At 45.7% G+C, this 144179-nt stretch overlaps 5 protein-coding genes across 6 annotated transcripts; 1 reads left to right on the forward strand and 4 right to left on the reverse strand.

The window, feature by feature from the left end:
* Positions 1–6946: 6946 nt before the first annotated feature.
* Positions 6947–18282, reverse strand: LOC122946138 (U8 snoRNA-decapping enzyme-like). The gene is made up of 3 exons (XM_044305520.1): positions 18061–18282; positions 11386–11658; positions 6947–8844 (listed from the first exon to the last, which is right to left on the reverse strand). Exons 1-3 carry the CDS (start codon positions 18238–18240, stop codon positions 8662–8664), a joined length of 636 nt encoding a protein of 211 aa, XP_044161455.1. The 5' UTR covers positions 18241–18282; the 3' UTR covers positions 6947–8661.
* An 11787-nt stretch (positions 18283–30069) lies between these two features.
* On the reverse strand, positions 30070–38917 carry NAA10 (N-alpha-acetyltransferase 10, NatA catalytic subunit). Of its 2 annotated transcripts, none has more exons than XM_044305523.1 (8): positions 38828–38917; positions 35471–35569; positions 34556–34614; positions 33828–33873; positions 33599–33714; positions 32862–32906; positions 31956–32040; positions 30070–30489 (listed from the first exon to the last, which is right to left on the reverse strand). In XM_044305523.1, exons 1-8 carry the CDS (start codon positions 38846–38848, stop codon positions 30244–30246), a joined length of 717 nt encoding a protein of 238 aa, XP_044161458.1. In that variant the 5' UTR covers positions 38849–38917; the 3' UTR covers positions 30070–30243. The 2 variants fall into 2 exon arrangements, with proteins under 2 accessions (XP_044161458.1, XP_044161456.1); XM_044305521.1 differs by having other exon boundaries at positions 30070–30492.
* Positions 38918–39113: 196 nt separating this feature from the next.
* CENPI (centromere protein I) lies at positions 39114–89939 on the forward strand. Its single transcript, XM_044305315.1, has 21 exons — positions 39114–39327; positions 40867–41019; positions 41101–41238; positions 41376–41494; positions 48414–48521; positions 49970–50018; positions 52280–52326; positions 54271–54360; positions 55914–56051; positions 57383–57526; positions 60301–60421; positions 68897–68985; positions 70282–70396; positions 71664–71728; positions 73220–73305; positions 74820–74952; positions 75739–75863; positions 75943–75991; positions 76882–77115; positions 87994–88035; positions 89671–89939. Exons 2-21 carry the CDS (start codon positions 40911–40913, stop codon positions 89797–89799), a joined length of 2130 nt encoding a protein of 709 aa, XP_044161250.1. The 5' UTR covers positions 39114–39327; positions 40867–40910; the 3' UTR covers positions 89800–89939.
* Positions 89940–90057: 118 nt separating this feature from the next.
* Positions 90058–112478, reverse strand: LOC122946028 (renin binding protein). Its single transcript, XM_044305316.1, has 10 exons — positions 112223–112478; positions 109773–109848; positions 105528–105603; positions 103458–103630; positions 102938–103162; positions 100206–100287; positions 99947–100122; positions 98565–98696; positions 97294–97381; positions 90058–90294 (listed from the first exon to the last, which is right to left on the reverse strand). Exons 1-10 carry the CDS (start codon positions 112324–112326, stop codon positions 90203–90205), a joined length of 1224 nt encoding a protein of 407 aa, XP_044161251.1. The 5' UTR covers positions 112327–112478; the 3' UTR covers positions 90058–90202.
* Positions 112479–117354: 4876 nt separating this feature from the next.
* Positions 117355–134785, reverse strand: LOC122919927 (actin-associated protein FAM107A-like). The gene is made up of 6 exons (XM_044269132.1): positions 134736–134785; positions 123881–123925; positions 122554–122651; positions 121683–121803; positions 121289–121430; positions 117355–118099 (listed from the first exon to the last, which is right to left on the reverse strand). Exons 1-6 carry the CDS (start codon positions 134774–134776, stop codon positions 117980–117982), a joined length of 567 nt encoding a protein of 188 aa, XP_044125067.1. The 5' UTR covers positions 134777–134785; the 3' UTR covers positions 117355–117979.
* Positions 134786–144179: the final 9394 nt, after the last annotated feature.

Consider the following 144179-nt stretch of genomic DNA (forward strand, 5'->3'; position numbering starts at 1 on the left):
AAAGGCTATATATACCTTCGGGGACATCTTTCTTTATAATTGCATTTTACTTATTTTGGGCTAAAAATATTTATTTCTATTGGTCTTTTGTAAAAATGTTCCGCCATTTTGGAGATACAAGGGTTATAAAATCAGTCTGTTTGCAAGCTGTAACTTTCTGTTTCCTTTAAAGGGGTTATCCGAAACTATAAACTGCCCCTCACACGGAATATACTTACCCCGCTCCCTGCGCTGCTCCTGGTCCCCGCACTGCTGCTGCTTCTCCCCGTGCGCAGATGAAAACATCCGGTGTCAGGGGATGGGGGGCAGTTAATGGCGTCCCTGTCTGCCATTAACTGCCCCCCCCCCCCCCCCCCCGCCACTGGATGTTTTCATCTGTCCAGGGGGAGAAGCAGCAGCAGTGCGGGGACCAGGAGCAGCGGAGGGAGTGGGGTAAGTATATTCAGTGTGAGGGGTCCGGCACATGGGGGGGCAGTTTATAGTATTGGATAACCCCTTTAAATTCCGTCACCTGAAGGCTCATGTGTAGCTTATCAGAACTCCTGACCTCATAAACACTTATTTAATTCATATTCTTATCCGTCTGATAAGAATTGACCTATAATGATTGTTTTATGAGGTCAGGAGATCAGAGAGATTCAGGCAGTAGAAGCTCTAAGCACCCAAAACTGAAGGATATCTGGTCTCTGCTCACTAACCTACCCACTAAAAATGATCTGAAAGCTATTATATTGAGGGTCGAGTCCAAACAAGAACAGGCCATTGCGGCCATTAAGACAGACCTGGTGACTATCTCTACTCAACTGACCACCCAGGTGCAAGTCTCCTCTACCTTGGACTCTCGCCTCTCTAAAGTTGAAGAAACTCTGGCCTTGCAGCGCTCGATGAACAGGCACATGCTATTGCAATTGGATGACCAAGAGGTCGGCTCAATAAGATTAAACTGCGTGGGATCCCGGAGGAGGTGCTTGCGACTGACTTGCGCAAGGTTGTGTCCACCATTTTCAAAACCCTTCTCTCCAGACCAGCAGACGCAGCGACTGAGCTGCACAGAGTACATAGAGTCCTGGGACCCAGACACCCGGATAACCCTGCACCCCGGGATGTTGTATGTAGGGTTAATTTTTTCAGGGAGAAAGAGGAGATTCTACAACGGGCCTGGAGGCAGGGTCCCGCTATGTTTGCAGACGCTCAGATTCAACTTCTGCCAGACGTCTCGAGGCAAACCCTGACAATGAGGCGTATTCTTAAACCTCTTCTACAATCTATCACTGAAGCTGGGGCTACCTACTATTGGGGACACCGTTTCATCTCATTATTCGCAAAAATGGACTCTCCTTTGCTCTGCACGCCCCAGACCAAGCTGGGGATTTGGCTCAGTTTTTGGAAGTCCCTACTGTCTCTCTCCCGCACTGGTTGGATGTCCCCATTTCCACTCCTCAGACAGCTCCACTCCCTCCGCGTGCTCGTAGCAAGTCTCTACGCAGACCCTCTCCAGGGATACCGACATCTGAACAGGAGACCCTCATGGAAACTGTTTTGGCGACTGAGGACTGCGGTTGATTTCTGTAGTCCTACGCTGCGGGGACTAGCCTGATAGTGATGTCCGTTTAGCAGAGGCTACCACTACTTACTAACCGGTTGGCAGACTGTCTGCCCTCGGTGTTAGTTGATTTTGCTCTCATATATGACCTGATGACCACCTCCAGAGGTTTTCTTGTGTTATGTTACATTTGGCCCACGGGGAAGGGATTCTCGGTCTGCTCAGCTGTGAGCATCTCGCGGTTCGCCAAGTGCATCTTTCCACAGTTTTTGTTATATATATATAATTTTCTTGGTTTTTATTCCTTTTGTTACTTCTTTTTCTCTCATTCTACCCGTTTTGGATTAGCTGGATCGAGTATTTGGCTTATAAAGCTAACTTACTGTATACCTCTCCTCTTAGGTCAACCTTTGTGTGTTGTCCCCCCTAACCTTTTGTTCCTACCTTCCTCTCTTCTTCTCTCCTGCCCCCCCCCCTTTTTTCTTCTTCTTTTTCTTTTAGGTCAGGATTATGTCAACCATTAAATTCACATCCATCAATGCCAATGGGTTGAACACACCTGAGAAAAGATCCTCCATTCTCCGGCTCCTATGGAGCAAGAAGGTACAAATTGCCTTTATACAGGAGAGCGCAAGGGCGCTCTACCCCTTTTTAGATCACCCAGGTACCCGGACACTTACCATAGTTGTTATTTAGTTTCGAAGTCGAGGGAAGTAAGCATACTTGTCTCCAGAACCACCCCATGGGAATTGGTAGATCTCCAGACAGATGATAATGGTAGATTTCTGTTTGTAAAGGGTCACCTAGCCAGGCATCTTTATACCCTTGCCAATGTATACCTACCTAATACCAATCAATTTACGGCCTAAGCGGGAATCCTGTTCAAGACTTGATAGTTTTGCAGAGGGCACACTACTGGTCGGAGGGAATTTAAACTTTGCCATGGACCCACTGGTGGATGTCTCTCATTTGGCTTACTCCTATCTCCATCGCATCAAACATCTCCTTCACTCCCACCAGTTAGTTGACGTGTGGAGGGCGGTTAATCCAGATGCTAGAGATTACACCTATTATTCTCCAGCAAGGTACGTGTACTCTCGGCTAGATTATTTTCTCATACGGCACTCAGCGGTACCCCTCTTCGCCTTCTCTTCCGCTATAGATTCTATGACTTTTTCAGATCATGCTATGCTCCATGTTTCTCTGAAATCCCCCCCTAGGTCCTGGCAGTGGCGACTGAATGAGTCCCTGATACAGGATCTAGAAATCGCCCTAGATGTCCATTTGGTTCTCTCACGTTATTTTTGAAGAAAACCAGTTTGAGCTTCTCACAAGTGGAGCCAGAAGCAAGAAAGAACGAGCAGCAGAATTCTCCCAGCTCCTGGCTGAGGTTTCCCACCTCAGCATTCGCATAAACACTCTCATGCTCTCGCCTCTCGTTCTGCTTTGCTAAAGGCTCGGCAAAAAACTTAAGGAGAAATTCTATACACGCACCCAAAACCCTGCTAACCAGGGGTAGACACCACTACTTTGAACTTGGTAACAAATGTAGCAGGACGCTAGCTCGGTCCTTACGAGAACAGAGAGGGAGAAATTATGTACCACTGATTGCCACTCCCCAGGGCCCCAACCTAAATGACCCAAGTAGGATAGCAGAGGCCTTTGCTCAATACTATCAGGCTTTATATAATCTACCCTGCTCAAACCCCAATAGTTCATCCCTAACATTAGACATGCGCAAATGCCTATCTGACTCGGGTCTCCCAAAAATCCCACGGGAGACTCTCCCGGACGTAGATAGACCTATATCGGAGGAGGAACTAACTGAAGCACTAAAATCTACGCAACCCAGTAAAGCCCCTTGTCCGGATGGACTACCAGCCTCCTATTATAAGATATACCTACCCCTTCTAAAGGCCCCGCTCATTAAGACGTTGAACATAGTAGCAACAGGAAGTCCACTTGCTAGAGACATGACACATCACAGTTATACATAAAGAGGGAAAAGATACAGCTGCCTGTGCAAGTTACCGCCCTATCTCACTGCTAAATGTAGACCTTAAGTTGTTTGCAAAAATTCTAGCCACGCGCCTTGTTCCTCTTTTACCAGGTCTTATCCATACTGACCAAGTGGGCTTCATTCCATCCATCTGCATTCCGTTCCGTTTAGTTTCCTGACCGGAGAGCAAACCGCAGCATTCTGCGGTTTTCTTTCCCTCCTTAGATGCGGAGCAAGACAATGGGGACGGATCCGTCTTCTCTGCCACAATAGAAGACGGTCCGTTCTCTATTGACTTTCAATGGAGTTAATGACGGATCCGTCTTGGCAGTGTTGAAGATAAAACAGCCGGATCCGTTCATAACAGATGCAGACTGTTGTATTATCAGTAACGGAAGCGTTTTTGCTGAAAAACACTAGTGTGAAAGTAGCCTTAGAGTGCTGAACCTGATTCACCAGGCTAAACTACAGCGCTCTTCTTTCTGTCTCTTGACCACGGATGACGAAAAGGCAGTTGACAGAGTGAGTTGGCCGTGGCTCTTCACAGTCTTGAAGCATGTGGGCATAGGTGACTCCATGTTGGCCTGGATTCGTTCCATCTATATCTCCCCTACTGCCTCGACGAAGGCTAACGGTATATTATCATCTTCTTTTGATATACGAAACGGGACCCGCCAGGGTTGTCCTCTCTCTCCCTTGATTTTTGTTCTTACCTTAGAGCCCCTGCTCTGTACAGTGCGGATGAATCCCAATATTACAGGCCTCTCCATGGGTGCCCAGGAATTTAAGATTGCTGCATATGCAGATGACCTGATGTTTACAATCACTAGGCCCCTAACCTCTTTTCCAAATTTTATCACAGAGTTTAATACGTTCAACATCTCAGCCAATCTGAAAATGAACTTCCAAAAATCAGTGGCTTTATAAAATATATCTTCTGCAAGCTCACTGGAATCCACCCTAGCCACCTGTCTCCCGTTTAGATGGGCAGTCAGAGGCGTCAAATACCTGGGGACTTGGATCGCAGGGGATTTAAAAGAGGTTTACAGCAGGAATTATGCCCCTCTTTTAGGCCGGGTTAGAGAGGATCTCAATAGATGGTCGAAGGGACCATACATATGGTTTGGCCGTTGTGCCATATTTAAGATGAATGCTTTACCTCTTTCAAATCCTCCCCATAAAATTACCCCCAAGTTTCTTTGTTACTGCTCACAAGAGATTTTTTTAGGTTTATCTGGGCTGGTAAGAGACCGAGACTGGCCTGTTCCTTACTTCACACCCCGAAGGAGTGGGGGGGCCTGAGGATACCCGATCTCCATAAATATTATGCAGCCACCATGCTTCAACGGGTCATGGACTGGTGCTGTCACGCTTCTTTTAAGCAATGGGTTACCATTGAACATCTGTGTTTCCAATCCCCCCTTGCTCTCTTACCTTGGGCGATGTCACAGATTCCTACTGCACTCTCTACCCACCCCACCATAGGCCCTACCCTACTTCAATTTCACAAAAACGCTGGCGTGGACACGATCTCGCCAACACCATTCCCACTGTTCTCAGTCCTAGGACACCCGGATTTTCCAGCTAGCTGTTCCCCTGGCCCTTTTATGACCTGGCGCCTAGGGGGTAAGTGTCAAGCCCCTTACTTTAGAACATCAGGACGATGGTTTACATATACCGAACTACTGAATCTCTCAGAACCGTGTGTGTTTGGGCCTTGGAGAGGCAACTGTCCCATTTCCTTTCCACTATCCCCTCGACCCCAGGATTTGATAGACCTCTCACTCCTTCTGAAAAAGTGTGTATTGTCTCAGATGTATACCGGCATTCTCTGTCTGAATTTTATAAGGCTTTGGTGACACCCCAGTTGGATTTTCACCCTCCCTACATTGACAGATGGGCCTCTGATGTAGAAATGGACATCCCCTCCGACCAGAGGCCAAGACTATACCATCTCACTCACAAATCCTCGATAGCTAGCAAATTCCAGGAAGCAGGGTACAAAATACTGTCTAGATGGTATTATGTACCGACTTGTCTTCATAAAATGCTTCCTTCTGCCCCCCCTTTGTGAGTCAGTGAAAGGCTTTCCAATTCATATCTTCTGGCATTGTAGTAAACAGTTCTGGGAGTCGGTCCACAGGACCATTGCCTCAATCCTTCCATTTTCCATACCAAATACCCCTGGTTTATTTTTGCTACTCCTCTCGGATTTGCCTACTCGTCTGTTCAGTAAGTCAATCTTGCGCCATTTGGTTAGTGCTGCTCGGGCCTGCATACCAGCAAGATGGAAGTCTCCCTCCCCACCTTCCGTAGATCTTTAGGTTCACAAGGTGGAAGACATCCGGAGAATGGAGGAACTAACAACTCTCCTGAGAAACACCCACGAGGCCTTTATTACCTCTTGGACTCCGTGGTTTATGTTCCGGGACACCCCGGAATATCTGGCCTAATGGAGATTTTTCTTTTTCTTTCTTCAACCGATTTAATATCTGATATTTATACTGATGGATGTAGACTGGTCATTCCTCGTTGAACAATACATTGTGTCACCCACCATCTTTATTGAGAGGTCAGACTATTGTATTTGCATTTTCTTAAATAAAGAATAAAATAAAAAAAATACCCCAAAAGGTGTACATAGCCTTTCAAGGGGTTGTCCTATCTTAGGCACTGGGGGCATATCGCTAGGATAAGCCCCCAATGACTGATATCCTTAGAACAGAGCCTGCAAAGTGACGGAAGGCTTACCGCGAACCGCTGCCCTCTATTCATTTCTATGGGAGTGCCGAAAATAGCCGAACACTGGCTCGGCAATTTCCATATGCCCCATAGAAGTGAATGGAGCGGTGGCTCTATTTGCCTGCCATTCATTTCAACGGGACTTCCGAAAACAGCCGAAAGCACCGCAATGAATGGATGGCGGGCAGCTGCGCATGGCACAGTGCGCTTTCCGTTACTTTGCGGGCTCCGTTCTAAGGATAGGTGCGCACCTATCAGACATTCAGGGCATATCCTAGCGATATGAGAGAACCCCTCTAAGATCTAGTACTCCTCACTGCCGAGCTTGCAACAATGTATCCAGTCGAAGCAATGCTAAACAGACAGCAGTCTTAGTGGATACATTGTATCTAAAATGATACATTGCAACAATGCTACTCAATAGATACAGTGCAACCTCTCCAAAAGACCACCTCTTTGAGAAGACCGCCTTCCCTGTGACATATTTTCAGTTCTCCATATAATATGCATATAGACCCTCTTCTCAGAGAGCCCCCTTCCCCTTCCTCTTCCCAATGCAATTTTAGGTGGTCGTCTTTAGGGGGTCCCACTGGTAATATGAATACGGATGACCCAGTAGATGCCCCTCAGCTCCACGATCATTTCAGAAATGGGCAGAGATCTGCAATACAAACCGCAAACAAACTTTAATTGAAAATAATAATTTTTTACAGAAATGTAAACTCCGGGAAGGCGTCATCCGATATCAACCACACGTGGAGGGATTTACTCCAAACACAACATTATGTAGTCATTTCCAATACAAGCTAATAAGAGAGTACCTGCAAAGGGTTAACCTACCGCCTCATTCTCACACTTTGGCTTCATTCAGAAGACCATGCCGTGTTTTGCGGATACGCAAAACACGGATACCGGCCAGGTGCGTTCCGCATTTTGCTGAACGCTCAGGGCCGACGCTATATAGAAAATGCCTATTCTTGTCCGCAATTGCAGTGGGTCTGATGATCCTAACGTCCTAGATCCCTATGAGGCTGTTAGTTTGGGACCCACAGGTGGGCCAGGACAAAATGCACCCACAATATGGCCCTCTGAATGAGGCCTTTGGGTGCATTCAACTGACCAAGCTCAACCTTTGTCACTTTTATAAAGCCAAAATCATAAGAAATAAACCTATGCATGGATACAACAAATAATATCTGCATCAATTAAATTGCAAAATGCATAATTGCTGTACAAGTCTAGAAAAAGGGGCTCGTTTTTAAATTTTTGTTTTCAGAAACAGCGCCACTCTTGCAAAAAGGTTGTGTCTGGTATTACAGCTGAGTTCTATTTAACGGGGAGTGTACATTCACACTGCAGTGTACATTTGCCATGTGCTTCGCCACAGGCAGATGACGGAGGCCAAGAGATCTCTTTTTGCCTCAGTTGGGCCGGTCTACATCTTTAAACCTTTTTTCTGTATTAAATACCATAGTCGACGATGCTATATTCTATATAGAGGCATTTAGTAAAAAATGTATAACGCAAAGTAAACTTTTTTTTTTAAGCGCTTGGCCCATCTCAGACATTGATGGCATATCACTTGGCTATGCCATCAATGTCATATTGGTGTGGGTCCCACTGGACTGGAACGAGACCCCCAAAATGAACGGAGAGCAGCAGCTTGACTATATCCGGCAGTACCATGGCAGTAAATGGAGTAGCAGTGGTGCTTGTGCAGTGCACTCTCCATTCACCACTATGAGATTTCGAAAAACAGTGGAGCACACTCCCTCAAGCATGGAACTCCAATAGCGATGAAAGGAGAGCACACAGTGCATGTATGGCCTGCATTTCTTCACTTCTGGGGCCCAGCTCTGGAGATAGGAGCGGGTTCCAAAAGTGAGACCCACACCTATCTGACATTGCAGGCATATCCTAGCGATATGCCATCAATGTCTGAGATGGACCAACCCCTTTAATAAAGGAGCCTACAGGTGATGTATGCCACAGTATCCCTGTACACTGGCATACATCCCCCTGACATATACCTCCAATGTACACTGCAAACGAAATGAACGCATCCTAAGTGGGTGTAACAAATATATTTATTCACTTAGCCTGCGTAAGCTTATTCATTCTCAAATCTTTTGAATTTATGTTACATTACAGTTGGCCAGAGCTGCGATACCAGGTGCAGAACATGGACAAGAATGGCGCACCTCTGGATGATTAAAAAAAAATAAAAAGGGAGGGGGGGGGTGACTGATTTTAACCCCTTTGATGCTAGAAGTACAATCACTACTGAAATAAACCATAATTTTTAAGAATGATTGGGCAACTCATAATCTGCCTAATGATGTACAGAGGCCATATGCTGAAGATATTCAGTAGGAAATTAGGTATTCTGACTGGCCCACATGGCATCCTGAATCTGGTCCTCTCGGAGCAGCCGCAAGGTGCGCAGGCCATAGAGAAGCTGGCTCTTTGAGTTTCCAATAAAGTTGTTGGACAGAAAGGCTGGAAGACCTCCAAATCCATCCCGTAAAGTGTACAGGGGAACACGGATTAAACCCATCACCTATGGGAGAAGCAAACATAAAAGTTAACAAGGATCACTGGGAGGGTGAGGGACATTCCAGAGATATAACCTTGGTCTAGATATGACCAATGTACCCGAGGCACGTCTGCATGCATAGTTTCTTAGTTTCTATAAGTGGGAAATAGTGCCGACTCTGCTTTACCTATGCAAATCTTCAGCCAACCCAAAGAGGTAAGTAGTCCTACTTGTCATGGGTGAAAGAAATCTTCTAGCCTAAAATTGACCTTACACATTAGATCAATGTTGGCTGAACCCATTGATTTAGGTGGGACCAGCCAACCATCATGTCTATGTGGTCTCCCAACTCTGCCCAACGGCAGAGGTCAGGACAGACAAGGATCAAGCACTTGGATTTCAACATGCCCGATCCACCACCAGAGGTGTCTGGCATCATCTTTCTTCCCTCTCTATATGCAGACTACATGCACGTTTGGCCAAGTTGAGTGTGTACGTGTACGGGGCAGCTGGGAGAGATGACTGTGGCCCAATAAGAATTCATCCAACAGCTACCTAAAATGTATGACCAACTTAATATGTCAAGGTGACAAGAACAGATTCACGGTATCGATTGTCCCTATGCAGTACAGATCAGTGGGGCAGCCAGAAATTGGACCTGTTTTGGTCCCCAGTCTATAAGCCAAGCAGAGCATCACGGCAGACAAAGGGTCACAGAATTTTCAGAAAAAGTTTGATAGGTCATAGAGACATTTCGATAGTGTTGATTGATGGTGTCTGAGTGCGGAGACCCCCACCGATCACTAGAAGGAAAAAAGAGAAGGGCTCACATAGCACGTAATTTCTCCTTTCTGCAGAGGACAGAATCTAGATGGGACCATAGACTTCTATTCAGCCCTTCTCTCTCCTCGTTCTAGAGATTGTGGGGGTCTCAGCACTCAGACCCCTACCAATCAACTGTTTTGATATCTCTGAAAATTAATTAACCCTTTAAGGGCCTGACTCATCTGATCATTACATGGGTGACCCATTGGAGAAATTATCAATGCCTAATTGCCGGATGTAGACATTAGAGATCTGGAAGAGGATTCCACTTAGTCCTGTTGGATCCACTAAGAATCAGATGTTCTCCAGTCTAGTTTGGGTTTCATATAAATAAAGCCTCATGCACACGAACGTATATTCTTTCCATGTCCGTTCCATTTTTTTTGCGGACCGTATACGGAACCATTCATTTCAATGGGTCTGCAAAAAAACTGAAGTTACTCCATGTGCATTCCGTTTCCGTATGTCCGTTCCACAAAAATATAGAACATGTCCTATTATTGTCTGCATTACTGACAAGGATAGCACTGTTCTATTAGGTGCCAGCTGTTCTGTTCCGCAAATTATAAAATGCACACCGACGTCAACTGTATTTTTTGCGGACCGCAAAATACAAACGGTCGTGTGCATGAGGCCTTACTATGTCATCTATATCTTTTTTTGTGGCATGAAAATAGAGAAAAATAGGTTTATTTTATACTTTTCACATTTTCGCTGAACAACCTGATATAATGAACCTTTCATGGTATTACAGTCACATGTACACCTAATTCTAAGAGTAGGTTTTTTTATTTTTATGTAATGTCTATGCAATAAAAAATATTTTATTTTAAATCATTACTTTAATAAACTTCCTTGCTTTACAGACATTTTTCCCCAATATAATTTGTATTCCTTTTTGTTATCCCATTAATGGACTACTATTGTATATCTTTATGGTAAACTTATAATACATTAGTGTGCGTCACTACTTGAACTATTTGTGTCACTATGACAGAGGCAGCTATTAGGGCAACACTCGCTGTGCCCTAAGGGTTGGTTCACGCAGCAGATTCTGCGGCAGGTGGTCTTCTGAATGCGGCAGACCCGATTGCGGTTAAATGGAGCTAATCTGTGAATGGATCCCCATTGTGGTTTCCAGCGGACATGGCGCCAAAAAATAAATAAATAACCAACATGGAAAATACAAAAAATTTCCATGTGAACCAGCCCTAACAGCGGGCTTTCTGGGCACACAGTCTTGGGATCCTTTCTAGGTCCCCAAGGGGGTCCAACGGTTTTCTGATCGTAGTCCCCATTGGTCATCCTGTTGTAACAGACCATGCTAATCCAATGGGTTAAACGGCTGGCCTTCCCTGTTACCAGTTCTGGATATTGCCAGACCATGTAGGAACACACCCCATTAAAGGGGTTTTCTGACTGTTTTATACTGATTAACTATTCTCAGGACCTCTAAAAAGGAGTTTTCTCATGGGGCGTAGGACCTAACAGGCTCAGATGAATATCATAAAGGGGGGAGGGCTTGGAACCTCACTCTATGAATCAGGCACCAAGTAAGATCTACGTAGTTGTCTGGCCCACTAACCTATTTTTGGGAAACGTGCCCCACATTTTGTACTGCAGACCCATTAGTTTATGCTTCGGAGTCTGAGTTACACCTCAGCTGTGAAGCAAAATCCATTCGCAGGTTCCAACTGCAACAGAGGACAGAGAAGAGCATGCCTGAAATGTCCCTCTCACCTCAAGCCCATGATCTTTTGCAAACATTCCTTCTCTCTCGATGGCCTCTAGCTCCTCCAGAGTCAGTTCCTTCGTGTAGAAGTGTGTGACCCCTTTCTGTGGGAGCTCGCGGACCTGCGAACTTCTATAATCTTTCTCTGTCACTTTCAAAGTGTTGAAAGCGGGGCCCAGTTCCTCCAGAAGCTCACGGTTCAGGCCTTCTTCCAAGGTAGAGTCTCGAGCATCCACGAAACCACCCGGGAAACCAAGACGTCCATCAAAACGCATCATCATCTGTGAAGACAGAAGGAGTAACGGAAGTGAGTCACCGGAGGGGTGGGGGGGGGGGGGGGCAATGAATAAAATGTTTTCTAGGAGCCATGTATGCTTACAGGAACACTCGATACTAAAAATTAATATTATGTTATGCATGGTGCAGGGCCTTCGAAACCTATGTCCAAAAACGGACGAGTGAGCGTGCGCGGATATTTTCAGAAGCCTCATAGCAGTAAATTGCGAGGACATTGCACATGCACGGCATCCTCTTATTCACCTCTATGGGACTGCTGTAGATAGCACTTAAAGGGGTATTCCCATCTTGAACATTGTTACGATAAACCCCTAATGTCTGCTAGGTGCAGGAGGGTGCACTGGACACGAGTGGCTGCACCCTACGGCACTTTGCTGGCTCTGTTCTTTGTATAGGTGTGGGTCCAAGATGGGACAACCCCTTTAATTACTTTCAAAACTCCCATAGCGGTGAATGGATGGTGGGCATGCTTGTTCGGCGCACCCTACGGCACTTTGCTGGCACCATTCTAAGTATAGATGAAAAAAAAATTTGGGGAAATATTGTTAGGAAACATTCTTTCCTGTATATTTACTTGCATATAAAGTGCAAGTGCTGCCAAAAATTACAAGGAAGAGGCACTCCCATACAACCTGTATATCACATAAAGGAGGGCCTCATTCACATTGTGGTACAATTGTTCAGGTCGTGGGACTCCTACACTCATAAAGCCTATGCACTGAGGGAAAGGGCTGCCAAAAATTACAGTAATCGGTGTTGTCTAAAATGCGTATAACACGTGGGTCACGGGAAAGGCAGCCTAACAAAGTCAGCCATGTGTGCCAGAGTCCCAACAGGCAAGACTTCGCTGTCGTCATCAGGAGGATGACTCTCAATCTCCTCATCCTCTTCCTCCTTTTCTGCCCATCCACGCTGAACAGATGGAATTAAACTTCCATGGGTACTACCCTCTGTAGAGGAGGCAACCGTCTCCACCTCCTCATCATCATCATCCAATTTGCGCTGAGGACACGAACTGAGGGTGGTCTGGCTATCACCCTGTGTAATGTCTTCCCCCATTTCCACATGCAAAGCGTCGTCCTTAAATTGTGTGCAGCGAGCACTTGAGTAGACACAGAAGTGGGATGGTGACGCTGATAATAGCGTTATCGCTGCTTACCATCTGTGTTGATTCCTCAAAGTTTCACAGAGGTCAGACATCCATGCCCACTCCTCGCTTGTGAAGAGCGGAAGCTGACTGGAAAGGCGACGACCATGTTGCAGCTGACATTCCACTACTGCCCTCTGCTGCTCACAAAACCTGGCCGACATGTGGAACGTCGAGATCCAGCGCGTGCTTACGTTGCACAACAGTTGGTGAGCTGGAAATTGCAAGCGCTGCTGCAGCGTTGACAGATCGGAGGAAGCTGTCGATGACGTGCGGAAATGGGCACACACGCGGTGCACCTTCACCAGTAGCTCAGGCAAATTGGGGTAGGTTTTTAGAAACCGCTGAACCACTTTGTTGAAGACGTGAGCTAGTGTGTGAGCTTCCCGAGCTCCAAAGCCACCACCAAATAAGGGCCATTAACAGACACAACCATGCCTGGTTCGAGGTTGAGTGGCGAGAGCCGCAGCTCAGTCTGGTCCCTTATCCCCTGCCACAGCTCTGCGGCGGTGTGCTGTTTGTCACCTAAGCAGATCAGCTTGTTGACGCTTCCCCACTGCAGTGCTATACTGCTTCCAGTTGGAAGTGGAGGAGGAGAAGTGGGTGTTGGAGCCACTAATGTAGGTGGTGGCGGAAACCCTGATGGAATTAGGGCCCGCAATCCTTGGCGTCGGTAGCACCTGTGCCATCCCAGGGTACGACTCGCTCCCGGCCTCCACAACATTCATCCAGTGTGCCGTCAGGGAAATGTAGCATCCCTGGCCGAAAGCACTTGTGTCAGTGGTTAAGTGGACCTTCCCAGTAACTGCGTTGGTCAGGGCACGGGTGATGTTACGGAACACATGCTGGCGGCTGGGGACTGCGTAACGAGGGATGGCCGCCAACATCAGGCTGCGGAAGGCCTCAGTGTCCACAAGCCTAAATGGCAACATTTCCAGGGCCAGTAATTTGGAAAGTTGCGCATTTAGTGCCATGACCTGTGGGTGGGTATTTGCGCTTGGATTTAAATGCCTGGGGTAAATGCTGGGACACGGAAGTGGATGTGGTCGTTGATGGTGCTTGCGATGGTCCAGGTACAGGGCGGGAGGCATCGGGGCCTGCGCCTTCGACAGGGGATTGGCCAGAACGTAACACAGGGAAAGAGGAGGCAGTGGTGTGACCTGCAGACACAGATTGTGGACGAATGCTTTCGGCCCACCTATTATGGTGCTTTCATGCCATGTGGCGGATCATGCTGGTGGTGGTGAGGTTGCTAGTGTTCATGCCGCTGCTCATTTCGGTACGGCACAGGTTTCAAATTACAATTCTTTTGTCATCCGCACTTTCCTCAAAAAAGCGCCAGACTGCGGAACACCTACCCCTTGGCAAGGGAGATTTCTGCAAGGGTGTGCTCCGGGGAACAGTTGTGGGCTGCTGTCCTCACTCGGCTTGCCACCTTCCCAGGTTGGGCCAGTGACTTCATCGTCCACCACCTCCTCTTCCTCACTCTGCTCATCATCAACCTCATCATCAACCTTTTGAGACACTAATTGCCGTTCCCCACCATTATCTTCCTGTGACTGTGGATGAGTTTGACTCAAGAGTTTGGGAATCAGGGCACAATATCTCATATTCCTCTTCAAGCGGGCTTGTCGAGAGGCCCAAATGAAGGAATGGCGCTGAAAAGAGCTCCTCGGAATATCCAAGTGTGGGATCACTTGTTTGGCAACACTCTCCATGGTGGGAGGAAGGAGGATCAGGGTGAGGATTGTGTTGACCAGACTCTTGGCTACTGAGACTGGACTTGGTGGAAGACAAGGTGGTGCTTAACCGACTGGAAGTATTATCTGCTGCAATCCAACTGACCACCTGGTCGCACTGGTCTGACTTCGAGAGCGTTGTCCTGTGCCGCCATGCAAACTGGGACATGAAGTTAGGCAGTGTCGGACTGGGTTGCCTGGGGCCTGCCAGTAAAATTAATTTCGGGGGCCCTCCATTGGGATACATTAAAATATTTCCTGCTCACACAGCTGCAGAGGACAGCAAGGTGCTACAAGATGATTGATTATGAGGGTCCCTGCAGCGACTTTGAGAAGGTAGGTCAGTGGGAAAAGAGGATATTACCCAGTAATAAACTGGGTAGTTTCTTAATAATCTACCCAGATCTTTATATGAACTTAGGGTGGTTGAGGTGCACTGCTTATCTATAGGTAGTGCAGTAAGTCTACTGCGTTATGTGCTATTTATGCAGGGGATGGTACATTAGTAGCCCTCCTTGCTCAGGGGCCCACCGGGGGATTCACCTGTACCCCTGTGGGCCAGTCCAAGCCTGAAGTTAGGTATCGTGGATGATTGTTTTTCTTGTGGTCCGGCAGCAGGCACAGTTTCACCGCGCCCAGGGCCACGGCCTCTGCGTGCACCATCAACATCACGGCCACTTCCGTGTCCCTTACTGCTGGCCTTCTTCATATTAAATGTTATGTATGCTTGAAAGTATGTCACACGTACAGTAGCGTAGGATTTGTAAGTATATGCACAAAAAAATAAAAAAAGGTATTTGGGATGTGGAAACGTCACACAGGAGAAATACCGCAGATAATATCGCTGATGTCAGCAGCGGCTAATAAAAGATTATAGGGAATATCACAGGTATTTGGGATGTGGAAACGTTACACAGGAGATGTACCCCAGGTAATGTCACTGTCCGCAGCGGACACCGTCTACGGAAAAAGTACACTGGATATCACTGATATGTTTTGGATGCGCACACGTTACACAGGAGATGTAGCGCCTGTCTGCAGCGGCCTAACTATTGCACGCTATTTAGCGCAGGATGCGCTTAAAATAGATAAAAAGGACTTTTGGATCTGTAAAGTTTTGGCAATTTAGCGCAGGTGGCGCTAAAAATATATATTGCTGCTGCCACACACAACAATAGTCCATAAAAGGACTTTTGGATCTCTGAAGTTTTTTAACTGAAAAAATATAAATTTCTCTCCCTACACTATCTTTCCCTTCTTCAGCACAACTCTCCCTGACTAATACTGAGCCGAACAGATGTCATCGGGTGCTATATAGCACTCGATGACGCGTTCCGGCCAGCCAATCACTGCAATGGCAGTAAAAAACATGGCTACGGCATTACAGTGAAGGGCAGTACTTACCTGCACGTTTATTGGCTGATGAACGTGCGGGGAGGAGACTCGGACATTACGCTCAAGCACATGCGGTATTCGGCCGAACTGCTCGATCAACACTAGTGCAGACCACAGTTATTCCCATCAGCCCCTCCACCATGTTTCTCATCAGATCACTCAGGAATGTGTTGCTATCAGCACAATGGGGGATCGGTACTACATTTACAAGGCACATTATGACACAGAATGGTAATAATAAAAGGGAACAGAATTAAAGGGACAGAACCAATCAGTACTTAAAAAATACCCTTCCAATACATCCAGTCGATATGCCATAAATGTCCAGATGGGAATAACACTTTAATCGGAAAACGTGGCACAAAGGGACAAGGCTGAAATCCTGCACCACAAGTAGATGGCATGCAGTTAGATGGACAGATGTAAATAACGAAGAGGCTGCAGCGATCACCCGACTGCCATAGCCCTTTCAAACAACTGATCAGCAGGGCAAGGGTTGAACCCCCATCCATCCGATAGTAATGGCCTATTCTGAGCATAGGTCATTAATATGCTGAACCTGGAAACCCCCTTTAAAAGAAAACCCCACTTTTCATCCACTCCTCCCAGTTACAATCCATATAAAACGCAGAGTGACTTTGTAAATACCGCACTGATATTGAGCTAAACGTGATTTTATTCTCCATCAGTGGGATAGCGTCGGGAGGCGGGGGGGGGGGGGGGTGGACGTTGCCCCGGGCGCCAGACTGCAAGAGGGCACTGCGCAAAATCACTAACTTGATGTTTTCGCTCTGCTGCACTGCGCAGAGTGAGCGAGGAGCGGTACATTTTCAGCCGAAGGAGAATCTCCATACAACACGTTGCTGTTAGGGATGAGTGAATCGACTCAAACTTTTCGCATAAAACTTCCCTCTAATACTGTACGGAGCAGGAGCTCCGTACAGTATTAGAATGTATTGGCTCCGATAAGCCGAAGTTACTTAAAAAAATGTATTTGTACTGTAAAAAAACTTTGCCTGAACTTGGGTTCGGTTCCAAGGTACCACTTGGAACCGAACTCGAGTTCGGGAAATGTTTCTTTACAGTACAAATTAATTTATGAAGTTATTGCACGAAGTCTCATGAGACTTCGCGAAGCAGTAACTTCAGCTCATCGGAGCCAATACATTCTAATACTGTGCAGAGCTCCTGCTCCGTACAGTATTAGAACAAAGTTTTATGCGAATCGACTCCGGATGTTTCATCCGAAGTCGATTCGCTCATCCCTAGTTGCTGTATTGAGTTTCCTTGTGCTTTCGTTATTTGGTCATGTGACCTAACAGCTGAGCTCCCACAATGCACATGCTTTAGGCTACTTTCACACTCGCATTTGGTGCGGATCCGTCATGGATCTGCACAGACGGATCCGTTCAGATAATACAAATGTCTGCATCCGTTTGTATTATCTTTAACATAGCCAAGACGGATCTGTCTTGAACACCATTGAAAGTCAATGGAGGACGGATCCGTTTTCTATTGTGCCAGATTGTGTCATAGAAAACGGATCCGTCCCCATTGACTTACATTGTGTGTCAGGACGGATCCGTTTGTCTCAGTTTCATCAGACGGACATCAAAACGCTGCAGGCTGCATTTTTGTGTCCGTCTCCAAAGCAGAATGGAGACTGAACGGAGGCAAACTGATGCATTCTGAGCGGATCCTTTTCCATTCAGAATGCATTAGGGCAAAACTGATCCGCTTTGGACCGCTTGTGATAGCGCTGAACGGATCTCACAAACAGAAAGCCAAAACGCCAGTGTGAAAGTAGCCTTACCTGCATCATTCTGAATGTCGAGTAAAACGTCATACCATTAAAAAAAAATCAGTACAAAAGAAGTCAAGTAAACTATTTACAAAGTCATTCTTCATGTCACGGAGAGTCACACGGCACCGGTTTACAGATATTTTGTGCAAAAGTGGACTTTTCCTTTAAGGATATGGAATTCAATGTCTCAACGCTGTATAGTGATGGATAACCTAGGACAGCCTCCTCCTAAAGGGCCAAATTACACCCATTACCTGCACCCTTGGACCCCAATTTCCCCTGTGTACCCCCAGGATCTCACCAGGACAACATATCTGATAGGGACACGGTCGAAAAGCTTGGCAGTAGTGGAGGCGTAGAACATGACGTGGCAGGCATGCCTATAACCCTCCAGCTGCAGGGCTTCCTCACGGGTTGCATTTCGGGGTCGCGGACGATGATCCTCTGGGTGCGCGAGGTTCTGTTGTCCTGCCTGAGCCATGATAGATACTACATTCTGTGGGCTAAAGGACCTTTGATGATGTCATGATCATGTGATCAGTCACGTGTCTGGGAGGGGTCAGGCCCCGGACTGTGCATTTCTCAATCGCTCACTTGCACAGCGTCAGAGCTGTGCGATTCATCCGCATGGGGCTTGCAGAAATCCATGTCCACGCAGCAGAAATGACTTCATTGAGATGAATGGAACTGATTTTAACCCACGGAAAGTTCTATTGCCGGCATCCTCAAACTGTGGCCCTCCAGCTGTTGTAAAACTACAACTCCCACAATGCCCTGCTGTAGGCTGATGCCTGTAGGCTGTTCGGGCATGCTGGGAGTTGTAGTTTTGCAACAGCTGGAGGGCCGCAGTTTGAGGATGCCTGGTCTATATTGCATGTGAATATACCCTGAGGCTATGTTCACATGACAAATTATGAACCAGAAACCTTAAAAAAAATATGTATTTTCTTGCCCGTTAGAAAAGTACATGATGTGCGGTCGTGGCCTAAAGTTTTGAGACTGACAAAAATTTGAGTTTTCGCAAAGTTTGCTTCCCATATGTGTTCTTGGATCTTTCTGTCAGATGGTAAACTGAAGGAAAATTATTAGCATTTCATAATTTTTATAACTTTTATAGACAAATCCATCAAATCTATTAAAGACTCAGTGAGGGAGATTCATCAAAACTGGCGTAAAGTAGAATTGGCTTAGTTGCCCATAGCAACCAATCAGATTCCACCTTTCATTTTTCAGAGCTCCTTTGCAAAATGAAAGGATTAACCTGATTGGTTAATTTAGGGAACTAAGCCAGTTTTCCTTTGCACCAGTTTTGATAAATCTCTGGCAATATTTCCAGTGTTGACCCTTCTTTCCCAAGACTTCTGCAGTTCGTCCTAGCATGCTGGATATCAGCTTCTGGGCCAAATCGTGACTGATGACAGCCCAATCTTGTCTAATCAGTGCTTGGAATGTATCACAATTTTTGTGTTTTGGTTCTCCACCTGCTTTTTGGGGATTGAGATCTAGGGAGTTTCCCGGCCATGGACCCAAAATGTCAATGTTTTGTTCACTGAGCCACTTAGTTATGACTTTTTTCTTGTGACATGGTGCTCCATCATGCTGGAAAAAACATTGTCCATCACCACATTGCTTTTGAATGGTTGGGAAAACTTGCCCCCGAATGGTTGGGAGAAGTTGCCCCTGGATGGTTGGGAGAAGTTGCTTCTGGATGATTGGGAGAAGTTACCTCTAAATGGTTGGGAGAAGTTGCCCCTGGATGATGTTTTGATCCCATTCTTTATTCATGGTAGTTCTTAGTAGTGATGGATAAACATCGGCCGGGACGGTTCGCGAAGCATGTTTGAGAACCGCTCGTTCACGGCGGGCCCCATTGCCTTTAAAGGGATTGTCCGAGTAATTTTTTTGTTCTTTCTATGTACCTAACTAGGCAAATATAACAACTTTACAATTAACTCACTTTATCTTCAGTGCCTGGTTTCTCAGATTTTACTGAGGGTCACATGACCTGTGATGTCCGCTTCTCTCCCTGCTCTGATAAAGTTCGTTGCACAAGCCTGTGAATGAGACGTCACTGTGCTGGCCATGCCCCCCTTCACTGCCGAGCTGTCTGCTCTCTCCTAGGATTCATAACCCCTTCAGCTGCACAGACTGGGTAGCTGCAGGCAGTGACAATTCTGGGCACAGGAGCTGACAGACTAGAGAGAGCATTGCACAAGAAGGTAGGGGGAAGATCCTGTGTGTATTAGCAGTGTCATTATACAGGTGGGACTTGTAGTTCTACACTTACAAGTAGCTGTTGATTCTCCTAGCACTCAGGGCAGCTTTTGTATCCACTCCCTTAGCAGTGTCATTATACAGCTGGGACTTGTAGTCCTACACATACAACATGCTGCTGAGTCTCCCGGCAGGCAGACATGTCACTCAGGGCAGCTGTTGTAGCCAGTCCCTTAGCAGAGCAAAGCAGGGGGAGGGGCAGAGATAGTTGTTATTACATATAAACAAGGGCCAGAAGAGAACCAGGGAAATTAGGAAATATATTTTTTTTTTCATAACTCCCCTTTAATGGCAGGGGAACCTGAAAAACCTTCAGGTCATATTTGCAGCCACCCACAATTCCCACCAAAAATATGTATTTTAATCAGGGGCCATTTTTATGCATCTTAAAAGGAAAAAAATGTGCCCTGCTGGAGCCTAGAAAAAAAAATATTTTAGGCCACGGGAGTACTGGCCCCAAAAATTAAGCATTCACCTGACAGAAAAGAACTTGTGATTATGTGGCTGGAGGTACACTGGATAAAAATTTTAATGTAGGCCACTGGAGTAGAGGCAGGCTGCATTACCGCAGTGTTCTGCTCCAGACTCGATGTGCCCGATATGGAAACTGAGAGCAGACCGGTGCAGGCAGCGTGTGGAGCTAATTTTGTAATAATTTATTGTGGGCTTTACAAACTTAAAATACCTTTGAAAAAAATTGTCAAAGGAAAATATTGCATTTAGACGAAGAACCTGCTGCTGTCAGAGGTGTCTAAGTTTATTTTTGGTGTTGCCCCAATCTGGTGGTGGCCCATTACTGGAAACACATTCCTGCTGCAAATAACCTGCTGCTTTCGGTTGCTGCTGAGTTAGGCCGAGCTATGTGTGGACCTTAAACTCGACCGTTACCATGTACCTGCTGCTGCCTGTCCTGATCATGCTGAGTTATGTGTAGGCCTTATATTCCGCCTTTACCTGCTGCTACTGTCTATCCTGATCCTGCTGAGTTATGTGTCAGCCTTATACTACAGCGTTACCATTTACCTGCTTGTCTGTCCTGATAGGCTCAGCTATGTGTAGGCCTTTTAGTATAGCGTTACCATTTACCTGCTGCTGTCTGTCCTGATCCTGTTGAGTTATGTGTAGGCCATATACTCGAATGTTACCATGTACCTGCTGCTGCTGAAGAAAGAACTTCGTGGCACCCTGTTGTAGGTACGCTACTGGAAGTCGGGTTCCCACCCTATTGTATCAAGAAGAATATAAACTCCAGTTTATGCGATGTGACAAATTTCATTTAATCTTAAATGCGGTAAATCATATACGTGACGTTTCGGCCACAATCCGGCCTTCATCAGACTGTTACCGCTAGAGGGACTGCTCGGGTGGCTGGCGTTGCTTCAGGAATTGCAGACAAAGTTCTGCCAAAGGTAATGGTGGCGTTACTCTGTAATTCCTCTAGCGCTGTTCTATGGAAACAGTAGGTTTAAAGAGCACACAAAATGCTTGAAATAACTTCTTTATTAACTTCAACTTTTCTTCATATAACACTGCCGCCTCCGCAGCAAATAGTCCATGTACAAAACACGTGTTGCATAAAGATTCATAAAATGGCGGTATGCATAAGATGGTGGTTCAACTGTTCAATCTTGTCATATTCAACATAAAATGGTGGAAATATTTATCTCTTGAGTATCTGTACTCTCACTAAGTTATTTAAGCACTTTATGATCTCTCTGAGAGGTACAGTGCTGCCCATAATTATTCATACCCCTGGCAAATTTTGACTTAAAGTTACTTTTATTCAACCAGCAAGTAATTTTTTGACCGGAAATGACATAGGTGTCTCCCAAAAGATAATAAGACGATGTACAAGAGGCATTATTGTGGGAAAAAAAAAACATTTCTCAGCTTTTATTTACATTTGAGAAAAAAGTGTCCAGTCCAAAATTATTCATACCCTTCTCAACAATCAATAGAAAAGCCTTTATTTGCTATTACAGCAATCAAACGCTTCCTATAATTGCAGACCAGCTTTTTGCAGGTCTCCACAGGTATTTTGGCCCATTCATCTTTAGCAATGAGCTCCAAATCTTTCAGGTTGGAGGGGCTTCTTGCCATCAACCTGATCTTTAGCTCCCTCCACAGATTCTCAATTGGATTCAAGTCTGGACTCTGGCTGGGCCACTCCAAAACATTAATGTTGTTGTCTGCTAACCATTTCTTCACCACTTTTGCTGTGTGTTTTGGGTCATTGTCATGCTGAAATGTCCACTGGTGCCTAAGGCCAAGTTTTCTGCAGACTGCCCGATGTTGTCGTTGAGAATCCTCATGTATTGCTCTTTTTTCATGGTGCCGTTTACTGTGATTAGGTTCCCTGGTCCATTGGCTGAAAAACACCCCCAAAGCATTAGGTTCCCACCACCATGTTTGACAGTGAGGATGGTGTTCTTTGGGTTGAAGGCTTCTCCTTTTTTACGCCAAACGAAGGAAACATCATTGTGACCAAACAATGAAATTTTTGTTTCATCTGACCATAACACAGAAGACCAGAAGTCGTCTTCTTTGTCCAGATGAGCTTTTGCAAAGGCCAAGCGAGCTTTTGTCTACCTTATCTGGAGAAGTGGCATCCTCCTTGGTCTGCATTGTGCAGTGTCTGTTGGATTGTCTGCCTTGAGACATTGCCACCAGCAGAGCCCAGATTCACCAGGATGGCCTTGGTGGTGATCCTTGGATTCTTTTTCACCTCTCTAACTATCCTCCAGGCCAGCACAGGTGTCACTTTTGGCTTCCGACCACGTCCTCTGAGATTTTCCACAGTGCGGAACATCTTGTATTTTTTGCTCAAATGTAAATAAAAGTGGAGAAATTGTTTTTTTCCGCAATAATGCCTCTTGTACATCGTCTTATTATCTTTTGGGAGACACCTATGTCATTTCCCGTCCAAAAATTACTTGCTGGTTGAATAAAAGTAACTTTAAGTCAAAATTTGCCGGGGGTATGAATAATTATGGGCAGCACTGTATATTTGAGGGCTAACTAATAGTTCACTTGCTGAATTTGGTCGCAATTTGCAGTATGCAGTTAGCAGTAACTATTTGCAGATTGGTTGAGTATGATCTGGTATGGTTGTATGCTATTTGGATTGCAATATGGAATTTGAATTGTGAACTTTGTAGTTTGCAATTGGTGGAACTGTAAGTAAACACACACATATAACTGGTTCAGTATACAGTTCTAATCACTATATTAACAGCAGGAACATTATATAACTGTTTTAAATACCTATTTTGGCCTCTCTGCTTCCATAAAACACAGCTCTTAGTGGAGTGAATGTCTGTTCAGCTTATCTCCTCTGGTATAATCATTCTAGCAGCTCCTGCTAGGGGAATTTCCCACTCAGGCTGTGTGTGAGGCTGGCTGTGATTGGTCAAGACCCCTGCCCAGCAACAACTGTTTAACTCTATACTTTCTGTTGTTTATGCTGTGTCATTGAGCTTACCTTACATTACTATAAAGTCACTGTAAATAACTTTTCTTTTGTCTTTAACACACAAACATAGGAACTGTATTAAGGTTATTGGCAGGTTTTGCTGTATAAACATATAAGCTATACTAGCAACCTAGGACAGGTCTTAGCTGGCCAGGTACACAGTGGGATCTGTGCTAATCTTGTGCCAAGTGGGCTGAGTGCCGATTCTGCTGGCTCTTAAAGCACTAGACGGCCTGGACAAGCATGGAATCATAGATGGCAGGCAGTGCCAGTGAGCATTGATCAGAGTGGCACCCGTGCTCCGCAGCCACTCCCGTCTGAAGTAAAGGTAAACATCGGACGTGCCACGCACGCAGCAGCACTGATGACGTTGCGTCATACAGCGCACTGTGCGGTCCGGACATGCTGCCAGGCCCTGCTCCCAGTTGTGGGGATACGTAAAGCCATCCTGACCCGTGCCAACTGCCAACACCCATGTAACCACAAAAAAAGGAGGCCTTCCGTCCTGGCCTTACACCGGATGAAGGACCAGGAGCCTGAAAACCAGACTGTCCCGCCACCCTTGTGTGTGTGTATGTGGTATATACTGTGTGGCAGGAAAATGGATGTGCAAGTGAGAGATATTTATCTGCTGTCCATACATACATACATGCTACAGACATAGTGGTGTGATGTCACAACAATACTTAGTGCACTAATCAGTAATATCTACTTATAACTAATAAAATTTGAAGTTGCATGTATTGCGATTGCACGTCATTAATGCCGATTTGCGCAATTGCAAATATATTGGAACACTATCTGCATATAAAGCTATTGTTCAAACAGTGCTGTAATGTAAAATTACTTAGTGATCAGGAGTTCTTCCTCACATTCGCGAACGTTGCTGCCAACCATCTTCTCCAGTCTCAGGAAACTTCAGGCAGTATGACAACTAGCAAAACTAGGCCACGCCTGTATCGCGCATGCGCATTACGAGTATACTGCATTGCTGATTTCGCAATCAAGAAAATCATCTAGAATTCTCGAATACATGACAAATATTCTACCGAATATTCTCTAAATATCTTGAATTCGAATATTGCCCCTGCCGCTTATCACTAGTCGCCGCTGAACGTCAGCAAGGCGAGCTATGGCCGTGTAAGATCTTCTAAAATGTCCAAATATTTTCCTGGCCTGCTGCAAGACGTCCTGGACCCCGGGGTATTTGGCAATGAATCGCTGTGCAACTAAGTTCAGGACGTGTGCCATGCACAACACGTGTGTTATTTTGTCCAGTTTCAGCGCGCTTAGCAGATTGGCATCATTGTCGCACACCACTTTACCAACTGTCAAATTGAGCGGGTTAGCCACTGGTCAGCTTTCAGGCACAACAGCCGCAGCACAGCATGGCAACGTCTCACCTTGGACGTCGAATAGGTTCTGAGGAGCTTGGGAGGTGCAGCGGAAGAGGCGGTAGCAGTAGAAAAGGAGAAGTCAGCCGAGGAGGAGATGGAGGATGGAGTAGGAGGAGAAGAAGCAGGCCTGCATGCAACCCGTGGTGGTAACACCAAATCCACACGAGAGCCACGGGTTACATGCTTGACAGCCGTCAGAAGGTTCACCCAGTGAGCAGTAAAAGTTATGTACCTTCCCTGCCCGTGTTTGCTAGACCACATGTCTGTGGTCAGATGTATCTTGGCACCGACACTGTGTGCCAGAGATATATTCACTTGCCGCTGAACGTGGCATATTGCTGCGAGATGCCCTTCTGGGAGAAATATTTCCTTCTGGGGACCTTCCATTACGGTGTGGCAATGACCACAAATTTTCTAAAGGCCTCCGAGTCCACCAGTTAATATGGCAGTAGTTGGCGGGCTAGCAGTTCCGACAAGCCAGTGGTCAGCCGTTAGGCAAGAGGGTTACCCAGCGTCATCAACTATGCTCAATATTTGGTGGAAACAGGGATATCAAACCCCTTAATCAGTATTTTGTGGAATCAGGTATATCGCAGGCCTCAATCAATATTGAGTACATTCCATTTTTTTTTTGCAAAACCAGTGAAATGAATGGTTCCGTAGACGGAACGCAAAAACGGACCATATATGGAGCGCAAAAAAACATTTGTGTGAACGAGCCCTTAGGCCTCTTTCACACGGGCGTCATGTTTTTGGCCCGGAAAAGATGTGGGTGCGTCGCGGGAAAGCAGCACACCTTCGACCCAGCTCCCTTCCCAACAAAGCCCCACCCCTTTTTCACTAAGCCCACTCCTTTGTTCAGCATGTTAAAAGAATTTTTTTTTAATAAAAATTGCAAAAAAAAAGGTAAACAAACATGGCTTTTCTACCACTAAAATAACCCAAGAAGATGGCGTCCCCAGTCTCTTACTGCCAGCACTGCACACCTCTCTACATTAGGCCTCATGCACACGACCGTTGTTTTATTCCGTGTCCGTTGCGCCGTTTTTCGACGGACCCATTGATTTGCCATCCGCGTCCATGATTCTTGGTTCCAGTCCGTAAAAAAAAAAAAAAAATTTACCTTTCCTATAATTTTCGCGGAAAACGGTTCGCGCGGACCCATTCAAGTCAATGGGACTGCTAAAAAAAAACGCGGAGCACACAAGATTGTCATCCGCGCGTCCGTTTTTTTTCCTATCATTTGCATGGCAAACCTCTCAGACTTTTTTTTTTTACATTCCTTTATGTCTGGTGGTCCTCCAAAAATAAAGAAAGACGCACGGAAACGGAACCCCATTTTGCGGAACGGAACACAACAACGGTCGTGTGCATGAGGCCTTAGACAGTATTTGCGCCAACACTTTTACGAGGCTGAATTCCGTTCCATGCTGCTGGACGGGGGTCTGTACATCCACATGAGCGAGTTCCTCCACTTTGCAGATCTCTTCTGACTCTTGAAGATTTAATATGATTTGGGGTACTCGTGGCACAGAGTAGGATCGTAGCCTTGGGAGCACTTTGATGTCACTTGTTTTTCTGAAGAGGGTACATTTACCAGCCCCCCCCCCCCCCCCCCCGAGATCAGCACCCTTACTGCGTCATGTATACAGGTGCTGTCACTATCCAAGGAGACTTTCACACTAGCGTTTTTGCTGGATCCGGCAGGGTTCAGCAAAAACGCTTCCGTTACTGATAATAGAACCGTCTGCATCCGTTTTGAACGGATCCGGTTGTATTATCTTTAACATGGCCAAGACGGATCCGTCATGAACTCCACTGAAAGTCAATTGGGGACAGATCAGTTTTCTATTGTGTCAGAGAAAACGGATCCGTTCCCATTGACTTGCATTGTGGTCATGCCGGATCCGCCTTACTCCGCATCCCAGGACGGAAAGAAAAATCACAGCATGCTGCTGTGTGACGGTATGAGAACGGGACAAAATGCATTTTGGAGCGCTCCGTTCGGTTCAGTTACGTTTTGTCCCCATTGACAACGAATGGGGACAAAACGGAAGCGTTGTTCTCCGGTATTGAGATCCTATGACAGACTTCAATATCGGAAAAGAGAAACGCTAGAGTGAAAGTAGCCTAAAACGAGCTGTACACTAATCCAAATCTGTAGCAGAGCTGACAGGCAAAAAAAAAATATATAAAAAAGCGTGCAGGTCACTTTGCGCTGGAAACACGGTCTGTGTGTCGGCCGCATCTACTGGACCAACCAAGGCTCCCCTGACCCAAACTGACTGCATCATAACACAGTCAGCTCCTATCTGATCGTGGGTCTATTGGACTGTACTCCTACCACCTGTGGGAACAGTGCAATAGACACGCCATCATAGGAACTCACTTCATCATAAGTCACGATGATGCAGGCAGGTCAGGGGAGCGCTAAGGTTTCCCGTATTTCCATATACAGAGTCCTGAGAGTATTTTTTATTTTATTTTTTTGCAGGGCGAGCTATAGTTTCTTTGGGGGTGAGATGACAATGAAAATAAAATTGTTGATTTGGGCATCTCTGCGATTTCACCGTGTGTGTGTGTGTATGGGACGAGGGTTGATTGAAGATCAGAGGTAGTGTCAAAGGTGGCTGATCCCTGCTATAGACCATGGTACCTGAGGGGTTAAAAGGGTTTTCCAGATGTCTTAGGCTACTTTCACACTGGCGTTTTGGCTTTCCGTTTGTGAGATCCGTTTCAGGGCTCTCAGAAGCGGTCCAAAACGGATCCGTTTTGCCCCTAATCCATGCTGAATGGAAAAGGATCCGCTCAGAATGCATCAGTTTGCCTCCATTCTGCTCTGGAGGCGGATCTGTCTGACGAAACTGAGCCAAACGCAAGTCAATGGGGACGGATCCGTTCTGACACACAATGTAAGTCAATGGGGACGGATCCGTTTTCACTGATTCAATCTGGTACAATAGAAAACGGATCCGTCCTCCATTGACTTCCAATGGTGTTCAGGACGGATCCGTCTTGGCTATGTTAAAGATAATACAAACGGATCCGTTCTGAACGGACCAGGCGGTTGTATTATCTGAACGGATCCATCTGTGCAGATCCATGACGAGTGTGAAAGTAGCCTAATACTTATGACCTATTCTCACTATCTGATCATTGGGGGTCCAAAACCGAGTCACCCTCAACCACCCAGCTGTTGGAGGACACCGCGCCCTCCGCGTAGCATACCAAGCACAGCGCCGTCCAATGCGTAGAGGCTGTGCTCGGTATTGCAGCTCAGCCCCATTCATTCACTTTAAAAGCACCAGAGCCCCAAGGTCTTTTCAAACAGCCGATGGAGGTGCCAGGAGTCAGACCTCCACAAATCTGCTATTGATAACCTGTCCCGAGTATAGTCCATCAAAACCTCAGACAACCCCAATCCCGTCACTGCAGGAGGCATAGCCGACACTGCCCACAAATAATCTAGGCTCAGCTCCTGGAAATCAGGCCCAATTCTGCTGCATTAACCCCTAATGGAAGAGAGCGCTACCCGAGTAATAACACTCAGATACGGTATAAGTTAGGGACCAGCAGAGGGTCAGTCACGTAGCAGCACTGTAATCTTGTTCTATGGATATTTTATTTCTTTTTGCCGCAGAACAATTAGCGCCCACATTTTTCGATTCAACCTTGGACCATCTGAACCCGTCTCACCTGCAGTAAGTACAAGCAAATGGGCAGCGAAATAAACCCAGAGCAAAATAACTTATGTCCATCATTTTTTTCATTACTCCTGATTAATACAAGTCTGTGTTAAAAGGCTATTCCCATTTCAGACTGGACCCCCCCCATACTTATCCCTAGAACGGGCCTCTCCTGCAATGAAGGGGAGCACACTGCGCAAGCGCAGCCACCCTCCATTCACTGCTAGGAGTGTGCTGGACAGCAGCTGAGCGCTGGCTCGGCTATTCCCAGCAGTCCCATAGAGTGCAATGGAGAGGTGGCAGTGCACGCGCAGTCTGCTCTCCATTCAGCACTATGGGACTTCCGAAAGTAGCTGGTCACACTCGCTCCACTATTTTCAGAACTCCCGTAGCAGTAAATGGAGAGCACCCGCACAGTGGACTCTCCTTCACTTCAGGGGGTCCTGTCCTAGAGATAGGAGCAGGTACCAGAGGCGGGACCCACAACTATATGACTCTGAAGGCTTAGCTTATCAATATATCATCAAAGTCTGAGACGGGCCAGCTCCCTTAGGGCTCATGCACATGAAAGTATTTATCTTCCGTTTCCATTCCATTTTACAGATCTGTATACGGAACCATTCATTTCAATGGGGCTTGAAAAAAATGAAATAAAATAAAAAATACGGAAATGACTCAGTGTCCGTATGTCCGTTCCACCAAAAGAAAAATAAATAGAACATGTCCTATTCTTGTCCGTTTCGCGGACAAGGACAGGCATTGTTACAATGGATCTGCAAATAAAAATGGAATCAACACGGATGTAATCCCTTTTTTTTTTTCTTTCGGATCTGTATTTTGAAGACCGCAAAATACATAAGGTCGTGTGCATGAGCCCTTAATGTCTGCTCCCCGCCACCTCTAGAGAACCAGTGCTACGGACCGGACACACAGACAAATCTAAAGCTGCTCGACCCCCCAATTCTGTACGGTTAGGCGGGTAATATTTTCTGTTCCATTCAGACAGAGCTAAATTCAGAATTCCGACACTTTTCCCGTTACCAGAGAGCAGTGATATAGTAACGTACAAGCGGTCAGGTCACATGTCTGACAACGGGGAGGAGCTACACTGATGTCGGTTTCCAAGGGCAACCAGCAGAATTCTGAAGGCAGCAAGATCGACATAAAATAGCTCTGATGCTAAATAAAATGAGCTAATCTACTCAAATTGTAAGCATGTGCCCCACCGCCCACCTCAAAGTCTATAGGACTGATGGACAGACGCTGTACATGAAGACTGGCGGGGGCAGTAATGTGCATGCGTGACCACCAGTTCTCATGATCAGTGGGGATCCCAGCGGTCAGACCCCCACTGATCAGACACTTATCCTGTTGGTAGGGAATAAGAATTCCTTATGTGACGTCTTTAAATTCTCTGTACAACGAATGGCGTCAACCCTCAAAAATGGACATTTTGCTTATTAGTCAGTGACTAGGAAATCTTCAGATCAGGAATTTTACTATGCTTTGGTAGTTACCAATTTGTTTTCCTTTGGGACACAATCTTCACTTTTCTGTGGAGATGGGGAGGATCTTAATAAAATAAGCGCGGTAAGGTTTTTTTTTCCCGCTTATGTGAATTGTATCTAAAATGAGAGCGCCGCGTGGACGTTCCTTTAGGAGGCAGAGTCTGAAGCCTCGGAGCTGTCCTTGACGTCAGTGCTCTCCGTGGCCTCGCTGACTTCGCTGACATCCTTGCTGTCGCCGCTGTCCTCGGTGACGTCGCGCTTTCCAGCGTTGCTCATGCATTTCTCATCACGGCAGCAATCCCCTACGTGCCCAGATCGGTTGTCAGATTTATTCTCTATAGAAGTGAGGGGCTGCGGGCGGCTTTTATCCTTCAACTCCATCTGTTTCCTGAGCTGCTGTAAGAGAGAAAGACAAACCAGAAATAATGAAGATCTATGGGTGCGAGACCCTCATATTTCTCATCCAAAGGGAGCGCAGAGGACAGCCTCTCTGCACTGTATTACCTGGTGAATTCACTGGCCACTGTTTAAAGGGGTTGTCCAGGAAAAGATATTGATGACCTATCCTCAGGATAAGTCATCAATATCAGATCGGCGGGGGTCCGACTACCGGGACACCTGACGATCAGCTTTTAGAAGAGGCTGGGCCTGTGACATCACTGACGTGGCCTAACAGTGCCTCCCCCGCGCTGCTTTACCACTACCTGGCCATGTCAATCAAAGTAGCAAAAGAGGGGCTTGCCACAGAAAGGAGCAGAGCTTGGTTGCAACACGAGCAATGGTGACACCCTTGTTGCACCATAGGCCTAATTTGCATATTAAGAAAAAGTATCACAACTCGGGAAAGGAGCCTCGGACCAACAAAAGAAAAACAGCATATTAATCGGGTGAACCATAGCTGTACGTCTATGCAAACAGCTGGATATGGAGGTGATGGATTCCCTTTAAGTGCAAGCAACTTCCACGTTCTCTGATGTAGGTTAATTGAATTGTCTCACTGTGCTATAATATTTCAGTTAAAATAGTATTCCCATCTCAGACAATGGGGGCATATTCCCATTGTCTGATAGGTGCGGGTTCCTACATAGAGAATGAATCCCCGAAAGTTATGGAGGGCAGCTGCCCTATATTTATTTCCATGGGGCTGCAGAAAATAGCCGAGTGCCGGCTCGGCTATTTACGTCTGCCCCTTAGAAATGAATAGGAGTGGTGGCAGCGCAAACGTGGTGCTCTCCCATTCACTTCTATGGGGAGTGCGCTTGGCTGGTTTTTCCGGGGTCCTCCAGCCACCACCTTTACCGGAAAACCCAAGGTCCTCCGGCTACTACCCTCCTCGGAAAACCCATGGTCCTCCGACCACCACCTTTCCTGTTCCGTTCTCAGTGTAGGTCGCAAAGGTGGGACCCGCACCTATCAGTCATTGGGGATATATCCTAACGATACGCCCCCATTGTCTGAGATGGGAATACCCCTTTAAAGTGGGATAGTTTTTAGATACTGGTGACACCTGGCATTTCCAATCAGATACCATTCAAATGAGAGGGATTTACAACCCCTTCTTATGATAGATGTATAATTTCGATCGCAAACTGCTCCCGGCCATAGTACGGCCACAGAGGTAGCAGTGTGTGATCAGAGACGAAACTCTGCAGCCTCCACTGTAACATGCCTTGTCCAGGAAACTAACACCATAACGATGTGTTACAATGGGGGATGCAGTGAAATGTCTGGTCACATGCTACTCCATCTACAGCAATATTAAAGACAGGAGCCGATGAGCAGATAGAAGATATGGCTTCTCAAGGAGCAAAAGCTCTGCAGAACTTCAGGCATGTTCATGATGGACAATGAGGACTCACCTCTTCGGCCATTTGAGTGAGATCCCGCTTCATGGCGTAGGCATCTTCACCGTCGGCATAGTACTTGGGCTCTACTTCACTGATTCTGCAAATACAGTCAATAGATGAATTACATTTTTTTTTTTTTTTTTTTAAAAGGAGTAACCTCAAGAAAACAACCCTATACCCTGTAATGCCATGCAGTATTACATTTCCCCTGAAATGGGAGCCACCTTCATTCTTATGACTGGCACGGGTTCCAGTGGTCAAATCCCCACCATTACAGAAAACAAGGGCTTCTTTCATCTGGGATTTCGCTAGGATATGTCAGATAGGTGTGGGTCCCACACCTCTCTCTAAACCGTGTGCTCTCCATTCATTTCTATTGGAGTTCTGAAAATTGCTGAGCGAGCATGCTGGACCATTTTTATGGGAGTCCCATAGGAATGGAGAGTGCATCGTCCGGCCACTGCTCCATTCACTTCTACAGGACTGTCGGAGATAGCCGAGCGCTGGCTGGGCCATTTTCAGCAGTCCCATAGAATTGAATATAGACCGCACACTCTGGGGGTCCCGTTCTGGAGATAGGTGGAGGTCTCAGACATGGGAGTCATGTTCAATTATCGATTGGTGGTAGTTTAAAGAACATATACGAAGGCCGATGAAAAGTGTACGGGGACAAATGACCATTGGTTAGTCCTCCATGCACTTTGCATTATTTCAGCAGCACATCCCCTCTACACATGAGATGTGCTGACGACCAGCGAGAATCCCATCAGCCTACAAGTGGGTGTTTTAGCTCGGTTATCGGCTGATTGGTGGGATGTCTATAATAAGGAATTTCTTGCAATTACGTTCCAAACCTTTTACCTCCGATGCCTCATGAAACACAAGGAAGGGGTGATATACGAGAAGAAGCCTACTTACTGGAAATTCAACGTGTTGGAATACAGATGCAGAGCCGCTCGATTACTGTAAAGTGAAATCACAGAGAAAAATGGTAATTTTCACAATGATATTTATTTTTTTACTCACCATATTTTTCTCTTTAAAAGACGCACTTTTTACCCCCAAAAGTGGGGGGGAAACATCGGTGCGTCTTATGAAGCGGATACTAATGAGTGTTTACATTAAGGAAGCGCTCATTAGTATGCAGGAGGAGCGGTGACTGTAGAGCCGCTAGCTCTGACTGTACTCACCTCCCCCCTGGTCTTCTTCGGGGCCCTGCGCTGTACCGTATCCTGACTGTGTATAGCGTCAAGACTTAGTGCACGTAGCTGTGCATCGTCAGGTCACAGTACAGCGCAGACCAGGGAGAGGCGAGTGCAGGAAGAGCAGACCAGGGAGAGGCGAGTGCAGGAAGAGCAGACCAGGGAGAGGCGAGTGCAGGAAGAGCAGACCAGGGAGAGGCGAGTGCAGGAAGAGTAGACCAGGGAGAGGCGAGTGCAGGAAGAGCATGCTATCCAGAGAAGGAGAGGCAAGTTTATTTCTTTATTATATGTCAGATCTGAGGGCTGATGAGGATTGGGGGGGGGGGGGGTCTGTTCTGAGGTCTGATAAAGATTGGGGGTCCGATAATGATTGGACGTGGTCTGATCTGAGGTCTGATAAAGATGAGGGGTCTGATCTGAGATCTGAAAAATTAGGCGTCAATGGTCTCATACCTTTTTCGCACATGTAAAGACACATATTTGGCATTGAAGTTCTCAATCATTGCTCTGGAAGCCTGGTCCATCAACTTCTGAGCCAGACCTAGTCTTCTGTGTGAGCGCTTTACAGCCTAGGCAAATGGAAAGAAATGTGGATGGGGTAATGACTGTGCCTTATGATCAAAGAACAGCACAAATCCCTATTCATCAGAAATGCAGATATATCACAGGAAGGTTCTCTTACTAATGAGGTGATATGGCCATGAGGAACGTCATCTGGATCCTCCTCCCTGCACAAAAGAAAAGGGTAAAATATTACAGAGGATGCAGGTTAGGAATGTCCACCCCGATACTAAATAATAATTAAAAGGGATTGACCAACCCTCACTGCAAGACCCGACAGTGCTCAGGCTAGCCGCTTACCTAGACACCATGCTCAGTTCCAGGGTCACTTCCCCTGTGGACCAGAAGTGTGACATCCCGTTCATTGTCATCGGCCTCAGCGTTGCGTCTCCCCAATCAGCATGGCTGCAGCGGTGCACGTGACGTCACACTTCTGGTCCACAGGAAGCTGGAAGCAGTGGGGCCTGGACCCTCAGCGCTGAAGCGGAGCACTGGCGACTAGAGAAAAGCCTTTTGTTTTATTTGTTTTTAGCCTGTGCACTGGCAGTGTAACTAAAATTGCTTTGGGGTTGGACAACCCCTTTAAAACAGCTCCCCTTTTTGGTATTACAGACCCCTGATAATGAGCTGTGGAAGTGGTGGCGGCCACTGGAGGTCAAATGAAGTATTACAAGCCAGACAATGACATGAGGATTGTCCATGTAAAGTATGGGATGCTGGGTGCATCAGAGTGTTAGCCGTTTTATGCCGTGATTAATAAACGGGATACCCCCATAATATTAGATGGAAGGGGTGGTCTTGATGACACATTTGCCAAGTGATGAAGAATAATTGCTATGGAAAACTTACATTTTTGCCAGGACATAACCAACTATTTTTCCATTCTCATCTTCTGCAATGTATGACAGCTGCGAGGGGACAAGAAGGAGGAAACATGTTACCATGAGAAGAAAAACTCCCAAATAATGAAAGCGATTTTCCACGATTGGCATTTGCTATCCATGCCCAGGGTAGGCGAGAGCATCGTCTAACTGATGGGGGCACCGCTGATTACTAGAAACAGGATCCTAAGCTCCCTGTTCCTCCCCACATCAGCTGAATGGAGCTGCAAGATGCACGTGTAACCTCTGGGACCCGGGAGAGGTGGATAAAGCAGGCAGCAGAGTTGAGGATAGACTGGAGGGTGTAAGAGTGCTAGATGGGAGGCCACAGAGGAGGATGTTGCAGTAGTCCAGGCAGGAGATGATGAGGGCATGCACTAGCATTTTAGTTGACTCAGGGCTGAGGAAGAAGCGAATGCGAAGGATGTTCTTCAGTTGAAAGCAGCAGGTGGAGATGAGAGTTAGATGTGTGGCTTGAAGGACAGGGCAGAACCCAACGTTACCCCCAGGCAGTGGACCTGTGAGCGTGGCCCAGATGTCAGACCCCCACCGATCTGATACTGGTGGAGAATCATTAGTATTAAAGTGTCAGAAACCCCCTTTAAAGAGGCTTTAATCGGTGGTGGCCCGAGTGCTGAGACCTTCACTGATTGCTAAGATGAGGAGCTGGAAGTCTCTCCTCGCTGCTGGAAATGGAGACAACCTCATAGATTTTCTGAGGGCTTCTAACTCCAAATTTTACTGACCGTCAAGGGTCTCAGCGCCCGGACCCCAGCCGATCAGAACCTTTGACAGGAAATATGAGAAGTTTTTGGAAAGTGCAGCTACTCTTTAACCAAAGGCTTTGCCGGAAAATGTATCCGACTATACCGACGCCACCCACCTGCGGCCAGGATAATCCATGGTAGAAGTAATACTTCATCTGGTAGTTCTCTGGTAAGCACAGCAGATTGCAGTGCTGCATGTTCATCAGGTCCTCGGGCTGCAGAGAAACAAGAGGTCAAAGTCAGGAGACTATAAGGGAAGCCAGTACCAGCGAGATCAGAAACCAACGCACAAGTCGGCAATGCAAAGGAACAAGAAAAGAAAACGCCTTTAAAAACAAGAGCACGTAGGGGGACATCATCGTAAAGGTGTCACAAGCCTTGGCGAATGGCTTATATGTGCAAAACTTGCAACTTCCACCCACCCCGTCATACCAATTCTTGCAAAGTGGCAGCAGGCCGGCCCGCTCAGCTTATTTATTACTGATGGGTGGGGGTTAGGGTTGCCACCCGTACGGGAATGACCCGGACAGTCCGGGTTTGTAATCCTGTGCCCGGGTACAAGTCTTTCTCAGGCCCGGGCACAGGATTCAAACTGCAGACTTGCACACCTGACAGCTGGCGGTTAGCGGTGGCTGATGAGGTGTCAGCAGTGGGGACGATCAGCTGTCACTGCGGACGATCAGCTGTGATGCTAGCGCAGGGCGGCGCTGTCTTCAGACACTCCCTCCCTCCTTTAAATGTTTTATTTTACTAATTGTTCCTCCTTGTGTTTCCTTTTACCCTACTGTCCTCTCCGATACCCTGTCTGCTTGGCCCGTTCCTCAGTTACAGCTTGCGCTCCACAGCTGGACCCACGTCCGGCCTGTGGAACGCAACTTCCGGTCCCGATGTGGCTTGAAGAAAAGGTGGCAACCCTAGTGGGGGTCCCAGCGCTCAGATCCCCACTGATCAAAACTTTTTATATGTGTCTGAAATATCTAAAGTTTAGTGAGAAGTTTGTGACTCTTTAAAAAAAGGTTTAACCAGATTAAAAATAAAATAAAAACAAAAATAATATATATACACACACACACAAAAAAAAATAAAAAAAATTTTAAACGTCTAACCCTCCAGCGGTGCCGTTAACTGTTTACATAGCTGCTGCAGCCAGCCCCTCAGCAGTCACATGAGCATAAGGCCTCGTGCACACGACCGTTGTGCGTTTTGCAGTCCGCAAATTGCAGAACGTCACGGACAGCCATTGATATAACTGCCGATTCTTGTCCGCAAAACGGACAAGAATAGGACAGGTTATTTTTTGGGGCGGACCACGGAACGGAGTGCTGTCCGCACCTTTTGCAGCCCCATTGAAGTGAATTGGTCCATATCCGAGCCTTCAAAACTGCGGCTCGGATGCGGACCAAAACAACGGTCGTGTGCATGACGCCCAAGAGGCACATTTAAAATGAGGGTTTATTTTTATTATTATTATTCTGCCCCATTCTTAAAAAAGTGCACCACTCAGCTGTCTACATTACCACCGCTCCTTTCAAACTGCTTCGTAACGGCGGCAGAGCCCGGTGAATGCAGGCGGCAAAGAGACCCGTCAGCCAGCGCTTCTCCTTGAATTAAAGGGCTTGTCCAGGCTTTCCATATGAACGGCCTATCCTCAGGATCGGTCATCAACATCTGATCACTGGGGTCTCTTTCCTAGCACCCCCCGCCGATCAGCTCACCAAGCACAGCGCCGTAACCTGTACAGTGGCTGTGCTTGGTATTGCAGCTCAGCCCCATTGAAGAATAGGACGGAGCAGCATATAGGTCATGTGACCGGCGGACGTGATGTCACTGGCCTAGGAAGAGGCCGCAGCGATCACCAGAGCTTCAATTGCCTCTTCAAACAGCTGATCAGCCAGGAGTCAGACCCCCGCCGATCTGATGGTGATGACTTCTCCTGAGGACAGGCCATCAATATTAAAATCCCTGAGAATGCCATTAACCCTTTACGAGCATCTTAAAGGTGCCCTTACTTAAAAGACCCACTTACTCATGACAGGCGTTGTCCATGATTTCGATATCGATGGTCTATCCTCAGAACGGGTCATCAATAGTGATGAGCGAAGAATTAAAAAATTTGATTCGGCTGCGTCGCCGAATATTAAAAAAAAAAAAATTAGCTTTGTGAAAAAATGACTTTGCCACGAAGCGCATTTCTTTGTAAATACTGGGTGCAATGACAGGGAGCGGCGATTGTACCCCTCAGATGCCGCCTTCATTGCTGATCGCAGCATCTGATGGCAATATTACAGCGCAAAATTTTATAAACATCGTACTTACCTCATCCATTTGCCCGCGACGGAGCGTCCGCCGCCATCTTAATTGAAGATCTGGCACGAAACGTATGACGGTCCGTCGTGAGCAAATGGATTAGGCAAGTATGGTTTTTTTATTTTTATTTTTACACCATTTCAGGGAAAATCACAAGGAAACTTAGCCTCGCGGCGAATCGAATCTTCCCTGAAATTCGGATCGAAGTCCACGATTTGCTGAATATCGGATCGGTGGGGTCCACCTCTTGGAATCCTGGCCGATCATTAGTATTAAGTCTGGTGAGCGCCGCGGCCTCTTCCTCGCCCAGTGACGTCAGGTCCGCTGAAGCAGTTCAGTCCTGTTCAAGTGAATTGGCCGAGCTGCAGTACCAAGCACAGCCACTATACAATGGATGGCGCTACGAGAATGGCGCAGCCTCTGCAAACAGCTGATCGGCGGGGGTGCTGGGGGTCGGATCTCCGCCCATCTGATATCGATGACCTACCCTGAGGAAAGGCCATCACGCCCAAATCCCGAATTGCCCCCTTTAAATCTGTGTCTGGACCATTTTTTCACCCCTTTCAGCGCAGCGGGGCGAAATCCGCGTCACGCGTGAGGAGTTTTCTGTCCCGTGTGAACAGGTATGTGGAATACGACACACAGATTTCTGCCGCGTGAATACCCGTAGATCAGAACGGCTGTCATTCGGTGGGGCTGATCCGCATGCGATATGCAGCACGCTTTTTAAAACTCTGCACGCGACCAATCTTGCGGAAACCGCATTCACAGGCTACGGAGCTGACGCAGAATCCGCGTCAGATCGCGCACGTGTCACATCCCCTTCTATGATGGGCTGCTTTAACCCTTGAAGCCTTCTTATGAGGAACTGTCATTCATGCAACCGTCTGCAGTGTGTGAACGAGGCCATTACACAGCCAGAGCAGTGCATGATGGGAGAGTCAGCCATGCTATACTCCACACGAGTCCTAGAGGACTACAAGTCCCATCATGTCCTTCCAGTCACAACCTACGGTAGCGCAGAGCATCATGGGAAACATGATTCAGGCAGAAGTCCTTATAACGCAAATTCTCAACCCCAGCTGATATCAGTGATTTACCCCCGAGCACCGGCTCCTCAGACACCCCCGCCCCGTACAATGCCCCCCCTCTAACCCGCCGGTTACCCGTGCGTTCCGGATATTCATGGTGCGGGTCTCGGTATCACACGCTCTCCTCGTGCGCCTGCGCAGAAGCAATCGCTACACGACCTGCTGAACAACCAATCGCAAGCCGGTTGCTAAGAGGGTGCGGCCAATCAGAAATAGAGAGGACGTAGGTTGGCCCTTTCTGGAAGCTGGACCAATAGACGTGGCGGTTCTTTTGATTGACGAGTGAAGTGACCAATGAATGTAGAGCAGGCGGTCCTTGTCTCACTTGATTGTCAGGTCGTAAAGCGAGCTACAGAACCGCGCACTATTTTCTTTGTATCTAAAAAGAGGAGAGTTGTCAGGGCTCCTGGTCGATTCTGAAAGTCACCGGAAGGGAGCGCTAGAGAACCGCGCTTCACGTTCAGAGGTGACGTCAGGACGCACGTACTAGCGGGGCAGCGCGGCGCTAAAATTCAAATTGTAGTCGCGGCGGCGGGAGCGTGTCTTCCGTCTGGGGGCGGATGAGTCGCACACAGGTTAGTGTGGGGTCTGTATAGATATAGGGGGGCGTCATTTGGGTCATGTGTACTATAAGTGACCTAGATAGGGGCGTGGCCCGTTTTAATGGGCGGGGCGTATTATGGTATGAATGCTACACGTCTGGAAATTCATTTATCTGGGGGTTTTTGGGGGCACAGATTAACCCCACCAGTTATTCCTCAGCCCCCTCTGCTGCTGAGGCCAGCGATTGGCTGCAGTGGTCATGCAGGGTATAGGGCACATCACTACTGCAGTCATGCTGGCTTTGGCCCCATGGCAGCCCATCAGGATACCACACTGTTGTGTCGCGCCCCCCTACCTCTGTCTGACCATTTACATGCTGCAGTCGCTATGGCCCACAGTATCTAGGGGGTTAAACATCCAGGATCTGCATGATCTCAGTGGATCCCAGCTGTCAGCGAACCCCGGGCTCCCGCCGGCATAACTTCTATGCCCTTCACCAGGCTGGAACTGTGCATCGTTTTGGCTTAAAGGGTTAAATAATTAATTTAAAGGGGGCGTCCAGGATTGGTGGTGGTCTGACCCTGCCCCCCCCCCCAATAGGCTGTTCTCTGATAGCTTGCTACATTCATTGTGTAGGGCAGGAGTCAGCAACCTCCAGCTCCTGTAAAACGACAATTCCCAGCATGCTCCGTTCCCTTTTAAGGAGCAGCTGAGCAAGTGTGCATGCTGGGACGTGTAGTTTTTACAACAGCTGGAGGTTGCAGACCCCCTGGTATAGTGGATGGGGCTGCTTACTGCAATGGACGTAAATGCTGCAGTAACCGGCTCCAGGGGTGACGACTTCTAGAGCCACCCCCCAAACAGCGGATCGGGGAGGTGTCAGGCGCCCGCTGAGCAGATACTGACGGCCTATGGATGTGGCGATGCCTAATATGTTAATTTTGTTATTTTTTTATTGTATATATGTTTTTATAAATGGAAAATTTGAAGACTTCATTTTTTTATTTATTTGTTTTTTAGCCCCCTTAGAGGGCTAGAACCTGAGATCTTTTGATCCCCTCTCCTATTTACTCTAATAGATCTAGGGTGAATAGGATTTTTACACTCTCCATACTGAGCTGTGCCTCGTGCATAGCTCAGTATGGAGAAAGCCTTAGCAGCGTCCAGGTTGCTATGGCAACAGGTTGGAGCCCCGCGATTTCACCATGGGGGGAGCTCTGATCAGAAGGCAGAGGGAGCCGCATCCCTCTGCCCTCACTCGCAGGTGCTCGCGGTACCTGAGGGCTTAAATGACTGGGGGTGGTGTGATCGCCGCTCCCCGTCATTACGGGCAGGTGCCACATATGGAGTGGGCCCGCTCCATACATGCCCTGCACCACCGTGACGTACCGGTACGTCATGGTTGGCTTAAGGGGGTTGAGGTTCTGTTCACGTAAAGCTCCCAGAATCTGTGCCACTTGTACCTACCTGTCCCGATTTTTACCAGCCAAAGGGCGTCCACCGTTTGTCCCTGGATTTGGCTCTTGGATTTTAAATTTTTTACATAAAAAAACTTGTCTGTTCTCATTTAGGTCTCTTGTGCCGACTCTCCTGCGTCCTGGACCCCGTACCCTCGATGGACGGCATGAAAGGAGATGGAAACAAGGCCGAAAACTTAAAACCAAGGGAGACCGTAGCGGAGAACCCACACATGATGGAGGAGGCCCTTCATTACTTCAAGCGGAGTATGTCGGTGTGTTCCTGCCTTTCACTTATCCTGTTACGTGATAACGGTTTATAATTCCTTTCCGTTTTTGTCGCCTTAGTCACGTCCAGGGTGTCCCTGAAGGGGAACAATCTCCTTATCCAGCACCTCATTACCATAGAGTCCATTGGCCTGAAACGTGGCATCCCGGCCGATGGCGTGGACCTTCTGCTCAGACTCGCCCTCAGTGGCAACCTTGGTAAAGTACAATTATATTTTGGTCATAAACTGATCGATTTTCATTATTTTTTTTATTTATTCCCCCCCCCCCCCATACGCTTCGGTTTGTGTAATGTACGATTAATAATAATTTTAGCTTTCTTTGCTTTCCATAAGTGGACCCTGTGAATACGCGGATCCTGAAGTGCCTCATTCCAGCAACAGAACTGCATCCGGACTCCATTATTGCTGCGGTGTCTCTATTCTGCACCGGGAAAAGCAGCACCAGCACCCGGGTCAGTGAGTGATTTGGTTCCACATACTATGATTACTCAACTGGGCAGACGATCGTCGGGAAGGGAGGCTTCCTTTCTGGCAGTCGCCTGTTCGTCAGTGGAGGGGAGCGCTGCATTTACATGTAATGATCTCCTCCACAGTATGGGGAGAAGCGATCACTAATGCCATTGTTTGGCTGCAGCAGAGGCTGTTTAGACGGCACAGTCTGCTGCTGGCAAGTGCCGATTTAGGTGACTGTATGAAAGATTCAAGTGCCCGATGGACATGCGTTTCGCTCATTCATCAGGTAATCGGCGGTGCCTTTACTCCGGCAGATTATCGCTGACAAGCGTTCCTTCGAACGTAGGCAGTGTAAAGGGATGTTAACTCTATACCAACTGTTAGTTCTCTCACTTTCAGACAGAATTTTATACCGGAATTGTAGCGTAATTTTGGCACAAAAGCTTACACCCCCTTATCGAGCAGGCCTGTAGAAACCCTACAGATGTAGCAGGGTTAACACTCAAACTCTTAACTCAAATTTCTTAACTCATCGTGTTGTCTTGAAACAAAAGCCATTGAAAGGCAATTGAAGGTGTTTGCTTAACGCATTTAGTTTAGATAGCACGTCTCATAAAACATGAGTGTTAACTCTACTACATCTGTAGTTGCGCCAGAATTTTGCCACTCGGTAAGCAGATTCTAGGCACAGACACTTTAGTAAATCTGGACCAGTGTCATTCACTGTCTAGAACAGAGCCCGCAAAGGGAAGGAGAATAGACTGTGCATGCGCGGCCGCCCCCTACATTTATTCCTATGGGAGTGCCGAAAATAGCCGAGCAGCTCGCTTGGTTATTTTTGGCAATCCCATATACATGAAGGGGAAGCGCAAGCGCGGCCAGCAGTCCTTTCACTTCTGTGGGCTGACGAAAATAGCCGAGCCAGAGCGGTCCACTCTCCTTTACTTTGCGGGCTCCGTTCTAGAGGTAGGTGAGCTATCCTAGCAATAAGCCCTCAGTGTATGAGGTGGGCCAACCCCTTTAAGGGTACATTCACACGACCGTATAATTTTATCGGCATCTGTTCCACATTTTGCGGAATAGATGCGGATCCGTTCATTTCTATGGGTGAGTAAAATGTGCGGACAACGTTCAGTATGTTGTCCGCATCTGTGTTTCCGCATTTCTAGTCCGCAAAAATATGAAGCTTGTCCTACTATTGTCCGCACAGATCGTTCTGCAGCCCCATTCAAGTCAATGGATCCGCGAATGATTTCTGTATGTCACCAGTTTTTTTGCGGATCAGTTTCCGAAGCCATAAATAATTTTTTATTTTTTTTTCCTTCCATTTTTTGCGGACCGTAAACAACTAAAGACATACGGAACACAAACGGAAGTCATTTGCCCGCAAAATGTGGACACACGGTTCCGTTATTTGCGGACCGCCAAACGGAAAGGATTACACACGGTCGTGTGAATGTACCCTAATGCAGGACTTTGGACCACCCCACCCCAGGCGCCGAAACATTCTCTTAACTTAAGCTGTGACAAATTGTGCCACCTTTTGGCTCAACTTACACCAAAATCTCACATTGGTAAATGTGGGCCTTGGTTTAGTGGGAAATACATATTTTCTGAATAACTTGCAATTGATTTAAAGTGGACCTAAACCTTACAAATCCTATTCTAAATGTGCTAAAATAATTTTGGTAATACACTTTTTAATTTATATATATATATATATATATATATAATACAACAGATAGTGCAGCAGCACAGTCAGACGTTGTGCGCTGGGTGCAATATTCCTCAGAGAGGCTGGCTTGTCCTCCAATATGTATATTCACCAAATGAAGAGGCAGCACTTCCAGTCATGGGTGATAGGGTGACGACCCCAAACTTTATTCCCAGCAACGTTTCGGCCTTCTCTCTGAGGCCTTTGTCAAGCTACAACAATGCTAAAATGTGGGCTCTATATACCCACAATTCATTACAAAATCAGTGCAATTAGTGAGAAACCTATGTGGACAATTAAGTCACATGACCATCCAACATTATAATGTCACATGACTATACAAGTGCAAATCTTATTAATATCACATCATAAAACCATCGTACAGCGTATTTCAGACAATAGTCAAAAGTGGATCATACATGATATGTGTCGCATATCATAAATGCGATGTACAGACATCAATATTCAAAATGTTACATCCGGTGTTCACAATCTCATAAGTGATCACAAGTGTACAAACATTAAAGCGTTAAAATCATTATACAGCTGTATCTTATAATTAAAATCGGTGAGACCAACCGTCATGGCGTAGCCCAGTGTGCCTGCTTCAGCGTCTCCCCGTCTGCCAGGCGCATGCGCCGCGACGAGCGTCAAGCGTCACCCTCCACCCATGGCCGCGTCATCACGCACGCTCCCTGGAACGCAACAGCGCCCAGTGGAACGCATCGCTGACGAGGCGGCCACAGGGGGCAGGGCAAAAGCATACACCCATCCGGATCGCATTACCAGGCGTCTGGGGGGCGTGTTAGTAGCCTAGGTGACAACATGGACTGCTGTCAAAGAGGGGGACCAGATCATGTCACCCAGCACAATCAAGAGACCGACATTGGATGGAACAGCAACGATGGGTACAATAGGGGTCATTACCATATAATCGGCAAATGTAGCCGAAATGGTGCCTTCCCCCCTATTGTCAACAACATTGCTGCCTTCTTAGGCTAGTAAGCAGCTATCAAGGGAGGGATCCTTCCCATCTCCTTGCCTAATCCTATAATATAGAAACCGAGGCCGTCTGGCTTACTGATTCCCGGCCAGAAATTGCCTCTCAATTCCTCTGGAATATTTGCCGGTCGGATAGTCTTGACGTGCAGTTAGTAACTTGTCATGGTAGCCCCTCCCGAACAGCAATCCATGGTCTCCATCATGCTTGCACACTGGGGTAGTCCATATACGGTCCGGTCCAACTGTAAGACAAAGGTTCTTCTATTTTCCTCAATTCTTTATCTATAGATATAGAGGGAAAAGGGTGTAAGTAGATTCCTACACCATTCTATAACAATAGCATTGTCGTATATCACCCCCATCAAGCAGGATTACTTGTGTCACCCCCACGCCTGGTGAGCAAGTAGCACATTACCTATCCACATAATTCCCATCTGCACTCAGCATTAAGACCTGCGGGCCTAAGCGTACCTAACTTATGTATCCACATAATCTCGCGCTGTTTCAACTTTTTCTCCCTGTCACCTCCCCTTTTGAGTGGGGGGATATGGTCAATCACCCTAAACTTAAGGTCCCTTTCCTTGTGTCCAGCCTCAACAAAATGTTTGGGTACTGGGAGGTCCCTTCGTTTTTGGCGGATCGAGTACCTGTGATAGTTCATTCTCGTCTTAGCATCACATGTAGTCTCCCCAACGTATAGGAGACTACATGGACATGACAACAGGTATACGACGAATGAACTATCACAGGTCAGATAGTGTCGGATCCCAAATACCTTGTGTGTAACTGGATGCGTGAACGTATCTCCCTTTAGCATATAGCTACAATTTACACAATTCAGACATGGATAGCTTCCGCATTTCTTACGGCCTATATATGTCTGGACTGTGGTTTTCACACCCGCTACCTCTGCTTTTACCAATTTATCTCGTAAGTTCTCAGTTCTCCTGTAGGACATTAAAGGGGGCACTGCAAATTCATTAACATGACCAAGATTACTATATAGTATAGGCCAATGCTTCCTGATGGCCTTGGCCACCTGATCACTGCCCTCTGTATAGGTGGAAATGAATGGTATTCTGGCTTGGTTGATCACTTTCTCAGGTCTCCTCTGATCTAAATCATCTAAATGTTTTTGGACTAATTTTCTTGGGTATCCCCTATGCCGAAACTTGTCAGCCATCTCAGCTAATCTTTTATTTTTCAGTGGAGGATTTTTCACTATGCGTTGGATACGAAGAAATTGACTTCGTGGCAAAGACCTTACCATAGGTCGCGGGTGGCAGCTTTCAAACTTTAAAAGTTTGTTACAATCAGTCGGCTTAATATAAAGGTCTGTTACCAACCTATTGTCCTGTTTCATCACCATGGTGTCCAAAAATTGGACCTGCTCGGTGGAGTGCGTCAGAGTAAACTGGATTTCTGGATCCATATTATTCAGGAATAGGTGGAATTGAGCCAATTCATCTTCATCGCCCCCCCAGATGACGAACACGTCATCAATGTATCTCCACCACCCCAGCACATGGCTGAAGTGGTGGGACACATAGACGTGCTCAGTCTCCAGGCCGGCCATGAAGATATTGGCGTACGTGGGCGCCATGTTAGACCCCATAGCGGTTCCACGCTGTTGGAGATAGTAGCCATTTTGGAAAGCAAAATAGTTGTATCTGAGCACCACACCGAGCAGGTCAATAATGAACTCCTTACATACATCAGTATATTGGGTTGTAACCAGACACTTTCTGACAGCCTCCACACCCCTATCATGATTGATAGAGGTGTAGAGGCTGACCACATCAAATGACGCCAGTATAGTCATTGGTGAAATGACCACCTCAGCAATCTTGTCAAGAAAATGACCAGTATCCCGAATATACGATTCAGCTGAAATTGCAAATTGTCGAAGGACCTTATCCAAAAAAATCGCCAAATTGGAAAATACAGATTCCCTCCCGGAGACTATCGGTCTCCCCGGTGGGTTACACATGCTCTTATGAATTTTTGGTAACACGTATATTAGTGGTGTCTTAGGGTGTGTGATCAATAAAAAATTGTATAAAGACTCGTCAATCAGGCCCCCCATTTTGGCATCATCCAGTAATCTGGTGATAATTTTGATCACCTCAAATTTTGGGTCATGGTTGAGACGTCTATATACAAGGGTATCCCCCAATTGTCTCTGTATCTCCGAGATATACCAGGTGGTGTCCATTACAACAACGGCTCCCCCCTTATCTGCGGGTTTCACAGTGAGGGAACCGTTGTTGCATAGTTCATCCAATGCCTGTATCTCAGCAGATGTCATATTGGGGTGCTTCAGAAGGCCATTTTGTGAGGTCTTCCTTAGCTCCTCAATCTCAACTCTTACAGCATTAATATACGTGTCAATAGCTGGACATTTAATCTGTGGCGTGAAATTGCCCTTCACGTGCAGACCCACACCATGAAGTGAAAGTTCACAACCCCTTACATCATTCACATCGGCCATATGTTTATCAGCAAACCAAACTTTCAACTTAATATTCCTAAAAAATTTTTGTAGATCGACTTCAAGCTGAAACCAGTCTATACCCACTGAGGGGCAATATGATAGACCTTTAGATAAAAGATCAGTCTCTGCAACTGTCAAGACATGAGAGGATATATTTACCACCACTGATTTTTCTTCCTCGTGGGCCTGTTCTTTACTACACGTTGTTCTTTTTCTCCATCGGTATTGCCTTTGTCCCCCACGTCTGGTCCTTTTGGATCTGGGGCAGGGCCTAAAAAACGATCATCATGCCGTTGTTCCATCTGCGTGGATCCCATTTCTGTGGTAGATGTTATCCTCTGGTTGGCATAATTGTTGTTTCTTTTATGATTAGGAGCATTACCATGAGATGGTGGTCGTCTCTGATTTCTCTGTTCTTGCCATGTGTACACATTACCCCGTTTATAATCTTCCTCATCTCTCAACCATTTGCGTCTTTTAATCATTTCTTGCTCTCTCTTATATTTCTCTAGATAGGCAGAGCAATTGGTGAGGTAGGTGTCATAGTCCTGCATGGGGAGAACACTTTTCAATTTGACATCAGCTTTGTCAAGCTGTTCACGTGTCGCTCCCAATTCGAATTGTAGGAACTCAAGATTTAACAATATCACATCCAAGGCATACTTGTTGGAAATTTGTGTGAATTTATGAGCAAATGTGCTGTCAGCTGGGAACAAACTCGCCTCTTCATTTGGTGAATATATATATATATATATATATATAACAAGAAAAATGAGAGGCACTCCAAGTAATAAAGTGGTGAATCCTTTATTCACACCAGTGGTGCAACGTTTCGGCTCTGATCGCGAGCCTTCCTCGCTTGAGGAAGGCTCGCGATCAGAGCCGAAACGTTGCACCACTGGTGTGAATAAAGGATTCACCACTTTATTACTTGGAGTGCCTCTCATTTTTCTTGTTATTTTCAATAGGGAAATTTTCCATTCCCTCTGAGGCGTGCACCCGCTTTTTCTTCGTTGAGCCAGTGCCGCCTTTTTTCTTCATATATATATATATATATATATATATATATTATATATATATATAATTTTTTACTTTCCCATGCTCCATAAGCCTATTGCTTTAGAATCCGTACACCGCTATGTGATGGAGTATGGATTCCCCTGGCACCGCACTGAGATACTTACAGGCCGGAGCATTGCTGCTGCTTACTGTACCAGTGTGGCTCCGCTAAAGGCGGCCATTCTTGGATTATGGCAGGCTTTTGTAGAGTGGGCACGAGCAGGAGAGTGATGTCTTCTGTGAGCTCCTGCCCTGCGCTTGCTCTGCTTAAAGCCTTTACCTGTGTGATATGCAGGCCATTAGAGCGGAGCGAGTGCAGGGCAGGGGCTCGCCTATGACATCACTCTCCCGCTTGTGCCATATCCCATCTATGCCAGGCTTTAGCAGAGCACTGCTGGTACGAGCAGGAGCTGCGATGCCGCAGGGGAATCCATACCCAGTACACAGCGGTGTACCAGAGTACAGATTCTAAAACGCCATAGGCTGAATGACATCCGTGTGCTGTCCGCATCTTCTGCAGCCAAATAGAAATGAATGGGTCCGTGTGCAATCGGCAAAAAAATACAGACAGAGAATAGGGTCATGTGAATGAGGTCTTACAGGGGTCATAGTTCCTCTGCCTTATATACTGTGTTATATCCTCTTGCAGATCCTGTTTATTCGCTGGCTCATCTCGGTGTTCGATCTCATTCCATGCAAAGATGCCCTCTCCTCGCTTTACAACTTCTTCTTCTGTTTGTTACTGGACGACAAACTGGTAGGAGATTTTTTTTATTTTTTATTATTATTATTATTTTCCCCCCCTTCTTTTGGATATTTAAGAGTTGTACCACAAAATCAACGTATCCATGGGACAGTTCAGACTAGTTACCTACAGCAAACTATTACTACTCTCATTTTCCAGAGAGGCCTGTGAAATAATAAGCAAGCTCAGATCTATCCATCTGAATGGGAAGGAAGCCCAAGGTTTTCTGCAAGCCCCATTCAGGTGAATAGGACTGATTTTCAGCTGCAACCAAATCTGCCGCGCGGGAAGGCCCCCTGATAATACAGCATGTCAATCAGCAGTCATTTAGCACATTTTAAATGGAGTAATCTTTGTGCTGTTTGGGGACAAATGATCACTAGTACGATCATTCATTCCCATACAGTTTGCACATTGTCAGCAGCCCATCCCTTGCCTACATGAGGGGATGTGCTACCAGCAAACGATTTTTATGTCTGCATGAAAGATGCCATCAGCTGATCGATGGGTGTGTTCACATCGGGCAATCATCTGGAATATTCATACAAATATTTATTCCAACCATCGTAAGCCCGTGTTAGCGAGCCCTCACTCGTTACCTCTTTAGGTAGGTCATTCCTACTTTAAAGAGCTTGTCAGACCAAGGTGCCGACAACCCCCGTGATCCTAACCTGTGCCCAGAGAAGCCCACACTTGCTGTCTGGTCCAGCTGTGCCACTGCCTCATTCCCAGCAGCTTCCGGTCCCTGCAGAACCAGGGATCCGTGGCCACAGCAGGTAATCACAGGCTTCAATGGTCTCATGTGCTTGAACAGCACGTTGCTGCCATGACGTATCATTCGAGCAAATGTGACAACTGAGGCTTGTGATTGGCCGCAACAGTCATGGACCAAGTCCTGCTGGGACCGGAAGCGGCCAGAAATGGAGCAGCAGCATAGGACCATGCCTGGTGAGCGTGCGTGTGTTTTTTTTTTTTTTTTTATATGGGGCACAGGTTAGGACCAGAGGGGTTGAATGGACAACCTCTTTAACTGTAAAGACCCCTTCCGTAAATTAAAGAGGTAGGCTGGTGACTTTCAATTATTCAGCATGCCCCAAGTGTGGCCGGTGTTTGTTCCCAGCATCGTCGCAGGAGGAAAAATTAGCTGCACATCCTAACCATTAGTTAACCTTTTAATTTCCTACCTATCATTACTCGCACATGTTCACAATGATGGGGATGATCTGCAGCACAGGCAAGGATTAAGTCATCGGGGCCGTGTTGTGATTTGCGCATTGACCTGATATTCTCTTTCAGGCATTATCAGCTATCGCAAATCTTAACTCCATATTCTCAGTTTTGTCCTTTTTTTTTTTTTGTTTTTGTTTTTGTTTTGTGCCATTTAGTCCTGAATTCAGCATAATAAATGTTCGGTTGTCTGCAAAATAGGTTCTTATATGTTTCATTGATCATCCCTCCAGTGCCCATCGTTATGTCACCTGCTGTACCTGCTGACCAGAAAGGAGCATGGTAAGGGGGAAATGTTTTGTGTAGATGGCTAAAGAATGTGTTAAGTACATTTCTTTTTATTTTTTTCTGTATGGTCTCATGAGGAACACGGGCATCTTGGTTACAGAATGCTGCTCCTACAAGACGAAGTACAAAAGAGTGTTAGCTCCTTCTACCAAGCTGCAGGCGCTGAGATACACCAGCTAGGACACGGATGCTTCGAGTTTATCTGTGGGGATCTGATTTTTTTTATATATATATATATTTTTTTATATTTTTATTTTAGTTCATTTCCCCCTTAGCTTGAAGACAAGAATGACTCTGTTATCCTTGTGGTAATGAGGCCAAAAGCGTAATCTCTACCACATTATTTTAGTGAGAGAAAAGATGGAAAGAGCTCAGGAGCTTTACTGTCACCAATTTTCCTTAGTTCTCCCCAGGTGACCCTGCTGGTCTTAAATGGAAGGGGATCAAACGGATATGAGTGCATCACTAGCCCACACCCCTACCATACTGATGGCAGATATAGTCTCCTTTCCCACTCCATTAGATTGCTGCAGCCTTTCCCACTCCATTAGATTGCTGCAGCCTTTCCCACTCCATTAGATTGCTGCAGCCTTTCCCACTCCATTAGATTGCTGCAGCCTTTCCCACTCCATTAGATTGCTGCAGCCTTTCCCACTCCATTAGATTGCTGCAGCCTTTCCCACTCCATTAGATTGCTGCAGCCTTTCCCACTCCATTAGATTGCTGCAGCCTTTCCCACTCCATTAGATTGCTGCAGCCTTTCCCACTCCATTAGATTGCTGCAGCCTTTCCCACTCCATTAGATTGCTGCAGCCTTTCCCACTCCAGTAGATTGCTGCAGCCTTTCCCACTCCAGTAGATTGCTGCAGCCTTTCCCACTCCAGTAGATTGCTGCAGCCTTTCCCACTCCAGTAGATTGCTGCAGCCTTTCCCACTCCATTAGATTGCTGCAGCCTTTCCCACTCCAGTAGATTGCTGCAGCCTTTCCCACTCCAGTAGATTGCTGCAGCCTTTCCCACTCCAGTAGATTGCTGCAGCCTTTCCCACTCCAGTAGATTGCTGCAGCCTTTCCCAGTCCATTAGATTGCTGCAGCCTTTCCCAATCCATTAGATTGCTGCAGCCTTTCCCAATCCATTAGATTGCTGCATCCTTCTTGAAGTAGCGGGCTAAGACCAGTTTTGGCATCTGCCTGGCTAAGCAGGCCCTACGTTGTGGAGTGGGGCCAGATCCTGGGAGCATCCCAGGATAAATTGGTGGAACTGACCCACCAGCTCTCCGGGAAGTACTTTTGTGTGTCCTCACTGGACATAAGGAGGCTTATCTCCCATGCTTTGGCTTCCATAGTAAATGGTGGTTTGCAGACACAACTTCCAAGAGATGTTTGCCAGCTTTACGTTTTGAGGGTTTCCATATTTTTGGGGTTATATATGGAGCCACAGGTGGCAAGAGTTCATATTTAACCCAGACAAGGACCCGTCGCTTTTGGCTTTTTCAGAAAAAACGGCCCCTGTCTCTATCCTATTGCAGCCTCACCTAGTCTCACATCTCTCTGTGTACCTTCTAGCAGTAAGTGAAGAACATTTTTCTTCAAGTCCCATTCTTTATGCGCCCACCCCCTTGTCCTCCAGATAAGACCACTTCTACCTGAAGAACTCTAGTCTGCTCAGGTGGGGCAGGCTCCTTCTCCAGGTCGTCTGGCTTTCCCATATCTGCAATGCCTGGATCCACAAGGTAGTCTCTGCAGACTATGGTATCAGGTTTTCCACCTGCGCCCCCCCCCCCCGACTTATAATTACCTAAGATAGGTCATCAACATTTAAGTCCCAGACGACCCCTTTAACTTCATCTGTGGAGCAAATGGTAGCTTTGCACACCATCAAAATCGACATCTTAGGCTTGGACCTCTATGTGGCCTTGCTTCATAATGTCACTCCCTCACTAGTCTGAGACGGTGGATGGTTGATAATTAATATGCTTGCCTTCTTGGCGGTCTAATCTTATAGGCATAGCCTCAGATTCCACTCCTATGCAAAAATAGTTACATAAAAAAAACAACACTTTCACACGAGGTTCAATGATTCTCTCTTGCTCCTTACCAATCTTCAGCGCTCGGGCTGTTGTGAAACTACAACTCCCAGCATGCACACTTGCTCGACTGTTCTTATAACTCCCAAAGAAGTGAATTGAATGTGATTTGGTATTTGACATCTTTTTTTTTTTTCCTTCATTTTTTGTTTTTTTGTAATCCACACAGTAAAAGCATACAGAGTCCGAACTCTACTTGAACTGCAGAGCAGAAAGGTACGGAATTTGGTATTCTAACTGAAGGGGGTTTGCTTTTTTATGTTCATCAAATCCTTAGGCCTCTTTCACATGAGCAAGTTTCTGCCTGGATGCGATACATTGTGAACACGTAGCATCCAGACGGAATCCTGACCCATTCATTTCAATGGTTCTGTGCACAAGAGCGTGGTTTTTCACGCATCATCTCTGCACTCAGGAAAAATCACAGCACGTTCTATAGTGTCAGTTTTTTTTTTTACGCAGCTCTGGCTCCATAGAAGTGAATGGGGCTTGCGTGAAAAAACTGAAGACCTTCGGATGCAATGGGGGAGAGATATCAAAGCTGTCATACCAACATGCCAGTCTTGATCTCCATGCACTGGCATGAGATGTGCCTAATTTATCAGGCGCATCTCTGCCCTGCGCCAGAAACGGTGTAGACTTCGGCTATAACTTCCGCCACTTTCTGACAAAAGTTATAGTAAATGCAGCAGGCGGTGCAAAGCCTAAAAGGTCGCAAATTATGGAGCACATATGGCATGCGCCATAATGTATGATTTTTTTATTTATTTTAATTTAATTTTTTTATGCCCATTTTTACGCCACAATATTGCCATTATTGGCTTAATAAATGTCTCTCAATGTTTTTCCCTGATGTTTGCTGGAGACGAAGATTTTTTTTATTCTTCAGGGGAAAAATGCATGCAATCCGAATAAAATCTGGATGCAATCGCAGACCAAACTGATTGAATTTGCGTGCAAAACCGTCAGTTTGCTCCGGACACAAGAGGCCTTAGGCTACATTCATATGACCGCATGTGTTTTGCGGTCCACAAAACACTGATCCGCAAAAAAAATAAAAATACAGATGACTTCCTTTTGGCATCCGTATTGCATCAGTTTTTTTTTGCGGATCCATTGTAACAATGCCTATACTTGTCCGCAAAACGGACAAGAATAGGACATGCTCTATTTTTATTTTATTTTTTTTGGGGGGGGGGGGGGGGGGCTACGGAACGGACATACAGATGCGGACAGCGCACTGTGTGCTGTCCGCATTTTTTGCGGACCCATTGAATTTTAATGGGTCCTCATCCAATATGCAAAAAAAAACGGAGCGGACAAGGAAACAATATACGTTCGTGTGAATGTAGCCTTAGGCCTCATGCACAGGTCCGTGTGCATTCCGTATTTTGCGGAACGGAACAGCCGGCCGTAATTTCAATTTTTGCGGACCCATTGAAATGAATGGTTCCATATACGGCCACAAAAATAAAATAAAATAAATGGAACGGACACTGAAAGAAAATACGTTTGTGTGCATGAGGCCTTAGGGTGCTCAGGTTTTTTTATGCGGTTTTTAAAGCCAAAATCAGATGTGGATCATAAAAGGGAGAAAATAAAGGTACAACAGGTAAAACTGCTGCATGTAACAGCGGTTAAAGGAGTTGTCTGGTTTCAGCGGTATGGGATCCGCCTGGAATATAGACCAGATAAGTACTTACCTGACAGATCCTGCACTGTCGCTTCAGTTCGGCCAGCTGAGCTATATTTACCTGGGTGCAGTGGTGACATCATGTTGACAACACATGGCTGCTGCAGCCAGTCATTGGCCTCAGCTAGGCACCTCAGGAGGCCAATAACTGGCTGCAGTAGTCACGTGTTGTTGACATGATGTCGCCAATGTCGTAGGGTAAATAAACCTCAGCTGGGTGAACCTGAGCGGCAGTGCAGACAACCCCTTTAACTGCTTATTCATAGTGTTTCTTATTACCCTGAGTTTTTTTTTTATTTTTTTTTACTATTTTGTGCATCTATGCTTAAGACCATGTATCTAATGCACTCGCTTTTCTGTTTTGCACCTTGCAGTTTAAACACCTGCCCTTATATTCCAACATACATTTAGTATTTTTGCAATTTATAACTTTCATATACTTTTTTTTTTTTTTTATAACTTTCTAGGGACTTCACTCGCACATCCTCGGCCTTCTATCCATATATAAGGTGTTTTGTCCAGAGTTGGTGTCTCTTACTTTACCCAGCAGAGTAAAGGCAAGTTATCCTTGAAATAAAGTGTGGTTAATACTGTTAAAGGGGTTGGTCCGCGAACAACACTTATCAGCTAACCACAGCATCGGTGATAAATATGATTGCTGGGACCCCCGCTGATCATGAGACTGGGGGTCACTGAGTCACCTGTGTGAAGGAACAGTGATGTGCATACATGATCACCATCCATTCACTTACGTCAGACTTCTTCGTTCATCACTCCAGTAGTGAATGGAGCTATGGTCATGCATGCACACCATGGCTCCTTTAACAAAAGTGACCCTTTGGGCTCCCTGAGCCACCTGTGTGCAAGGGGCAGTGGCACACATTCGTGACCTCAACGCCATTCACTTCTGCGGAATTTCTGCACTCGGATATCTCAGTCAGTGCCATAATAGTGAATAGTGAGTCTTGTGATTGGTGGGGGTCCCAGGGGTCAGACTTCCAGTAATAAAACCTATGCTGTAGATAGGTGATAGATGTTTGTGGACCAACACCCTTAAAGAGGACCTTTCACTAGTATACAAACTAAAAACTAACTCTATCTGTGGGCAGAGCGGCGCCCAGGGGTCCTCCTGCACTTACTAGTATGCCTGGGCGCCGCTCCGTTCGCCCGGTATAGGCTCCGGTGTCTCAGCTCCGTCTGTTGTACTGGACTGATTTTTTGTAGGAGGCGTGTCCCTTGCTGCAGCACTGGCCAATCGCAGCGCACGGCTCATAGTCTGGCTATGAGCCGTGAGTTGACAGTCTGGCTATGAGCTGTGCGCTGCGATTGGCCAGTGCCGCAGCAAGGGACACGCCTCATACAAAAAAAAAAATCAGTCCAGTACAACAGACGGAGCTGAGACACCGGAGCCTATACCGGGCGAACGGAGCTGCGCCCAGGCATACTAGTAAGTGCAGGGGGACCCCTGGGCGCCGCTCTGCCCACAGATAGAGTTAGTTTTTAGTTTGTATACTAGTGAAAGGTCCTCTTTAAGAGGCTATGTACACCTTTGGGGACAATTTTTTTTTATAATTTTTTTTTTATGACTGCATTTTACTTATTTTGGGCTAAAAATATATTTTTTAATTGGACTTTATTGAAAATATTGAGCCGTTCTGTCACAAAGGGTTGACTGTTTTTCTAGCTGTGTGAATGCTATTTTTACTTTGTGCCGGTCATCTAATAAAACCTTATCTGTGAATTACTAAAAGTCATAAACACATTCTTATAGTGGGATAAGAATTGAGCTTAAATTCAGGTCAGAGATGTGGAGCCCGTCAGCTCCCTGCCTGAAGGAAAGAGAGAGAAAATACAGATCCTGCTGTTAGATAAACTCAAAGCTGTGCAGGGAAAACGGCTCATCATTTTTAATATAGACTAATTTAAAAATGATTTTTAGTTCCAAACAAGTACAATGCAAAACTGAAAAGAAAATTTCCACCAAAGATGTACATAGCCTTTAAATTTGATTCCCCCCCCTCCTTTTGGAAAGATAATCTGTTTTGGGAGTTGTTACCGACATACAAACACACTCGGTGCATTGATTTAATTAAACGTTGTCCTCGTGCAGATGTACTTCAAGGATTCTAACTTGCTATTTACCGCCGAGTTGAAAGCTATCGCAAAGATTAACTCAGGGGACCCTGTTAGAGATTATAAGCTGTATGTTGGAGAAACGAAGAAACCGCCATCACGAGCTGTCAAACGGGTGCGTATTATTATTATTTTTTTAAACCATTTTTTGACAGTCCTCTAATACTGTGTACTGGCCTCATTTTAATAGACATTGATGTTTGCTCACCACCACTCTATCTTGGACATGTCTACCCTTGCACATCTGTCGTATGGTGTCCATGGCCTGCAGTTGTACCTCCTATATCCTTCAGATTTTTCATGGAGATGCACATTTTTTTCTTACGCGTTTCATTTGAATATATCCAAGAAACGCTTTTTGTTTTGCATGGTGTATTGCGGAGGTATTCTCCTCCAAATACATTGCCCACAGTTGAACCTTAAAGATGCAGCAGAGCTAAAAGGAACACCTAAAGCAAACAAGGGCAAGAAAATAATTGGCTTTTGTCACATGATAAGGCCTCGTCTATGTATTTTGCGGTCCGCAAAATACAGATGGCGTTCATCCACATTTTTTGTGGACCCATTGACTTCAGTGGGTCTGTGGTCCTCCTCAGACAGAGTTCCATAGTCTCACTGCTCTTACCATAAAGAATCCTCTTCTATATTTGTGTACAAACCTTCTTTTCTCCAGACGCAGAGGATGTCCCCTCGTCACAGTCCTGGGGATAAATAGATGATGGGAGAGATCTCTGTACTGACCCCTGATATATTTATACATAATTATTAGATCTCCCCTCAGTCGACTTTTTTTCTAAAGTGAATAACCCTAATTTTGATAATCTTTCAGGGTACTGTAGTCCACCCATTCCAGTTATTACTTTAGTTGCCCTCCTCTGGACCCTCTCCAGCTCTACTATGTCTGCCTTGTTCACAGGAGCCCAGAACTGTACACAGTACTCCATGTGTGTGGTCTGACTAGTGATTTGTGAAGTGGCAGGACCATGTTCTCATCACGGGCATCTGTGCCCCTCTTGATGCAACCCATTATCTTATTGGCCTTGGCAGCAGCTGCCTGACACTGGTTTCTGCAGCTTAGTTTGCTGTTCACAAAAATTCCTAGGTCCTTTTCCATGTCAGTGTTACCAAGTATTTTACCATTTAGTATGTACGGGTGACTTGCATTATTCCTTCCCATGTGCATAACTTTTCATTTGTCAGTGTTACCCAGTGTTTTACTATTTTTACCAGGTTTCTATAGAGTCCTCTGCCCTTTTGTTCTAGTGATTGGGGAGGGGGGTTTAGTCGGTCGGACCCATAAGGAAGACGCGTCCAATGACGGCATCTTTTATTTACTTCCTTTCAATTGACTGTATAGAGCTATTTTTTTCTTGCTCATCTCATTTCAGGTCTGTGTCATTTATAGATGATGCTAGCTTTTGTTTTTTCAAATTTTTGTCTGCGCAGAAGTGGAACAGCAATCCTTATGTGCCCGTGAGCAGCCGCACCGTCTGGAGCAGCGATTCCAACAGTTTAGCACCCAGTTATACTACTCCTATGGAGAGAATTCAGACGTTTTCACAGCTTCTGGAGAACATCCTGAAACTTGAGGTGATTACTTTTATGAAGTATTTTACTTGCCATCTAATGCCAGCCACTTGTACTAGTTCCTAATTCTGTGTCCAAACCAGTCTGTCTTTTTTTCGATCTACTGTACCAAGTTTTCAGGGTATCCCAACAATCTACATCAGTTTATCTTCTTCCTTAATTATGTTGTATGACATCCACATTTGAAGGCAATTTATTATTGCATTGTACTCCTTTTGAGCTAAAAATATTTTTTTAATTGTTCTTTATAAAAAATATGGAGCCCTTTTTTCTGTACAGAGCTGAGATGCTCCAGTAGCACTCTTTGGATTTTTTTTATTTTCCGTCAGACCAGGAGCTGACAGACTCCTTAGCTCTCTGACATTATAAACACTGATTATAGCTCAGTTCTTATCTTACTGATAAGAATGTGGCTTAAATAAGTGTTTATGACCGCTCAGTAGAGATAAGGGTTATTAGATGACCGAAAACAAAGTGAAAGTACCAGTCACACAGCTAGAAAAACAGTTAACCCTTTGTGACAGAACTGCTCTATTTTTACTACAGGCCAATAAAAAAAAAAATCTTCAAAAATTAGTAACGTGCAATCATAAAAAATAAAAAAAATTACCTCTGAAGGTGTACATAGCCGTTAAGGGGTTATCCCTTTCTAATGAACTGCGAGACAAGACATCCCTCTGTCTGAGTGATTCTTTCTTCTAGTTATAGCGATCAGCGGGGTTGCAGCACTTGGGCGCCTACCGATCAGAACCTTTGATACGTCATTATGACATAGCAAACGTTTTTGAAACCAGTGGTACAGTTTAAAAAGAGTCACTGTACCTTCACGCAATTGCATTTAATGGAGAATGGTGTAAATAGCAAATTTCTAAATTGCTTTATAAAAAAAAAAATATATATTTTTAAAAAGTTTGCATCATCCTGAAAAAAAAAGTCATGGCCTCTAGGTGTCTCATTTCCACTGGGAAGATCCGTCCCTGGTGAGAGACACAGAAGGCTCACAGGAAATGGGGCGTGTCAGTGCAAGCCGAGCTCCTGAGCCTAATTGAAACACTTGGGGCGATTTATTAAACTGGTGTAAAGTAGAACTGTCGTAGTTGCTCATAGCAACCAATCAGATTCCTCCTTTTATTTTTCACAGCTCCTTTGGAAAATGAAAGGTGGAATAATTATGATTGGTTGCTATGGGCAACTAAGCCAGTCCTACTTTACTCCAGTTTGATAAAATCTCTACACTGCTTTTATAGCAGCCTCCTGTGTGTCTGTAAGTGTGATTTCCGCCTCCCTATCTGTTCTGTGAGCTCCAGAGCATAGTGGGAATGGGAAGTAAGGGAAAGGATGTCACAGCAGTACAGTGCTGGCAGATTCCACATAAGGGAGAGGCTCCTGCTTGTGAGAGAAATACATCTAGCTGTGCAGTTCAAAAGGGGAATAATGTGGCAGAAAAGGGCATTAGGGAAGCCCAAAAAAGACGTTTCCTCGCAGCTATGATTGCAGAAAGAAGTACAGCATTCTACAAACTTTTTTGTTTTTTAAACTCAGGACACTTTAAGGCATTTTGTCCCTTTAAAAAAAAAATAAAAAAAAATCCTGAAGTCTGAGGAAGCTCTGACGATACCACATATTGGGCTGTCATATCCAGAAAACTGCATAGAAAGAAACAGATATAAAAGTAGTAGATGTCCAGCCTGCCCTTGCTTTCATTGAGGATTGGTCATCAGTAACACTCAGGCTACCTTTTTAAAGTAAATCTAAAAGGTCGTCATTAGACCTCAGATCTGTCTTTGTGTGTACAGGAAAAAATTTGGGCCCCTTGGAGAGGGTTGTTTTAAAGGCACTTTAAATTTTTTTTTATGTTTTCAAACCAGCAGTTATATCTGAAGTTTTGTAGCTGCTTGTAATTAAAAATGTATTATATGTAGTAAGTTATTCAATCTATCCATATAGCGCCATCTGCTGTTTTTTTTTCTAACTTCTCAGTCCACTCCCTGAGGTGGACACACATGCTCAGTTTTATCCTTCAACTGCCACCATAAAAGGGACACGCTCCCTGAGCTGCCAGCTTAAAATAAATCTATCAGAGCAATGAATGGGGAGATCTCTGGGCCCAGGTGAGGTACAGGGCTGGTTCTAGCTTTGTTACAGATTTTCATATACTATGATGTCTATGATTTTTATATATATTTTTTTTTTATCATGGGATAACCCCTTTAACCAATTGTGTTCTGGGATGTTGAACTACTTTCATGGTCATTGGGTTAGTCACTGCAAATTTTACTGAACTTCTAAAGGGGTTGTCTCATCTTGGACACTGGGGACACATCGCTAGGATATTCCCCCAATGTCTGATGGGTGTGGGTCTTGCCTCTGGGACCTGCATCTATGCTTAGACCGGAGGGGCACATGTGCGGCCACCCTCCATTCATTTTTATGGGAGAGCGCTGGCTCAGCTATTTCTGTATGCCCAATAGAGGGGAATGGAGCAATGACCGCGCTTGTGCGATGGGCTTTCCATTGCTTTCAATGGGACTTCTGAAAATAGCCAAGCGCACCACTCAGCTATTTTCGGCATTCCCATAGAAATGAATGGAGGGCGGCTGCACGTGCGCAGTGCGCCCTCCGTCACTTTGCTGGCTCCATTCTAAGGATAGGTTCCGGTCCCAGAGGTGGGACTCTCACCTCTTAGACACTGGGGGCATATCCTAGTGATATGCCGCCAATGTCCAAGATGAGACAACCCCTTCAACAACGTCCTTTTATCCTTCTTCTGTCTTCAGCTTCCAGCACAGATGGGCTGCGTAATACACAGTCCTATACTGTTGAATTTCATCAATTGTATTAATGAAGACGACTCTTTGCTGCGACTGAACTACTGGCTTGCATTTACACTTCATGAAGGTACCACAAGCATGTATAATCTCGGCACCAACCTATTCCGCAGCGCGTTACATTACAGTGGGTTCAAATACAGACAAAATGGACCATTACGGAGTAGCAAGCTAATAAAACCGTTCCTGGTCACAAGAGCTTACAATCTATGAGGATATAGATTGACCTAAGATGTAATGTTTTGTACAGTGGTCCTGGCCATCTCTTCTACTAAATAGGGAAATGCATATATAGCTGCAAGAGCCAGTCACTAGCCGGAATCTGTGCATGTACAGATCAGAAGTGCGTTAGGATGCAGGGATCGGGCTCTGACAGGAGTCCATTTATGAAATGTGATAGACCTGCCTGAAAACGTGTTTTTAGGGCGCACTTAAAACTGTGGCTGTTGGGAAGTAATCTGGTTCTCCAGGAAAGAGCATTCCAGAGAACTGGGGCAACGCAAGAGAAATCCCGGATGTTCAGATTATAGAGCAGGGATCACCAACCTTCGGCACTTTAGCTACTGTGAAACTACAACTCCCAGCACGCAACATGCGCGGCTGTTCTTCTAACTCCCATAGAATTAAATGGGACATTATGGGAGTTGTAGTTTCGGAACAGCTGGAGTGCCTAAGGTTGCTGATCCCTGTTATAGAGGATGTTCATCTTGGGTAACTGGCAGGACATAGAGTCCAGGTAGGGTGATGAGGGTGGAGATATAGAGAAGGATACATGCGATTCTGTAGAAAATACACAGGTAGTACGGTTTATAATGTTGTAGTGCACTCCTCCATAGAGATGACGTTTTCATTAAAAGGGGTCGTCTCACTTCAGTAAATGGCATTTATCATGTAGCGAAAGTTAATACAAGGCACTTACTAATGTATTGTGATTGGCCATATTGCTTCCTTTTGCTGGCTGGGTTCATTTTTCCATCCCGTTATACACGGCTCGTTTCCAGGGGTTACGACCATCCTTCAGTCCAGCAGCGGTGGTCGGGCTTGGACACTATGGAAAAAGGCCCCAGCCTCTCTGGTGGCAGGGACTCTGGAAGCGCACATGGGCACACATGCACAGCAGATCTCGCCCCAGCCATCTCATATTTGTGCTGCAGAAGTGGCTGTAACCTCGTGGATAATGTGATGGAAAAATGAATCCAGCCAGCAAAGGAGGCAATATGGACAATCACAATACCTTAGTAAGTGCCTTGTATTAACCTTCTCTACATGATAAATGCCATTTGCTTGAAGTGAGACGACCCCTTTTTCAGGGGTTCTGCAGTTTGTTTAAACTGATGATCTATCCTCTGGATAGATCATCATCAGCATCTGATAAGCGGGGGTCCGTTCCAGCAGCGCCGCGGCCTTCTCACAGTTTACCGCTGGCCCAGTGATGTCACGACTAGGATCAACTGGCCTGGGTTGGGTTAAGCTCCATTGAAGTGAACAGAGCTTAGCCCCGCCCAGGCCAGTGATACTAGTCGTGACGTCACTGGGCCAGCGGTAAACAGTGAGAAGGCCGCGGCGCTGCTGGAGCGTCGCTGCCTTCTCTTTTTTTTTTTTTGAACATAATTTTTATTGTTTTCAGAAGAAAAAGAACAGGTAAGTGTCACATACAGAGCCCAAAATGTATGTTTTGTCTGCAGCATTAAGAATCATTATAAATCTTCTAATATACTCTGTATGGTGTCATCATTTTTAACATAATAATTAACAGAGCAGGTTATATAAACATTACTATAAGTAACATTGGGAGAATAGAGGAAAGGAAATGGATATAAAGGAGTAAGGGGGGGGGAGGGGGGGGGAGTGACAAGGAGTGTTAAGTACATCTGAGCTTTACCTATCTGTTAGGACTGTGTTAAATTTGGAGTGAAGCCAACAATCCCATGCAAGTTTAAACTTGGCTCGTTTATTGGATATGGAAGCATTGAACATCTCACATAGACAGTTGTTATTAACAGCATTTATAATTTCCGCTAGTGGAGGGGGGTTTGGATTCTTCCAAAAGTAGGCAATTTTCATTCTAGTGGCCACAATTACATGAGTAACAACTACTCTAATAGTATGAGGAAATAAGTCTAAATCCACGGAGAGTAAGGCCTGAGCTATAGATAGTGAGATTGGGATATTACATATTTGAGTAAGAATACGATTAATTGAGTTCCAGACCGGTTTGATGTCTCCGCATTCCCACCATATGTGTTCCATGTCGGCTTCAGCTGCAGAACATCTCCAGCAGACATGGGATGATAGAGGGTACATCTTGGATAATCTGTAGGGTGTATAGTACCATCTATAAAGCATTTTCCTGGAGTTTTCAAGATGGTTAATACATTTAGAGGAAGCCCGTATAATAGAGAATGCAGTTTCCCATTGTTCTGAGGAAATCTTCAAGCTTAATTTTGATTCCCATTTATTTAGTAAAGGGGTCAGTGGTGAGTCCGATCTCTCCGCCATAAGGTGATAGCTGAGAGATAGGGCCTTGAGGGTACTTAGAGGGTTTCGTAAGATTCCCACTATTTTACAAGTGTCAGAGGAAGTGGGGAGGGTTACCCCAGACAAAAAATGTCTGATTTGTAAATACTTATAAAAATCTCTATGGGGAACCTTAAATTTTCCTGCCAGGTCTGTAAAGGAGTTTAAAGTCTTATTGGTGTAGAGTTGACTTAGGTTCTTAATCCCTAGGTCGGTCCAATTAGAGATCCTTAAGTGTGGGATACATCTCTCCAATGTCCCCAAGGGGATGTCTGTAAATGGGACATTGATAAGTTTTAGTTTTGTCGTCAATAGGATCCAGAGTTCAAAAGCGGCCTGAATTGTGGGACATAAATTTGGGATGCGAATGTTTCCCAATAGGGAGTTGGAGAAGAAAAATAATTGGGGGTTTTTAACACCCATGATATAGTTTTCGATTGTGACCCAGTGCTTGTTAGTCTGGTTTAACCAAGTGTATCTCAGTTGTTCTAAAATACACGCCCTATAGTACTTGATTATAGAGGGGCATCCCAGTCCTCCTTTGGCAATGGGTAGATACATTACATCTGCCTGAATCCTTGGTTTTTTATCTTGCCATACAAATTTAAGAAGTAGTGTTTGGATTTCTTTTAAGTTTTTTATGGGAATAGAGATTGGGAGGTTGCGGAATAGGTATAGTATTTGTGGGATGATGAACATTTTTAGGGCCGCTATTCTTCCCATCCAAGAAATTTCACAATTTTTCATTTTGTTTAGGTCCAATTTGATTTTTTCTTTTAGGATGTTATAGTTTACTGTTAGGAGATCAGAGAGTGATGGGGTTAGTTTAATTCCGAGGTAAGTGATATGTTCAGAATTCCATTTAAAGGGGAATTTAGATTTCAGCGAATTAAGGTCCGAAGCCTCTAGCCCTAGATTGAGGACTTGAGATTTAGCTACGTTCAAGCTATAGTATGAAATATAGCTAAAGGATTTTAATATTTGCATGACAATAGGCAGGGATGTTGTTGGATTGGTTAGTGCCAGTATTATGTCGTCTGCAAATAAACCAATTTTGTGGTTTGTTTCTCCAATTTTTATACCTGTTATTTGTGTATGGGTCCTGATACTTTCTGCTAGGGGTTCAATAGCAAGTGCGAAAATGATGGGAGATAGGGGGCACCCCTGCCTTGTTCCGTTGTTAATCCAGAACTGATTAGACAGCATTCCATTTATAAGGACATTAGCGGATGGTTTGGAGTATAATGCACTTATTGCTTTGTTAATTTGCCCATGTATGCCAAACTTAGCTAGGACTGCTCTCAAATACCCCCAATGCACTCGGTCAAATGCCTTCTCCGCATCTAGAGACAGAAGCAGAGAAGGCATCCGATTTGCCCTGGAAAAATAGATGAGGTCAATTATACGTCTGGTGCCATCTAGGGTCTGTCTTGACTTGACAAAACCCACTTGATCATGGTGAATAAGATGGGGAATAAGTAACGATAATCTATTGGCTAGTAGTTTTGAGTAAAGTTTGAGGTCGGCGTTCAAAAGGGAGATCGGACGGAAATTTTCTGGGACATCGGGAGATTTCCCTGGTTTGGGTATAGCTACAATAGTAGCTTGGAGCATTTCTTGAGGTATATTTCCGGTGGACAATATATGGGTAAATGTGTTTAAAAGGAAAGGAGATAAAATATTTCCAAAGGTTTTAAAATATTCATTGGATAGTCCATCCGGGCCTGTGGATTTATTACTTTTGGATGATTTTATAACGTGCAGTATTTCATTGATATCTATTGGTTTGTTGATCTGTTCTAGTTGTACTGGGGAGAGTTTGGGCAATGAAATATCCGCTAGGAATTTATCGATTAAATCCGGAGTTGGTTGCGGAGTTAGTTTGTGGTCTTTAAGATTGTATAGATTACAGTAGTAGTTGGCAAAAGTGTTAGCTATTCCTTGAGGGTTAATTACCTTTTCCTTATTGGAATTATATACATATGGTAGTTTTTTCCTATTTAATTGGGATTTGACTTTGTAGGCTAGTACTTTACTTGCTCTGTTTCCTTGCGCATAAAATTTCGCTTTTGACCGTCTCAAATTGTGTTCAAATGTATTTTGGTAGAGTTGGTAAAGTTCGAATCTTAGGTCTCTGAGTTGGTTACTAATAGTTTGGGAAGGATTTGCTTTGTTTAAAGTTTCTAACCGTATTATCTCTGCGCATAACTGTTCTGTACGTATGCGTTTTTGCTTTTTTATATAAGATGAAATACGAATGAGATGACCTCTTATGAAGGCTTTATGGGCGCACCATATTGTGGTGGGCTGGACGTCTGAAGTAGAGTTATGTTTAAAATATTCCAGGAGTGCTTCTGTAATTTGTGATTGAGTAGAAGGTAGGGATATTTGGTAGTTATTGATACGCCAAGGAATAAAAGAGCGATGGTTGAAACGTTCTGAAATTTGACAAGATATTGGGGCATGGTCGGACCATGTTATGGATCCTATATTAGAGGATGTGACATTTTGAAGAGTCCATTTGTCCACTAGTATCAAATCAATTCTTGAATATTGTTTGTGAGGATGAGAGTAAAAAGTATAGTCACGTTCTGATGCGTGTAGGACTCTCCATGTATCATATAAATCCTCAGATAGCAAGTATTGTGCAAATTGTGAGGGAGATTGAGAGGTGACATGGTTAGATTTATCAATTATTGGTGAAGGAGGTAAATTAAAATCCCCGCATACAACCAGTGATCCTTGTTTAATGGCTAAGGCAGACGTTAAAACTTCTTTTATAAATGTGAGTTGGTTTGTGTTTGGTGCATATAGGGAGACTAGTGTATATAGAGCATTATTAATGTTACACACTAAAATAACATATCTCCCCTCACTGTCACTGATACTTTGAATTAGTTGAAAAGAGAGGGAGTCCTTTATAGCAATGACTACTCCTCTTTTCTTGTTCACAGCCGGTGAAACAAATAGGTTAGTGAATTTCTTATGTTTAAGCCTATATGTATCAGACTCATTCAGGTGGGTTTCTTGAACACAGATCACATCACTTTTGAGAGAAAGTACTTCTTTCCAAAGTAATGATCTTTTAATTGGACTATTTAGTCCGTTAACATTGAGTGAAGAGATTTTTATGACCATCTCCAGTAATGAAAAGTTGCAGGTTAGATAAAGCTGTAAATTGTAGAATATGCTGTAGAGCAAGAGCGCGCAGTCTTAATGAGACACCGCAGATGCTCCTCAGCATAAATCACATAGAGATACAGGAAGAACAATTTCACTTGTCACTTAAGTGGTAATAGTGGTGTGAGGGAGTAAGGGAAGTAAGAAATAGAGGGGAGGATGGGTAGGAGGGGTTAGATAAAGTAAAACCAAATTAAGTCACTTTATCTAAAACAAGTAGAAACAACAAAGTCCGGTTCAAAGAGAACCAACTGGATACCAAAATTTATCCAGGTAATTTGGGGGTGGTGTTAGAAAAGCAGGTGAGTTATCTCCGTAGAGAACCTGCGGCACAAAATGTAAAACATTTATAGCAGTCTAGTGACCCTGCACAGTAGAAAGGATATGTCCTTCTGGAGGGTAGGAGTGCTCTTTTCTTGCAGGAAGAAGTTTCAGGTCCACTCTTTGATCAGGGTAGGGGGTCTTTTCTTCTGCGGTGAGATGGTGTCTTCGTCCACCGTAGCTAGGGACCATTTCTGGAGAAGCTTCATCGAGTCGCTTGGAGACGTGATTACGTGTGTTGTCCCATTCTTGAAGATTAGGAGTTTCACTGGGTATCCCCATTTGTAAGGGATGTTGTGGTCTCTGAGGATTTTAGTGGCGGTTGAGAATTCTCGGCGTCTGTTTAAGGTGACTGCAGAGAGGTCGGAGAATATTGATATATTTTTGAAACGATCCGGGAGATCTTGTTTTGAGTTCGCCGTCTTGAGGATTAATTCTTTGAAGTGATAAAAGTGCAGTCTGGCGATGATGTCTCTGGGAGCGGCGTTAGGGGCGCTTTTAGGTTTTGGGATCCTATGCGCCCTGTCAATTAGTAGATCTTTCTGTTCCGCTTCTGGCATTAGGGCCACAAAGAAATCTGTGAGGAAGTCCTTGATTTTGTCAGGTTCGACGGTTTCTGGGATTCCTCTAAATCTTAGGTTGTTGCGTCTTGAACGGTCCTCAAGGTCCGCTAGTTTAAGTTTTAGGGCAGAAATTTCATCATCTGCGTCGTTGTGGGCGTCCACTAGCTGGTTGTGGGCGTTGGTGAATTCTTCCATCTTTTGTTCAATATGGGAAGTTCTTTCTCCGATCTGGCTTATATCTTTTTGTAATGCTGAAAATGCAGAGGAAATGTCCTTCTGTATAGAATGCCTTAGGTCACCTAATAAGGACCTTAATGTGGCCTCAGTAACAGGAACAGAGTGACCATCAGTAGTAGTGAGGGAAGATGGTGATTTACATTCACTTGGGTGCTGATACATATTCTGACCAGTAGATGGAGCTGCTGAGCTTTGTAAAGTATGCCTATAACTAGCAGGCAGTGAATCAAGCTGCAGCCCACGAGGTGAGGAGCCAACAGGAGATGAGGAGGGTGAGTTGCTTCGTTGGCTAACATTACTTGCGCTTCGTGGGCTGACATTACTAGCGCTTCTAGTGCGCCTTGCTGGTGTCTCAGTGGAGTAACTTGCCTCCGGCGCTTCATGGTGCAGGGAGCGGGCGCCATCTTGGATTCCTCCTGCGGCCCTGAATGCCGTGATTTTGCTCGGCGGGCCTTCATTTTTCTTGCTGCGGCCCATATTGTCGGGTGCTGGGTGGGTTGGCAATACCCTCTGTTAAATTACAGTGTGTGGGGGTACACTGTACTGCGCTGTGAGCCGCTTCTTATGCCACAGGTCACGGAGCTAGCGCGGTAAGCGTCCGCTCAGCTCCACATCCGGACACGCCCCCGCGTCGCTGCCTTCTCAAACAGCTGATCGGCGGGGGTCCCGGGTGTCGGACCCCCGCCGATCAGATGCTGATGATCTATCCAGAGGATAGATCATCAGTTTAAACAAACTGCAGAACCCCTTTTAACTCTGACTCCTTTGTTTGTCTCAGTTTCAGTGTAAGGCCTCAAGCACACGACCGTTGTTTCATTCCGTGTCCGTTGTTCCGTTTTCGTGATTTTCTGCAGACCCATTGACTTTAAATAGGTCCGTTGAAAACTCGGCTAATGCACCGTTTGTCATCCGCGTCCGTGGTTCCAGTCCGTCCAAAAAATATAACCGGTCCTATTTTTTTTTTCACGGAAAAACGGTTCGCGGACCCATTCAAGTCAATGGGACCGTGAAAAAAATGCGGAGGCACACAAGATTGTCGTCCGCGTCCGTTTTTTTCCTATCATTTGCATGGCAAACTTGACTTTAGATTTTTTTTTACTTTCCTTCATGTCTGGTGATCCTCCAAAAATAGAGGAGGACACACGGAAACAAAAACGGATCACGGAACAGCGGAACCCCATTTTGCGGAACTGAACACAACAGTCGTAATGTAATGGGTGCCCTGCAGCCGCATCCGTCACTCATAGGCTCATATATTTTATTTTATTTTTTAAAATTTATATATTTATTAAAGATTTATAGAAATGACCAGGCACATCTACAATAGATTCATGCACATTCGTACAAGGTAAAGGATGAAACGTGTAAAGCTTCACATTGATCGAGCACCTGTAACGCCCAACAAAATTCAATGATGGAAAATTAAAAGTTGAGCAGTAATATAACAATAAAGTGTACTAAGAGAAACTGCATCTATCTTTAATCCGTCCAATATAGGACTACTATAGGCTCATATGTTTTTTAATGCCTGGTGGGCATCAGAAGGACACTGTTTTGGCATCTGTCAGGTTAACAGAGCCTTATAGATATGCTTAGCCCGTACGTCGGCCATTTTCACCAGCATCATAAAATCCTGCTCAGATTTGACCTATAAATGTTATCAGTCTCGGGGTCCGTTGCATTTTTTTAGTGAACTGATATGAATGGAGATTTCTGTTTCTTTTCAGAATGCGCCTGGTACAGTGGGCAGAAACGCAATAAGCAGGAAGTCGAAGCGTTTTTAAACGCCATTATAAACACCCAGGAATTTCTTCAAGTAGGAGTTTTTGGTTTTTTTTTCTTTATTTTTCATGTTGTATTAATTTAAAGAGTAACTAAACTTTTAATTAACCTTTTTGTAAAATGTCCCAAATGCCCTAATAATACTTTTTCTAATATTCTTTGTTAATGGATTTAGAATTTTTAATAGTCCGTCCCCCCCCCCTCCTACATTCACACGACCATATGTATTTTTTTTTTAAGTCTGCAAAATGCGGATCCGCAACAAATGCGGATGACATCTGTGTTACATTCGTGTTGTATCCGTTTTTTGTTTTTTTTTGTTTGTTTGCGGATCGATTGTAATAATGCCTATCCTTGGACAAGAACAGGACATGCTCTATATTTTTTGCGGACCCATTGAAATGAATGGGTTTTTATTCAATCCGCAAAGAAAACGGAACGGACATGGAAGCAAAATACGTTCGTGTGAATGTAGCCTAAAGAGCAGATTTCCCTGTGGGCTTTAAATGAACTTTTCTTCACACCACTGACTTGTGTACGGTCAGCAGTGTGACATGCAACACGAATGTCACACAGATGTCATCCGGGAGCGGACTGCGCACGTGCGGCCCCTGCTGCTATTTTCGACGGCCCCATAGAACCGAACGGAGGGTGGCTGTGCGTGCGCCGTGCACCCTCCTTTCATTTCCCCGCACTGCTCTGCTCTCATTGTAGGTGCGGCACCCGCACCTATCAGACAATGGGGGCATATCCTAGCGATATGCCCCCATTGTCTGAGATGGCAAAACCCCTTTAAGGACAAGGGCATTTAAGGGGTTGTGCAGTGGGTAGAAATTAAAGGGCTATCTCACATCAGCAAATGGCATGGTTGTCTGGGTTCAGAGCTAAACCCTGACATATCCCCATGTTCACGCAGACAGCCCCCATGACATGCTCCGATGCTCTCCTTTGCCCTGCACTAAATCGCGCAGAGCAAAGGCATTTTCTGGAGTTCCGGTGACATACTGGGCTCTCCATAAGGCTGCCAGCTAGGGCAGCGCTAAAGCCCGCCCATCAGAGCCGGTGACGTCACCGAACACAAGCTTCCGCCGGGCAGTGTGTTATTGTAAATAAGAGCCCTTGCCCTGCACGATCCAGCGCAGGCCAAAGAGCATCGGAGCATGAAAATGTTAGATTGTCCAGCATGCCGAGCTGGTTGCTCCAGATTCTATCAATAGGTGGCGCAATCTGCAACATTTTTATTATTTGGGGAACTGATTCATACGACCCTATTGATAAGCCTCCTCTATTACTCAGTCATTGCCTTATCCTTGATTTCTCTTTCTTTCAGGAAGGACTTTCAGGTACGGAGGAATTTCTTTATAAATGTCTACCGCGCTGGAATGGGAAATACTGCACGCAGATATTGCAGCTCATTAGTTGGATTCCACTTTACTCCTTTCCAGGTGAGCAAAGAATAAAGTTCCCACATCTCATTCCATCGCGTGCGCCAACTTTACACGACATTTAGTAATTACACTGAGGTGTTAGGAAGAAATCTGTTTCTGTTGATGTGCCGCCAGAGCAGAAGGAAATACTCCCCTCAATTATCTGTGCAGTATTGTAATAGACTAAGGCTCCATTCTCACATCCGTAATAATGGGTCCGCATCCGTTCTGCAAATTGCGGAGCGGGTGCGGACCCGTTCATTCTCTATGGGGACGGAATGGATGCGGACAGCTCACAGTGTGCTGTCCACATCCGCATTTCCGGTCCGCGGCTCCGAAAAAAATAGAACATGTTCTATTCTTGTCAATTGCGGACAAGAATAGACATTTCTATGGGGGTGCCGGCAGGCTGTATTGCGGATCCTCAATGCACTACGGACCTGTGAATGGACCCTAAAGGGGCCTTTACACAGGCCAACAATGGGGCAGATAATCGCTAGCAAGCATTCATAGGAACGCTCGTTTGCGTTTTATCTGACATGTAAAGGTGCCGCTTTTCGTTCATTCATCAGGTAATCGCTTCTTTCATGTGGACACCTACATTGCCATTTGCCGGCAGCAGACACGCTCTGCTGCCAGCAAACAATGAAGGAAGACTTCGTTCCTGGCAATCGCTTGCTAAATTGTCCTGAATAAAGGGACCTTAAACTTAGTAAGGCAACATGGAGCAAAAAAATAATTTCTTAAAGGGGTTGTCCCATCTAGACATTTATGGTCTGATAGGTCCTGATCCCACCTCCTTCCTTAAGAATGGGGCCCTCTGCGTCGCCGGTCCTCCTGTTTACAGCCTGTAGCGGGGACGTGCCAGTAAACGTCACGTCACCGCTGCATCCAATCAGTCCTCACTGGTGACGTTCCTTATATCTGCATGTCACTATCAGCGACGTGCAGTGTACAGCACGTGGCACCTGCAGCCTATCGCTGTCCTCAGTGTTGTAGCGATCATCTGCAGTGATGTGAGACCTGGGGAGCCTCTGTTCTCAAGACCACTGCAAAAGTTGGTAATTTCAAAGTAGGATTTTTAATAATTTGTGGGGTATTCTGGAGGGACCCTGAACCCCTTACACCCGAGCCCTGTTGGTCTTTTTGTTGTGTGGAAGCCCACAAACTCCAGAAAGATGTGATCCGTGACTTGTATTGCGGATCTCCCCTTAATGAAACTATGTATTTCTGCACTAAAATACATTACTGCTTGTAATATTTTAATTTTTTCTCTCCCTTTCAGACATTGAAGGTCTGCTGTTCGAAACTCTTATGCAACTGTTTGTCTCATCATCTTTGAGTTTTAAAGTGAGTATTACATGTACATTATCGGTATTTTTTTGCATTTTGGGCTGATCATGACATAACTTTACATAGTATGGCGCAACCTGGTGTTCATAGTGTGCAGCTGTGTGTCGTCCATCTACTGAGCTGAGTTCTGGTGGACGCACATGCTCAGTCACTGCCAGTTCTCTGCACGGTGATCCTCAGCCGGCAGAAGTGGCTTTCCGCTCTTTCCTTCTCGTGGAGGTCGCACAGTACATCCCTTCACTAGTTTGGATCCCCTATACCAGGGATGGGCAAACTGTGGCTCTCCAGTTGTTGTAAAACTACAACGCCCAGTCTGCCTACAGCTATCAGCCTACAGCAGGGCATGATGGGATTTGTAGTTTTACAACAGCCGGAGAGCCGCAGTTTGCCTGTCACTGCCCTATACCTATCCGCAGGGAACATATGGTTGGGCTGTGTTAGCTGCCAGAGGGGGCAGAAGACCAATTCTGCTCAGAACGCTTCTCCCCCCTAAGCACCAAAGAGGATACGTGGAAAGAACACCTCCTATCTGAACAATGGGACCCTGAAGTGAATGGAAGGCATGGCCATCCCTCCATTTACCATGAATGGGACTTCCCAGAAAAGCCAAGCATTGGCGTGTAATGAAGTATGTTAATTAGCGGGAAGGAAATTAGAGGTATTGTCCTGATAGGCTTATTAGGGGGTGAGCCATTACAAATGTGACACTAAAAAGCTCCCCTAGGCTCTTCTCACACTACCATTATGGTTTCCATCATAAATGTAAGCCAGATCCATCACACGAAGGACACCCACATCTCCCAGCAGACCTACACGACTTGTGGTATGGATAGTGGTGATGTAATGCCTGCTGGTCATGATCTGCATACAGAGAAATTCGGACATAACAGGTAAAGGAAGCACAGTGCTCACTTTTGTGACAGGGAGATGTTCGTTCCAGCGCCATCACTTCAAGAAGATGCATTCTCAGCCCAATTGATTTAGTGCTGCCATTACAGATGACTAGCGATGAGCGACTCCCAAACTTTGCAGGCAGTGAAGGAATTCCGTTATAACGGAATGTAGCAGAATTCGTGACGGACTGCAAAACGGAAACCTTCAAGAGGCATTCCGTCATAACAGAAGTCTATGGCCAATAACTGATCCGGCCAGTTTCTGCTATGCAGGACTTTGTTTTCCGTCTGTTAGAATAGAATGCCTCTTAAAGGTTTCCGTTTGGATTCCGTCACGAATTCTGTTATAACGGAATCCATAACAGAATTCCTGAACGCCGAACCTGTAAAGGTCGGGTTCGCTTATCCCTAGAGATGACCATTATACCCATGTTCTAGCGACACAGGACATTGTCCATATACCAGTTGTGCGCACCTAGGGGTGAAACTACCACCCTTGTTGGTGCCTTATTCTCCGATTGCTGTGCTATGTAGACTGTCACATGCATGAACTCTTGTCTCCTTCAACAGGTAATCGTTCTATTTTCTCTTCTAGATTGATATGTTGAAGGCTCTGAAAAAACTTTTGCTGAACTGGTTGCTGAAACATTCTGTCTGTCCAGACCACGGGAGTGCAGACCAGTAAGAAATGCCCACTTTTCCTTTAACCCTTCTATAATTTGAGTTTTTTTTTCTGTTGATCTTGCTGCAAAAATCGTCTTTTTAAAGGGCAGTTTTGTCGCTATGACACTGTCTGACCTGTTACATGTGCGCTTGGCAGCTGAAGGCATCAATGTTGGCCCCATGTACATATGTGCCCGCATTGCTGAGAAATATGATGTTTTAATATATGCAAATGAGCCTCTAGGAGCAACGGGGGCGTTAACTTTACACCTAGAGACTCTGCTCCCTCTGCAACTGCTGCTCCCTCTCCATTTTGATTGACAGGGCCAGGCAGTGTAAACGTGATCACGACTGCCTGGCCCTCCTGAAACCGGACACCGCAGGGCAGTCCGCCTGTAATAAAGAAGCGAACATTACTTACCTGGCACATTCCGCTCCGCTGTTCTGGTTCTCCTGGCTGTAATCTGCTCACCCATCTTCAACGGTCATGTCAACAACACTTGACCACTGCAGCCAATCACTGACCTCTTCAGATCCACCACTCAGGCCTGTGATTTGGCTGCAATGTTCACGTGATGACTGCAGCCAGGTAAGTAATGATGATTTCTGTATTGCAGGTGGGTCCCCCGTGTTGTCTGCTGTCCTCCGGACACCCCAAAACTCCTTTAAACACTGTGCACACTGCATCTAAGTGTAATGTATATACCAGGAAATACTCTTGATGTATATGTTAAACATATCCGTAGGCCCCCTTTTACAGTCAAGAGGCCAAAAGAGTGCCGTTTATGGTGCGCTTTTTTTTTTTCTGAACAGCCTGCAGTGTATGTGTGAACATTAGGGCTGCAGTAAACGATTATTTCAGTAAGCGAGTATTCTATCGGTTATTATTTGTGATTAATCGAGTATTCTAATAAGAAAAAATTAATGAATAGACTGTTTTCCTTTATAAAAACTCATCAGACCCTCCGTTCTCCCACCCCAGTGCCATCAGCTCCTCCATGTCCCCCAGTGCCATCAGATCAGCCCCTCCATGTCATCCATTTCCGGCTGTCCCCCTTCAGTGCCATGTCCCCAGCGCCATTGAAATAAAATACTTACCATTCCTGTAGGGGCGCTGCTCCACAGCTCCTTCTTCTCTGCGCGCTGCACTGGATTACGTGCACTATGACCTGACGATGTGTCAGGATACAGTGCAGCGTGGTACAAGCAGGCGGGTGACCGCGGAGCGGTAAGTAATAGCAAGCGCTTCACTCCCGCTCCGTGGTCACATGACACAAATGAATCCTCGATGCAAAAAATTTGCATCAAGGATTTTTTTGGGGGGTCTAATTACTCAATTCAATCGAGTAATCGTTTCAGCCCTAGTGAACATAAGCCGCTATAGAAGACAGACTGAGTAAATTGTATTTTTAGTTCCTAATAGGTGCAATGCAATAATTAAAAAAAATGGCCCAAAGGTGAACATGCCTTCTAAGTAACGGTCAGCCGTATCATACTGTGTATGGTGATTAACATGTTCCTTTTTGCCACAGGAATGACACCATGTCGGGCCTGATGACCTCTATGGATGAGATGATCCAGTTCACAGGCCGCTTGTGTTCTTTGGGTATCCAGATGCACAATAGTCCACTTCTCCTACACATTATTCTGGACTTCTATAAACTGGTAAGACTTTTCCTGAGATCTTTTATGGCAAAGACAATAAAGATTAATTTGCAGATGATGCATTTCCGCTACCAAGTAAGAGAAGAACCAGAGGGTTTAATCCTATCAAGACTTCATCGCTGTCAACTACAGGTCTCTTTTCGTGTATTATTGTCCTTTTTATAGATGTCCATTGTATGTGATAAATAAACACCCACATCTCAAAAGAGCAGTAGATAAAGGAGCATTCATGCTCGCCGGCCGTGTCCGTATTGCGGCCTGCAGACAGCTGCTCTGCAATATGCGGGCACCGGCCGTGTGCTCACCGCATCACGGACCCATTCCCTTGAATGGGTCCGCAATCGGGAAGGTGCGGTGCAGAATAGGTTTCTCTCTCCGTGCCTCCGCACCTTAAAAAAAATAGAACCTGTTCTATTTTTTTTATTTTTACTTTTATGGTGCGGACGGATCACGGACCCATTCAAGTTGAATCCAAATAGGAAAACGAAATGGTTTGGGATGATGCTGCATTCTCAGCCTGTATGTCAGAGAGAGGAGGGGGGGCAGCATTGTTGAAGACCTCTGTTTAGCCAAAGGACACAACACTCCAGCTCCATACATGATGGAGGCCACCCCTGGAGATGGCTATAATGCTTTCATGTGAAGCTGCAAAGCATGACAAACCATATATGAATGCTACGAGGAACCAAGTGTGTATGAAGGAAGATGTATGGTTGCCATTGTAAACCTTCCCATGCAGCTCACAGACGTAGACTCTGAAGATATCCTCTTTTCCTTTCTTCACAGGTCTCTGATATATACTTATGGTTTAATTTGCCTCTGATAATCCTTCCACCACCTGCGGTCTTTTATGCAGCTCTTCTCTGTACAGACTCTGCCAACCTTAACCAGCTCTGCTACATCATGTATAGGTATGGGGATCACAATCAGGATCTTGTACTTTATTGTTTAGCTTGCAACATGTAACATGTTTTTTAATATATTTTCCAGATATAGGAATAACCTCCTAACGGCAAAAAGAAATGAGAAACGTAAAACGGTAAGAAATATTAAAGTTTGAAATTTAATCAAGAAAATTGTAGTTACAAATGTGGCATTTGAAGGGCATCTGTCAGCAGTTTTGTACCTATGACACTGGCTGACCTGTTACATGTGCGCTTGGCAGCTGAAGACATCTGTGTTGGTCCCATGTTCATATGTGCCCGCATTGCTGAGAAAAATTATGTTTTATTATATGCAAATGAGCCTCTAGGCGCAACGGGGGCGTTACCATTACACCTAGAGGATCAGCTCTCTGCAGCTGCTGTACTTTTATTGACAAAATTCGGGTAGTGAAAATGTGATCACACCTGCCCTGTCAGTTAAGTGCAGGGGGTACGGTTGTTGCAGAAAGAGCTGAGGCTTTAGGAGTAACGGTGACGCCCCCATTGCTCTTAGAGGTTAATTTGCATATATTAAAACTTAATTTTTCTCTGCAATGTGAGCACATATGAACAATGGACCAACACAGACTCATTCAGGAGCACATGCAACAGGTAAGCCAGCTTCATGGGTACAAAACTGCTGACAGATGCCCCTTACAGGTGTTGCCCTGGTTTCATGATATTAGTGACCTATCCTCAGGATAGGTCATCAGTACGAGATTGCTGTGGGTCATACTCCCGGCCCGGGGCCGCAGCACTTGAGCAATCACTGCATCTACTTCAGTGGTTACCTGCACGCCGTCTATTTTGTACTGGTGTTAGTGTAATTACAGCTTCCTGGCAGGAACAGCTCCGTGGCGGGGGTACTGGGAGTCGGATCCCCCACCAATCTGATGTTGATGAACTATTCTAAGGATAGGTCATCAATATCGTGAAACCAGACGATATATATATAATAAATATTTTTTTATTTTTTTTTCCCTTCTATTCTCCTAACTGTATATAGAATCAAGTCCCTTTGAATATAAGCAGCCAGACGTATCAAGTTTATAACCAGTACCTGACTGCCATGGTGGGGTGCCTCTGGACATCACAAGCCTTTAGCAGTGACAGCCATCCTCAGGGTATCAAGATGGCACCAGAGCTACTTGAAAAGACTGGAGTTTTGACGTATAAGAAGGCTTTCAATATAGTATTCCACCCTGCATTAATGAGCTTCGCCGTCACCTTTCTAAAAGATGTAAGTAAATACTCCAGCACTTTACGCTTGTGACATTTATGGCAGATCTCGACAGCTTTACCGCCTTTTTTACACTGACTTTCCTTAAAGTTGTGTTCGAGAATTTATATATTTATGACTTGTACTCGGGACAGGTCCTCAGGATCTGAACGGCGAGCGGCTGACAAATGGCAACCCTGCTGATCAGATATTTGAAGACCTGTGACATCACATCCATTGGTGGCGTGGCCTTTGTGCTGTCTGCCATTATCCAATCAGTTGTGCCAGTGTCAGACTGTGCAGGGACACTTCCCCCAACTGTTAACACCCAGTTGGCAATGCATTCATAAATTTCTAGTAGGAATTATAGAAGAATGGCACAACAGAGTCATAAGGATAGATGCTCCAGAATTGTTGTTGGGTGAGAAAATAGAAGTATTTACTAAAACAGACCCGTCTAGAGAGAACTACTGCTCGCATTTATAAGCATCAAGGCCGTGTGCTTTTCACAGCACCTTTAGGAGAAGAACAGATGGTCTGGCTGCCGTATGTGTGAGGCTCCATAGCCACATCATTTTGAAGGTAATTACCTTCAGAATCATTCACACGTTGCCTACGACAAGTGGGTCAGGTGTCGGCGACATACACCAGTCGGACCATCTGTTTTTACGCTTTGGGTGAGTTCACACAACATTTTTTTTTTTGCAGAAATTTCTGCTGCTTTCCTGTTCTTCTGAATAGAAATCTATGCACATGCAGCAGAAACAACCTCATTCAGTGATATGGAACAAATTATCGGCAACAAGTCTGGTGGGGGTGAATTAGTGCTTATATTAAAGGGTTAATGCCATCTCAGCCTTTCTTGGCTGAAATGGGAATAACCTGAGCAAGCACCGGCCGAGGGTGGCTGGAGTTCTGCACCTTTTTGGAGGACATTTTTTTTTACTATTGCATTGTTCTCATTTTGAGCGAAAAATCTTTTTTTAAATTGGTCTTTAATAAAAATGTTGAGCCCCTTTCTCTGTAGAGCCTTGAGATTCTCTAGTAGCAGGCTCTGTATTTCTACTGTTTTCTGTCAGACTGCTCAGCTGACGACTCCTGATCTCCTAAACACTCACTATAGCTCAGTTCTTACTGATAAGAATGTGGCTTAGGCCTCTTGCACACGAACGTTTTTTTTTTTTCGTTGACGTTCTGTTTTTTGCGTTCCGTATATGGACTGTAAAAGTAACCATTCATTTCAATGGATCCGCAAAAAACAGAAGGTACTCCGTATGCTTTCCGTTTCCATATTTCCATTAAAAGATAGAACCTGTCCTATTATTGTCCACATAACGGACAAGGATAGTACTGTTCTATGAGGGGCCAGCTGTTCCGTTACGCAAAAAACAGAATGCACACAAAATTAATCTGCATTTTTTTGGCGGACCACAAAATACTGAAAAAGCCATACGGTTGTGTTCAAGGGGCCTTAAATAAGTATTTTTAACCTTTTTAGTAATTTAGAAATAATGGTTATTAGATGACCGTCACAAAGTGAAAGTACTAGTCACACCGCTAGACAAACAGTTAAAGGGGTTGTCCAAGTTATTTTTGTTTTTTGTATGTTTATAACTAATCAATGGGGTTTACAATTCACTACCTTCATCTGCAGTAACTTCTTTCTCTGAGTTCACCGAGAGTCACATAACCTGTGTCAGTTTCTCTCCCTGCTGTGATGGTTTCGTGCACAAGCCTGACCCTGCTTTCACACCTGAGCGTTTCTCAAACGCGCGTTTTTGTCGCGCGTTTTTGTAATAGTAAACGCGCGTTTGTGTGATTGACTGCAGTGTCCTATGGCCACAAATGCGCGTCAAAACGCCCCAAAGAAGCTCAAGTACTTGATTATGCGTCGGGCGTTTTACAGCGCGATCGTACGCGCTGTAAAACGCCCAGGTGAGAACCATTCCCATAGGGGGGAAGCATTGGTTCTCATGTGTTGAGCGTTTTACAGCGCATTTGAATGCGCTGTAAAACGCTCAACACATGAGAACCAATGCTTCCCCCCTATGGGAATGGTTCTCACCTGGGCGTTTTACAGCGCGTACGATCGCGCTGTAAAACGCCCGACGCATAATCAAGTACTTGAGCTTCTTTGGGGCGTTTTGACGCGCGTTTGTGGCCATAGGACACTGCAGTCAATCACACAAACGCGCGTTTACTATTACAAAAATGCGCATAAAAACGCGCGACAAAAACGCGCGTTTGAGAAACGCTCAGGTGTGAAAGCAGGGTCAGGCTTGTGCACGAAACCATCACAGCAGGGAGAGAAACTGACACAGGTTATGTGACTCTCGGTGAACTCAGAGAAAGAAGTTACTGCAGATGAAGGTAGTGATTTGTAAACCCCATTGATTAGTTATAAACATACAAAAAACAAAAATAACTTGGACAACCCCTTTAACTAGGTGTGAACTTAGGGTGAGAGAGCAGGTCTGTGGGGGGGCGTGGCCTGAGAGCGCATGGAGTAGGTCGCACCGCTCATAGCTCCTGTCGGTATCCTGACTTAATGTGTGGTAGCACCCGGCGGATTACTAATCCTGTGTACCCTGGTGGGGGGAAAGTGACCGGAGAGTGCGGCGGTGATTGTGTGGGCTCCGATATGCCGAGGAAGTCGAGCAAGGTGCCGAAGTCCGACGGACTGGAGGTGGGCCAAGATGGCGCCGATGGAGGAGAGGAGACGGCGCAGCTGACGATGAGCCAGAGCGTGGCTGCTAAACTGAGCAAGTATGCTCGTGCCGATACCAGAGCGGGCGATTGGGCTGAGGGAAAGGAGGCGGACGTACATACCTCGTCTGATCTGGAGGACGGATCCCTTGATAGTGAGGCCCTGGATGCGGTGAACTGGCCGCCGTTGACTCCTGCAGGCGCAGTTAAAAGCAAAGTAGGCCCTAAGGCCGCGTCCAGTGAGGAGCCCACCTTGAAAGATATCATGGCTGCTGTGGCCAGCTGTAACAGTACCCTGAAGGTGCTCACAGTGCAAGTTGGCAGCCTGAGGTCGGATGTGTCTATAATTAGACATGACCTTCACAAGATTTCTGAATTGGAGAAAAGGGTGTCCACGATTGAAGATGTAGTACAGCCGTTGCAAATGGCGGCGAAAACGACTGCTAAGGACATTGCTGCTTTATATGCCAAAACGGATGATCTGGAGAACAGGTCCAGAAGGAATAACCTGCGGATTGTGGGGGTGCCGGAAAAGGCGGAAGGGGATAACGCCACAGAATTCGTGGAGAAATGGCTGCACCAACTGTTTCATGAGAAAGGCCTCTCTTCCTTATATGCGGTGGAGCGGGCGCACAGAGTGCCCATGCGGCTGCTGCCGCCCGGCAGGCCCCCTCGACCGATATTGGCGAAGATTTTGCATTTCAAGGACCGGGACACTATTTTGCGGCAGTCTAGGGACAATGTGGAGATGGTCCTAAATGGGGTTAAAGTGTCCATATTCCCGGATTATTCCAACGAAGTGCAGCGGAGAAGAAGTAGATTTATGGACATAAAGAAAAGGCTGAGAGGATTACAAGTCCAGTACGCTATGCTGTTCCCTGCTAAACTGCGTGTGGTGGCGTTGGGATCCACCAGATTTTTTGAGGATCCGGAGGAAGCGGTACAGTGGCTGGACGTCCACGAGCGGCAATTGAGGAGTGGGGCCCTGGACACTTGAAGAAGGCTGAGATATGGTTTCTTATGCTTGATGTTAATATGTGTTTGCACTTTAAGGTTGCTTTGATGTTGCACCAGTTATGAAGTGTGTTATGCAATGCTACCGTATGGTAGATCCTGAGGAGGGAGTAGGTGGTTAAAAATGTATGATGTTTTTCTCAGATGTGGGGAGGATTCTCTACCAGAGAAATGGTGTTGTGATATGTTATGATTGCAATAAGTTAGGGGGTGACTTGCTCTATGTGTGCCCCGTGTTAGGAATGGGGGGTGATGAAGGGGGGACTGAGATCCCCAGTTCCGGTAACCTGATAACGTATAGGGGGGGTGGTGGGGAGGTGGGGGGGGGAGTAGTAAGTTAGATTGGAGTATGATGGGTGGTATTTATGTGTGGATGAGATGTGAGCGGGGTGTGTGTAGCAGATATGTCGGTATGTTTTGCCATGACACAGGGGATTAAAGTTTTGAGCTGGAATGTGAGGGGGTTGGCTGATGCGAAAAAACGGCAATGTGTCTTTCATTATTTGGGGCGATTTCAGCCAGCTATTCTCTGCTTGCAAGAAACGCATTTGACTAGGGATACTGTACAATGGTTGAGCAAGAATTGGGTGGGCCAGGTGGTTCATGCGACGCATTCTTCACATTCCAGGGGGGTGAGTGTTTTAGTGCATAAGAGTATCAGGTATGAACATGTGCAGCAATGTGTGGATGGTGAGGGCAGGTTTGTCTGTATTGTGTGTAAGATTGATGGGATCCAGGTGGTATTAGTGGCGGTTTATGTGCCACCTCCATTCGCTTCCCCTTTATTAAGGGCAATTATGTTGTTTGTGGCGGACATCCCTGGGGTGCCATGGCTACTAGTGGGGGACTTTAACTGCACGCCAGATGACTCGATGGATAGATGTCGGGTGGAAGGTGGGGGCGGATCGCCTGGTAGTGCGGCCTTGAGAAATATTATGACTGAAGTCGGTTTGGTGGATGTGTGGAGAGTACGTAACCCCAATAGGCGCGAATATTCGTGTCGTTCTGCTACGCATCATTCACTGTCACGTATTGATTTGGCGCTGGTTAATGATTGTATGATGCCTCTGGTCCGGGGGGGTTGTCTATCATCCCCGGTCGTTGTCTGACCACTCCCTGGTACAAATTGACCTGTGCTTGGGGGAGCTTGGACGGGGACCGAGGTTGTGGAAGTGCAATCCGCATTGGCTTAATGTATTGGGTGATTTATCTGAAGCTTCTATGGCGCTTAGAGAATATTTTGCGATTAATGTAGGGACGGCCTCAATTCACGGTGTCTGGGACGCTATGAAAGCGTTCTTGAGGGGAGTGTTAATTAAAGAGATTTGTAAGCATAAAACCAAGTCTAGGGAAGCAGATGTTAAGGTACATTTACAAGCGGCTGAAGCTGAAAGGGTATTTAGCAGGGTGCCCTCCTTGGCTAATAGTGAGGCGCTGGCGGTTGCCCAGGAACAGTTGAGGTGTCACTTAATTCAGGCTGCGGAGCGGAAGCGTAGTTTTTACCGCCATAGATCCTTTGAAGAGGGGGAGAAGGTTGGGCATCTGCTGTCGGTCGTCTCTCAGGCCCAACGGGGATCCTCCTGTATACAGGAACTGAGGGATGGAAATGGGAACGGTAGGCAAGATACCAAGGGAATTTTGGATATATTAAAAGGTTTTTATGTGTCACTGTATAAATTTACTGTCCCTAGTTCTGGGGATGCGTTGAACGTCTTTTTAGAGGGGGCTCAGTTGCCGGCTCTGTCGGATGAGGATAGAGAGAGACTGGAAGAGCCGATTTCACTGGAGGAGCTGGAAGCAGCACTGGGAGGTATGGCGAATGGTAAGGCCCCGGGGGCAGACGGATTGCCTGTGGAGGTATATAAGAAGCTGCAGGGGGTGCTCCTTCCGGAATTACTTAAGGTGCTGGAATTCTCACTGGAGACAGGTTCGCTACCACTCTCGATGCAGGAGGCTATAATTGTAGTACTTCCCAAACCTGGGAAAGATCCCAAATTTCCAGAATCATATAGGCCGATTTCACTTCTCACGGCTGATGTGAAGCTCCTGGCTAAGGTGCTGGCGAACAGGTTGTCCAGGGTGATTCTGACTATTGTACATTCTGACCAGACGGGCTTTATGCCTGGGAAGTCGACGGCTATTAACATCAGGAGGTTGTATGCTGGTCTGAATGTCCCGGCGGACAACGGTGGAGATAGGGCTCTGCTCTCTTTAGATGCCGCTAAGGCATTTGATAGTGTAGAGTGGACCTACCTGTGGGGTGTTTTGAGAGCTATGGGGTTTGGGGACCGGTTTGTGAAGTGGGTACAGGTTTTGTATTCCTGTCCCAGAGCCCGCATTAGAGCTAATGGTGGATTGTCGGACAGTTTTAATTTGGCTAGAGGTACCAGGCAGGGATGCCCATTGTCGCCCTTACTGTTTGCACTGGCTATTGAGCCACTAGCAGCTTTAATTCGCCTGTCTCCTCATATTGTGGGGTTTAGATATGGTGAATTCCAGAATAAGGTGGCTCTATATGCCGATGATACCTTGCTTTTTTTGGGCGATACTGGGTCATCTTTGGACAGTGCCATGTCACTAATAGATAGATTTGGGAGTTTCTCCGGTCTTAGGATCAATTGGCAAAAATCTGCTTTGATGCCTGTGGATGGACAGGTTGTGCCTGATGTGCGAGTGGATGATAGAATTCCCTGGGTTAATAAGTTTAAATATTTAGGGCTGTACATAACGCCTAGACTGTTGGACTTTGAAGATCTTAATCTAACCCCCCTGCTTGTGGCTTTCAGGCTTATGGTGAGAACTTGGTGTAAGCTCTTTTTGTCGGTAGTGGGTAGAGTGAACCTTTTAAAAATGGTTATGATGCCGCAGCTGCTTTATGTACTTAATAATGCTCCTGTATGGATCCCTCGGGATAGGTTTAGGAAAATTCATTCCATATTTAGAGATCTTGTTTGGAAGTATGGCCAAGCAAGGATCAAATTAGAGACGTTGCAGTACCCTAAGACGGAGGGTGGTTTGTCAGTCCCGAATGCCTGGATTTATTTCCTGGCGTCTCAGTGCCAGCACTTTAAGGGCTGGATTGATTTTCAGGCCTTGGATGTAACGGGGATAATATTGCAACATTGGGTGGGTAGCCGGGACCTTATGTGTATATTAGAGGGGGCGGGAATGCATGGGGGGAGAGATAGGGTCCTAATTATTGATCTTATGAAGAAAGTGTGGGCGACGGTGAAGCAACTTAGAGGTGTGGGTGGGGTTGGTGAGCTTTCCCCAATATGGGATAATAATCTATTGCCAGAATTCACGTCACTGTCGGGTCTTAAGAACTGGGAGTCTCGGGAGGTGATGAGGATAGGTCAATTACTTGAAGGCACGGTATTCAAATCCTTTCAGGAAATACAGCAAGAGTTCAATGTCCCAAAGAGATGGTTTTACCAGTATTTGCAATTGAGGCACGCTTATGATGTCACGGTAAGGAAAGGGTGTCGTATAGCCAAAACGGATGTGGTGCAGAAGCTTATTCTTTCGAAAGGTGGGAGGAGAGGACTGATTTCACAGGTGTATACGTTATTACTGGATACGTTTCTGGATGGGTTCCCTCGGTCGCGGATGTTCAAGTCGGAGGGTGATTTGGGTGCAGTTTCGAAGGATCAGTGGGATGCTATTTTAGATGCAGTTCCCAGAGTGTCTCTAAGTGAGCAGGCGAAATTATCACAACTCTTTGTCATCCACAGAGTATATAAAACACCAGTATTTTTACGAAAAATCGGGGTCAGGACTGATGATAGGTGTCCGAAATGTATGGAGGGAGGAGCGGATCTGGTGCATATGTTGTGGTCGTGCTCTGTAATAAGTAGCTATTGGGATGAGGTGTTGAATAATATTAACCGCAAGCTGGGGCTGAGTTTGCAAAAAGATCCTAAGGTGTGTGTGCTGGGATATGTGGCTGAGATTGGGGGAAGCGAGTTAGTTAAGGTGGCGGTGGGTAGACTGTTATATGTGGCCAGGAAACTGGTGGCGCAGAGGTGGATCCAGGGGAGTCCGCCAGAGATTGCAGAGTTTGAAAGGAAGGTGAATGACATGTTGATATTGGAGAAGAGCGTGTTTGTTAAGCGTGGCTGTCCTCAGAAGTTTGACAAGTTGTGGAACGAATGGTTGTCTCACACTCATCTAGTGCTATAAACTAGGATAGAAGGTGTAGTACTCCTTTCATTTGGGGGGGGGGGGGGTGTTAACATGTTAGTCTAGGGAACTTTGTTATGATCAGGGTTCTTAGTAGATTATGGGGGATGTATCTTGTATGCCATTTCATGTACTCATGATTGAATATTGTGTGTATTCGCAAGAGTCATTTTTGTCAGTGGTGAGCTCTATGATAGAATCGTATTTGGATGGTGGTATTGGCATAAGGTGGTTGTGAACCCTGATTTTGCTTTCTTAAAATTTTCAATAAAAATGATTTGATTCAAAAAAAAAAAAAAAAAAAGAGAGAGCAGGTCTGTGCACGAGATGTCACTCTGCTGACCACGTTCCCTGCACTGCCGTTTGCTGCTGTCTGCCCTGTGTCTCCCACTGGATTCTTCAGGAATCTTTAACCCCTTCTACCATCAGCAACACAGACTCAGGGCTGGAGGCTTTGCTGAGCAGCTGCAGGCAGTGAAGAGACAAATGCTGGGCACAGGATTTTCCCTCCTTATCCTTTAGACACAGAGCTGACAGATTGATCATTCTGCAGAGCATTATACAGCACAAGAACAGGTAGGGGGAAGATCCTGTGTATCAGCTGTGTCATTGTACTGCTGGGACTTGTATCCCAGACATTTCACTCAGGACAGCACTTTTATTTGCTCCTTTTGCAGAGCAGGGGAGGGGCAGTATTTTTTGCCGCCCACAAATATACATGAGGAAAACCTCAGATATTGTTATTGCAGATAAACAGAGTTCAGAAGAGAACTAGGCAAATGAGATAGAATATAAATATATATATATATATTGCAAAGAGAGCTCAGCAGCACTACTTTAATATATTATATATATATATATATATTTATTTTTTTTATATATATTTTATTTGTCTGGACGTCTGTCTGTTCTTTATGCGCGACCAAACGACTGGACCAATCTTCACCAAGTTTGGTACACAGGTACATCAGGTCCCTGTTAAATGGGCGGGCACTGTGGAGGTCCCTGTTAAATGGGCGGGCACTGTGGAGGTCCCTGTTAAATGGGCGGGCACTGTGGAGGTCCCTGTTAAATGGGCGGGCACTGTGGAGGTCCCTGTTAAATGGGCGGGCACTGTGGAGGTCCCTGTTAAATGGGCGGGCACTGTGGAGGTCCCTGTTAAATGGGCGGGCACTGTGGAGGTCCCTGTTAAATGGGCGGGCACTGTGGAGGTCCCTGTTAAATGGGCGGGCACTGTGGAGGTCCCTGTTAAATGGGCGGGCACTGTGCAGGTCCCTGTTAAATGGGCGGGCACTGTGCAGGTCCCTGTTAAGGAGGCAGGGGGCACTATTAAAGGGACAACTACTGTGGAGGTCACTGTTAAGGCAGCGGCCCCTGAGGAGGTCATTGTCAAGGAAGTAGGGTGCTGTGAAGGTCAAAGTTAAGGGAAAGGGCTGCTGTGGAGGTCCCATTTTAAAGTGGCTGGACACTGTGGGGGGTCAGTGTTAAAGGGGCGGGGTGCTGTAGAGGTCACTGTTATAGGGGATACTGTCTATCTTTTTAACGACACACAAACATTAAATAGATTTTGCATAGTTCCCATTCACTGGTATGGGAGTTATGGAATCGGCGCAGTCAAGCAAGCTGTAAAACTTCCATAACTCCGTCTTTAGCCTATGTAAAACCACAAAACGTTACTAACAGTCTAGACTTCACTGCATGATTATCCTATTTCCAGCATATACAAAAATCATAAAAACGTAGGGGTTCTCTAGGAAATTAAAATACTTAAATATTACTTGATATATATTCCCAAATACCTTTTATTAGTTATTATGGCTTGTTTTGTCTGGGAAGCAATTATCAGGAGAAATAAAATTGCCACCATCCTATTAGTACACACAAAACCTGTCCTAATCACACAGCAGGACATGTTACTTCACAACACTGAGGTAAAGAGGTGCCTCATCCTCCTCTCTGCTCTGCTTGTCAGGGATTATGATCCTGAATACAGCTGATAAGATCTTTATCTGAATCTCTGTGGGAATGGAGAACATGAGGAGACATGAAGTACAGAGAGGAGGTGGGTAATGAGCAGCAGCACTTGTATGCAGTCTCCATTACCACAGTCCCTTCATGTGTCCTCATGAACTCCATTCCCACAGAGATTCAGCTGAAGATCTTATCTGTATTCAAGACCATAATCCCTTACAAGCAGAGCAGAGAGGAGGATGAGGCAGCTCTGTAGCTCAGTGTTGTGAAGCACATTGTCCTGCTGTGTGATTAGGACAGGTTTTGTGTGGATTAATAGGACGGCGGCCATTTTATTTCTCCTAATAATTGCTCCCCACACAAAACAGGCTTTTAGAACTTATGCAAGGTATTTGGGAATATATTTATAATAAAGTAATATTTAAAGGGGCATTCCCATCATCAGTTTTCATACTTACCTGCGGCGAGCACGACGTTCACTTCCTGGATTCGGCTGGGCGGGCTCAGTCAGCTTGATTGACGTCTTCTCCCGTCCGGGCCGCACACTGTCTTCAACGCGCACGCGCCATGGTGACTTATTCCTGGCCTGTATAGTACAGAGCCGGCGTGTGCGTTCGCGGCTCTGTACTATACTGGCCAGGAAGAAGTCATCATGGCGCGGCAGCGTGCGCGTTCAGGATATTGTGTGGCCCGGCCAGGAGAAATCTTCAGTCTTCTGCGCAAGTGCGGCCACAGGATTTGACAGGCGAGAGGTGGCCGTAACCAGGGGAGACGAAAGACAACAATCGGGTAAGAGGGGACTTATTTTCTCAAAAAGGGTGGGAAATGGGTAATAAAATTGTATATACAAAAATGATCACTGTCATATCATTAACAGATTTAACAGTGATCATTGTGATGGGAATACCCCTTTAAGTATTTTAATTTTCTTAATTTCCAGTGAACCCCTTTAACTTATCAGGCCAGGATTTTAATTGTACTCCCTGCAAAGCATGAATTATAAAAAAAAATATTTTCTCCTTCTAGAGACTCTCTGAAGACAAAATGTTTGACCTCCATCTTTTAAAGGTAACATTTTAACATGTACAAATCTTAGATGTATATCGGCCACTAGTTATCTCTCATGTTTAATAGGGCTGTTCACATGTCACAACTGCAGTATGATTTCTGCTGTGGGTTTACACAAATCCTCACCATTGTGGCATGCCACATGACTGCTATGGGGCCCGGCTCTGAACTCCTGTCCTCAACATAAAACTGCAACATTATTTTACAGCTTCCTTGTGTTCAATGGTAACTGTATAAATTCTTGTGCACTGAGCGCCTCCTAGTGGTGGCAGTATAGGAAGCAGGGCTGTATGGGGGAGATTGATCAATGTGTAAATACATTGAGAAATATGGTGTTCAAAATGAGCGCCATTTATGAGAAGTCCGGTAAAGTGAGCAAGGTGAAACACATACATTTTTTTATTTTTTTATTCTGCAGCTTAAAAAATTTAAATTCTGTAGAAATCTCAGTTAAGGATGCTTATACCAAGTCTTGCCATGGGGCCGTGTAATCTGTGTAAGGCCTCTCATGCACACGACCATATGTATTTTGTGGTCCGCAAAAAAAAAAAAAACAGATCCACAAAAAATACTGTATTTTGCCCCTAATAGAACAGTCCTATCCTTGTCCGTGATGCGGACAATAATAGGACATGTTCTATCCCTTTGCGGAATGGACATACGGAAACAGAATGCACACGGAGTAACTTCCGGACCGCAACAAAAAACTGAATGGACACTGAAAGAAAGTGATCTGTATAGATCACTTCTCAGCAGACCTAACATTATCATCAGAGGCAGTATAAGTAGCACATGATCCACTTTTCACAATAGCTGTTGGTTACCCCTCTCTCTCTGGGGTCAGCTGAAGCTATACAGGAGGACATATCATAGCCCCTCTTCCTCCTTCTTGCACATTTCCCACTTGGCCCCCACCTGCTCTTCAGACAGGCTGAAGTGAGAGCTGTAAGCGGACACCGCATCCACTTCAACTTGCTCTAGTTTAGACTAATTCTCAAGATTCTTTGCTTTTAAAACGAGAGTAAGATTTCAGCTCTATCCACTGTCTAGCTTGAGCCAAACCAGTCAGAGGCAAGGACCTAGCCCATACGTCCTTAGAGTCCATTCACACGTCCGTAGTGTTTTGCGGATCCGCAATACACCTAGCCGGCACCCCCATAGAACTGCCTATTCTTGTCCGCAATTTGCGGACAAGAATAGGACATGTTCTAATTTTTGGCGGAGCCGCGGCCCAAAAGTTCGGGGCCGTGCTCCGGGAATGTGGATGCAGAGAGCACATAGTGTGCTCTCCGCGTCTTTCGGCCCCATAGAGAATGAATGGGCCCGTTCCCGATATTGCGGACGTGTGAATGGACCCTTAGCAACTGAACTGCTTCCCTGCCAGGAGCTAGGAGATATCCTTTTCCTTCCAGGGGACATAAGTGTTAACATGTTCTCTGCTGAACTTCCATGGTCCAACACTGTGGTTTCATCCATGGCTTACAGGTCAATGCAGTCACGTCCCATTGCACAGTATAGTCATTCTATCAGCTGTGCGAACACTGATGTATTATCATTAGTTGAACAAATTAAAACTTTTTGCACCTTCAAGCCACGTCTGTTTTACACTTCCTGACGTGTTTCCTTATCATACAGGGCCAGTACTGGGATGCCTATCTTGAATTTCTCTACAGCGAAGGAATGACTGATCTTAAGCTTTTCTTGGAGAACAGTGTGAATCGCGTGAGCTCCAAGAAGAGAGACGAGCAGGAACATCAAGTGTAGCTGAATGCTTGCCTCATGTACATACAGTATATAGCGGGTTCTTTTTTATAAATCAGTAAATTTACAATAAATGTGTGTGTATACTTAGGCTTTAAAGGTTTTTTCTTTTCCACAATAGACAATTATGGTAGTGTGTGTATGTATGTGTGTATATATGTGTATATATATATATATATATACACACAAATTATAATTTATTTATTTTTTCTGTTCTGGTCATCAGTTGTTAAATCCTGGCCATAAAGAGTATTCACCCTCTTGAAGTCTTAATTTTTATTTAATTAAAATATAAAGTATTTAATTAGGGTTTGTTTTTATTACAATGGTGGTCACCAAAAAGGTGGTCTTGGATAATTAGCTTTTAATCATTTAGATCAAGATAAGGAAAGAACTTGTCAACAACTCATTGTGTTTTAGCTCCATGATCTTCCTCTTCTATCAGCTTGGTCAGCATTTCTTCACACATGTACAAGCATCGAGGCACGTGGAAACATCCTATAAAATTAAAGGCAGTGCTACTGTCACTCACATGTAGGAGAAGCTAAGAGGAACATCAATCTATCAGTGAAGTAAATACAGGAGTGTGCAGAATAAATGTAGGCTCATCTTTCTGTATCTCTACAATGCTTAGGCTTAAGGGACTCCGTTGATATTGGAGCTTCTGAGACTGATATATGTTCTGTGGGAGGTTCCCATTACTAGGATACTACTTAGGACATCACTTCAGGAAGTTCCATCAAGGCATCTGTTATGGATCCTCTTCAGGACATCACTGCAGGAAGCTCCACCATGATATGGTTTATGGGTCCTGCTTAGGACATCACCATAAGAAGCTCTATAAAGATACAGGTTATGGATCCTGCTTAGGACAGTGTTCCTCAACTCCAGTCCTTCGGGCCCACCTACTGGACATGTTTTCAAGATTTCCTTAGTATTGAGCAGGTGATATAATTCATGTCAGTACATCAGGACTTACCACCAGTATTCATTCTGTGGCATACTCTCAAATCATGACAGGTAGGTGGATCCTGAGGACTGGAGTTGGGGAACACTGGCTTAGGATATCACTGCAGGCAGCTCCACCAAAGCATCAGAACGTACTTTGTTATCTCAAGAAGAATGGTCCTGTTGACCCTATGTGACAGTCTTCAAATATCTTCACGCTATTGGCAGTTGGACAGATCAGACTGGTTGGATTATTCCCAATTTTTTATTTTATCCAAGTTAAAGTGGTTCCCTGGGAATGACTTAAAATGGTGTCAGGAACCGGTCATAGAATGTAAGGCTAGGTTCACATCACCATTTATTTTTTGCATGCAGGACTTACTTTCTGTCTAAAATAACGGATCTCACTCAGAAATGGCTAAAACAGATGTCAAATGTGCACAACTGAGCATAACGGATGCTTTAACTACAGGATACGTTTTTTGTTTTTTTCCCCCCCCAGTTTTTCTGACAGATCAGAAGGACAGAAAATTAACGCGATGGGAACCTAGCCTAAGCAGGACTGGTTGCCTGCACTCGCAGAGCTATTTTGGGGAAGCGAGGTGGTGGGGCCTCACTACTCACCACGCTCTGGCACTTGCATATGCTACATACTGATGTTTGTTCCTGTCAGGCTCCTCAGCCATGATGGCATATTGTAGGCAGGATCACATCATTACCATATATTGTAGAGCAGTGTACTGAGGTCCTACCCCTCACTGTCCTAGGCAGCTGTGCAAGGGTGAGGCCACCAGTCCTACTCACATTCTAGGATAGGTTGCTGGGGGCCATTTTAAATAATTCCCAGAGAACCCCTTTAAAGGGAACCCGTCACTGGTATTTTGGGTAAAGAGCTGAGGACATGGGTTGCTAGATGGCCGCTAGCACATCCGCAATACCCAGTCCCCATAGCTCTGTGTGCTTTTATTGTGGAAAAAAGACGATTTGATACATATGCAAATTACCCTGAGATGAGTCCTGTCCCTGACTCATCTCATGTACAGGACTCATCTCAGGTTAATTTGCATATGTATCAAATTATTTTTTTTCCACAATAAAAGCACACAGAGCTATGGGGACTGGGTATTGCGGATGTGCTAGCGGCCATCTAGCAATCCATGTCATCAGCTCTATACCCAAAATCCCGGTGACAGGTTCCCTTTAACCACCTCCGGACCGCCTAACGCACATGTGCGTTCCGGAGGTGGCAGGGCTGCGCACAGTCACGCATATACGCGTCATCTCGCGATACGCGAGATTTCCTGTGAACGCGCGCACACAGGCGCGCGCGCTCACAGGAACTGAAGGTAAGCGAGTGGATCTCCAGCCTGCCAGCGGCGATCGCTCGCTGGCAGGCTGGAGATCCGAATTTTTTAACCCCTAACAGGTATATTAGACGCTGTTTTCATAACAGCGTCTAATATACCTCCTACCTGGTCCTCTGGTGGTCCCTTTTGTTTGGATCGACCACCAGAGGACTCAGGTAGGTCAGTACAGTCGCACCAAACACCACACTACACTACACCCCACCCCCCCGTCACTTATTAACCCCATATAAACTCCCTGATCACCCATGATCACCCCATATAAACTCCCTGATCACCCCCCTGTCATTGATCACCGCCCTGTCATTGATCACCCCCCTGTCAGGCTCCGTTCAGACGTCCGCATGATTTTTACGGATCCGATCCATGTATCCATGGATCCGTAAAAATCATGCGGAAGTCTGAATGGAGCCTTACAGGGGGGTGATCAATGACAGGCGGGTGATCACCCATATACACTCCCTGATCACCCCCTGTCATTGATCACCCCCCTGTCACTGATCACCCCCCCTGTAAGGCTCCATTCAGACGTCCGCATGATTTTTACGGATCCGATCCATGTATCCATGGATCCGTAAAAATCATGCGGACGTCTGAATGGAGCCTTACAGGGGGGGTGATCAGTGACAGGGGGGTGATTACCCTGATCACCCCCTGTCATTGATAACCCCCCTGTCAGGCTCCATTCAGACGTCCGCATGATTTTTACGGATCCGATCCATGTATCCATGGATCCGTAAAAATCATGCGGACGTCTGAATGGAGCCTTACAGGGGGGGTGATCAGTGACAGGGGGGTGATCACCCTGATTACCCCCTGTCATTGATAACCCCCCTGTAAGGCTCCATTCAGACGTCCGCATGCGTTCTGTGGATCCGATCCATGTATCCATGGATCCGTAAAAAATCATGCGGATGTCTGAATGGAGCCTTACAGGGGGGGTGATCAGTGACAGGGGGGTGATCACCCTGATTACCCTGATCACCCCCTGTCATTGATAACCCCCCTGTAAGGCTCCATTCAGACGTCCGCATGCGTTCTGTGGATCCGATCCATGTATCCATGGATCCGTAAAAAATCATGCGGATGTCTGAATGGAGCCTTACAGGGGGGGTGATCAGTGACAGGGGGGTGATCACCCTGATTACCCTGATCACCCGCCTGTCATTGATAACCCCCCTGTAAGGCTCCATTCAGACGTCCGCATGCGTTCTGTGGATCCGATCCATGTATCCATGGATCCGTAAAAAATCATGCGGATGTCTGAATGGAGCCTTACAGGGGGGGTGATCAGTGACAGGGGGGTGATCACCCTGATTACCCTGATCACCCCCTGTCATTGATAACCCCCCTGTAAGGCTCCATTCAGACGTCCGCATGCGTTCTGTGGATCCGATACATGTATCCATGGATCCGTAAAAAATCATGCGGATGTCTGAATGGAGCCTTACAGGGGGGGTGATCAGTGACAGGGGGGTGATCACCCTGATTACCCTGATCACCCCCTGTCATTGATAACCCCCCTGTAAGGCTCCATTCAGACGTCCGCATGCGTTCTGTGGATCCGATCCATGTATCCATGGATCCGTAAAAAATCATGCGGATGTCTGAATGGAGCCTTACAGGGGGGGTGATCAATGACAGGGGGGTGATCAGGGAGTCTATATGGGTGATCACCCCCCTGTCATTGATCACCCCCCTGTCATTGATCACTCCCCCCCCTGGTAAGGCTCCATTCAGCCATTTTTATTGGCACAAGTCAGTGGAAATTTTTTGTCTGTTTTTGTTTTCGTTTTTTCTTACAAAGTCTCATATTCCACTAACTTGTGTCAAAAAATAAAATCTCACATGGACGCACCATACCCCTCACGGAATCCAAATGCGTAAACATTTTTAGACATTTATATTCCAGACTTCTTCTCACGCTTTAGGGCCCCTAAAAAGCCAGGGCAGTATAAGTACCCCACATGTGACCCCATTTCGGAAAGAAGACACCCCAAGGTATTCCGTGAGGGGCATATTGAGTCCATGAAAGATTGAAATTTTTGTCCTAAGTTAGCGGAAAGTGAGACTTTGTGAGAAAAAAAACAAAAAAAAAATCAATATCCGCTAACTTATGCAAAAAAAAAAAAAATTCTAGGAACTCGCCATGCCCCTCATTGAATACCTCGGGGTGTCTTCTTTCCAAAGTGGGGTCACATGTGGGGTATTTATACTGCCCTGGATTTTTAGGGGCCCTAAAGCATGAGAAGAAGTCTGGGATCCAAATGTCTAAAAATGCCCTCCTAAAAGGAATTTGGGCCCCTTTGCGCATCTAGGCTGCAAAAAAGTGTGACACATCTGGTATCGCCGTACTCAGGAGAAGTTGGGGAATGTGTTTTGGGGTGTCATTTTACATATACCCATGCTGGGTGAGAAAAATATCTTGGTCAAATGCCAACTTTGTATAAAAAAATGGGAAAAGTTGTCTTTTGCCAAGATATTTCTCTCACCCAGCATGGTTATATGTAAAATGACCCCCCAAAACACATTCCCCAACTTCTCCTGAGTACGGCGATACCAGATGTGTCACACTTTTTTGCAGCCAAGGTGGGCAAAGGGGCACCTTTCAGATTTCGCAGGCCATTTTTTACACATTTTGATTTCAAGGTACTTCTTACACATTTGGGCCCCTAAATTGCCAGGGCAGTATAACTATGCCACAAGTGACCCCATTTTGGAAAGAAGACACCCCAAGGTATTCCGTGGGGGGCACGGCGAGTTCCTAGAATTTTTTATTTTTTGTCACAATTTAGCGGAAAATGCTGATTTTTCTTTTTTTTTCTTTTTTCCTTACAAAGTCTCATATTCCACTAACTTGCGACAAAAAATAAAAAATTCTAGGAACTCGCCATGCCCCTCACGGAATACCTTGGGGTGTCTTCTTTCCAAAATGGGGTCACTTGTGGGGTAGTTATACTGCCCTGGCAATTTAGGGGCCCAAATGTGTGAGAAGAACTTTGCAATCAAAATGTGTAAAAAATGCCCTGCAAAATCCGAAAGGTGCACTTTGGAATATGTGCCCCTTTGCCCACCTTGGCAGCAAAAAAGTGTGACACCTCTGGTATCGCCGTACTCAGGAGAAGTTGGGCAATGTGTTTTGGGGTGTCATTTTACATATACCCATGCTGGGTGAGAAAAATATCTTGGTCAAATGCCAACTTTGTATAAAAAAATTGGAAAAGTTGTCTTTTGCCAAGATATTTCTCTCACCCAGCATGGGTATATGTAAAATGACAGCCCAAAACACATTCCCCAACTTCTCCTGAGTACGGCGATACCAGATGTGTGACACTTTTTTGCTGCCAAGGTGGGCAAAGGGGCAGCATATTCCAAAGTGCACCTTTCGGATTTCACCGGTCATTTTTTACAGATTTTGATTGCAAAGTTACTTCTCACACATTTGGGCCCCTAAATTGCCAGGGCAGTATAACTACGCCACAAGTGACCCCATTTTGGAAAGAAGACACCCCAAGGTATTCCGTGAGGGGCATGGCGAGTTCCTAGAATTTTTTATTTTTTGTCGCAAGTTAGTGGAATATGAGACTTTGTAAGGAAAAAAGAGAAAAAAAAAAAAATCATCATTTTCCGCTAACTTGTGACAAAAAATAAAAAATTCTAGGAACTCGCAGTGCCCCTCACGGAATACCTTGGGGTGTCTTCTTTCCAAAATGGGGTCACTTGTGGCGTAGTTATACTGCCCTGGCAATTTAGGGGCCCAAATGTGTGAGAAGAACTTTGCAATCAAAATGTGTAAAAAATGCCCTGCAAAATCCGAAAGGTGCACTTTGGAATATGTGCCCCTTTGCCCACCTTGGCAGCAAAAAAGTGTGACACATCTGGTATCGCCGTACTCAGGAGAAGTTGGGCAATGTGTTTTGGGGTGTCATTTTACATATACCCATGCTGGGTGAGAAAAATATCTTGGTCAAATGCCAACTTTGTATAAAAAAATGGGAAAAGTTGTCTTTTGCCAAGATATTTCTCTCACCCAGCATGGGTATATGTAAAATGACACCCCAAAACACATTCCCCAACTTCTCCTGAGTACGGCGATACCACATGTGTGACACTTTTTTGCTGCCAAGGTGGGCAAAGGGGCGCATATTCCAAAGTGCACCTTTCGGATTTCACCGGTCATTTCTTACACATTTTGATTGCAAAGTTCTTCTAACACATTTGGGCCCCTAAATTGCCAGGGCAGTATAACTACGCCACAAGTGACCCCATTTTGGAAAGAAGACACCCCAAGGTATTCTGTGAGGGGCATGGTGAGTTCCTAGAATTTTTTATTTTTTGTCGCAAGTTAGTGGAATATGAGACTTTGTAAGAAAAAATAAAAAATAAAAAATCATCATCATTTTCCGCTAACTTGTGACAAAAAATAAAAAGTTCTATGAACTCACTATGCCCATCAGCGAATACCTTAGGGTGTCTACTTTCCGAAATGGGGTCATTTGTGGGGTTTTTCTACTGTTTGGGCATTGTAGAACCTCAGGAAACATGACAGGTGCTCAGAAAATCAGAGCCGTTTCAAAAAGCGGAAATTCACATTTTTGTACCATAGTTTGTAAATGCTATAACTTTTACCCAAACCATTTTTTTTTTGCCCAAACATTTTTTTTTTATCAAAGACATGTAGAACTATAAATTTAGCGAAAAATTTATATATGGATGTCGTTTTTTTTGCAAAATTTCACAGCTGAAAGTGAAAAATGTCATTTTTTTGCAAAAAAATCGTTACATTTTGATTAATAACAAAAAAAGTAAAAATGTCAGCAGCAATAAAATACCACCAAATGAAAGCTCCATTAGTGAGAAGAAAAGGAGGTAAAATTCATTTGGGTGGTAAGTTGCATGACCGAGCGATAAACGGTGAAAGTAGTGTAGTGCCGAAGTGTAAAAAGTGGCCTGGTCATGAAGGGGGTTTCACCTAGCGGGGCTGAAGTGGTTAAGCAGCAAAGACATCTGAAAACCATAATTTAACAGCCAAAGCAGAGAATCCCCCCAAAAGGAAGAGAGACACAGCTGTAGACAACCGATTTGGGGCTCTTGCCTGTCTTCAGTATTAGAGAGGGGCACGGGTTGGCTGGGTGAGATGCCTTTGATGTAGCTGCATTAAAAGAAGTAGTAATATAGAAGTTACCTTTAAAGGGCCCTCCTTTGATGGTGAGTGCCACCTTCCCTTCTTGAGTCAAGTAACCAAACCACTCTCCGTGTTCTGGGTCTGAAAACTAAATTTAGAGGCAGAACAGATAAATGGAGTGAATGTCATCAATTACAAATATCTTAGTTTTATAGAAAGACTCCTACCACCATGAATCATCTCTTCTCATTCCTTTGCCCAAGACTGAATTTTAAGATTTGGAACATTGCAGAAAACATGGCAAGATCCCTAGTTAAGGGATCATACAAAAATTCTACCTTGACCGTACCTGATGGTATTTCCATCTCAGACAATGGGGGCATATCGCTAGGATGGGTGCACCTAGCCTTTCTGCTGCCTGAGGTGAAAACCGAAATGGCGCCCCAACCTTCTAATGCCAATTTCTTAACCTAACCCCTTCCCTCCAGCCCTACAGGTAATACAGCGCCACATACTGTGCCCATTGTGCTTTCCAATACTATACTGCAGAAACAGATAATCCCCCTTCTGGTGCTGCCTGAGGCAATCGCCTCATTGGTGGTGCACCGCTGCTCACACCTCTCTGAGGGCTCATGCACATGACCGTATGTATTTTGCGGATCCGCAAAAAACACGGCGTCAGTGTGCATTCTGTGGAACAGAACAGTACTATCTTTGTCCGTAATGCGGCCAATAATAGAACATGTTCTGCTTTTTTGTGGAACGAACATACGGAAACGGAATGCACACTGAGTAATTTCCTTTTTTTTGCGGACCCATTGAAATGAATGGTTCCGTATACGTTCCACAAAAAAAAAAAACGAACGGACACAAAAAGAAAATACGTTAGTGTGCATGAGCCACCAACAAGCCTTCCTATTGGCATGCTCAGCTAATTTGCGAAACCCCATAGAAATTAATGGGGGCGCACCACGCTTGCGCAGCCACCACTCCCATTCATTTTTTATGGGGCCGACGGAAATGGCCGAGTCCATATGCTCTGACAGTTTTTGTCTTTCTGCCAGTGACCTCCAACCCGTGGCTCTCCAGCTGTTGCAAAACTACAACTTCCACCCGGCCCTGATAGCCATCAGCATGATGCGATTTGTCGTTTAGCAGCAGCTAAAGAGCCACAGGTTGAGGAACATTGCTTTATGTGATAATTAAAAGGACTTTTTTTTTTATCCCTTAATTTTGTTATTTTAGGGGATATACAGTATTCAAGGATTTTTGCTACCCAGTCTACAAGCGGCTGTACGTTAGCTTTCCTTACAGCCGATATTTTTACATACCTGGGCGAAGACGTAATCAAAGACCCCCTGGAAGTCGTCGAGCAGACGTGAATCCCTTGTTTCCATATAGCCAAGCAGGAAAGCTATGAGAGCTTCTGTGTGTGGCCACCACAATTTCATACTCCACTCCAGCTGGGAAAGACAACATAGGATTAGGCCTCATGCACACGGCCGTTCAGTGCATTGGGGACCGCAATTGCGGTCCCCAAGGCACGGGCAACATCCATGCAGCGGGCCAGACCCATTCAAATTGAATGGGTCCGTGGTATGTCCGCACCGCGAAAAAATGAATTTTTTTTTTACAATGCAGAACCACGGAAAGAAACACCACGGAAGCACTCCGTAGTGCTTCCGGTGTTCCGTTCCATGACTCCATTCCGCATCTTTGGAATTGTGGACCCATTCGAGTGAATGGGTCCGCATCCGTGATGCGGGGTGCACACGGCCATGAATTGCCGACCCGCTGTTTGCGGGCCGCAATACGCCACGGCGGTGTGCATGAGGCCTTATCCACACGTCTGCACCGTCTAGCCAGAATGGCATCAGTAAAATAATTTTACTGCCCCCGCCCGTTACATTGTGTCAGGCTATACGGTATACAATAAGCTACGCTTACTAATGTTGGTTCCATGCAGGGACTTGACTAAAAATTCTCATATACACAACTGTATTGAGCATCCATGTCTAATCCAACTTTTTTGCGGATGGCACACAGACTCATTCATTTCTTTGGGTCTGCAAAAATAAAAAACCCAAAAGAAATGGTTTCTTAGGCTTCATAATTCAAAAGATTCAAAATTCCGTCACCATTGACTTAAATTGTTTTCAGTGACGGATCCAGTTTGTTCCACTTCAATGACCGGACACAAAACCGCAGCTTGCATGGCTTCCGTAGAAGTAAACGCAGTGAAACATGCGCGACCACCTCTACTGCAGGGATCAGCAACCTCCGGAACTCCAGCTGTTCTGAAACTGCAACTCCCAGAATCCTCCTTTCACTTCTATAGAGTTACAAGAACAGCCAAGTAAGTGAGCAGGATGGGAGTTGTAGTTTCACAACAGCTGGAGTGTCGAAGGTTGCTGGTCCCTGCTGTACTGGATACTGTAGTGTCAATGGGCAGGATGGAGGCCAGTGGATATTCCATAAAAGCCTAGGTCACCAAAGTCTTTACTATTAGTCCCTTCACTAGGTAGGGACTTGTAGGGTGGGCCTTGTATAGAAGTATTTTTTGTATGGCAGCCACGCGGTATAAACTGGTTATGTCCTACTTTACGTATTGCCAGGGCTACCATCTAAAAAGACACAGGCCCTCTATAAGGACCACTCATTAGCTTAAACATTTAAATATCAGCCAGGATCTGCAGATGATAGTATTACTTACCTGTGTAGGGCAATGGCCATCTACATCTTGGAAAGAAAAGAGTCCCCCATACTCCTTGTCCCATCCCGATTGAAACGGCAGAAGCACAAACTTTTCCACAGCCGTCTGTCCCAAGTTATGGTCATTGTTCGTGAAGGCTCGACGTAAAAGAAACCAGCCAGCCTCAATGGCGTGTCCTGTGAAGGCGATAGATAGGACTATATATATGAGGATTAGGAAGGGGCATGCATCTTAGTATCAAAGTGTGAACTGACCGTACCTGGGTTCTGGTGCCGGCCCATGCATCCTTGAAGCTCCTTGCCATCTTCCGAAACATTCTCCAAAATGGCCTGGCCATCACGCTGCAGAAGAATAGTATGAAAAAGTCATAGGAAAAAGATTCACGAGTTGCCCAAAAATCCTGTTCAGGTCTTCAGCAGTGTTAACGTGAAATGCGCAGGTCCTGATGTTGCACCCCCACCTATCATGTAGCCTAAACAAAAAGAATGTCATTTTTAAAGGTTTTCCAGGCTCCTGGTATTGATGAGTTATCCTCAGGGTAGTTCATTAATATGTGATCAGTGAGGGTCCGACAACCTGCACCCCCTCCGATCAGCTGCTCCCTAGAGACTAGAACTAACAACTGTGAATGTAACAAGAAGCACAGCGCTGTTCAAAGTGTGGTGGCCACGCTGGGTTACTGCAGCTCAGCTTCCACTGAAGTGAATAGGCACTCGGCTGCAGTAACCCAGCACGTAGCTGTGCTTTTTGCTCTATTTAAAGTGCTACTTCCAGTGCTGGAGGCTGCAGGGAACAGCTGATCGGTGAGGGTGTAGCGTGTTGGACCCTTAACAAGCAGATATTATTGATCTCCCCTTCCAAAGCAGATAATCCCCAATATCAGGAGCCTGGAAAACCCCTTTAAGAACCAGAGGGACCTTTATGCCTCTCAGGCACCAGGTCTAGGAGCAACTTCTACCTCTGCAACCCCCATAGCTAAGCTTATTTCAGGTCCCTCAAACACATACTTGACAACTTTTAAGGGGAGTCTTCTGGGAGGTCCAAAATTTTCTCCAGGGATCAACATGCCTCTTTTTGCAAACCACATCACTTTCAAGGTAGCTCACACCCCTTTATGTGCAGTGCCGCCACCTCCTCAATGCATGTTTGGATACCACATGTGAGTCTGATGACATGGCATTCCAGTGCTGAACATAATTAGGGATGATGGGAGTTGCTTGGAGGCTTTGCAAAATCTTCTAGACGTCTTAGAGGTCTCCTCTTTTTCCAGGAGTCTCCCAGAACATTCCAGGAGAGTTGGCAAGTATGCTCATACATAAGAGTAACAGAGGACACCTACAAAGAGCATCTCTTGCCCTGGAGGACCTGACTGGTTAACGCTTCATCCCATGTGATAGCACTGCATTATAATTGAGTATTTGAAGCTGGCTTCCCCTACTGATTACAGCTGAAAACTGGGGGGTCCCTGCAGAGGTACAACCCCAATAAAACGGTTTTTCCATAAACATCACCTATCCATGAGATAGGTGTTAAATGTATGATTGCTGTGTATCCAACCCTTGTGACTCCCATCAATCACAAGGACAAGTGTCCTCATGTGTGACCACCACGCCATTCACTTATATTGAAATGTGTAGTGCAAGGCTGGTCTATCCCCGGCAGTCAGACCTTATCTCCTGATTATAGGTGATATATGTCATCAATATCGTAGTTCAACATAGAATAATGCAATAATATGAGAAGCTGGTGTGAGGAATATGGATTAATATTTACTGTCAGCCATGTCTTCACAACCACCATTTGTTCAAAGCTGGCAGAGGAAATCAAGCTCCACAGTTGGGCACTGCTTCAAAGCCGCAGCCAGATAGCAGAAAACTCCTAGCAGGCCACATTTGATTAGATTTCACACCTCCAGTCAGACAGCACGGATCCTGCAGGAAAACCCCCAGCAGGAGGTATCAGCCCTTGCCAGGATCAATGATACCTCCCAGACATGTTGGAACCTACATTTCATAAGGAATTATGAATCGCCCGGCCATCACAGGCGCAAATCGGATACAACATATTTGTGTCCCGGTGGCCATGATGAACGTGCCCATGGTCTTTGTTTGAGGAGAGGATGCCAGTGAAGGGAGATATCCATTTCTCCCCACAGAAACAAACTAACGGTACCATGTTTGGACATAACCGCCCCACGTGACTGCAGCTAAGGACTATTCCACCATCATAGAACTTTCAACTACCCAGTAACTGACTTTTGCTCTGCTTAACCCTGTTGTACCTATATTACCTGTATCTGTAACCTCAGACCACTGTATATAATCTCTGTGTATTGTGTTATATCTAGTGTGCCCTTAAGGCGATTAAACATATAATTTAATCTTGTGCTATCTTGTATCTCGATCACGAATCCCCACGTCCGTGTTTCGGCCTAGTTCTAAGCAACCCCGGGTTGGTTTCTCACCCAATATAATCCAGTTAGCGGACCAGGCTTATATCAAGCGAGAGGCTGAGACAGCGCTGTTTTCACTGCGGCAGTGAAAAGGCTCTCTGAGCTTGTAGGCAACAAGCTCAGACCCGCGTGGACAAGAGGTGTCTGTGTAACCTGTACCAAGCCAACCTTACCTGCTCCTCTGGAGGGCATAATGTCACGCTTTGGTAACCCGTGACCATACCGCGTCTTGTGAGCTCAACGTAGGTGACGTCAAGCGGACACAAGGCGTGGTATTCGTCACAGCTGGTAAAGTATCTACAAGGTGTATATAGACAGTATAGGGTTAGCTGTCTCCATGGAGCCCAAAAGAAAAAGCCCCAAAAGCTTCCAGGTATGCTTGCAGTAATTTTCTGATCAGCCAAATCCAGAATCAGATCAAGTTGTCTATTGTGGCAGTGTTAGTCCAGTTTTAGACTACCATGTCACTTTGGTGGCTAGATCTCTTCACCACTGATGGTCATAGCTTCCATCACATGATCATTTAGTGTATAAGGTACCTGTAGGTGCTGCAGGATCTTCTCCACACTCCAAGTTCCCAGCTCTGCGTACTTCATTGCTGCCTCTTCATCATCTTCACATAGCTGGTCCACCAGGTTCAGCAGCATCATTGGCACCGCCATAGAGTTCACTGGTTCAACCCCAGATAGCTCCGGTCTCCCTAAACCAGATGAATCTACTCGCACCCAGTGCACAATCTGATCCATCATCTTGACTGCCTCTTTCTGAGAAACATAGTCTATGTTAATAATGTGTCTGTGAATTTCCTAAAAATAAGTAATATCTAAAAACATTCAGGTTGTATAGCAGCCTAGTGGTCATGGCTGGTAGTGCAGGTTTTAATTAAATCATGCACTTCAATATGCAAAATGATAGGCTGTGCACCTCATCAGACATCACCAGATGTTGAGGTTCTTATGAATATGTTGGTTCTCCATAAATAATGGGAATGTATATGTCCTATATGAGGAATAGCCCCATCTCCATCATTTAGAGTGGCTTCCCACCTCTCTCTTTCACCTTGTACTTCTCCTTATGAGTTGTCCTCCATAGCTCATCCATCGCCATGATGAAGAAACACTCACTGAAGATGGTACGCTGGATCTTCACTGGTTGACCATCACGGGTCACCACAAAGGCACATTTTAGGGAGTCAGATGACGGGCGAGCATGAGCAATAAGAAACTCACCCCCTGTATATTCAAGGAAAACATATCATAGTAAGTAGAATATTATGGTAATTCTTTGATTAGATCTTCTAGAAGGATTCTGGGATGGTTGCAGTTCAACACTTTCCACCCCTACGGGCCAGCTGACTGAAGGGGTACAGCACTCCAACAAGCACTGCATCCCCATCAGGCACACATCCCCTTCACTGCATCCCCAGCAGGCATGCCTCCATACTTTTAGCTGTAGCTGTCCCTGTTATTGCAACTAAGAGCGGCTTAGTCTAATTTAAAGGGGATGTCTCCCCAGTGCCCCTAAATGTGACGAAATAATAATAAAATATATGCCCATTACTCAATCCTATGCCATTTCCAGTGCTGCCGCTCTGGTCAGCAAGTCTAATTTGTAGCCGTTTATAGCATGTGACCACTGCAGCCAATCACAGGTCTACACAGCACAAGGCCACAGAGGCCAGAGATTGGTCATGTGCAATATTGCATACAGCTACGTCACCGTTGCAGCCTGTAAACACAAACCGGAAAACCGGAAGTGCAAACCGGAGCTGCGGCACTGGAAATGGTGGGGGTTTAAGTGGTGAGCATATGTTCTTTTCTTATTTTAACACATATAGGGACACTAGGGAGGTTTTCATATAAGTTGGACAACCCTTTTAAATGAGACTGATCTGCAGTACCATGAACAGCCACTATCAAAAGGACAGAGATGTTCTGGGTAAACAATGAGGGAGGATGCAGCACTCGGCATAGCATCACAGCCACTTCAGTTACAGTGGCCAGAATTGGGGCGGGTGCAAAGCTACACCTGGTCCCTCGGACAGCATCAGGCTGTCACCACGTGTTGCTGCTCTCCGGAAGGGAAGTAAGACATGGTGCAGCCCAATGGGAAATAAGTCCAGAGATTCAGGGATTGCAGTATACCAGTGTGCTTCTTTACTAGAGGGACTCAAGTGCAAAACAATACAGGCAAGGAACTAAGCTTGCTTCTCGAGTCTCCTTCTGGGCAGAAGGAGGTTTCATGCTGAGGAAAGGCCTGAGCTAGCTGTCCCTCAGTCTCAGAAAGTCTGTACCCTAGCCAAAGGCTAGTGACCAGGGTCTGTGGCTCAGTCGTCTGGCTGGCTACCTGGTCAACAGGCTGGTGACCCAGGATCTGTGGTAGAGTATCCCCATCTCAATGTCTTCTTCTGGTCACTCTTGCAGTCTGGAAGTCTCTCCTATTAAGCACTGGTCCCTATCTTCAGACAACCAGGGGCTCTGACTGTTATCCTTATATACAGTTTCTAGCCTACCTAGAACCTTCTAGTTTGAGGTGTGGAGTGGAGAAGCACGGCCTAAACAGAAACAATGTTACAATTTGTCTATCATAGACTTATATAGAGCTTCAATACAAGTCTATGAGAATGAATACAGCTTTTTCAAATTCTGGAAAAGTCTTCACACTTAAACAGGGCTAAACCAGAAAATCAGAAAGTCAGTGTGTCTGTTTTTTTCTCTCCAAAACTTTGCATTGGAAGAAAGTCATAAAGTCTCTCAGTATTAGCTGTCTGTGCATTAACTCCTTCCTCAGTGCAGCTATAGTGCAAAAACAGTGCAAAGGAACAGGATATATTACAATAAACATATAAATGCAGTTCGGCAATATGAAACAGTGTGAGTGCACACAATATAATAAATGACAGTGCAAGGTTAACTCTTTAAAGTGCAGTAAAAGTAGGGAGTTGATGGCTTTGCATAGTAGCAATAAGGGTAAATGTCCATAGTCCAAAGTACCCTTGCCCTCCAGGGCACTACACAGTCAGCAATGATGCCGAGGGTCATATATCCACCAATCTGAAATCTTTGATCTAAAGGATAAACTATCATTTTTTGTAATCCTGGAAAACCCCTTTAAGAACCTGAAACTTACCCGAGATGGCAGAATTGAGTATTTCCTCTCTGTGAAACCTGGGCACCTTCCTGTAAAGACGGCAATACATCCAAACCTAGATTAACCGGAAAACAGTAGTGGTCATGCTCATGTGAAGATACAGGTACCTACTGTAGTTACTACTACATGTGTTCACAGGGCCTGTGTAGCAGCACATAGAATCCCTATGGGTTCATATAAAACATTACCTGTAGGCACGTCATGTGCCCACCTCTTGTGACTTCATTTAAAGTGAATCTGTCGCACTATTCTGCACAACCCCAACACAAGAAATCAAACAGTCATGGAAAAACTTGAATATGAACACTGGCTAAACAAACGCGAATACATGTATCGTACACAACTAGAAGCCAAGCTCTATCGCCATGGGAATAAAACAGGAAAGCTATTAGCTCGCTTAGCCGAAGGTAAACTGACGCCAACTCCCATCATGGCTTTAAAAGACGAACTAGGGGTAATTACACATGACCCAAAAACCATAGACAACATCTTGATGGAATTTTATAAAAAAAAACTATAGTCTGACACTTCCCAGGCAAATTCCAAAAATGGCTAGGCTCCTCATCTATGCCTAGTCTGTCAGAGGAAGTACTTGACTCTCTTAATGTACCCATCACAACACAAGAAGTGACTGAAGGCATCAAAATGCTACATATGGGAAAGGCCCCGGGACCTGATTTAACTCCCCTACTAACAAGCTTATATAATAGATAAATGTCAGAGAAGAACATACCTACAGCATCTAACACAGCCTACACATTAAAATACTCCTGCCCTCCTCTTATAGACCTATATCACTAATAAACGTAGACACCAAAATAGTCTCCAAAATACTAGCAGATAGGCTAGCCAACATATTACCTAGACTTATATTAAGTCATCAAGCAGGCTTCGTCAAAGGAAGAGCGGCAGTCTCTAACATCCGCAAAGTACTTGCAGTACTGGACGCTGTGCAGATTGAGCCAAGTAGGTTCAGAAGACCGGGCATTTTAAGTATCAATGCGGAAAAGGTGGGGCCTTAGTTAAGCTTGAGGGAATTCTGAACAGTTCCAAATACTGGCCCAAAACCTTCAGGCTTCTGCTAGAAAGCTGAACATGAAGAGGAACTTCATCTTTCAGCATGACAACGACCCAAAGCATACATCCAAATCAACCAAGGAATGGCTTCACCAGAAGAAGATGAAAGTTTTGGAATGGCCCAGCCAGAGCCCAGACCTGAATCCGATTGACAATCTGTGGGGTGATCTGAAGAGGGCTGTGCCCAGGAGATGCCCCCACAATCTGACAGATTTGGAGTGTTTTTGCAAAGAAGAGTGGGCAAATCTTGCCAAGTCAAAATGTGCCATGCTGATAGACTCATACCCAAAAAGACTGAGTGCTGTAATGAAATCAAAAGGTGCTACAACAAAGTATTAGTTTAAGGGTGTGCACACTTATGCAACCATATTATTACATTTTTATATTTTTTCTTCCCTCTACCTAAAAGATTTCAGTTTGTTTTTCAATTGAGTTGTACAGTTTATAGGTCACATTAAAGGTGGAAAAATTTCTGAAATGATTTATCTGTGTCTCGTTTTTTTACATCACAGAAACCTGACATTTTAACAGGGGTGTGTAGACTTTTTATATCCACTGTATCTTTTCAATTACTTTACTGGAAAAAAAAAAATATATATAAAAAAAAAAAGTTAATCTGTAAGAAGTTTTGTACCTATGAAACTGGCTGACCTGAGAGGGTGCAGCATTTGCAGAGAGATCTGAGCCTCTAGGTGTAATGCTAACGCCCCCGTTGCTCCTAGAGGCTCTTTTGCATGTAATAAAACATCCTTTTTCTCAGCAATGCGGGCACATATGAACATGGGACCAACACAGATGCCTTCAGCTGCCAAGCGCACATGTAACAGGTCAGCCAGTGTCATAGGTACAAAACTGCTGACAGATGCCCTTAAAAATGAAAGGCTATGTACACCTTTGGGGAGAATATTTTTTATTATTGTATTAATTTTGAGCTAAAAATCATTTTAGCAAATGGTCTTTATAAAAAATATAGAGTCTTTTTTTTCTGTACAGAGCTGAAATGCTGCAGTAGCAGCCTCTGGATTTTCTGTCTGTTCCGTCAGCTGGGGAGCTGACGGGCTCCTTATTTCTGCTCTCAGACCTTATAAATACTCATTATAGCTCAGTTCTTATCCTACTGATAAGAATGTGGCTTAAATAAGTGTTTATGAGCTGTTAGTAGTTCAGAGATCAGGGTTATTAGATGGCACAAAGTAAAACTACCAGTCACACAGCTAGAAAAATAGTTAACCTTTTGTGATAGTCTGAATATTTGTAATAAAAGACAATTGAAAATATTATTTTTAGCCAAAAATGAGTAAAATGCAATCTTAAAAAAAAATTGATTCATAAAGTGTACATTGCCTTTAAATTAAAATTTGGGCCCCTAGAATTCACTCTATATCGGATGGAGTGCGATACCGCATGCATGATGCCAAAGTCTGTTATAAGGTGTGACACAGTGAGAGGTTTGGTCTGAGAAAACAGGTATTTTCCTCCCAGCATGTGCTGTTGGGCTGATTTACAGCCAGGTGAGGTCACATACCGGACCGGATTTTAAATGCCGGTCCGGGTTTTGGCAGCACCTTGCTGTCCTTAAAGGGATTCTGTCACCACATTTTACCCCCTACAGTAAAACATAGCTACTTGTAGGTCTCCCTGAGCTGTATTAAATGATGCCCTTATTAACTAATAGTCTTGATTTATTTCTTTATAAAAATCGATTTTAGTGATATTTTTTTTGTCTATGTAGTATTTGCTTGAGGGAGTGGCACGTTCAAGTGTGAATGCGCAACTATTTTATCTTGGGAGTAGCATTCTTCTGCACTTTTGCCCTTCCTATCCAATAAAGCGCCTCGATTAGGTGGTACATATGGGTGTTCTTGCTCCTCCTCCCATTGGTTGCTTGATGCATATGGAGATGACTAAGAGCAGCACACCATATGCGCGGCGTCTGCGCTCCTGAACATAGAAGCCCAATGGCTTAGGTAGGTTTAGCGTAGGACTCGCCTGACCTGAGACTACCTTGGCGCTTGGTAGGCGGGCTCAGATGTGTTTTGATCAAAATATATTGGCTAAGTGTCTCAGATTTTATCATATCAGAGTGAGGGCTTTGTCCATATATAGTGCTTGCATCTACTTTACTAAGGCTACTTTCACACTTGCGTTGTTTGATTCCGGCAGGCAGTTCCGTTGCCTGAACTGCCTGCCTGACCAGGCAAACTGTATGCAAACGGATGTCATTTTTTCAGACTGATCAGGCATTTTTCAGACTGATCAGTCAGAAAAATGCATTGCAATACCGGATCCGTTTTTCTGGTGTCATCAGGCAAAACGGATCAGTTTCTTTTCTTTTTCATTTTTAAAGGTCTGCGCAGGACGGATCCGGCATTCCGGTATTTTGAATGCCGGTTCCGGCACTAATACATTCCTATGGAAAAGTCTTACATTCAGGCAAGTCTTCAGTTTTTTTCGCCGGAGACTGACAAAATGACTGAACTGAAGACATCCTGATGCATCCTGAACGGATTGCTCTCCATGGGGATATGCCTGATCAGTTCTTTTCCGGTATAGAGCCCGTGTGACGGAACTCTATGCCGGAAAAGAAAAACGCTAATGTGAAAGTAGCCTAAGGGCTCATGCACACGACAGTATTGCTTTTTCAGTGTTTTGCCGTCCGTTTTTTACAGATCTGTTGTTCCGTTTTTTGTTTCCGTTGTGTTTCCGTTTCCTTTCCGTTTTTCCGTTCCGTTTTTCCGTGTGCCATATACAGTATACAGTAATTACATAGAACAAATTGGGCTGGGCATAACATTTTCAAAAGATGGTTCAGCAAAAACGGAACGGATACGGAAGACATACAGATGCATTTCCGTATGTGTTCCGTTTTTTTTGCGGACCCATTGACTTGAATGGAGCCAAGCACCGTGATTTGCGGACAAGAATAGGACATGTTCTATCTTTCAACGGAACGGAAATACGGAAATACTGAAACGGAATGCACACGGAGACACTTCAGTATTTTTTGCTGAACCATTGAAATGTATGGTTCAGTATATGTACCGCATACTGAACTCAAAAAACGTCCAGTATACTGAACGCAAAATACTGTCGTGTGCATGAGCCCTAAGTGCAGTATTATCTTATTTCTGTGATTTTCTTCATTACCTGTCTGCCCTGCAACCAGATGTATTTCAGCTGATCATACACGACTCCCTCCCGGCCGAGGCAAGTGAAGAAACCTCTGACAACATCAAACACAGAGATACAAGGTTACTATCAGACTGTACAAGTGATAATACACACAGTATATAGTCGTATCCTCACATCACCATCTACAGATCATTGTCCCTTAGGGGAGACCATCCTAAAGGCCCACTGCTATGAAGCAAGCGTTCACCAAGTAGGGATATTGTTCCATTTGGTTGTGCAGCGACCCTCAGGTGGAGAACTGTCAGGAGGACAGGAGTGGTAGTGGTTCACCATGGCTGTCCTCACTCTGGGGGCAGACCCTTTCTTCCCTCAGGACACACCCGAGGCCTTTTGAGGATTCCCGAGTGGTGCTAGTTGGGGTGCCTTTAAGGGTTCATGGCAGGAGAGCAAACGCAGGGCCGGCAAAAGTATAGAGACAATGACCAGGCCCGATTGGTTGCAATAAAGAAAGTCTCTCTTATGGTACAAAGTAGGATTCTCCCAATAGTTGTGTACAGGCAGTAACAATGATGGAGGTAGTAGTACTACCAGAGTCTCACTCTAAACACACTTTGCAGTCCTCCCAAATAATCACAGGCATCTCATTTACTCCTTCTACAATTCCCAGTTGCAGAGTGCAGATCTTAGTTCCGGATGGCCAGCCAGTCTCAAAAAGTGGCAGGTGCCAGAGGCAATTAACCCTATCCACAAGCAGTAAAGTCTTAGTGCCATAAGGTAGCAGTACCTTACTGACTGAATCCAATGCACTGCCTTGATAGCTCTAAACCTTTGATGGACGTCTGTTCTTATTCTCTTAGGGGTAGTTCTCAGTTAAGTGCTTCTTTAGCAGCTTTTCAGTCTCAGGAAGGGTGGTTTCTGGATGAGGCTTTCATTTGGGCCTACTAGGCAGGAGCTCACATATGTAGGTATTGTCTCTAGATCTTCTTAGCACTAACTAACTAAGGCTACTTTCACACTGGCGTTTTGGCTTTCAGTTTGTGAGATCCATTCAGGGCTCTCACAGGTGGTCCAAAACGGATCAGTTTTGCCCTTATGCATTCTGAATGGAAAAGGATCCGCTCAGAATGCATCAGTTTGCCTCCGATCAGTCACCATTCCGCTCTGGAGGCGGACACTAAAACGCTGCTTGCAGGGTTTTGCTGTCCGCCTGACGAAGCGGAGCCAAACGGATCTGTCCTGACTTACAATGTAATTCAATGGGGACGGATCCGTTTTTTCAGACACAATAGAAAACGGATCCGTCCCCCATTGACTTTCAGTGGTGTTCAAGACTGATCCGTCATGGCTATAGAAAACATAATACAACCGGATCCGTTCATGACGGATGCATGCGGTTGTATTATTGTAATGGAAGCATTTTTGCAGATCCATGATGGATCCGCAAAAAACGCTAGTGTGAAAGTAGCCTAACTAACCAGCCTCCTCTTCTCCACAGCAACCTAACCAACTGCCAGTGTTAAAGGGGTTTTCCGAGATTTTTTAACTGATGACCTATCCTCTGGATTGGTCATCGTTAATTGACCGGTTTGGGTCGCACACCGGGCCCCCCCGCCGATCAGCACTGGCCATAGCTACTGTGAGCAGCGGTGTGTTTTCTCAAACAGCTGATCAGCCGGGGTCCTGGGTGTCAGACTCGCACTAATCAGATACTGATGACCTATCCAGAGGATAGCCCATTAGTTAAAAGATATCAGAAAACCCCTTTAATGATTTTATGTCCATACACAACCATTTGGAACACATAGGGCCAGATTTATCATTAGCTCAGGTCAGAATAAGGGAGTGAAAAAGTCGCAAATTTTTGCGCAATCGCTTAAACTGCGCAAAAATTTTCAACTTTTTTCTGCTCTGCACTATGCTCGCCAGTTTTCTGAAAGTGGGCGTGTTTTCTTATGTAAATTAATCTCTAGACAGATTTACTATTGGGACTTGAATGGAGCAATACTAATAGACAACAGTGGCACATCTCTATCAAGCTGCCTGACCTGGCGCAGATGTCGGCTGGACAAAAAAACGTTGCATGCAGCGGATCACCGCCGGACCTCATTGCAGTCAATGGGGATCCAGCAGTGAAGTAGAGGATCCGGCAGGCTGCTCTGTGCCGAATCTCCTAATGGAGATGTGAACGAGGCCGAAGGAAATAGTCCCTTTAATGCAGTGGTCTCCAGCTGTTACAAAACTACAACTCCCGTCATGCCGAGAGACCTGCAGGCTGTCAGGACATGATGAGACAGCTTTCGTTCGTTCCTTATTACTTCTAAATTCAGTAGCTGACAGCAGCACCACCCAGGTGCTTGAGGAGCAGCTGCCCACCCACCCTTCAGGTTAAAAAATGTACGCAGTGGTCTGATTGGTCGCCATTTCCGCTTTGTGGAATATGTCGGCGCTATATAAGACATATTTACCCATATTCCTTGTCCTCAGAGTGCTGAATCCAGAAGTCCATCACCCTGTCCAGCTCGGCGCTCATCTGGACCCTCCACTGCTGCAGGCGCTTTCTCTCCCCCATACTGGATCTTTTTTTTTCCGTATTCCAGCAGTTACAAGCTATCCCCCCCTACACCCTTCCAGACTTTCTAGGGTTGTACAGATTAGCCCCTGTATTCTGTGCAGCTGAGGAAGGAAATGAAGGAAATCAGTGCTGGGACCACAGCACCCGTCAGCTGACTCCCAGTCACGTGATTCCTTCGTGGAGGGTGAATGCTGAGTCTTCAGAAAGCAAAAACGATCAACAAGGAAACCCTTAAAGTGCCCCCGTCACACATGACTGAGGAGACATGACAGCTGGAGACTTAGGAAACTGCCTATAAAGCAAGTCGGTCTTTGTTGCCCATAGCAACCAATCAGCGACCACCGTGCACACCAGGCAGAAAATAAAAACACAGCGCACTGAAAAATGAAAGAAGCGCTGTGATTGGTTGCTATGGGCGACAACGTTTTACTATATAGAAGAAGATTTGCAGGACCCACATCTGCTGAGTAGACAATTGCTTACATAGCAATTCCTGTATATCATAATACCACCATTAAACGGGGGGCTCATGTGCACGGCCCTCCCGTACCGCCAGACGTGTATGCGCAGTTGCTGTACCGCAACACACATAGGGGCAGATTTATGAAGCCGTCTAAAAGCAAAACTGTCTTTGCTGCCCATAGCAACCAATCCCGGCGCAGCTTTTATTTTACCAGTGCTGTTTAGGTCATGCAAGCTGAGCCGTAATTGGTTGTTACTGGAAATAAAGGCGGGTTTTCCTTCAGATAAATGAGGCCCATAACCCCTACTCTGCATGACCACTACATGGCACCTTATTACAGAGGTCTCTGGTGAGACAACCCCTGAATGGTCCATTCACACGTCTGCAATTCTGTTCCGCATTTTGCGGAACGGAATTGCGGACCCATTCTTTTTTATGGGCCTGCACGATGTGCTGCCTGGATCCGGAAATGCGGACCCGCACTTCCCGGTCTGCAATTTAATTCCTGAAAAAAATAGAGCATGTCCTGTTCTTGTCCGCAATTGCGGACAAGATCAGGCATATTCTATTATAGTGCCGGCTATGTGCGGTCCGCAAAATGCGGAAGGCACATTGCCGGTGTCCGTGTTTTGAGGATCCGCAAAACACACACGGATGTGTGAATGGACCCTAAAGGACATCTCTCAGCAGATTTGTACCTATGACACTGGCTGACCTGTTACATGCGCACTTGGCAGCTGGAGGCATCTGTGTTGGTCCCATGTTTATATGTGCCCGCATTGCTGAGAAATATTAAGTTTGATTATATGTAAATGAGCCTCTAGGAGCAATGGGGGCGTTACCGTTACACCTAGAGGTTCTGCTCTATCTGCAACTGCCGCGCCCTCTCCACTTTGATTGACAGGGCCGGGCACTAGCAGTGGCGTAGTGTGGAAGCGTGCGCAAAATTGCAGGGGGCGCCAGGCAGCAAGCACTTCAATGAGGGCCACGGGAGCCTATGGCTCCCGTCCCCTCCGTTCTACCTAACAGGCTTCAGGCTAGTGGCCTGAAGCCTATGAGGCAGTAGAGTGACCGTAGTGTCTAGAATGGAGTTGCTCTTAGGAGGTAGGATGTCAGGGAAAGAGGCGGAGTCTCGTCATCCAAGGGGCGGGGCCTAACGATGTGCGGGGGAAAGTCTACAGAGCAGGATGTTGGAGAGAGGAGCAGAGGCTGCAGGTCAGTGTGTGGAGGAGAATAGTGACTGGTATTTTTACTCGGGGGGCTTTTTGCAGGGGCTGAAGGGAGGAGGAATAATCCTTGTACTGGAGAGTGTATGTTAGAGGGGTCTGAAGAGAGGGTAGTGGGGGTGATATTATTTACATGGGACTGTATGCTAGAGGGGCTGAAGCCGGGGGGGGGGGGTGATATTATTTTACATGGGACTGTATGCTAGAGGAGCTGAAGGCAGGAAGTGTGCTGAATTTTACATGGGACTGTTTGGAAGAAGGACTGGAAGGCAGGGGGAGTGATGTATCTTATGGGACTGTATGCTGGAGAAGCTGAAGGCCAGCGGCGAAGAGAGGGAGGGTGAAATTATTTACATGGGCTGTATGCTGGAGGGGCTAAAGGCAGGGGGAGTTTTGTATTTTACATGGGACTGTATGCTGGAGGGGCTAAAGGCAGGGGGAGTTTTGTATTTTACATGGGACTGTATGCTGGAGGGGCTAAAGGCAGGGGGAGTTTTGTATTTTACATGGGACTGTATGCTGGAGGGGCTGAAGGCAGCGGGAGTTTTGTATTTTACATGGGACTGTATGTTGGAGGGGCTGAAGGCGGGGAGTAATGTATTTTACATGTGACTGTATGCTGGAGGGGCTAAGGCAGGGAAGTGATGTGTCTTACATGGGACTGTATGCTGGAGGGGCTGAAGGCAGGGGGAGTGATGTATTTTACATTGGACTGTATGCTGGAGGGGCTGAACGCAGGACGAGTGATGCATTTTACATGGGACTGTTTGCAAGAAGGGCTGGAAGGCAGGGGTGTGATGTATCTTTCATGGGACTGTATGCTGGAGGGGCTGAAGGCAGACGGCAAAGAGAGGGAGTGTGATATTATTTACATAGGACTGTATGTTGGAGGGGCTGAAGGCAGGAGAGTGATGTGCCTTACATGGGACTGTATGCTGGAGGGGCTGAAGGCGGGGAGTGATGTATTTTACATGAGACTGTATGCTGGAGGGGCTGAAGGCAGGAGAGTGAAGTGCCTTACATGGGACTGTAAGCTGGAGGGGCTGAAGGCAGGGGGAAGGTTGTATCTTACATGGGACTGTATGCTTGAGGGGCTGAAGGCAGGAGAGTTCTGTATGTTACATGGGACTGTATGCTGGAGGGGCTGAAAGCAGGGAAGTGATGTGTCTTACATGGGACTGTATGCTGGAGGGGCTGAAGGCAGGGGGAAGGTTGTATCTTACATGGGACTATATGCTGGAGGGGCTTAAGGGGGGCATAATTATTACTATAATACTACAAAGGGGGCCATTATAATATTAATAATAATAATACAGAGGAGGAAATAATAATAATACAGAGGGGCCAGTATATATTATAATTATACAGAGGGCATTATAGTTATGGGCACTACGGGGGAGGGGAGGTCTGTTATCTGAGGATGATAGTAAAGTGAGAAATCCCCCAAAATTTTCTGTGAAACTCTACAGAGACGAGACGCGGCTGAAAGAAGTTATCATGACGGTCCTATGTCTGAATGAAGATGCTGAGGAAAGTCTACATCACAGGAGAGGTCACTGGATGTAACAGGTATGGTGCTGTATATTTCATAGCAATGTATGTTATGTCCATCCAAATATCTTTTTTGGGGGCTGGAAATAGAATATGGCCCACCCTGCCGCATCCTGGCCCCAAACTTCAGGTCACACTGTGTGTTCTGAATTCTGGGGCCTCACACCCATCTACTACATTATCTGTACTCAGAGATTTATCCCTGTTATCTTTAGTGTTACATAGGACTGCAGGTAACATCTACTACATTATCTGTACTCAGAGAGTTATCCCTGTATTATATGTAGTATTACATAGGACTGCAGGTAACATCTACTACATTATCTGTACTCAGAGGCCTCTTTCACACAGCCGTTGCAGGAAAATGTGCGGGTGCGTTGCGGGAACACGCGCTATTTTTCTGCGCCAGTGCAAAACATTGTAATGCGTTTTGCACTCGCGTGAGAAAAATCGCGCATGCTTGGGATCGGTGTTCTGTAGATTGTATTATTTTCCCCTATCACATGGTTATAAGGGAAAATAATAGCATTCTGAATACAGAATGCATAGTACAATAGCGCTGGAGGGGTTAAAATAAAATAAAAAATAATTTAACTCACTTTAATCCACTTGATCGCGCAGTCGGCTTCTCCTTCTGTCTGTCTTCTGTGCTGTGTGGAGGAACAGGACCTGTGGTGACGTCACTCCGGTCATCACATGGTCCATCACATGATCCATCACCATGGTAAAAGATCATGTGATGGACCATGTGATGACCGGAGTGACTTCACCACAGGTCCTGTTACTGCACACAGCTAAGATGAAAACAGAAGGAGATGCCGACTGCGCGATCAAGAGGATTAAGGTGAGTTAAATTATTTTTTATTTTATTTTAACCCCTCGAGCCCTATTGTACTATGCATTCTGTATTCAGAATGCTATTATTTTCCCTTATAACCACTTTGTGGGATTCGATTTGCTCAACTCTAGTCATGTACATTGTATTCTATGAGAATTTTAAATTCTCAGTGCATATGATGCTGAATTTTTCCGCGTGGATTTTGACCTACGGTGCGGATTTTAAAAAATACGCAGCATGTCAATTTATTTTATTTTTCCTGTCCGGATTTCCTCCATTCACTTCAATCCGCAGGATTTATCTGCGAACACCTGCGGATTTGAGTGCGGATTGTCCGCACATAAATCCTGAACGTGTGCATTTACCCTAAGGTCAGTGTTTGATCAGTGATTTCCATCAGTGATTTGTGAGCCAAAACCAGTAGAGAAGCCTACACAGAGATAAGGTATAATGGAAAGATCTTCACCTCTTCTGTGTTTAGAGCCGCACCTGGTTTGGCTCACAAATCACTGATGGAAATAACTGACCAAACACTGAAGTGTGAACGAGGCCTAAGCCTGTATATTGGAAATTATCTTTAATGAACAGAGGATAGCCTGTGATTTTTAAAAGTATATTTTACTTTTTGTAAAAGTCTTAAAAGTACAATAATTGCCGGGTTGATGCGCAGTGCGTAGGTCAAAGAAAACAAGTGTGAACATTACTTTTTGAAGAGGTGGATTTCATACTGTTGAACACCTATGACCTTGCCTATGCTGAACCATACCACAGATTATTACTGCCACATAAGGTGGCAGTAATCAGACACTCACATCAGACACTGCTTCCAGCAGAATTATGTCACCATCAGACACTGCTTCCAGCAGAATTATGTCACACTGCTTCCAGCAGAATCATGTCACTCATCTCCTGCTGCTGTGACCAGTCTGAGGACATCATAGACTACAGGGTATTCAATCTGAACCCACTTCTATCCAGAATGATGAGCTGCTAATACTTCAGGAAACTATATTTATGGACCATTAAAGAGTGACCACAATCTAGACATGTTCAAAGCTTTGAGATTTCGGTGTGTAGTCATTTGGAAGCCCCTTTTATACAATGATTTTTCACTTTGGATGAAAGGACCATAATTGTTATAGCAACGGACAAGAAATACCTATCAATATGCATCATATCCAGGTTACTAGTGAATGTAGCTCCACCAACTGAACAATAAGACCCACCCATGAGCAGTTCAATAGATATTTTACCCAAGCCCCTCTCTTCTCCAGTTATTTTTAATAACAAAGCCTTTCATTTCTTTTTGAAGAACCTCACACACCTCAGGGCTTAGGGGTCTCATACTGCCAAGACGTGCACAAAAAGTTGAATATAAATGTTCCTTTGTAACACAAAGCTTTCAAAAGTATATGCTTTGCTCCTGAAGGTAAAATAGGTTTTCATAAGCTTGATTTCTTCCCAGATGTGACCACCAGAACACAGATGGAGCAAACAGTCTGCAAAGCATCTCAAAAGGACAAGTGTCAATGTCATATTGTGGTTGGACAGGTCCATTATTGAAAGTTGTATTCAGCTGACAGGTGGTGGTGGTGGACTCTGGGCATCTTTTGTTGAGGATTTACGAAGGTTTTCTCTCACTTTGAGGAACTCATGGACTGCTGGACCTTCTTTCGTTGATTTCTGCTCTTTCTGCAATAGCAAGAAGCCCAAAAGTATTATTTTTATTTATCTTTGTCAAGATTATATGGATGAGAGCTGAGGTGAGGAGGTATGATGAGAGCTAAAGTTAGGAAGTTAGGAGGTATGATGAGAACTGAGGTGAGGAGGTATGATGAGAGCTGAAGTTAGGAGGTATGATGAGAGCTAAGGTAAGGAAGCATGATGAGAGCTGAGGTGAGAAGGTATGATGTGAACTAAGGTGAGGCATGATGACAGCTGAAGTTAGGAGGTATGATGTGAACTCAGGTGAGGAGGTATGATGAGAGCAATGTTACGAGTTATGATGTGAGCTGAGGCTACGAGTTATGATGAGAGCTAAGATAAGAAGGAATGATGAGAGCTATAGTTAGGGGGTATGATGTGAACTGAGATGAGGAGGTATGATGAAAGCTGAATTTAGGAGGTATGATGTATTGAGGTGAGATGGTATGATGAGAGCTGAGGTGAGGAGGCATGATAAGAGCTGAAGTGAGGAGCTATGATGAGAAGTGAGGTTAGGAGGTATGATGCGAGCTGAGGTGAGTAGGTATGATGAGTCCTGAGATGAGGAGGTACAGTATGAGAGCTGAGGTGAGGAGGTATGATGAAAGCTCAGGTGATGAGGTATGATGAGAGCCTATGTTAGGAGGTATAATGGTAGCTGAGGAGAGGCGCTATGATGAGATCTGAGATGTGGCCTTAGGATAAGATCTGAGCAGAGCAGAGGTTGGGATGTATAATGAGCGCTGAGGTCATTTTGGTAAATGGTCTAGGGCTAGGCTTTTTAAGTCAGTCACTAACTGACACCTTGTAGTCAACATAATGCTCTCGGATTGATGTGGTCATGGGCGAACTGGCCATAGATCCTACAGGGAAATTTCCTGGTAGGCTGATACCCAGAGGGCTGCCCAAGCCCTCCTCTTGACCGTCAGCCAGGTACATAAAAATCGGATGCTCTCAGCACAAATTAATTTAGGAGCACCAGGTGGTTATGCACCTGGCCAGCAGCCACAGGTGCCCTTCTGAATTCAACATTATTGCCATCCTCAGGATGATGATACAGTTTCATACTGTGGTGCACGCAGCAGTATTTTGTGCTGCACTGTGGTATTTGGTTTTGCTGTAGCAGCATTTTGTTCTGCACCACAGTATTGGTGACCCCGTCCAATTCTGTGTATGGTCCTGCCATTTGTCAATTTGGACCCACCCTAAACATGGGGCCATTTTTAGGTTTCTTCCAGGGCCACTTTAAGTTTCCAGTCCTGAGGGTTGGACCCACTGATCACCCAGGGATTGTCCTAGGATTGAAACTTATCATCGATAAACAGGATAGTTCATACATGTCTGATTGCTGGGTGTCTTACCGTTGAGACCCTCACTAATCACAAGAATAGGGGTGCTGTGCTTCTTTTGAATGGAGCAGCAGTCAAGCATGTGCACTGCTGTCTCATTCAGTCTTAGGGTCCATTCACACGTCCGTATGTGTTTTGCAGATCCACAAAACACAGACACCAGTAATGTGCGTTCCGCATTTTGCAGACTGCACATCGCCGGCACTCTCATAGAAAATGGGACATGTTCTATTCTGACCCCATTGAAAATGAATGGGTCCGCACCTGTTTCGCAAAATTGCGGAACGGATGCGGACCCGTTTTGAGGATGTGTAACACCCGCTAGGGGGCATTACCACCTTTTGCGCCCCTCTACTTTCTTTAATGCTCCTGTGTCATCTTGTGTATTTATTGCCATGTCCTGCACAATGTATATTTATTTTCCTTGCAAATAACTGTTTATATGTAATGTGCCTGGTTTACCAGCAGATGGCGGCAGTCTTGGCAGATCTAGTTTGACTAGAGTGGAATCTTCTATCCATTCTAGCCCTCTCTAGAGAGGAAAGAGTTTAGCTAGTGAGAGTCAGTCTAGAGCAGGCATGCTCAACCTGCGGCCATCCAGCTGTTGCAAAACTACAACTCCCAGCATGCCCGAACAGCCTACAGTTATTAGCCCTATAGCAGGGAATTGTGGGAGTTGTACTTTTACAACAGCTGGCGGGCCGCAGGTTGAGCATGCCTGGTCTAGAGGATCCCCTCATTGGGGAAGGCTGTGTGCCAGACAGCAGTGCCTCTCTGCTCTGCTGGGCCCAGAGGCCAAAGCTGAGTGCCTCCAGAGCCAGGAATAAATATTCCCTGAATAAAGTCAGAGATAAAGACAAAGATACAGATAAAGATAAAGACCGAGTCAGACTACAGAAAGATAAATTGCAGCCTACAGCAGAAAGGAAAAAGTTCCTATTTAATCCCGCCAGCATAGCAGAGCTGAAAGAGTACAGATGTAGCAGAGCCGAATGTGTTTGCCTGCCAGACCTTATGCCAAAATCTGCTGATAACCAAGATAAAGTTGGAAGATTGTTCCCTGATGAAAGTTTATGCAAAGTAAAGCTGTGTTCAACGTTAATACAAGTCTGGACTCTAGTTATTTCACCCTCATCTTCATCACCTATCAATCTTAGTTGCACCGCTGCGGACGACTATGCCTGGGGTTCCCGGATATCCAGGTAGGAGCACCATGACAAGAGCAGGCCACAACACCTAAAGGGACATTTTAGGCAACCCTTACACCACTCTGGCATTCCTACCCTGGGTACCACCACTACCATCTACTTAGGGGGACTTAGTCCTTCTTTGCTGAAATGCAACTGGCGTCACAACAAAGTTTTAACCCTTATAACATCTTAAAGGCACCCCCTGGCCGACATCTCACCCGTGGCGCGCTGCAACTGCAGAAGAGAAGCAGAGTACGGTGCTCACCTACAGTATCTCCAGCAATCCCATAGTGTTTGGAGCAGCAGCATTTATGCTCAACTGCTGTCCCATTCCAATGGATGACACGTAACCCTATTCTGGTGTCCAGTAAGGGTCCCAGTGGCTTATGAACTATTCCATGGATAGGTGGTAAGTTAAAAAATGTTGACAACCCATTTAAGATAGGTATTCAGTGTGAATTCCTGGAAAACCTCTTTTCCCACCATCCACTACTAAACAGGGGTGAGGTCAACCTCAACGAATGGTAGAGGAACACAATTTTACTGCAAACTCTAGCAGTTTTTGGGTGGAACTATATGATATCTATAGGATATCTTGTTACCTGACGCCATATTGGAATGGATATATGTATATATACCTCTTCTCTTCGCAGCTGCCACTTGTGCAGTTCCTGCTGTAGGGGGCAAGGAGACGTCTTTGTGTCCTGACGTTCCTGCCACTGAGACCTTCTCTTCTCCATAACGCGCAGTAGTTCAGGCTTACTGTGTAGGACCAGGCCTCTGCATGGTCAGACAAGTGTTAAGTAGTCGTACAATGATTAAAGTTGGTTAGAAGAAGTCAAACAGCACCACTCTCATCCACAGGCTGTGTCTGGTATTGCAGTGCATCTGAACTGCCATACCAGACACAACCATTGGTCAAGAGTGGCGCTGTTCCTAGGGAAAAAGCTGATTTCTCTGCTTCTAAGGAATAGTAACAATAGATAATGTATAAACTGGTACAAATATTCTGAATTCTTTCGTTTTACCTACTTCTTACACGTGAGCAGCAGTTCTCGATGCAGTTCCTGGTGGGTTCGCGAGGATTTCATAGGGTTGTCAGGTTTGTAGGGTGTGATGGAGACTGAGTTACAAGACCCTTCTTTGCCTGCAGCTGAGGAAATAACGTTATCAGAACCAGCAGCTCCAACTATTCTTCACCTCTGAGCCGCATTCGGACCTGAATCTGATTGATAACCCCTCTACCATGCTGCTTTTCTCCTTCTCTGCTGTTAGCACTGTGCCAATCCAAACAGCGCCCCTCTTGACTGAGGTGCAGTACCGGGCACCACCTATGGATCAGAGTGGCGTTGTTTCTGGAAACTCTACCAATCTCCCACCGCTTTCCAAATTCTCCTCTGAATTCTACTTTGTGGTCCTTCTTGACACAGGAAATCGGACCACATAGACCAGGAATACCCACCCTGCGGCCCTCCAGCTGTTGCAAATCTACAACTCCCAACATGCTCTGATAGCTGCAGGCTGCCCGGGCATGCTGGGAGTTGTAGTTTTGCAACAGCTAGAGGGCCGCAGGTTGGGCATCCCTGACATAGACAAACTGTAGTCGCAGCAGTGACCTGACCCAGGGCATCAGGAGACCTAAAAAGCGTTGGATCGGTAGCAGCGTGGGATCGGTGAGTATTATTTTTAAATCCATTTTGCTCCTTTTTTTTAAAAAAAGTCCTGCCAAGCACCCTTGTCCCTTTGCTGGCCGGCACTGATAGTTTCAGAGTGTGTAAATGGTAACACTTGTTAATTTATTCCTACATTTCCTGGGGTAATAACAGAGGAACAGCACACCACACAAGTCTAAGACAAAATGCTCCCGCACTGTTATTAGTAGGAAGAGCAATCCTTCACCCACCTTTTTTGAGAGCCGGGAGACTGTTCCCAATAGCAAAGGGCATACGCAGTGAGGACAAGACTTGACATTTGGCCCACATCCATAATTCCTGGGATATCCTGCCAATGCAGATAGGATAATAGCGTCAGAGATCTCTGGAGCGAGAGAGGCGTGCGCCTACTGGAGGTGGGTGTATGGACCTCAGGGCCACTGCTCACATGGTCTCCTCATGGAAAACTAGTAGAAGTGAAGAACTGGCCCAAGGGTCACGTAAAGGGGGAAACAACACCAGAGACTTCTGTCCTGGGCGGGAAATCCCAGCACTATAATGAGGGAGACCATTTTTATCTATTCTTTGGGGGACCCAGTCTTCTATTACACTGCTGGCTGGATCCTGAGGAGGGTGGCCGAGGCCATTAGACATTGGAGGGGAGGTTTTGGTCAATGCTGTACTACGTTGGTTAACCAAATATATCTCCTTCCTCGGATCCATTCATCCCTCCATCAATCCATCCATCCATAATCTATTATTCATCCTTCCATCAATCCATTCCTCCATCCATTATTTATCTGTCATTCACTCATCCATCTATCCCTCCATCCTTTCTCCATCCCCATCTATCCAACTATCCCTCCATCAATTCATCCATCAATTCATCTATCCATCCCTCCATCAATCCATCCATCATGCATCCCTCTATCACACTTACTAATGGATTGTGATTGTCCATACTGCCTCCTTTGCTGGCTGAATACATTTTTCCATCACATTATACACTGCTCGTTTCCATGGTTACGACCATCCTGCAGTCCATCAGTGGTGGTCGTGCTTGCACACTATAGGAAAAAGCATCGGCCTCTCTGGTGGCCGGGACCATGGGAGCGCACATAGGCCTATAGTGTGCAAGCACGACCACCACTGCTGGATTGTGGGGTTGTCATAACCAAGGAAACCAGCAATGTATACTACCTGTCATTCATCCTGCCATCAATCCATCATTTATCCATAGCTCCATGAATCTGTCCATTATCCATTTCTCTATCAATCCATCATCCATATATCCCTCCATCAAGTCATCCATCCATCCAACTTCCATCCCTTCATCAATCTAGCCATCATCCATTCCCCCATCCATCTTCCATCCCTTCATCAATCCCTCCATCATCCATCCCTCCCTCCATCAATCCATTCATCATCCATCCCTCTATCATCCATCCAGCCATCTATCATCCATCCCTCCATCATCTATCCCTTCATCCATCAATCCATCCATCATGCATCCCTGCTTCAATCAATCCATCTATCTGTCCATCATCAATCCATCCCTCTATCCTGTTAGATCATTACCTGCACTGTGGTGGGATGGGTGGATTCATTCTCCACTGTTGGTCTCTGTATGGGACACAGGCAAAAAAAGGAAGGAATCATCACACGAGAATTAATATCTCACATTGTAAACATGTATAAAAGTCATACGGCAGGTGTGTAGACATATGGGGCACCTCCCCTGTGTATGATGGCATCTCTGTGCCCAGGACTTTACAATAGTCATTCATCTACTGCCGTCTCAAAGTCTAGGAAACATCATCCAGATGTTTAATAATGGATATGGCAGCTCTGATCTCCAGTTTCACTTCCACGGTCCACACGTTCTGTACAGCAAGATAGAAACCAAGCAAGACGCTAGATGTACAAGGCACATGCGGCCATTACTGTAGACCCTAGCAACTAAGGAGGCCCAGATGTAGGACAGCATCTAGATGGGGCTATGTGCCCTGGGTGTTGGGGGGTACAGAGGGCACCACTGATAAGCCAGCAGAGCTCAGGAACAGACAGACTTGCCAGAGTGGTCAGTACGGAATCATGGACCTGGCTGAGAGTGCATTTAGCTAAGAATCTGCTCAATGCCTGCCATGTCTGTTGTCCTGGTTCTTAAGATCAGATCTAGAGGAACCGGAGAACCTGCAGTGGAAAGGACTTGCTCCCTGAGCTGTGATAGGGAGAGAGCTGCAGCAGAACGGACACCCCCCTGAGCTGTGATAGGGAGAGTGCTGCAGCAGAAAGGACACACCCCCTGAGCGGTGATAGGGAGAGTGCTGCAGCAGAAAGGACACCCCCCTGAGCTGTGATAGGGAGAGAGCTGCAGCAGAACGGACACCCCCCCTGAGCTGTGATAGGGAGAGTGCTGCAGCAGAAAGGACACACCCCCTGAGCGGTGATAGGGAGAGTGCTGCAGCAGAAAGGACACCCCCCTGAGCTGTGATAGGGAGAGAGCTGCAGCAGAACGGACACCACCCCTGAGCTGTGATAGGGAGAGTGCTGCAGCAGAAAGGACACACCCCCTGAGCGGTGATAGGGAGAGTGCTGCAGCAGAAAGGACTTACCCCCTGAGCTGTGATAGGGAGAGTGCTGCAGCAGAAAGGACATGCTCCCGCAGCCAGACGGAAATAAATCCATGTGAGGTACAGGGCTGGTTCTAGCTTTGTTAGAAAGAGATGGTCCTGTACTATATGGTGTCTGATTTTTACTTTTACATTAATTATGGGAGAACCCTTAAAGCAATTTCCTTTTAGTCTGGAAAGTTGCTCTACTCTAAAATAGATATTGACAGGTTGGTCCAAGTCTCTTAGCACAAGAAATATCTAAACGGATAACTTTTAAAGGGGTTGTCTCACTTCAGCAAGTGCTATTTATCATGTAGAGCTACTTACTAATGTATTGTGATTCTCCATATTGCCTCCTTTGCTGGCTGGATTCATTTTTCCATCACATTATACACTGCTCGCTTCCATGGTTATCACCACCCTAACATCCATCAGCGGTGGTCGTGCTTGCACACTATAGGAAAAAGGACCAGCCTATGCGCACTGCCATGGTCCCGGCCACCAGAGAGGCTGATACTTTTTCATATAGTGTGCATGAGCCTCTCTGGTGGCTGAGACCATGGGTGTGCGCATAGGCTGGTGCTTTTTCCTATAGTGTGCAAGCACGACCACCGCTGATGGAGTTTAGGGTGGTGATAACCATGGAAGCGAGCAGCGTATAATGTGATGGAAAAAAGTTTCCAAAAATGCTACAGCAGGAAGTGATGAGCTGAGGATGATATTTCTGGACAATGCAAGTCACCAGGTGGACTGTTTGTTTCTACTGCGTAAAAGTCTTCTCTACATTATTTATTTTAGGCACTTACATAGCGCTGACATATTCCGCAGCCCTTTACAGACATTAGCATCACGTCGTCCCCGATAGGGCTTACAATCTAAGGTTCCTATCAGTATGTCTCTAGAGTGAGGAAGGAAACCGGAGAACCCGGGGGAAACCCACACAGACCCGGAGAGAACATACAAACTCCATGCAGATGTTGTCCTTGGTCGGATCCATACCTAGGACCCCAGCACTGCAAGGCACCAGTCTAACTATTGAGCCACCATGCTGCCCTATTGGTCTCTGTTTTCTGGTATTTCAGGCTAGAGAAAATCAGACCATAGAGCCCCAAAAACTTCTGCCCCTAGATCACAACTTCATTTCACGTGTCTTCAGACTGATGATAGGCCGATTTCAGCCTGGAACAATTACCCACAATTATAGGAAGATTAATTAAAGGAAACCTGTCACCATGATTTTGCGCATAGAGCTGGGGACATGGGCTGCTACATGGCCGCTAGCACATCCGCAGTACCCAGGTCCCATAGCGCTCTGCGCTTTTATTGAGTTAAAAAACAGTTTTGAGTGATATGCAAATTACCTGATATGAGTCCTGTAGCCGGAGATGAGTCAAGCAGAAAGGAGCCCAGCACCGCCCCGCGTCCTCCGAATCTCCTCCTTGCTGGCTGACGTCACAGAGCTGGAGCGCCGAAATCTCGCGATGCGCGAGCTAGCGCATGCGCAGTGTCGGCATCATGTTCATTCCCTGTGCTGGCATCAGCACAGGGAACGAACTGCGCATGCGCTAGTTCGCGTTTTGCGAGATTTCGGCGCTCCAGCTCTGTGACGTCAGCCAGCAAGGAGGAGATTCGGAGGACGCGGGGCAGTGCTAGGCTCCTTTCCGCTTGACTCATCTCCGGCTACAGGACTCATATCAGGTCATTTGCATATCACTCAAAACTGTTTTTTAACTCAATAAAAGCGCAGAGCGCTATGGGACCTGGGTACTGCGGATGTGCTAGCGGCCATGTAGCAGCCCATGTCCCCAGCTCTATGCGCAAAATCATGGTGACAGGTTTCCTTTAAACATAATGAAATCTTGGATATATATATATATTTAATATAAAAGCTAGAAGGCTACATCATGTGTCTCTATTTTTTTGGAGGCTGGAGGCACAGACCAAAATGCAGTGCTTCTGTGGCCTTCAGCTCCGTGCCTCCGCACCATATTTTCCGGATCGCGGACCCCTTCAAGTGGATGTGTCCACATCCATGAAACGCTGTGCACACGGCCGGTGCCCTTTCTTGAGGTCCCGCTGTTTGGGGGCTGCAATACGGGCATGGCTGGCACATGTTCGTGTGCATGAACCCAGAGAGGTTCAACAGAATTTGGCCTCTTGCACCCACCGTGCCCGTGCTGCGGACTGCAAATTGCGGTCCGCAATGCACGGCACCGACCGCGGGGCAGCCACATGCGGATCGCAGACCCATTCACTTGAATGGGGTCCGCGATCCGTCCGTTCCGCAAAAAGATAGAACAAGTTCTATTTTTTTGCGGAATGGAAGCACGGAACGGAACACCACGGAAGCACTCTGTAGTGCTTCCGTTCCGTGGTTCCGTTCCTTCCGCACCACATCTCCGGATTTGCGGATCCATTCAAGTAAATGGGAATGCAGACGGCTTATGCCCCGAGTATTGAGGACCCGCCGTATGCGGGCCGCAATATGGCCACGGGGGACCCACAGTCGTGTGCAAGAGGCCTTAGTGGTTCAGAAAGCTCTCTTCCACTCCACACTGGAAACCTGACAACCTTTCATATCATTTCTATCCGTTACCAGTAACTTTGTTCTACTTTTCTAGGAAAACGTCCAATCCCTCCTCTACACAGAGCCCGGCCCCCGCGGGACAGCAGGCCGCAGTTTAACTATTTGTTATGCTGTCTGGGATGACGATTCATTCAGATAGTTAATATGCAAAGAGCGTCATTGTAAAATTCATCCCTAGTGAGGTCTCTGACACCTGTGCGTCTTTATAGGGCAGGGGCTTCAATTTTACAAGTAGAGAAAACCCTCTGCCTGACTTTACACAGTCCTAGAGTTAAAGAGCATCTGTCAGCAGTTTTGTTCCTATGACACTGGCTGACCTGTTCCATGTGCACTTGGCAGCTGAAGGGCGTCTGTGTTGGTCCCATGTTCATACGTGCCCGCATTGCTGAGAAAAATGTTTTTTATTTTTTTTATATATGCAAATGAGCCTCTAGGAGCAACGGGGGCGTTGTCATTACACCTAGAGGCTCAGCTATCTCTGCAGCTGCTGCATCCTCTGCAGTTTGATTGACAGGACCAGGTGTGGTTATGTTTACACTGCCCGGTCCTGTCAATCAAAGTGCAGAGGGTGCGGCAGCTGCAGAGAGAGCAGAGCCTCTAGGTGTAACGGCAACACCCTCATTGCACCTAGAGGCTCATTTGCATATATTAATACACCATTTTTCTCAGCAATGTGGGCACATATGAACATGGGACCTAGCCTTTCTGCTGCCTGAGCCGAAAACTGAAACGTGGCCCCCTCCCCCTTCCCAATGCCAATTTCTTAACCTAACCCTTTTCCTTCAGCCCATGGCCCTTCGGCTGCCCCCCTCTTGCCCCTACCTGGTGCTGCCTAAGGCGAACGCCTCGCCTGGCCTCATTGGGGGTGCACCCCTAAATGCAGGCACATATGAACATGGGACCAACACAGATGCCTTCAGCTGCCAAGCGCACATGTAACAGGTCAGCCAGTTTTATGGGTACAAAACTGCTGACAGATGCCCTTTAAAGGGGTCTTTGCCATCTTATAAAGTGATGGCATCTCTCTATGATCAGTGTGGGTATGACCTCTGAGGCCCTTGACCTGAGGCCACCACTAGGGGGAGATGTTTGCATATGGATTCATAGATCTATTCTATTGTCACTAAGGGTCCTATGGTAGTTACAGTCCTCCTCTATGGTGAGTATATGGAACTAAATTCTAAAAATCTCTATAACAGGCAGGAAAAGTTAACTTTGGGATCAATTGGACAACCACTTTTGCCCACATATACTACAGCTGGATATAACTTTGGATCACCCCCACCCACCCCCCAGAAGGCTACAAACTCTATTAAAGCAAATTGCTTTAAAGGCTACGGATACCATTTTAATGTATTCTATTCATTTTTGGGCTACAAATCTTTTTTTCTCATCAGTTTTTTATCTCCTGCTTTTACTTTCAGTGTATCTGCAGACTATTGCCTTCCCCTTCTCAGCGAATCTGTCAGAGAGCTGCTCTGATGGCTTGATCTATAAGGGCTCATGCACACAACTGTGCTGTTTTTTGTGGTCCGCAAATTTCGGATCTCAAAAAACGGATGCCGCCCGTGTGCCTTCCGCCATTTTGCGGAACGGAACAGGAGGCCCAATATAGAGATGCCTATTCTTGTCCGCAAAACGGACAATAATAGGACATGTCTCATAATTTTTGCGGGGCCACGGAACGGAGCAACGGAGGAGGACAGCACACAGAGTGCTGTCCGCATCTTTTGCGGACCCATTAATTCTTGTCATTTCCAATTATTGTTACATCTAGACATTTGTACAGAATTGAAAGAAAAAAAAAAGAATGGCTGCTTTCTTCCAGAAACAGCGCCACACCTGTCTACAGGTTGTGTCTGGTATTGCAACTCAGTTCTAATGAAGTGAAAGAGCTGCAATACCATGCACAACCCATGGACAGGTGTGGCGCTGTTCCTGGAAGAAAGCAATTTTTTTTCTACTAATGGACAACCCCTTTAAATTATTTCCCTCTCTCCTACTGTAACAATAATGTACATGCATCCATTATAAAACTTTACTCTTGTCTGCACATTATTTCCTAATATGAGGTAGTGTCTAGCATGAAATAATCTTGTTGTCTTGTAGCCCACCACTGGGGCACATGCACACGGTCAGGATTCATGTGCGTAGAATCCGCACTGAAATCCGCAGGTGTTCGCAGGCAAATCTGTACGGCCAATCCGCATCAATGTCAGATTGCGAGGGCATCTCCTGGGCACAGCCCTCTTCAGATCACCCCACAGATTGTCAATCGGATTCAGGTCTGGGCTCTGGCTGGGCCATTCCAAAACTTTAATAAAAATGAGACAAAGGCCTCATGCACACGACCGTTGTGTGCACCCGTGGCCATTGTTCCGTTTTCCGTGATTTTCTGCGGACCTATTGACTTTCAATGGGTCAGTTGAAAACTCGGAAAATGCACCGTTTGTCATCCGCGTCCGTGATCCGTGTATCCTGTCCGTCCAAAAAATATGACCTATCCTATTTTTTTGACGGACAACGGTTCACGGACCCATTCAAGTCAATGGGTCCGTGAAAGAACACGGATGCACACAAGATTGGCATCCGTGTCCGTGATCCGTGGCCGTAGGTTACTGTGTACTGTGAACTGTGTACATGACTGCCCCCTGCTGCCAGGCAGCACCCGATATCTTACAGGGGGCCGTGATCAGCACAATTAACCCCTCAGGTGCTGCACCTGAGGGGTAAATTGTGCATATCATAGCCCCCTGTAAGAGATCAGGGGCTGCCAGGCAGCAGGGGGCAGACCCCCCTCCCCAGTTTTAATTTCATTGGTGGCCAGTGCGGCCCCCCCGCCCCCCCTCCCTCCCTCTATTGTATTAATATCATTGGTGGCCAATGCGCCCCCCCCCCCGCCACCCCCTCCCTCCCTCTATTGTATTAATATTATTGGTGGCCAGTGCGGACCCCCCCTCCCTCCATCTATTATATTAATAACATTGGTGGCACAGTGTGCGTCCCCCCCCCGGCCCCCCCCTTCCTCCCTCTATTGTATTAATAACATTGGTGGCCAGTGTGCGACCTCCCCTCTCCCCCCCCCTCCCCGATCATTGGTGGCAGCGGAGTTCCGATCGGAGTCCCAGTTTAATAGCTGGGGCTCCAATCGGTAACCATGGCAACCAGGACGCTACTGCAGTCCTGGTTGCCATGGTTACTTAGCAATAGTAGAAGCATCATACTTACCTGCTGGCTGCTGCGCTGTCTGACCGGCCGGGAGCTCCTCCTACTGGTAAGTGACAGATCATTAGCAATGCGCCGCACAGACCTGTCACTTACCAGTAGGAGGAGCTCCCGGCCGGTCAGACAGCGCAGCAGCCAGCAGGTAAGTATGATGCTTCTACTATTGCTAAGTAACCATGGCAACCAGGACTGCAGTAGCGTCCTGGTTGCCATGGTTACCGATCGGAGCCCCAGCGATTAAACTGGGACTCCGATCGGAACTCCGCTGCCACCAATGGGAGGGAGGGGGGAGGGCGCACACTGTGTCACAAATGTTATTATTACAATAGAGGGAGGGAGGGGGGCCGGGGAGGCCGGACACTGTGCCACCAATGTTATTAATACAATAGAGGGAGGGAGGGGGGGCCGCACTGGCCACCAATTATATTCAAACTGGGGAGGGAGGGGGGTCTGCCCCCTGCTGCCTGGCAGCCCTGATACGCACAATTAACCCCTTCAGGTGCGGCACCTGAGGGGTTAATTGTGCTGATCACGGCCCCCTGTAAGAGATCAGGGGCTGCCAGGCAGCAGGGGGCAGTCATGTACACAGTTTGTAGTATATTCTAACTAGAAGCGTCCCCATCACCCATTTCACGATGTAACTCAAATCCGATGGTATATTCTAACATAGAGGCGTTCCCATGGTGATGGGGACGCTTCAAGTTAAAATATACCATCGGATTGGAGAAAACTCCGATCCGATGGTATAAAAGGGACTCCTGACTTTACATTGAAAGTCAATGGGGACGGATCAGTTTGCAATTGCACCATATTGTGTCAACGTCAAACGGATCCGTCCCCATTGACTTGCATTGTAATTCAGGACGGATCTGTTTGGCTCCGCACGGCCAGGCGGACACCAAAACGACTTTTTTTTCATGTCCGTGGATCCTCCAAAAATCAAGGAAGACCCACGAAAAACCGGTCACGGATCACGGACCAACGAAACCCCGTTTTGCGGACAGTGAAAAAATACTGTCGTGTGCATGAGGCCTTAGGCTGAATGCCCACGGCCGTTTTCCACGGCCGTGAGCGGTCTGTGGAACCGCGGCCTGGATTCCTGCTGAGAGCAGGAGCGCACGGCGTCATTGGTTGCTGTGACGCCGTGCGCTCCCTGCTGCCGCCACAGTACAGTAATACACTGGTATAGATCATACCAGTGTATTACTGTACTGTGGCGGCAGCAGGGAGCACGGCGTCACAGCAACCAATGACGCCGTGCGCTCCTGCTCTCAGCAGGAATCCAGGCCGCGGTTCCACAGACCGCTCACGGCCGTGGACATTCGGCCTAAATGTGACCTATAAACTGTACAACTCAATTAAAAAACAAACTGAAATCTTTTAGGTGGAGGGAAGAAAAAATATAAAAATAAAATAATATGGTTGCATAAGTGTTCACACCCTTAAACTAATACTTTGTTGAAGCACCTTTTGATTTTATTACAGCACTCAGTCTTTTTGGGTATGAGTCTATCAGCATGGCACATTTTGACTTGGCAAGATTTGCCCACTCTTCTTTGCAAAAACACTCCAAATCTGTCAGATTGCGAGGGCATCTCCTGGGCACAGCCCTCTTCAGATCACCCCACAGATTGTCAATCGGATTCAGGTCTGGGCTCTGGCTGGGCCATTCCAAAACTTTAAACTTCTTCTGGTGAAGCCATTCCTCTGTTGATTTGGATGTATGCTTTGGGTCGTTGTCATGCTGAAAGATGAAGTTCCTTTTCATGTTCAGCTTTCTAGCAGAAGCCGCAAGGTTTTGTGCCAATATTGACTGGTATCTGGAACTGTTCATAATTCCCTCTAGCTTAACTAAGGCCCCAGTTCCAGCTGAAGAAAAACAGCCCCTTGGCATGATGCTGCCCCCACCATGCTTCACTGTGGGTATGGGGTTCTTTTGGTGATGGGCAGTGTTGTTTTTGGGCCAAACATATCTTTTGGAATTATGGCCAAAAAGTTCAACCTTGGTTTCATCAGACCAGAACACCTTTTCCCACATGCTTTTGGGAGACTTCAGATGTGTTTTTGCAAAATGTAGCCTGGCTTGGATGTTTTTCTTTGTAAGAAAAGGCTTTCATCTTGCCACTCTACCCCATAGCCCAGACATATGAAGAATACGGGAGATTGTTGTCACATGGACCACACAGCCAGTACTTGCCAGATATTCCTGCAGCTCCGTCAATGTTGCTGTAGGCCTCTTGGTCGCCTCCCAGACCAGTTTTCTTCTCGTCTTTTCATCAATTTTGGAGGGACGTCCAGTTCTTGGTAATGTCACTGTTGTGCCATATTTTCTCCACTTGAGACGGTGTTCCATGGTATATCTAATGCCTTGGAAATTCTTTTGTCCCCTTCTCCTGACTGATACATTTTAACAATGAGATCCCTCTGATGCTTTGGAAGCTCTCTGTGGACCATGGCTTTTGCTGTGGGATGCGACTAAGAAAACTTCAGGAAAGACCAACTAGAGCAGCTGAACTTTATTTGGGGTTAATCAGAGGCACTTTACATCAGGCATGCTCAACCTGCGGCCCTCCAGCTGTTGCAAAACTACAACTCCCAGCATGCCTGAACAGCCTACAGCTATCAGCCTACAGAAGGGCATTGTGGGAGTTGTAGTTTTACAACAGCTGGAGGGCCGCAGGTTGAGCATGCCTGATTTACATGATGGACGGTGTATGCTGACTCCTATTTAACAGGATTCTGAATGTGATTGCTTAATTCTGAACACAGCTTCATCCCCAGTTATAAGAGGGTGTGCACACTTATGCAACCACATTATTTTAGTTTAGTTTTTTTCTTCCAGTTTGTATTTCAATTGAGTTGTACAGTTTATAGGTCACATTAAAGGTGGAAAAAGTTCTGAAATTATTTACCTTTGTTTCATTTTTTTACAGCACAGAAACCTGACATTTTACAGGGGTGTGTAGACTTTTTATATCCACTGTATATATGTATGTTGCACGATCACTCAAAAATGCAACCATCGATTTCAACAAAACTTGGTATACACATCCCTCGCTACCTGGAAAGAAATCTTGTGGTGGTCTCGGCTCTCTAGGACGTACCGTTCCTGAGATATTCCCAAAAAATGACCTGCATTAGCCAATACAAGCCTGCAAATCTTTCTCTTCATATCCCACCTGCCTTACACACAGTCACATGTCCCTTATCAGCCAATAGAAGCTCGCAGGCCCTTAGTCTCCACATACACACAGTTTAACTCCGGGTTTCCATAACAACCCAGCCATTTTTCTTCACTGCTGTAGGTCACTGGTAAGGGGCGGCCCCTGAGGAGGTCACTGTCAAGGGAGTGGGGTGCTGTGAAACTCACTGTTAAAGGGGGGGGGGGCTGCTGTGAAGATCAAAGTTAAAGCGATGGGCTGCTGTGGGGTCCCATTTTAAAGTGGCGGGGCACTGTGGGGGGGTCAGTGTTAAGGGGTGGTGGACTGTGAAGTTCACTGTTAAAGGGGCGGGGTGCTGTATAAGTCACTGTTATGGAGGATACTGTCAATATCTTTTAACGACACACACAAACATTAAGGGTCTTATTCACACGTCCGCAGAATGGGTCCACATCCGTTTCGCAAATTGCGGAACGGGTGCGGACCCATTCATTTTTAATGGGGCCGGAACGGATGCGAACAGCACACAGTGTGCTGTCCGCATCCGCATTTCCGGAGCACACCCCCGATCTTCCGGTCCGCGGCTCCGGAAAAAAATAGAACATGTCCTATTCTTGTCCCCAATTGCGGACAAGAATAGGCAGTTCTATGGGGGTGCCGGCCGGGTGTATTGCGGATCTGCAATTTGAGGATCCGCAATACGCTACGGACGTGTGAAAGGACCCTAAAGGAAATAGATGAAATATCCCCGTGCGAAGCCGGGTCCTTCTGCTCGTTTACTTATAAAATATTAAAAAAATGACAGGTTCTATTTTCTGGATTGAATATAAGTTTTGGCATCTTACATGGTCTTGGTGAGGCTTTTCTCCTCTGGGGTCTGTGACATCACCAGACGTTCCCGGGACCCTCCAGACAGGACGCAGACGGTTAGGGAATTGCCTGTATGCCCTGTCACCGCAGATCCTGACCTGCTCTCATTCCTGGCTTCTGTTTTCAGCACTTGTAAATTATTAATTAGCTGCGATTGTTTCTGATCCGCAGGAAAAACAGAAGTCACTTCAACTAAGTCTCAGCCAAAGGGACTTTACCACATAAAAAAAATTCTAATAATAATAATATTCTGAAATCATTATCAGTGAATTGATGTAAATTATGTTTAAAAATAAGCACTATAAATTTATCTATACTGTAACATTTATCATATTTGTGTCAATAGTTGAATCAAAATGTCTTAGATTTGTTAAAAAAAACATTTTAAGTGTTTTATCCAATATTTATTTTTTTATTTTGATGCATGTAGTACTTACAGTAGAACACCAGAGGGCGGCAGCACACCACAGTTTACACATTCACTCCAGAAGTCTCACTTTCTTGGGTTACACACAACTACAAATTACTTATTTGGGCTTCTTTCCTATAGGATTTGGGCGCCAACATCAAGTTAAAGCTAGAATGGGCCTATATGTAGTCACATTTTTATCAGAGGGATAATAGGGGGACCCCCCAATCAGTTGTCATTATTGGGGAAATCTGCAGCAAATAGATAAATCACTGCGAAAGGTGCACCACGATGATATGCAACTGACCACACCGGCTGATCCCTCAAGTTGATGTTAAGAACTGAGACTTTAGCCAATGTATTCCTGCCAGGAACACATCGGAGCCCTTTTGCACCACCGTCGAGGTGTCTCAGTGAGGCATGGGTCCTACCACTAGACTACCTATGGTGTGTGAACACGGTCTGAGAGGTTCTAAGATACAACGTGAGGGTCTGGCCAGTATGGTCAGTCGCATATTATTGTGGTGCACCTTTCGCAGTGATTTATGTATTCTTATATTTGCATCCACACATTATCCCATCTTGTGTAGGATGCCATTGTGGTGCACGTGCTCCGCTGCCGACATCCTCCATTGTGTGCATTTTTGCTGGGGATCTCCGCTAGCAGCGGATCACATGCGGAGGGATTGCTCCCCCGGTTATAAACATGCCACAGTGTTTGGGGTTTTTGAGCATTTCCTCCCATTTAGGCCACTTTATTTCAGTTATAAATCTGCAGCTATAGCTATGGGCAACTAAGCCACTTTTCCTGTACACCACACCAGTTTGATAAGGCCTCATCCACATTTCCATGTTCTACCAGCACACGTATCCATTGATTTGAATATGTCTGTTCACACATCAGTATTTTTTTTACTGAAAATGGGTCATTAAGAAAAAAAAAGGAGGCATACACTACTTTGATGCGGACCAAACACATCCACTGAAATCTATGGGTCCGTGAAAGTCACAGACACAACATGGATGGCATCATTGACCACTGATAGGAGATGCTCTGGAAATTAATTTTCAGCTGAGCGGCGTCCGTGACAGCGTCTTATCAGTAAGATAAGAACTGAGCTATAATGAGTGTTTAGAATGTCAGAGAGCAGAAATAAGGAGCCCGTCAGCTCCCTACCTGACGGAAAAGACAGAAAATCCACAGACTGCTACTAGAGCATGTCAGCTCAGTACAGAAAAAAGGGCTCCATATTTTTAATAAAGACCAATGGAAAAAAATGAGTACAAATGCACCAACTTTCATAAGACCCCATCGGTATGTCTCCTTGGAGATAAGCCTGTAAGCTTAAAATACGCCCCATTTAAGTTGGCCCAACACTTGCTGCTCGGGGCGCGTGTACACAAAGCGGCCAAATGGCGATCCACCGCCCTTTGTCTTGCCAAGGTTGTGCAACAAATCGATAGAATGGCCATATATGAAAAGATTACAGCCACTATGGGGGATATGATGGAATCATACTTCCACACTTCTCATAGGATACCCTACCTGTCACTTTGGTTAGAGGTTATTGACTTCCGCTAATGTATGCTCCGAGATGCCTGGGTTATATTCTGTCCGCAACATCTGCCCCTTACAAGTATCTAAGAATTCCTAAGCCTTGCATTCACAAGGATACCATGTTTTTGTGACCTGATGTATGTGAATCTATTGATTTTATTTTTGTATTATTATTTTCTCCCGTTCACCTATCCCTGTTTGTTTGATACTGCGTGCATAAAACTATACACCTATCATTAACCCCCTCCTGCGTGAGGTGCTCTTTTATGATATCGTTTCTGGTTTTATAACCTTATCCTAGGTCATTCTTTAATAAAAAAACAACTTTTCAAACAAAAAAATTAGTACAATGCAATAATGAAAAATTGCCCCCTAAGGTGTACATAGCCTTTAGCTATATGAGTGTTTATGAGCTGTGATGAAAGTACAGATAAGCCATCAAGGGGAAGGCAATAGTCTGCAGATACTGTACACTGGGAGTGAAAACCGTGGAGGAAAAACTGTTAAAAATGTCTAATAAAGACAAATTGAAAAAATTCCTTTTAGCTTAAAATGAGTGGAATGCAATGATACAATTGCTCATAAAGGTGTCCATAGCCTATAAATCCCTGCCCTTTTGGGGCAACTAAGCCAGTTCTACTTTACACCAGTTTAATAAATCTCTCCCTGACTGTGAAAGGCTTGAAGGGGTTGGCACTAGGACAGAAAGCAAAAAAAACGGACACACGGATCATTCACAGACAGATCCACGGATGAAACACAGACGCTTTTTTTCATGGACTTGAAAATGACACGGAAATATGGACGAGGCCTAAATCTGCCCTAGTCAGTGATTGTGAGCCAAAACCAGGTGCAAAATCTTGTGGCACGGGCATTGTACTAACTTTTAGGTCTAAAACAGGAGTGAAAGCTACTCCGGTCAGAGGACGCTCGGAGGTGCGCCTAATTAGGCATTTCTTCCAGCAGCCGGGGGCTATCAAAGACCGGGGTAAGAAGACCGTACTAAATGACCCCTAATAAGTTCCAAAGGAAAAGCGTGACCCTTGTGAACCCAGAAGCCTCCATGTTGCCGGAGTTATGAGGAAGGAATGGTAACTCCACATGGATGAACTTCTGCTGATTGACTGGTAATGGCGGTATTTATTACCCCGCCATCACCTGCTCACTTCTGGCCTGTGAGGTCAGGTCACTGACACCTGTTCATCATGTTTGACTACTCTCCAAAATCCTGCTGAGACATGGCCTACGGACCTGTGGATCACTAGTGAGCATTTACACAGTCCATACCCAGCCTTAACCCTGGGTTCACACCTGAGCCTTCTGAAAGGAGCGCTCTGTATGCGCGATTGTACGGGCGTTTGCAATCGCGCATACAGAGACAAGCGAACGCCCATTGTCGCGCGTTCCCGAAAGTCTATGTACGGGAACGCGCGACAAAACGCCCCAAAGAAGCTCAAGAACTTGTTTATGCGTCGGGCGTTTTTCAGCGCGTTCGAAAGCGCTGTAAAACGCGAAAATGTGAACCAGTCCCATAGGGAAGCATTGGTTTGCATCGGTTATGCGTTTTACAGCGCGTTCGAACGCGCTGTAAAACGCGCAAGTGTGAACTTAGGGTAAGGCCGCCTGCACACGTTGCTGAATACGTGCGTTTTTTTCCACATGAAAAAACCGCAGCATACTGTAAGGGCTCATGCACATGCCTGTATGCATTTTGCGGTCCGCATTTTTTGATCCATTCTAATTTAAGCCCTCTAAGGAAATTGCATTTCAATTCTTTGCTTAAAGGGCTTCTGTCACCCCCCATTTAGCAATTTTCAGTATCGGACATCGGCTATTTGCTTATGTCAGTTGAGTCCATATCTATCACTCCTACCTCTCTCTGTGCTGTAATTTCTTAAAAAATCTTACTTTTATAATATGCTAATTACTTCACTACCAGCAACTTGGGCGGTTCCTTGCTGGCATAAGCAAATAGCCGATGTCCGATACTGAAAATTGCTAAATGGGGGGTGACAGAAGCCCTTTAAAGGGAACCTGTCACCAGGATTTTGGCCATAGAGCTGAGGACATGGGCTGCTAGATGGCCGCTAGCACATCTGCAATACCCAGTCCCCATAGCTCTGTGTGCTTTTATTGTGTTAAAAAAACGTTTTGATCCATATGCAAATGAACCTGATATGTGTTCTGTATCCGGAGATAAGTCCAGCGGAAAGGAGCCCAGCACCGCCCCACGTCCTCCGAATCTCCTCCTTGCTGGCTGACGTCACAGAGCTGGAGCACCGAAATCTCGCGATGCGTGAGCTAGCGCATGCATAGTTCGTTCCCTGTGCTGATGCCAGCACAGGGAATGAACATGATGCCGACACTGCGCATGCGCTAGCTCGCGCATCGTGAGATTTCACGGCGCTCCTGCTCTGTGACGTCAGCCAGCAAGGAGGAGATTCGGAGGACGCGGGGCGGTGCTGGGCTCCTTTCCGCTTGACTCATTTCCGGATACAGGACACATATCAGGTTCATTTGCATATGGATCAAAACGTTTTTTTAACACAATAAGGCCCCATGCACACGGCCGTTGTTCACAGCCGTGTGCGGGCCGTGGAACCGCGGCCTGGATCCCTCCTGAGAGCAGGAGCGCACGGCGTCACTGGTTGCTATGACGCCGTGCGCTCCCTGCTGCCGGCACAGTACAGTAATACACTGGTACGATCTATACCAGTGTATTACTGTACTGTGCCGGCAGCAGGGGGCGCACGGCGTCATAGCAACCAGTGACGCCGTGCGCTCCTGCTCTCAGGAGGGATCCAGGCCGCGGTTCCACGGCCCGCACACGGCTGTGAACAACGGCCGTGTGCATGGGGCCTAAAAGCGCAGAGAGCTATGGGACCTGGGTACTGCAGATGTGCTAGCGGCCATCTAGCAGCCCATGTCCTCAGCTCTATGCGCAAAATCATGGTGACAGGTTCCCTTTAAGCAAAGAATTGAAATGCAATTTCCTTAGAGGGCTTAAATTAGAATGAATCAAAAAATGAACCCTGCACTTCCGGTCTAATTTGCAGCCAAGCCGTCACAGCTCTGACTGGACACAAAAACGAATTGGACCAACTGTTTAGAGAAATAAATGGATCCGCAAAAAAAAAAAAACGGATGGCATACGGATGTCAAAACTCATCCGTGTGCATGTAGCCTTAATGTCAACTTTTGCGAGTAGATTCCCTACGTTTCAATAAATCCACTGCTTGATCAAACGACGCATAAGACACCGCAGCAGCATCAGACCTAGAAATGTCGTCATTACTCTACATGCACACGAACGTTGTTTGTTTCAGTGTCGATTCCGGGTTTTTTTTGCGGATAGGATGTGCTGTCAGCATCAGTATGTCCATTCCGTATTGCCGCAAAAAAAAAAAAGAACATATCCTATTCTTGTCCGTTTTAGGCATTGTTACAATGGATCCGCAAAAAAAAAACAACAGATGGCATACGGATGTCATCCTTTTTTTTTTTTGCGGATACGCAATTTGTGAACCTCAAATCACATACAGTCGTGTGCATGTAGGCTTAGGCCTCCTACAAACGAATGTGTGTGCCCCGTGGCCGTTCTGCAGCCCTCATTTTGCACGAACACCGACCGCGGGGCAGCCGCAGCGGATCGCGGACCCATTCACTTTAATGGGTCCGCGATACGCCCGTCCGGCAAAAAGATAGGACATGCATCTCCGGAATTGCGGCCCCATTGAAGTGAATGGGTCCACGTCCATCAGGCGGAACGCACACGGAACGGTGCCCATGTATTGCAGATCCGCAAATGCGGTCCGCAATACGGCAACGGGACACCTACGGTCGTGTGCAAGAGGCCTTAAGCGAATGATCAAATGGAAAAGACAAGTGATAGATTCATCTAAACTCACCAGGTTCCTTTTTTGGAACTATGCCTAAGGCCTCATGCACACGACCGTATGTATTTTGCGGGCCACAAAAAACGTATCTGCAAAAAATACGGATGACGTCCGTGTGCATTCCGTATTTTGCGGAACGGAACAGCTGGCCCCTGATAGAACAGTCCTATCCTTGTCCGTAATGCAGACAATGGGACATGTTCTATTTTTTGCGGAAACTGAAATACGGAAACGGAACTCACACGGAATACCTTTAATTTTTTTTTTTTAATTAATGCTTTCGTATATGGTTCACAAAAAAACCCCAAAAAAACAGAACGGACACGGAATGAAAATACGTTCGTGTACAAGAGGCCTAAAGGGGATAAGCGGAAATTTTCTAAAGGAGGATAATCAAAAAGACTCGCAATCCTACCAACCTCCAACTCCTTCTTCATTTTAGTACGAACTACATCCACAAATCCAACTCCAGATTTTAAATTATCCACCCAAAAAAACCTTGAGAAAAACCATCAAAATTAAATTAGCTTTCACTTGGTCTGGATTTTGCTTTAGCCATGGCCACATTTCTGTCAGGGCTCCTGCACACGAACGCATTTTCTCTCCGCTTCCGTTCCGTTTTTTTTTTGCGGACCGTATGTGGAACCATTCACTTCAATGGGTCCCCAAAAACAACAGATAGTACTTCGTTGTGCATTCCGTTTCCGTATTTCCGTTCCGCAAAAAGGTAATGCATGTCCTATTATTGTCTGCAAATCACGGTCCGAGGCCCCATTAAAGTCAATGGGTCTGCCAAAAAATATGGAACGCTCACGGAACACACCGTATGTCATCCGTATTTTGCGGATCCATACTGTAGAAATGCTATGCCCAGCCCATATTGCTCACGTGTTTGATGATTAATAAGTTACTGTTTTCGTTTCCGATCCGCAAAAAACGGATTGCATACGGAAACCATACGGAACGGAAGCGGAAAGAAAATACGTTTGTGTGCATGAGCCCTTAATCAGAGAAAAAAATAATAATCTGATACAGAACGGATCCGTGAAAAACGGACCGCAAAGCAACAATCGTCGTGTGCATGAGCCCTGAGGCTACTTTCACACTTGCGGCAGAGGATTCTGGCAGGCATTGCTGTCGCCGGAACTGCCTGCCGGATCCGTCAAATCGCATGCAAACTGATGGCATATGTCAGATGGATCAGGATCCTGATCCGTATGACAAATGCATTGAAATGCCGGATCCGTCTCTCCGGTGTAGGGGGACACAAGTGGACAGCAGGTAAAAGTTAAGGCCTTAGCGCTCATGCACATGGTTGTTTTGCCGTTCGTAAATTGCGGATCTGCCAAACACGGATACTGGCCGTGTGCATTCTGCATTTGGCGGAATGGAATGTCTGGCCCCTAATAGAACAGTCCTATCCTTGTTCGTAATGATTTTGTGGAACGGCCATGTGGACACAGAACGCACTCGTGTCATTTCCGGAACGGACACTGGACAAAAAAAAAATACATTCGTGTGCATGAGCCCTTAATCACATGTCTGTTATTCATAGACAACACATGTACCATTCAGTTTAATGTGTATATTCACAAACCTCTGTTTTAGCAGAGAAGCACGCTCTAATTTGTCCGTAAACATCCATCGCACCCATGAAAAACACGGACAGCGTCCGTGTTTCATGGACCGTTTATAGGAGATGCTCTGAAAATTCATTTTCAGCTGTGCAGTGTCTGTGGAACACAGATGACCCTCGTCGCAGCTTTCATCACGGACGCGTGAATAAAGCCTCGTTCATACATCCGTGCTCAAATCTGTGAGAAAGTGGTTAGTGAGGCATCCGTGAAGCTGTACGTGAAGGATCCATGTGTGATCCGTGTTTCACTGACCCTGCACAACTTAAAAATAATTTTCAAAGCATCTTTTCCTAATGATCCGTGAAACAGTTGCATCTGTGGCTTTCACAGACCCATAGACTATAATGGGCGCGATGGATCCGTGAACGGACAAAATAGTGCATGCTTCAGTGCTAAAAACACGGACCGTGGTAAAACACTGATGTGTGAATAAACACATCAAAATAAATGGGGACGTGTGCTGTCCGTGGAGAATACACAGCACACGTCCGTGGAACATTGGTGTGTGAATGAGCCTTAAGGCAATGGCATTATGCCCTATTCACTCATCAGTGTTCGGTCAGTGATTTCGAGCCAATACCAGGTGCAGCTCTAAACACAGATCTTTCCCTTATGTCTGTGGAGGCTCCACTCCTGGTTTTGGCTCAGAATCACTGATGGAAATCACCGACCAAAACACGGACGTGTGAATGAGGCCTAAATCTGTAAGGGTCTGGCTTTTGGGAGATCCCCACTCATGGCTAGGCATCCACCGCCAATCACTGTGCATGCATACAGTGCGGCAAAAAAGTATTTAGTCAGCCGCCAATTGTGCAAGTTCTCCCACTTAAAAAGATGAGAGGCCTGTCATTTTCATCATAGGTTCACCTCAACTATGAGAGACAGAATGGGGGGAAGCATACGGGGAATCACATTGTAGGATTTCTAATGAATTCATTGGTAAAATCCTCGGTAAAATAAGTGTTTGGTCACCTACAAACAAGCAAGATTTCTGGCTCTCACAGACCTGTAACTTCTTCTTTAAGAGGCTCCTCTGTCCTCCACTCGTTACCTGTATTAATGGCACCTGTTTGAACTTGTTATCAGTATAAAAGAGTCACACTTCAAACTCTACTATGGCCAAGACCAACGAGCTGTCGAAGGACACCAAAGAAACAAAATTGTAGACCTGCCCCAGGCTGGGAAGACTGAATCTGCAATAGGAAAGCAGCTTGGTGTGGAGAAATCAACTGTGGGAGCAATTATTAGAAAATGGAAAACATACAAGACCACTAATCTCCCTCGATCTGGGGCTCCACGCAAGATCTCACCCTGTGGGGTCAAAATGATCACAAGAACGGTGAGCAAAAATCCCAGAACCACACAGGGGGACCTAGTGAATGCAGAGAGCTGGGACCAAAGTAACAAAGGCTACCATCAGTAACACCCTACGCCGCCAGGGACTGAAATCCTGCAGTGCCAGACGTGTCCTCCTGCTTAAGCCAGTACATGTCCGGGCCCATCTGACTTTTGCTAGAGAGCATTTAGAGGATCCAGAAGAGGATTGGGAGAATGTCATATGGTCAGATGAAACCAAAGTAGAACTTTTTGGTAAAAACTCAACTAGTCATGTTTGGAGGAGAAAGAATGCCGAGTTGCATCGAAAGAACACCATACCTACTGTGAAACATGGGGGTGGAAACATTATGCTTTGGGGCTGTTTTTCTGCAAAGGGACCAGGACGACTGATCCGTGTAAAGGAAAGAATGAATGGGGCCGTGTATCATGAGATTTTGAGTGAAAACCTCCTTCCATCAGCAAGGGCATTGAAGATGAAACGGGGCTGGGTCTTTCAGCATGACAATGATCCCAAACACACCACCCGGGCAACGAAGGAATGGCTTTGTAAGGTGGTCCTGAAGTGGCCTAGCCAGTCTCCA

The sequence above is a fragment of the Bufo gargarizans genome, chromosome 9 (genome assembly GCF_014858855.1).
Source record: "Bufo gargarizans isolate SCDJY-AF-19 chromosome 9, ASM1485885v1, whole genome shotgun sequence".
Taxonomy (NCBI): domain Eukaryota; kingdom Metazoa; phylum Chordata; class Amphibia; order Anura; family Bufonidae; genus Bufo; species Bufo gargarizans.

Coding starts and splice junctions, on each gene's coding strand:
- LOC122946138 (XM_044305520.1), bottom strand. CDS start 18,240: ATGGCTCAGGCAGGACAACAGAACCTCGCGCACCCAGAGGATCATCGT. Junction 11,659..18,060: donor CTATCAGATATGTTGTCCTG/GTGAGATCCTGG, acceptor CTGTCTTCACAG/ATGATGATGCGTTTTGATGG. Junction 8,845..11,385: donor CAAAAGATCATGGGCTTGAG/GTGAGAGGGACA, acceptor CTTCTCCCATAG/GTGATGGGTTTAATCCGTGT.
- LOC122919927 (XM_044269132.1), bottom strand. CDS start 134,776: ATGTCACAGACCCCAGAGGAGAAAAGCCTCACCAAGACCAT. Junction 123,926..134,735: donor AAAAGCCTCACCAAGACCAT/GTAAGATGCCAA, acceptor TGTCCCATACAG/AGACCAACAGTGGAGAATGA. Junction 118,100..121,288: donor GGCAGCTGCGAAGAGAAGAG/GTATATATACAT, acceptor TTGCTATTGCAG/AAAGAGCAGAAATCAACGAA.
- CENPI (XM_044305315.1), top strand. CDS start 40,911: ATGGACGGCATGAAAGGAGATGGAAACAAGGCCGAAAACTTAAAACCA. Junction 52,327..54,270: donor TTGAACTGCAGAGCAGAAAG/GTACGGAATTTG, acceptor ATAACTTTCTAG/GGACTTCACTCGCACATCCT. Junction 57,527..60,300: donor AGAACATCCTGAAACTTGAG/GTGATTACTTTT, acceptor TTCTGTCTTCAG/CTTCCAGCACAGATGGGCTG.
- NAA10 (XM_044305521.1), bottom strand. CDS start 38,848: ATGAATATCCGGAACGCACGG. Junction 35,570..38,827: donor TGAATATCCGGAACGCACGG/GTAACCGGCGGG, acceptor GTTTCTCTGCAG/CCCGAGGACCTGATGAACAT. Junction 32,907..33,598: donor TCTTTACATGTGCGAAAAAG/GTATGAGACCAT, acceptor TTCACTTTACAG/TAATCGAGCGGCTCTGCATC.
- LOC122946028 (XM_044305316.1), bottom strand. CDS start 112,326: ATGGGGGAGAGAAAGCGCCTGCAGCAGTGGAGGGTCCAGATGAGCGCC. Junction 100,288..102,937: donor AGATCCTGCAGCACCTACAG/GTACCTTATACA, acceptor ATTCTTCTGCAG/CGTGATGGCCAGGCCATTTT. Junction 98,697..99,946: donor ATGGCCATTGCCCTACACAG/GTAAGTAATACT, acceptor TGTCTTTCCCAG/CTGGAGTGGAGTATGAAATT.